The sequence below is a fragment of the Misgurnus anguillicaudatus genome, chromosome 8 (assembly GCF_027580225.2).
Source record: "Misgurnus anguillicaudatus chromosome 8, ASM2758022v2, whole genome shotgun sequence".
NCBI lineage: Eukaryota > Metazoa > Chordata > Actinopteri > Cypriniformes > Cobitidae > Misgurnus > Misgurnus anguillicaudatus.
Window position 1 is genome coordinate 26,444,979 of NC_073344.2, and position 144,179 is coordinate 26,589,157.

General features: G+C 39.9%; 7 protein-coding genes and 1 pseudogene across 23 annotated transcripts in view; 4 read left to right on the plus strand and 4 right to left on the minus strand.

The window, feature by feature from the left end:
* The first annotated feature begins 10,519 nt into the window (after nt 1-10,519).
* LOC129451223 (uncharacterized) lies at nt 10,520-16,904 on the plus strand. The gene is made up of 2 exons (XM_055214290.2): nt 10,520-10,658; nt 14,833-16,904. Exons 1-2 carry the CDS (start codon nt 10,613-10,615, stop codon nt 16,047-16,049), a joined length of 1,263 nt encoding a protein of 420 aa, XP_055070265.2. The 5' UTR covers nt 10,520-10,612; the 3' UTR covers nt 16,050-16,904.
* Nucleotides 16,905-17,823: 919 nt separating this feature from the next.
* sowahcb (sosondowah ankyrin repeat domain family Cb) lies at nt 17,824-20,149 on the minus strand. Its single transcript, XM_055214291.2, has one exon. It carries the CDS (start codon nt 19,799-19,801, stop codon nt 18,719-18,721), a length of 1,083 nt encoding a protein of 360 aa, XP_055070266.1. The 5' UTR covers nt 19,802-20,149; the 3' UTR covers nt 17,824-18,718.
* Nucleotides 20,150-21,389: 1,240 nt separating this feature from the next.
* On the minus strand, nt 21,390-81,040 carry mbd5 (methyl-CpG binding domain protein 5). Of its 2 annotated transcripts, none has more exons than XM_055214288.2 (10): nt 80,736-81,040; nt 53,448-54,028; nt 52,740-52,842; nt 52,307-52,487; nt 49,865-51,958; nt 39,070-39,293; nt 37,881-38,984; nt 35,991-36,064; nt 23,640-23,703; nt 21,390-23,552 (listed from the first exon to the last, which is right to left on the minus strand). In XM_055214288.2, the coding sequence occupies exons 2-10, from the start codon at nt 53,552-53,554 to the stop codon at nt 23,493-23,495; spliced, it is 4,011 nt and encodes a 1,336-aa protein (XP_055070263.2). In that variant the 5' UTR covers nt 53,555-54,028; nt 80,736-81,040; the 3' UTR covers nt 21,390-23,492. The 2 variants fall into 2 exon arrangements, with proteins under 2 accessions (XP_055070263.2, XP_073726714.1); XM_073870613.1 differs by lacking the exon at nt 80,736-81,040 and adding an exon at nt 65,264-65,627.
* Nucleotides 81,041-94,229: 13,189 nt separating this feature from the next.
* Nucleotides 94,230-144,179, plus strand: part of LOC141365605 (uncharacterized) — a 251,496-nt pseudogene continuing 201,546 nt past the window's right edge.
* On the plus strand, nt 101,005-108,799 carry bmerb1 (bMERB domain containing 1). 3 transcript variants are annotated; one of them, XM_073870617.1, is made up of 6 exons: nt 101,014-101,224; nt 103,388-103,502; nt 107,288-107,367; nt 107,522-107,636; nt 107,793-107,854; nt 107,960-108,799. In XM_073870617.1, the coding sequence occupies exons 1-6, from the start codon at nt 101,137-101,139 to the stop codon at nt 108,070-108,072; spliced, it is 573 nt and encodes a 190-aa protein (XP_073726718.1). In that variant the 5' UTR covers nt 101,014-101,136; the 3' UTR covers nt 108,073-108,799. The 3 variants fall into 3 exon arrangements, with proteins under 3 accessions (XP_073726716.1, XP_073726718.1, XP_073726717.1); XM_073870615.1 differs by having other exon boundaries at nt 101,005-101,224; nt 107,793-108,799; XM_073870616.1 differs by having other exon boundaries at nt 101,072-101,224; nt 103,393-103,502; nt 107,793-108,799.
* Nucleotides 110,178-128,028, minus strand: LOC129449956 (meiosis regulator and mRNA stability factor 1). Of its 5 annotated transcripts, none has more exons than XM_055212297.2 (25): nt 127,889-128,028; nt 127,222-127,374; nt 126,460-126,601; nt 125,845-126,059; nt 125,616-125,733; nt 124,502-124,674; nt 123,786-124,232; nt 123,355-123,455; nt 122,019-122,132; nt 121,748-121,934; nt 121,477-121,655; nt 120,638-120,718; nt 120,193-120,426; nt 119,657-119,776; nt 118,882-119,063; nt 117,860-118,080; nt 115,568-115,710; nt 115,355-115,488; nt 115,064-115,266; nt 114,753-114,980; nt 114,372-114,605; nt 114,055-114,273; nt 113,916-113,976; nt 113,715-113,795; nt 110,178-113,632 (listed from the first exon to the last, which is right to left on the minus strand). In XM_055212297.2, the coding sequence occupies exons 2-25, from the start codon at nt 127,363-127,365 to the stop codon at nt 113,262-113,264; spliced, it is 4,332 nt and encodes a 1,443-aa protein (XP_055068272.2). In that variant the 5' UTR covers nt 127,366-127,374; nt 127,889-128,028; the 3' UTR covers nt 110,178-113,261. The 5 variants fall into 5 exon arrangements, with proteins under 5 accessions (XP_055068272.2, XP_055068270.2, XP_055068271.2 ...); XM_055212295.2 differs by having other exon boundaries at nt 126,784-127,374; nt 127,889-128,027; XM_055212296.2 differs by lacking the exon at nt 127,889-128,028 and adding an exon at nt 127,537-127,863 and having other exon boundaries at nt 126,784-127,374.
* On the minus strand, nt 128,492-131,591 carry LOC129449957 (uncharacterized). The gene is made up of 3 exons (XM_055212299.2): nt 131,432-131,591; nt 130,954-131,152; nt 128,492-130,360 (listed from the first exon to the last, which is right to left on the minus strand). The coding sequence occupies exons 1-3, from the start codon at nt 131,477-131,479 to the stop codon at nt 129,483-129,485; spliced, it is 1,125 nt and encodes a 374-aa protein (XP_055068274.1). The 5' UTR covers nt 131,480-131,591; the 3' UTR covers nt 128,492-129,482.
* Nucleotides 134,671-144,179, plus strand: part of smarca4b (SWI/SNF related BAF chromatin remodeling complex subunit ATPase 4b) — an 18,007-nt gene continuing 8,498 nt past the window's right edge. For 6 of the 10 annotated variants that reach the window (XM_055213246.2, XM_055213250.2, XM_055213251.2 and 3 more), the window contains exons 1-18: nt 134,671-134,827; nt 135,383-135,615; nt 137,084-137,201; nt 137,991-138,386; nt 138,561-138,680; nt 138,839-139,106; nt 139,762-139,888; nt 140,031-140,204; nt 140,360-140,533; nt 140,602-140,823; nt 140,929-141,059; nt 141,131-141,185; nt 141,427-141,545; nt 141,636-141,783; nt 142,228-142,391; nt 142,478-142,544; nt 142,923-143,033; nt 143,124-143,366. In XM_055213246.2, the coding sequence (XP_055069221.2) occupies nt 135,397-135,615; nt 137,084-137,201; nt 137,991-138,386; nt 138,561-138,680; nt 138,839-139,106; nt 139,762-139,888; nt 140,031-140,204; nt 140,360-140,533; nt 140,602-140,823; nt 140,929-141,059; nt 141,131-141,185; nt 141,427-141,545; nt 141,636-141,783; nt 142,228-142,391; nt 142,478-142,544; nt 142,923-143,033; nt 143,124-143,366 (2,856 nt within the window). In that variant the 5' untranslated portion in view covers nt 134,671-134,827; nt 135,383-135,396. The remainder of the gene's footprint in view (nt 134,828-135,382; nt 135,616-137,083; nt 137,202-137,990; nt 138,387-138,560; nt 138,681-138,838; nt 139,107-139,761; nt 139,889-140,030; nt 140,205-140,359; nt 140,534-140,601; nt 140,824-140,928; nt 141,060-141,130; nt 141,186-141,426; nt 141,546-141,635; nt 141,784-142,227; nt 142,392-142,477; nt 142,545-142,922; nt 143,034-143,123; nt 143,367-144,179) is intronic. The other 4 variants (XM_055213247.2, XM_055213249.2, XM_055213255.2 and 1 more) reach the window with 2 other exon arrangements.

Here is a 144,179-nt window from a genome sequence, read left to right on the forward strand (position 1 = left end):
CTAGAGGTCATAAAAGCGTGAATAAGCTTCTCTGCATTTGATGCAGACAATATATGGTGTATTTTTGAGATATTTCTAATATGGAAGAATGCTGTGCGGCAGATATTGGAGATATGGCTATCGAAGGATAAATTGCTGTCGAACATCACACCTAAATTCTTAACCGTGGACTATTAATTCGCATTGAATAGTTTGTCAATCTCACTATTCAATGCGAATAGTGAGACTGACAAACTCGTTGAAACTCATCCCCTCATCCCGGCAGGCTAATTCTGACTGTAACTCCAAGCTCAATCCTTGGTGAAACAAGATACTCAATGTAGATGTAACCCACTCAAATAATTGAACTGATGGATTGAATATTTCTGTCACTCATACTTGAGAATAAGTTTTTTTTATTGTTTTTTTCTCATTTATATATTTTTTTGTCAAATACATTTATATATATATATATGTGTGTGTATTTTTTATGTGAATTGTAATGGATTATTAGAGAAGTTGAGTCGAGTGATGCTGACGTCACTTTGATAGATGTGCGCTGCATTTTGGCAGCTGCTCAACTTAATCCATCCTTGCAAATCTCTATCTCTATACATGCTTAAACTGTTTCATTGCGTTAGGTAAGGTTTAATCATTCTGTCGTACCAGATGTATTGCCGGAGAGGCCCAGAAAAGCAAATAAAGGGAGCAGAAAACTTTGGCAGTCTTTTCAATTCCAAGGTGTTTATTTTCACCAGCCGTGTTCATTTAGTGCTCACCAAAAACACTCAAAAATTCTTATCACATAGTCCATTTTCAATTTGTATAAAATCACATCATGCTGTGAGCAGTAAACAGGTTAAAACCTTGTTTGAGGCATGAGCCTCTACATGTGGTCTCACCTCAGGCTATGTTTACATTAATGCGTTTATGCTTTAAAACGCGTTACTTTTGCTACGTTTACGCCTTTCATCTACACTACATCACCGTTTTCGACCCTCATAAACGGATTCGTTCGCAAACGCTGAAGACCCTGTTTTAGTTTGAGAACTCAGACGTTGCTCTGAGTGTAAATGAACGTAGACGGAGTCTTATGTAAACGAACAGCTGATATTAACGTGACAGCGCATCATTTTCAAAGTGAAAATTATTTTATTGATGTAAATGTTGGTTTGCAACGAAGGTTTTGCCAAAAATAGTAAACATCTACCAACCAGCTATTATAAACGCTATATCGGATTGTTTTAACATGTATCCTTATAGATAATGTCTGTTTTATATTAAATGTTTGAGTATTGTTGGGTTTAATGTGTTTATGTTTTGTTTAAATTTAGTTAGCTTACGAAAGATAGACTGTAATTTTATACGCCATATAGGCGTTGCAAAGGCCAATATGAAGGGAGAATTGTAATGGGTCAGACATTATTTTCCAGTTTAATGTAAGTTTTGTTTGCTACTTTAAAATGAATTTCGTTTCAGATAATTTGTCTCTTAATTTTAATCGATGTTTTGTTGATAAGTTTGTTGAATATAAATTAATAAAAACAATAAACTCAACGTCATTAATATAATGCTCGTTTAGGCGCTTGGCTTTTAGCTATTTGTGTGTTGCTAGCGGAGGACGTGCACGGACCTCGCACACTTTTAAAAATTAATGCATTAAGCATTTCTGGTAGGCTAAAGCAATACTTCACTTCTTACTATATTTTGATTGAAGTTTGCATTTGCTAAAATTTATTTTTGCTTTAAGTTCGCTACTGTTTAGAATGCTTTCTTTTTAAATCATAAAGACCTTTCTGTTTAGTTATAAAATCAAAATTAACCTATTAATCATATTAATATGTTGTAGGGGGAGCTAGAACAGTATAAGTGTTTATGTTTTGTTTAAATTTAGTTAGCTTACGAAAGATAGACTGTAATTTTAAACGCAATATAGAGCGTTGTAAAGGCCAATATGAAGGGAGAATTGTAATGGGTCAGACAATATTTTCCAGTTTAATGTAAGTTTTGTTTGCTACTTTAAAATGAATTTCGTTCCAGATAATTTGTCTCTTAATTTTAATCGATGTTTTGTTGATAAGTTTTGTGAATATAAATTAATAAAAACAATAAACTCAACGTCATTAATATGATGCTCGTTTAGGCGCTTGCGCTTTTAGCTATTTGTGTGTTGCTAGCGGAGGACGTGCACGGACCTCGCACAGTTTTAAAAATTAATGCAATAAGCATTTCTGGTAGGCTAAAGCAATACTTCACCTCTTACTATGTTTGATTAAAGTTTGCATTTGCTGACATTTATTTTTGCTTCAAGTTCGCTACTGTTTAGTACTGTTCACTTGAATGATTTCTTTTTAAATCATAAATACCTTTCTGTTTAGTTATAAAATAAAAATTAACCTATTAATCATATTAATATGTTGTAGGGGGGAAGTAGAACAGTATAAGACTTTCCCAAACACATTTTTATAGGTTCAAAAATAGTGTCTGTTATAGTTGCCAGCAAAGGACCCATGTATGACTTTTTGTCAATATCGCACACCCATAGGCTGCGTAAACGTGCAAAGGTAAGCTATTATTAGAGTAATAAGTTATTTTACACTTATATGCGCATGCCCAGTTAGGTGATTGGTCATGTTTCATGCGTTTATGGTGGTGTATAGTGTGGATGAAGATTCTTTTAAAAATGCCAGTATAAACGAGGATCGTTTTCATTTTAAAATGCCGTTTTAAAACGCAAATGCTCTAATGTAAACATGGCCTCAGACACACACACACTACCTTCCTAATCATCCACCTGTTAACCCTCATAAAACCTTCCTGGAGGAGCTCTTCCCGCCAAACTAAATGGATCATACCATTTACTAGGGATGTTTGACACACACTACACATGACAAAGAATTGTTCTCTTTAAATCTTAAACAGATCCAAACACTTAAACTCATTTACTGAATAACACTGTACACATATTAACATAATCATTTCACATTTAGAAGCAATTACTTACACTCAAAACTTATATCAAATTATGTATGCCTTAATGGTACAGCCCAATAATTAAGGGAAAATGTTAGACATTCATGCTACTCCAATCACTCCTTCACAGTTAGGTTAAAACACCAAAATACACAGTGAGACAAAATATCATTTCCTATGGTTCTAATGTTTCCTGGGATGATAAACTGCTATGTTCATCATCACACATTCTTATTTTCTGAATAATTTCTGTGTATTTTAATTTTTAATGTAAGATGATGATGGGTGATGCCGTCTGTGAATCGGGCATAAAGTTTGCAGACTGAGTTTTTTTTTCTCCTCTTTCCTTTTCTTCATATTATAGTCATTGTTGTTTAAATAGTTTTGAGATTGTATTTAAACAATATATGTTTACATAATGTTTTAATTTGAAAGTGATCAACATTATGTGAATGTAGTAGAGTGATGCTGACGTCACTTGTGCACCACCTTGTGGTGATAGATGTGCGCTGCATTTTGGCAGCTGCTCAACTTAATCCATCCTTGCAAATCTCTATCTAAATACATGATTAAACTGTTTCATTGCGTTAGGTAAGGATTGCAGCATGTGTTTGATGAACTTGGACTGTTTCATCACGCTGTGATTGTTTTGGGATTCGGGCCAATACGGACGCGATACGGTGGAATTCGCTACAGATGGACTGCACACTCACAGGACTCTACTATTAAAGTTTGTTTCTTCAGCGTTTGGATTCATTGTGAAATTTGTAGTCTTTCTCTCCTTTATATACACACACACACGGACTGAACTGAGCTAAACACATTTCTACCTCAAATTAAGAACTTTGGTACATTTATATTTGGATTCTTACTGTGTGGGATATATATATTTTTTTGTTACTGCGATTGTTAAATGATATCTGTTATTGTTCAATGGGTCAATTGTGAACAGAAAGAAAAGTTGCATAAACTTGCAATACAGTTCAAAGGTATAAAGAAGTAAAAAGGGTAGTAAATACACTACTATTCACTCAGGTTAATTCTTGTGTTTGTGCCTTTATTCAAGCAGTTATATATATAAATTAAATTAGATCTGATTTCATATAAGTGCAGACACACTATCCTTAAACTATTTTTTTTGTTGTTGTTGTGTGAGACCCCGAACCCGGGACTCCAAAAATTAAGATAAGCTGTTAATTTAGGTGTTTGGTGATCTCAGACCTAGTAGATATTTTTTTCTCATTTTCTTTAAAGTGAATCCGAATCCTGAACCCTAACCCTAACCAACTGGGTGGAGGATATGTAACCCATACGTTGCGTTACATATCCTCCACCCAGTTGGTTTGTGCAGCTAAAGTATGGAATTGTAGAGCATATTCAGTGGCAGTGCGTGAGGAGTGGTCAGTAATTTCCCCGGGTCGCGGCCTCCAGCCAGATGCTCGAAGATAGTTTGCAGCATGCTTTGAAAGTTGTCAAATGAACAATGATCAAAGCTGAGAAAAAAGTCCAGGTTAGAATTCGGGGTAATGAGAGTGCTGAGCAATGGGGGCGTTAACACTGACATCCGTAACAATCGTAAATAGATAGTTTATAGGAAAAATTACATCCAATGGGGTGGCCTACAGCTCCACCAATCATAATGTCCAACAGCTCTCCTGATCCCCTCAAAGCTGAAAGTTTCAACGCTATAATGAATGTGAACATAATATGTGAGGCAGACCTAACCCTTGACATGTGTAACGTAGGGCTGCTTTAAACAAAGCAAGAGAGAGGAGAATCCATGTGCAAGAAGGTTTATTTATAAATCCCAAAAGGGCTGGCAAACAAATCCAAAGGGGCAATCAAAAAGAGTAATCCAAAAATGCAGGCAAGGTCAAAACCATGAACAATAATGCCTGTTTCACACATACTCCGCATGCAGTGCGTTTGCGGTGCGTAATTTTTTACGTGGCCATGTTAAAAGGTTAGAGCTTTCACACAGTATACGTATGCGGTCTGTCCGGTCCGTTGCAGATGCGGTGCAGCAGTGCTGCGATCGTTTCGGCAGTGAGTCTATTTTTGCTGTACGGCACGCAAGCTGCACGTGCTGATTTAAAGTCAGAATGAACACGGATTTACACAAAAATGCAGTAATTTCACCCTAAATGGATGTAAATTAATTTTTTCAGTAATTTTTTTCTGTAATCTTATTTGTTTAATCCCAGTATGAACCAATTAAAGCAAAACACCACGAGTTGAAAAATTATATGTTAAATATTCTACCGTGTTTATATACATGCATATAGATAAAGAATGCTATTAATTTTATTTATATTTTAGTTGTTTAACATTAACATAGTCTTTTAGTTTTTTATTTGTAAAACAACAGTAACCAAATTTACTGTCTCACCTAATAACTATAACCATGGAATTTTTAGTTAAACTATTCATAATCAATCTGACAAAAACGTTTTCATCATAATAAAATTATGGTTATTTTTTCTAAGGACAACTATACCCTAAAATGATCTGTTTGAAAGACGGGGAAGCGCACCTGTCAATCAGCGCTATTATAACAGAGCGAGGCCAGAGACGAACGTGCTCAGTAACGGGAGTAGGCTAATATGGAATAATGTGTGGATCTTAAATGATTGAATGAATACATTTGCTTTAAATATAACGTTTGTCATATAACGTTTTGAGAGATAATAATGTTTTTTCAATTGTTATTGAGCTTATTTAGACTTGTTGCAGTTATAACAGCGTGTTTGGCGTATTTATCTCAGAGTTTATTTCAGTAATACAATTTGCATGTCACTCTTGTTTCCTTGTCTGTTGATTCATGTCATTATGTTGTTATTTTAATTATGTGAGAATATTTCTTGCCATATGAGACGTTCATTGCCGTTATACTTTCGTCTATGCAAATATATAAATAGTAGGAAATGTAGCCTATAATGTGACCATGCCTGTCACCTATATTTTCTCTTCAAAAGTTATAATGCTAATTTATATTTATGATATATGTGGAGATAAATAGACCTTTGATCCATTCATGTGTCCTGACCACTACACTAGAGATTTTAAACATCCTAACTAGTAATAATATCTAAAGTATATTGTTTTGTAAAGAAAAAAACACAGCAGACTATTATATTGTTTATTGCGCTTTTCAACAGAAAGTGTCAATCGCATGATCATTTGATACGCAGAAGCAGCGGTTAGCAACGCACTGCAAACGGAGTATGTGTGAAAGCACAACGGATGCTTGACGTATCCCACCGCATACATACTGCAATACGGAGGATGTGTGAAACAGGCGTAATACAAAACAAGACATGAAGCATGAAACGAGATATTAACAATGATCATGAAACGCTCAGAACTGCAGCTGTTACACATACAATACTTCCCCTGTGATGTGGAGATTGAACTGGTTTTATAGGGACAAACAGGAAGTGAAATGTGACATGACAAGAATTCAAAATACAAGACCTGAAACAGAACATGTCAAAAAAAACTAAACACAAAACCAAACAAAACACAAGACAGAACCCTTACAACATGACACAGCCTGTGAAACCCCTGTTTGCAGTTTTTGTGTTTTTGTTTTTATGTTCAATACCCTTTTGCCATTAAGCACACAATGAGTTTTATTTAAAATATATGCTTAAATTTAAATACCTTGTTTAAATACCTTGTTTATATATATATATATATATATATATATATATATATATATATATATATATATATAAGCTTAAGTATGTTTATTAAATAGTGAAAATGCTCAATGGAAATAATTAAATAACTGAATGATTGAATGTAGTGAGACTTGAAGGTAAACTTATTTAAAGGGGTCATATTATGAGAAATTTTTAAGATGTAAACTAAATCTTTGGGGTCTCCAGAGCACATATGTGAAGTTTTAGCTCAAAATACCATATAGATAATTTATTATAGCATGTTAAAAATGCAAATTTGTAGGCCTGAGCAAAAGTGTGCCGTTTTTGGGTGCGTCGTTTAAAATTCAAATGAGCGGATGAAGTGCAAACACTAATCACAATGATGGTGGTTTGTTGTAATTAAAACTCAATTGTGCTGTCAATTCCTTCATTTCTCTCTCTTTCTCTCTGCACTAAGTTGCAGTGCTGTGGTTGGATAGTGCAGATAAAGGGGGTGTGATTATTGTAATTCGCCTTGCTACCTACCTCACAAAACAGGCGAAACCTGAACGACCTAATTTTTCACATGCTTGCAGAAAATGGCTTACTCAAATTAAGTTACTGGGTTGATCTTTATCACATTTTCTAGGTTGATAGAAGCACTGGAGACCCAATTATAGCACTTAAACATGAAAAAAGTCTAATTTTCATGCTATGACCCCTTTAAAGTTTTACTGTCTACTACAGAATTGTATTGATTTAAATCGACCCCAGAGAGTTAAAGATAAAAATATTTGCATTAAATGCTGCACAAACGCTTATATTACGCTTGCCGAGTACAATGTAAAAAGGACATACAGTTAAAATCCCTTTCTCTTAGCGCTATAGTTAACCGTCGTTTTGAATAACACACTGGAAAAGGGACACGTCACGAGCATTACAGTCCTGCCTATTGTTGATTTGATTTAAAGAAACATGATTAGCCTACTACACACACTTTCTTGAATGGATATATTTTTTACTTTATCTAATAATATATTATACAGTACCATTTCTTCATCTAGTAATTTAAATTTGAGTTCTACATTTGACTGCCTTATTTTATAATTTCTTAATGTTTATTTTAACTGTTAAATAAGACTGATAAAACTGTTGGAAAAACTTTATATTGTAATACTATTATTTTACTATTATGTAACAAATTTTAACAGAGTTTAGTTAAACAGATGTTTAACTAAACTTTGAACCTGTTTAAGGAAACATCTTAAACATCTTTGTATACAGACTAAACCATTGCACCAGAATCAAGCTCATCGAAGAAGAAAGCGGCACAACACTGAAAATTACTTCAGATAAGTGCGATGAATGTAGGGGAGACCGGGGTTGGTTGTCACAATTTTTACTCATGCATGAATTGCTCATCTTCAAAAAATCTTTCAGCAGTAATTCCCAGAGATGGGACCAAGTCACACATGTGCAAGTCTCAAGTAAGTCTCAAGTCTGAACTTTCAAGTCTCAAGTAAGTCCCAAGTATTTTTTTTCTTGGGCAAGTCAAGTCAAGTCGAGTCACAGGCTATGTCAAGTCAAGTCAAGTCCTGTAGTAGGTCAAGTCAAGTCCAAGTCAAGTCGCCTTATTATTGTAATTTTACCTGCAGAATCTGATCTTAATAAAGATATATAGAATATAAAGATATAACAAAATACTCATTTTCAGTAAAATACATCATGGAATCAAACAAAATTGTAATCTCTTCCGTTCGCGCGCTTATATTTGAAATAACGAACTTGAGGGCGCAAAAGACGCAGTATGTGAATCACTCTTAACATTGTACAATCCAGTAATTTTTCTGTGTGTGTGTGTGTGTGTGTGTGTGTGTGTGTGTGTGTGTGTGTGTGTGTGTGTGTGTGTGTGTGTGTGCCCACATTTGTCCCCAACACGGTATGATGAGGGTTAACGGCTACTTTAGCTATTATTACATTAGCTAACTGCCAACTAACCAGATATTAACAAATTGACAAGCACTTACTGGGCAGAATGGCTCTTCAAATGACGGACGCAATTGGAGGTTGTGGCTGCCTGTGATTTTAATGTTGTATGTCTTGCAACACACTGTTCGTCTTTTGCCATCTTGTTGAAGCCGAAAGCGATGACCCTCGCTACCCCACTACCCCTCCAGCTGACATGTTGATATCTTTTCTAAGTGGGTGTGGTGTGCGTAAGGTACGAGAGGGCATGACTGATGATAGTGTCGTAATTCAGTCATGACAATGCCAGTCTCAGCCTGCGCTCCAGCTGGGTCAACTTAATTTTTTTTAAATAGTTGATATATTTTAATTGAAAACATGATGTGATTAATAGTCAAGTCATTCAAGTCATCGTGTCTCAAGTCAAGTCAAGTCCCGAGTCTTTAACTTCCAAGTCCGAGTCAAGTCTCAAGTATTTTATTTTTTGTCAAGTAAGGTCACAAGTCACAAAAATAGCGACTCAAGTCGACTCGAGTCCAAGTCACCAAGTCACAAGTCCCCATGTTTGGTAATTCCTACATGAAATGAAACTTTGGAGTCTTGGCTTTAAATGTGTATACTTTTTACTTTAAGAATGTATTGTAACAGGAAGTAATTAACCATCAAATACACTCTGACACAATGTGACAACCAACCCCATCACGGGGTTGGTTGTCACAGGGTATGGGGTTGGTTGTCCCTATAGAGGTTCAATAGGATTTCGGTGATAAATTGGGATCTGAAAAGATAATGTGTAACTTTTTAGTTTTTTTAGCTAGAAACTGCAAATAAGTTTTAATATGAATACACCCCTATGATAGTTGTTATTAATGCCCCTTATGTTTAAACAATGGGATTAAAGTGGGCGATCAGTTACTTGAGTAGGCTTTATGCCCAGCTGCACTATGAACTTCAGCCAGCTCCTTGTTTCCTGTCTGCCATTATTGGACAAACTGATTAATCCAGGTGTGCCTGATTATTGTTGTTGTGACTACTGAGGTCAGGCACACCTGAATTAATCAGTTTGTCCAATAATGGCAGACAGTTAAAACCTCTTTATTTAATGCTTTATTTATTTTATTTTAACAGCAAACAAAAACAAACAAACAGACAAACAGTCTTAAAAGGCCTACATGTCCAATATTCTTAGGCTATGTGACAACCAACCCCGCAAGCTATGTGACAACCATCCCCAACTGACTTCTTGACAAACATGATAAGCTAGCTACCACACGGCTTTAACTTGATCGCTAAAAGATGATTCAAAATAAAGCTACTACTTTTAGCTTTTTAATGAGTGTTTTGTTTTTAAATGACTAATATCCTACAAGATCTCAACACAAAAACAACACCAACATGAAAATTTACTCTGACCCATAAAAATAAAAAATGTCTCCTAACCTCAATGTTTTGTGTCTACTCAGCAAAATTACAATTGCAAATGAGTAAGCTATTAAAGGCTAACAGATTGATATCAAAATTGTACCACAGCGCCATGTAGTGTGTCTGGAATAAGCAGTGTGACAACCAACCCGTGAGACAACCAGCCCCGGTCTCCCCTAATGTTCCAAAAAATGTGGAGCATAGGCTATTATAATGTGATGTGTAAGATATAATGCTGAAAGGAGGATTTTACAAGATAAGATATACGAGTTAAAACAAGAATGGAGTTTGAAAGGAGTTTTGGGGGCATATGAGAAAATGAGGGAATGTAGCAAAGTTATATTTAAGTTTCTTAAGGACACATTGTTAAAATACAGTATTTAGCATCATTATTGTTATTAAATTTTTTTTGGATGATGAAATGTTCATGAAGCCCTGAAATTGCACATTCCGGTACAGTAGGTGGCGGTATGCACCTAAACAAGTTGGTTGCGATCCGCCAAAAAACAGAAAGAGAGAGAAGGCACAACATTGGCCATAGGTGTCGCTGTGACGCTGCGTTGCTCCAGCAGTAAATGCATAGAAGAAGATTCACTTTAGCTTTCGCTCTTTAAACATGAAATAGCAGCATGGATGGACGGACAACAGAGAACAGGAAAATAAATGCACGCATAGGTAACTATACTTTAACTCTTTATCATCATTTAAAGAGGTGTCCGTTTTTAATGCACTTTCATGTTAAAAAATAGTCATAGTTTGTAAATTATTTATTATCTTGTGTGTTGAACTAGACAACAAGAACATCGCAAACTGCATATTTACTGTAACTGTATTGTTGACTCGGACCGTGACCTTTCATTTAGAGTCAGACGAGCACTCCGCTGTTTGCGCAGATACAGCGTAGCATCTGCGCTGAAATAAATATTTAATGTAGACACGTTCTCCAAAAGTCTCATGTGAAGGTGGTGTTTACAGTCATCTGAACTTTAGTCTGTTGCTATTGAAGAATAGAGAGGAGAAGCGGAGGGAGGGAGAGGGGATTCCCCCGTTTAAATAAAATAATATTTTTCACTAATTAATAATTAGGATTATTAAATATCTACCATAATTATTTGTGATTTACATTATATTACTAGTTTTTGATGTTTAGAATTTACCATGCAGCCGCTTCACATAATGTTATAAATCATTTCAAAATTTTAATATAAAATCGTTTTATTGTTAATAATAATTGCAATTACAATATAATGGTAAACAATATACAATTATTATTTTGTAGTAATGGTGCAGCCCTATTTGCGGTCAAACCACACACATGCACATTATCAAAATTTATTTTCTATAGTTCAGATGGTGGTAATAAAATATTTCAACTACTCAGAGTTAAACTGTGTCAGAACAAATTAATCTTGAATTACTGGGAAAAAACCCAGAAAAACATAATGGTCTTTTCCCGAAACCTTCTACGTCGTTCTTAAGTTTTACCTTATCGTTAATACGTGTTTCCAGAAACGTTCCCAGTTAAAGAGCCACACAGATCCAAAATCGAAACTGACCTGTATTGCAGTGTGTCATGTAGCTGTCCATCAATTCAATTCAATTTTATTTATATAGCGCTTTTCACAAGTGTTAATTGTTGCAAAGCAGCTTTATATGAGAAGATGTAGAGGAGAACACAGAAAATCAATAGATAATATAAGAAGTAGAGATAGTGGTTAAACCGTACAAGCGAGCATATTAATAATGTAACGTATACAGTAAAGTGCTAAGTTAAGCCAAAGTTGGCTGACTCTCCCTGGGACGAAAAGAACCCCTAGGAAAAAACCCAATGGGAAAAACTCCTAGAAGGACAAAAACCCTTGGGAGGAATGAATATATATTTATATATATATATATAGATAGATAGATAGATAGATAGATAGATAGATAGATAGATAGATACTGTAGGGATAGGAGGCGGGTAAGCGAATTAAACTGGTTTAGCTGGTGGTCGTTGGTTGGGCATCGGCTGGTCATCACGTTGAAGGACAGCCAGTGGATAAGTGGTGCGATGATCTTCACAGCAACAGGAACTGGGTCTGTTTGTCTCATTGTCCTCGTGGTCGAGGACAAGACAGGGAGAGAAAAACAGAATTCTATTAGCGTAGGGGCCGTTCGCATGTAATGCAAGTGTTAAACATTACAGTGGTTCAAGTCAGCTCGGTTCCAGACAGGCTAACTATTGCGGCAATAGTATATTACCCATATGAGGTATGTGAGTGCTTTGTTCTAGACAAACTAACTACTGCGGGAAAAGTACATTTACTGGACATTTTATGTGAATGCTTTGTTAAAGAAGAATGTCTTAAGTTTAGATTTAAATTGATCGACTGTGTCTGATACTCGAACATTATTTGGTAAATCATTCCAGAGCTTAGGGGCTAAGTAGGAAAAGGATCTACCACCTTTAGACACTTTTGATATTCTAGGGATAATTAAGAGACCAGAATTTTGTGAGCGCAGTTTACGTGATGGATTGTATTCTGATAGTAGTTCTTTAATATACGAGGGCGCTAGGCCATTTAAGGCTTTGTAGGTGATTAGTAATATTTTAAATTGTATGCGATATTTAACTGGTAGCCAGTGTAAAGATGCCAGAATTGGACTGATGTGGTCATACTTTTTAGATCGAGTAAACACTCTTGCGGCTGCGTTTTGAACCAGCTGTAGCTTGTTTACCTGATTTGCATGGCATGCCCTGAGTAGCGAGTTACAATAGTCTATTCTAGAGGTCATAAAAGCATGGATAAGCTTTTCTGCGTCTGATGCAGACAGCATATAGCGTATTTTTGAGATATTTCTAAGATGGAAGAATGCTGTGCGGCAGACGTTGGCGATATGACTATCGAAAGATAGATTGCTGTCGAACATTACGCCTAAATTCTTAACCGTGGAAGATGGCACCACCGTGCAGCCATCTATGGGCAACTTGTAATCTGACATATTATGTTTGTAGCGATTCGGTTCAATAATAAGTATCTCTGTCTTATTGGAGTTAATCAATGTTGTTTACATCAATGTAAACAATGTGCAAAGTAGTTGAACCAAAAAGTGCACGATTAATAAAGTTATTGGCTTCTAAAGTAGGGAGTCGACTCTGAATTGCTGAAACAGTCATATGGATTGAATCTCCTGCCTGACTTTATCCACGTCACACGAACACTTCCACGTCACACGAGATATTAATCTCCGCCTAAAGCCTTGCCTCCTTGAAGAAATGTGCGGCACTCATAACGCTCACTGCATATAGAAAATAAATTCTATTTTATTTATATAGCGCTGACTCCCCGGGGTTGAAAAACTCCTGACTTTTTAGCTAGGAGGGAAAAAAATCCTAGGAGGAAAAAAACATTGGGGTGTGTGTGTGTGTGTGTGTGTGTGTGTGTGTGTGTGTGTGTGTGTGTGTGTGTGTGTGTGTGTGTGTGTGTGTGTGTGTGTGTGTGTGTGTGTGTGTGTACGTTATATATATTTCTTTATTTATATGATATAAACGGTATGTAAACGGATAAGGAGATTTAATGGGTTCGGTCGGTGGTCGTTGGTCAGGAATCGGCTGTGCATTACGTTGAAGGGCGGCCAGTAGATCAGTGGTGTGATGACCTCTACGGCAGCCAGAACTGGGTCTCTTTGTCTCGTATTCGGGTTCGAGGATGAGACAGGGAGAGAGAAACAAAATCCTATTAGCGTAGGGGCCGTGCGCATGTAATGCAAGTGTCATACAGTGTTGTGTTTTAATATATGCTCGGTTCAGGCTAGACAGGCTAGCTATTGTGGCACTGTTATATTACCCAGACGAGTTATGTGAATGCTTTGTTCCGTACAAGCTAACTGTTGCGAGATAAGTATAAATTATGGAAATGGAAATAAGTCTTTGGGCTTTATTGTGTTATCCCTGACTATTTATGTATTTTAATGTATGACTCGGAGTACTGTTTCATATTTTTATATTTAAGTGGTCAAATAAAATCAATCAATAAAATCAAAATCAATTACTAGACAAATTATGTGAATGTTTTGTTAAAGAGAAAAGTCTTATGTTTAGATTTAAAGTGATCGACTGTGTCTGATTCTGAGACATCAGTTGGCAAATCATTCCAGAGCTTAGGGGCTAAGTAGGTAAAGGATCTACCACCTTTAGACACTTTTGATATTTTAGGGATAATTAAGAGACCAGATATAGATATAATTAAATGAGAGACAAATATACTGCCTAGAGTAAGGCACTAATAATAAATTTATCTGATAGGATTATCAAAGTTGTAAGCAAAATATAATATATTGCAAAAGGTTTTGAGACACCCCTCCAAATTAGGGGTTGGGCTTTGCCCCTTAGTTCCAGTGAAAGGAACTCTTAATGCTTTATCATACCAAGACATTTTGGACAAGTTCATGCCCCTTCCTGTTCCACCATGGCTGTGCACAAAGCAAAAATGCTTTTAGAAGAATGTTAAAAAATTCCCATACGCACACCTAAACCTTGTAGAAAGTCTTCCAAGAAGAGTTGAAGCGGTTATAGCTGCAAAGGGTGGGTCAACATCATATTAAACCCTATGGATTTATTCAAGTTCATGTGCATATAAAGGCAGGTGTCCCATAACATCAAATCGTATTATAGAAACATTGGAGCTCTGTGGCTTTCTGATATTATTTGGTATTTAGTATGTATGTGTTTTATATGATCAAATGTTTTTTTCTGTAAAGCTGCTTTGCAACAATGCAAAATTGTAAAAGTTTTTTACAAAACTGTAAAAAAAGATACAATTCTCTAAATTCATTAAATACGTTTTTGACAATTGAATGTTTATTTTAGATGTGATGGAAGTAAAAGAGGAACCTCGGGACCTAAATGAAGTAGAGGAGAGACTACAGAAACCTCATGATATCATCACTGAAGAACAATCTTCTGATTGCTTACAAATATCAACTGAGAAGAGACAAACCAAACATTCTGTCAGTTCCTGTCAACATGGACACCACAGTGATGACGTGAGCAATAACAATAAAGAGAGATGTCACACGTGCCACCAGTGTGGAGAAAGTTTTATACATAAAGACGACCTTGAGTCTCATGCAAGTATTCACACCGGAGAGAATCCGTACAAATGTCCTCAATGTGAAAAGAGTTTTGCACATAGAGGACTTCTTAGGAATCACATAAAAATTCACACTGGAGAAAAGTATTTTATCTGCCCTCAGTGTGGAAAGAGATTTATAAGTTCAGGTAATCTTTATAGACATTTGAGAAGTCACACTGGAGAGAAGCCGTACACCTGCTCTCAGTGTGGAAAGAGTTTTACAGAGAAAACATACCTTGAGCGTCACTTACCAGTGCACACCGGCCAATGGCCTCTTACTTGCCTTCAATGTGGAAAGGGTTTCACAAAAGCAGGAAATCTTAGAATTCACCAGCGATCTCATTCTGAAGATAAACCATTCAACTGTAATCAGTGTGGAAAGGCTTTCAAACAAAAAGGAAACCTTCAGACTCATATAAAAACTCACACCGGAGAGAAGCCGTACAAATGTCCTCAGTGTGAAAAGAGTTTCAGCCGGAAAGGACACCTTAAGGATCACATAACAATTCACACTGGTTACAGACCTTTCACGTGTCCTCAGTGTGGAAAGGGTTTTAGAGAGAAAAGATACCTTGAGCGTCACTTACCAGTGCACACTGGCGAGTGGCCTCTCACTTGCCTTCAATGTGGAAAGGGTTTTACAAAAGCAGGAAGTTTCAAAATTCACCAGCAATCTCATTCTGGAGAAATATTGTTCAACTGTGATCAGTGTGGAAAGGCTTTCAAACAAAAATGCAGCTATAAAACTCATCTAAAAACTCACACCGGAGAAAAGCCTTACAAATGTCTTCAGTGTGAAAAGAGTTTCAGACGGAAAGGACACCTTAAGGATCACATAACAATTCACACTGGTTACAGACCTTTCACGTGTCCTCAGTGTGGAAAGGGCTTCACAAAAAAAAGACTCCTGAATGATCACATAAAACACCATTTAAATATACAAAGTGTATGAGTTATATATATATATATGTATTTATATATAGCTCTAAATTGAGAGAAATAGGAAGAAAAATAATAATAAATAATATTAATGATAATAAAATATAAATTTTCTCTCCCCATACAGGGGATGGTCACACCACTTACTGAACTTCTACAAAACTTCTCCCAAGTCCTGAGGGGGGAGACAGTTTATTAAGGAGTTCAATATTAAGATGGTTTATTCACACTGTCCATTCTACGACTACCATTAGCTTTAGTGGCTCACCGGAAGTCTTACACAAAGGAGCTCAAAGATGGTGATGCCCAGATTTATGTCAAAAATAAGGTGTGGATAGTATGTTTGAGAATAGAACTTTAATAAAATGCTATTGTTATCATTTATAATTTTTTCAGCAACACAAACTACATTTATACAAATATGCAATTATATATTAGGCCTAGAGCCTATATTTCTGCATCTGTACCTGTGTAGCTAATGGACTTCAACTCAATCGAATATTTTCCAAACTAATCTTACATGTGAGTATAAATCCAGACAATTTTGGAGAATTACTAAATGTCCTTGTTGTAAGTAAATTAAAAGTCAGCTTTAAGAAAACAGCAGATGTCTATTAACAAAAGTAAAAGTTGGCACGCACGCACGCACAATTTTGTTCAAAGTTAAATGAACATTAAACATTTACAGGTCTTTGTCTTTATAGAGTAAAACTGCAAGAACAGCATCAAGCAAAACATTCTGGGAAACAAAATCTGAAGCAAAAAAACAGAAAAAGGTTGATGATGATTTCTGGTTCCCAGAATGCTTTGCATGAGGCTGTTGTTGTATGGTTTTGTTCTGTAAAGATAAATACTTGTTGATATTTAACATTTATTTAACTTTGAACAAATTCTTGCCAGTAAATAACATAAATGTAAATCTATGGTAAATTACCGGCAACCCAGCTGCAATAACATTGTAATTTCTACCGAATTTTTTTACAGTGTATATATATTATATGTGTACACACACACACACGCGCACACACACACACACACACACACACACAGGTAGAGCTCAGAAAGACTAATTTTGGAAATGGAACAAGGAAGACGGGTTCATGGAGGGAGAAGGGTGGCAGGTAGTGGCCTGATGCTAGAGAGAGGCAGGATTAGACCCTCAATTATCTGTTCGAATTACAGTATGTACTTTTAGTTTCTACCTTTTATTTGTCATTACTGTAATTCCGTAAATTACTCCAGACTACTGAAGGAAACTGCTAATTTTCATTTACCTTAAAGAATTATGTTCTAAAAATGTAAATAAATCATGTAAAAGAATGTCACTCTTTTCTTTGAAGAAAACATTACTTTGTATGAAGTCACTGAAATGGTTGAAACTGTAAAGATTAAAAAGTTTGTATTTTCTCTTTGAGTTGGGGTTAGAGTTGGGGTTTGGGTTAGGATGTCATTTTTATATAACAAAAAGTTGTTCTAACCCTAAACCCAAGCGAAAATGGTAAAAAAATAGCAAAAAAATTGAGAAACCAATAAATAAAACGACAATAAAAGATGCCCCGTTTAAGTGAATGGAAAGGACTTGCGTATAATATGCACGCCAAAGTGGAATTTGGCGCATGTATTGCACGAGTTTTACACTTCGTGCTATTTATACGCATTTTCAAGAGACTGGGCTGGAAACATAGAATACATTACATACAGACATAAATACACATACACTTAATGAGTCAAGATACTCAATTATTGCACTTTACTCTTAAAAGGCTGGTGGACAATTGACTTTAAAATTCATTTCATCAAATAATTTTATTCAGTTGAATTTTATTTCTAAAGTGCTTTCAATTTTTTTTTCAAACTCTGGCCAATCAGCTGCATCCCATACAATCCTCTAGGGCTGTTAATGGCTAAAAACCCATCTCTTCAGAGAACACTTCACATGAAAATGTTGAATACTAATTCTTTACTAAAAAAAACAGCAATTCCCTAACATTAGATCCAACAGGTGATCTAGCAATTGTTGAAACTTTCCACATTCAAAATCATGTAGTAGGCCTATACTTTAGTAGTTTCGATAGTATACTGTATTAGAAATCCTGCTGTAGATGTTATATTATTTTTGAACACTATCATAGTAAAACATTAAAGTATACTACTGTATTTACTACAGTACAGAATATGAGTGCATTATAGTGAATACTACAGAACACTATAGAATAAATGTTAGTAATTACTATATACAGTACTACTACAGAATGGCACCATTGTCCGTTTTTATATTGCAACCTTTTGATGGATTGCTTTATTGTTTTTCTTTTTTTTTGTGAGTTGCTAAAACCATCCATAATCCCAAATGTAACCTAAATTTCAGCATAAAAATAATCAGTAATATGCAGGCATTAAAGAGTTTATGAAAGGTACAACTCAAAGTGAAGAACCTGGAAAAATAATGTTTAGAAGAATATAGAGCCCAAATAAATATCCATTCCGTCCAAAATGAAGAGGATTTCTAAATGGTGTCCAGATTATCCAGAAATGTCGCAGAATGTAGTGCATCTATACGTCCATAACTATAATCCACCAGGGAATCTCGCCCATTTCCAACACTGTATAAATCCAAATCGCTTCTATTTACAATATAGATAATACTGCAGATATCCAGCGCATTGTTTCAGTTCTTCAGTGTCAACCAAAGAGATTTGATTTGGGTCTTAATGGATTCGAAATCTCTTCTTTGTCAAATCTATCCACGATAGAAGTGCTGTGAACTATCTGCGTCCGCGTCCGGATTCTGTGAAGACTCGGTTTCATTTTAGTAAAGGAAGATTTCCTGCGGAGAGGTTTTTGCTTAGTCAACGCGCCACTTTCACGCGCGTCCTCTTCGCTGTGGTTTGGTGGTTTAAGTGGTCTGAAATTGGCCTGAATAATTCTTGACAGTCTCCAGCGACTCGCGTCTTCAGTGTTCGCGTTTTCTGCGTCACTGTCAACACCACACGCACCCACAATGTCGAGAATGTTTTGCGCAAGGTCGCTTTTCAGGTACTGACACGCTTTTTTCCCATTGAAATCTCGAGCCTCTACATCGGCGTCAAACGCTCCGACTAATAATTTCACCACCTCGATATGATTGTGCATCGCCGCCAAATGCAGAGGCGTGTAACCTGCGCTGGAACGCGCATTAACGTTTATGGCCACTTTATGTTCTTTGGCAAAGTTGACAAGCATTACAATGAGTTCATGTTTCCCGACCTTTGCAGCCCAGTGCAGACAGGTGAAACCAGTAACGAAATCTTTTCTGTTTATGAGTGTGGGATCGCTGACGAGCAGCCGGTAGAGACTCTCCCACTGTCCGTCAGATGCGCACATCATCCACTCGTGTTCCAGCGGCTCCAGCGTCACGGCCGATGTCTCGTCATCAGCACGAGAGTCGATGTCTTTACATCTGCCAGAAAGATTGATAGAATTTCTTTGCGCTAAGCTGCGACGAATCTGTGGTGAGCTTGTCATCAAAACATCGACAGTGTTCTCGCGGTTGTTCTTTGGAGTGTTGCTTCTGGAGTCCGATGGATATTTATCTGTCTGATTACGAATTGATCCTTCAGATGCCCCGGGACTCTTCACTTCACGACTTGTTGTTTTCTGCGAACTTGATGCATCTGACACTGTTACGTAAATATCGGGTCTTGGACCTTTATCTGATCCACGTATCTGACTTTTTTTCAGACTCTGCTTTGATTTTCGATGAGTTGTTGTGCTTGAATTGCCCATGTTTGTTCAAACGATACATTTGTTGTGCTGTTCACACCCTCTTAAAACCTGACAGAAATATCCGGTTTTGATTTTGAAGTTGTGTAACCTGAGATAGGTAATTTACCTCCGCAACTTTGAAGTCATTTGCTTTTTTCGTGACATTTCCTCGACATTCTTTTTTGCTTATTTACCGAGACATCCATGACTCGATTAAATTAATTTGTAAGCAAGCGTATTTTTTTCCAGTTCATTTTTTCCACTTTAACGAAGGCCACTTGCCGATGATCAACTCTCTTGCCACATTTGCAAGATTTTCTGTAAAAATGATCCAGTGAATCCACGTTTTTCAAGCGTCATGCATTCCCTTATAAAACAGAAAACTGCTTCGATCGCCATCTAAAGCATTTACTAGCCTACACTTAAATATCGTCTCTGTAACTCAACTGTCACGGGCTAATAATAGGCTAACTATTTAATCAAACAATAGTGCGAGCGTGTCCTTTAATCTGCTTTATTCTTCAACCACCCTCCTTCTTGGGTTAGTAATGCTGTTTTATCGCCAGGCGAACGAAACCTTTTAAAGGTTGAAACTGAAGTCCGTTTTACGCCATGTTGGATCACTTGATATTTTTGTAACATGGTAGGCCTACATTCAAACTTGAGCCAACATGGATGTTTGTTTCATTATATACATTGTGTTTTTAAGCAGTTAAGAGTGAGGGGAAGACATTTAGACGGGCTGCACGATTGCAGTATTGTATATACATTTTTACATATAAGATTTTCTTTTATTTTCACATGTATGTGTGTATTTATATATACATAATTACACAAATATATTATGCAAACCTTAACTTTTATTTTGATATCATGATTAACCACCCAACCAAATTTAAAATGAGTTATCAAAATGTTTTCATTGTGAAAATACAATAAGTTATCAAAATCTTAGTCAGCATTGTCTCCTCCCAGGCCGTGTCTGGGGCAATTAAGAATTACACAGTTTACAGTTGTGCTTTGTTTCAGCAATACATTTTTATCATTTATAATGTGGTTAGAAACAATTTTAAAGATTGACTTTACAGGGATTGCCATCCAAAAATGTACTAACCTAGTAGTTATAAAGTAAGTACTATGTTTTTTTTTTGTTAATCTTGTTAAACTACATCGTAGCTCTGTGTTTTATTTTGAAGTAGTTCAGTTTCTGTAGGTTTTTGTAAATTTGATTGTTTAATAGCACCTGAACTGGCACAAACAATAGATTGAAATTTAAAACGAAGTCCAACATTTCTGTTTAATATATTGTACACATTTTGAAATGTTTCTCTTATACTTCAAAACCCTAGTAGGTTTTGATGTTATGGTCTTGATGCAGTAATTAATCTTGATGTGTATGATCTCATTGTAAAGCGTCACCCATGTAAATAACACAAGTTAATTCCCGTTCTGTTCATTCCTCCACTGATTTCTGAAATAAAAACAACTGAAATACATAATTGAAATTGTACCAAAATGAACTATTGCTGTAAAGAATAATGAAAAAAAAACTATTAAAAAGTTTTTAAAAAATGCGCGAACATGAGTAAAAAAACTCAATTCACTCACATTTAAGTGACCAGGTTTTAATTGAAACATTGGTGCAACATCCTTTCAATGTCACATCACAGCATGACCTGTAATGTTCACAATATTTACAAAACTGCTGTTTGGGATATCTTAAAAAAATCAAATGAAACAATAAGAAATTATGGACTTTAACAAACTAACCCTAACAAGCCACGTCAAAGCTATCGAAAACGCAGAAAATCAAGTGCACAACATACTTTACAAAGTCAACTGCTGTAAAGTACATACTGGTGAGAAAATATATACTCAGATACATATTGAAAAACAATATTGACATCAGAAAGATTTGTAATACCAATCAAAAGAGCAAGCAAAGAGAAATGAAAATAAAATTGTGCACGTGGAACAAGCGCGCACACACACACACACACACACACACACAGAGAGAGAGAGAGAGAGAGAGGGAGAAAATGAAAGAAAAAGACTGGAGTAGAAATGGAGAAAGTTTTGGACAACACTGACCACATGAACACAAAATGCATTTGACCTTGAAGAGTTGGACTGAACACAGAGCTGCATTGCACTGACAACAGAGTCGACTTCACCAGCAGACGATACGAATGTGCTCTTACAAAGGGACCGTGTTTGTTATCTGGCTGTTAGAAGCTTGGATGGTTTCTCTGCACCTTTGACAAGATTTCAATTCCGTTGAATGTAAATATTGCACTTCATTTTGTAGTGAAATTTGCCATGCAGGCAGATAAAGTAGGAGAGAGAACGAACAGCTCACATCTGTTGTTGAAACTGACCTCATCTGACTGATGTGAGCTATGTGTCGCAAAATCCTACAAGTTTATAAAAAACATAATATATGTCATTTGAACATTGAGTTAGTGTTTTGCTATGACATTTTACATTCTGGCAGATTATTGATGTAGCATCATGTTTTATAGTCATTATATACAACCTGCCTGGATCCAAACACCAACACGGTAAAGGAGCCCAATTTCCCTTCCATTGTGCTGGAATTTTAACCATTACTTTTTGGCTAACCCCTTCTGGTGGTATATTGACGAAAAACAGCAAAACAAGGCAAAAACAAACTCGGACTCATCTGAGAACGTCAATCTGAATGATAACAGGTCTTTCCTGAGTCTGAAATCTACAGTTCATCTGTGATAATACAGCATTCAAACACAAAAACGCAAAAAACTGTAGAGTAACACTGGGCCATGAGGAATGAAAGGGTAAAAATATACAATGTCGTAACTGAATAATACTGACGTTTTTATATGTTCGCATATACAAATGTATAAGGCTGTGGCGGGTATGTGCGTAGGGTGGGGTCATATTATTGCAAAGTTTTACTAAATATGTCAAAGAAAAAGGGAATTGGGTACGTAATTTATAACACGTTATAAGGCCCCTTAGTATCCCTTTTGTTGGCCATTAGAGTATGAACGACACTGACAAAAGCACATTGGTTTCATTAATGCTGTAAGAGAAATACACAAATCTGACAACAACAACTGAACCAAAACAACACTATAGACAGAAATCATCTAGACAGAATTATTAAAGTATCGGCATATTAGTGTTTAGTGCTGGAAGACCCTGCAACACGCCCTTATTAGCTGGTGAAGTCCACTCCAACACGCACGCACGCACGCACACGCACACACACACAAAACACAACTCAAACTGAAGCTTACAAAAGTCTCAGGTTGACTCTTATTCATTGTAATGTCACAAGGCCTTATGAGCCAATGAGACATTTCTGCTTTGTGTTTTGTACAGCTGAAGATAAAGTGTGCATTGAGTTGGCTTGTACATACAGTATTTACATTTCTCCTTATGTTTTTGCCATTGAAATTTTTGAAATTTCTGTCATGTCTATATACACATTTGAAAACATATCAGAAATATTTGGACTGTCTGTGTTCTTAAAATGCAGGATTTCTTTTTCATTTTTTATATGTCTCCTTGTAGACTAGAAAAAAATAGGTCCTCAGCAAGTTGAATTTGCTGCCTTTTCTAATTGCCAGATCCAGCACCTGTCAGTCATTGGGTGAGGGCGGGGCCATGATGAGTGTAGCACCATGATCAGAAGTAGAGAAGAGAGACTGGCATCTGAACACTGCTGTTATCTGGAAATTTTTCTCCTCTTGGGTTTGGGAAGTTTGACCTGACGATCCGTGTGAACCTGCAAATTGACAAACAGCTGTTTCTGTACTGCACTGAATCCTCGCTCAGGCCATCAGTGATTTGCTAAAGTGTGTGAGATACTTACGGTTCCAGACATCTTGTCTAACTCACGAATCGCAGCTTCTAAATGATGATTTAGTTTTCCAGCCCTGTAAGAGAGAAAGACAGACAAAAAGCACATCACCTACACAACCCTTATCCATAAACATGTAACACACCAAAGTCAGAAAAATTTTTCCATACTTTGTCAATTTCAAAAAACTCGATTTCATTTGATTCTATTTTTCAAGATGGGTTACATTTCGAAACTTTTACACCGTGATATGGGCAGGGGGGTGTCTAGAGGGGGGCATGGGGTGGCACCAGCCCCCCCGGGACTATGATGGCCCCCCTGGTGCCCCCCTCCAATCTCATTGAGCCAGCTAGATTTACTGTCAACCTGAAAATGCCCACCGCACCATTGGACCAGTGTGCTGTCAATCACTGTTTGATTTGAGACAAGCACGAAGACGAAGCGAGCACAGTAGTTGCGCGTTTTTAAAACAGGAGGAAAGAGACACCACGACACTCATTGCACCATTGGACCAGTTGTCAATCACTGTTTGATTTGAGACTCGTGCGAACGCGAAGAAGGAGCGGGCGTCCCACCACACACTCAACACTGGCACAAATCAACACAAATCAAATAGATTTTTCATGATTACCATTTACATTTTATTTTACTATTTAAGGTGCAATTTGTAAGATATTTGCAGTAAAATGTCCAAAAACCACTAGGCCAGTGTTATATATTTTGTCCAGCTGATCAATATCTGTAACCATGACGTTAATATCCATGTGACCCTTTGTCACCGCCTTTACTGACGTAAAAACCACATAACAGTGGTCGAGTTCGAAAAAATAAAATGGCGGCCAAGGAAGCGACTGGAGCACAAATTTAGTGTAAATAAAGGTATATTTTCATTTCATTTCTAGCGAGAAATTAGTATTGTAGTTTTCAAATATGTGATTAGTTATCACAAAGGCGCTCTCTGTTTATATATCAAACACGCTGCCTTTGAAGTGCGTCGGAAAGCCTTTCTCTGAGCTGCCTTCATGCTTCTGAAGTCATTGCCTCATGAGGGAGCGAGGCAAGGCAACAAGTCACTGCTTTGAGTTTTCGGACACAGCCAGTGTCGTGGACAAATGCGGAACTATGCGTTAGCGCATGTCCGGCTACGCGCTTGCTTATGGATTTATGGATTACTCTTTACCGTCGCCGCTGGTTGTGTCAGCAAAGACAGCTCCCGTAAGCGTACGGGCCAACCAAACAACCCAAGAAGAGTTTGGAACAAAACGAGAAAAAGAATGAGGATCAATTTGGTGTTGCATTATCTGGGTGGAGAGAGCTTCGTGTCAACATTTAACTAGACAGAGATTCTAATCCTGCTTGTGTTTTACGCGATGGGTGAGTTGTTTTGATTAGTAACCCTTCAAAAAACGTATGCTATTATATTGATCAAAACAATAGTGTGTAGACTGTAATCAGCTTCCCACGGACGATATGCACATCAAGAGGTATTGTACAGCAATATAAATGGTCATTTTAAGACACTTCACAATGAGATTTGTACTGTAAATACGTTATGTGAAAAATCATTGTAGATTGTAAGTTGCTGTGTTAACCATCGAATTTGAACTAATACTATAACATCTATGACTAACAATTTCGTTTTGAACATCACATATAAACTTACATAATGAAATAAACAATGTCATCAAACGCAACATTTATAAGACTTGATTACCTTATCCGTCAACGTGATTTCTCGTTCGCGTCTGATTGATGGCCATCAGCGGTTGAGTTAAAGACTACAAATCACATAATTCCACGCTGCTTCAGAGCGTCATTAAACAACGCCATTTGATGTTATTGTGTTTTGGCGCCATCTAGTGGTAAAAATTCTACGTATTCCACTTTAAAACGGCTTCATTCGCTGTTGCAAGCGCTCAGCAGCGCCTCTCTCTCACGCGTGCACGCTTGCTTACTGCTGCGTGCAGAACCTCGACAGTGCCTCTCTTACATGACACTGAGTGAAGGAATTAATAGTTGGCAGCATTTTCCACCTGGGTTCCTTCGTGTACTTGTCTTTTCACGTAAACGTTAACAATCAACAGATGTTACTGACAGAGAAGACGGTTGATCGAGTATTATGACTTAACGAAAGGTTAGTAGTGTTTTCCCACATACACCAGTTCTCTGTGCACAAGCTCTCTCCCTCCCTATGGTGCGGTATGCGGCGCGCAAGCGCATAACAGTATTCTCTTATATTTTTGAATTTGCACTGAATTGTCTGCGCTATAAGCAATCTACAACTAAACTATCACTTTCAATTAAAATTAAAAGCGCTCATAACCACAACCAGATGAGAAGAGCAACCCTGCATGAGACACACAGGTAATCCGAAATCACCTCGTATCAGCTTTTCAATGTAAATGTATAGTGAGATTTTATCAGACAATGTCGCATTTAAATCAGGATTTTAGCAGTAGTTAAAGTAACAGCTGGTTGGATTAAACACGAGGTGTTATTGGGTCGTGTTTACTCACTATTTTAAACTCTTTCTTAATGTCTGACAAAAGAACAGATAATATGTAAAAATAGCATTCAGTTGTGTTAAAATACAATATAATAAACAATCATTTTCTACTAAGTCAAATCAGACAGAGTAGAAAAACACATTTTTAAGTAGGCTAATATTTTCCCAAACGGTCCTGATATGTCAGAACGTCGTTAACTAATACCAGCTACACGCAATGTAGATAGCCTACTTAAAGAATAGTTCACTTAATTTAAATGGTCATATACCTGGGCTTGTTTCGGGCCTGTGTGGGCTTCTTTCTTCTGCTGGGCACAAAAAGGAAAAGAGTTAAGAATGTCAGTAACCAAAATCAGTTGATGGATCCCATTGACTTCATATGTAGGAACAAAATAACATGTAGTCAATGGGGTTCATCAACTTTCCGGCCACTAAGATTCTTCAAAATATTTTATTTTGTGTTAAGCAGAAGAAAAACTCATACAGGTTTGAAACAACTTTAGGATGAGCAAATGATGACAATGTATTTAAAGTGAACTATTCTGGAACAGAACTGTGTTGTCTAATCCATGCAAAATACAAAAAATTAATACCATCTATATTAGAGCACGTGGCATTGCACAAGATTTTGGGAACCATGCTTAATATTTTCTAAACCAGTGGCCGGTTGCATAAACCTTTAAGACTAGTCTTAAAAGTTAGTCGTGAATTTTTTTCTTCAAGACTAATCATAACTGTTTTAAGTATGTTACATAGAAAGGTAGATTGGTCTAATTTAAATCCAAATAATAAGACTGATTAGCCCTAACTAATTGCTAGTTAGTCAGAATCATTCTTAAAACACAGTCTAATGTCACGGCTATGTTTTTGCAACCGGCCACCGTATTTATTTTCATTTGAATTTTTTGATTGGCCCCCCCTGACTGGTTCTTGGTCCCCCCTGCACCCCCCCATTTATAAAATCCTGGAATCGCCCCTGGATATGGGGTAAAGTTTATGACAAGGCCGCCCCGCCCCATGAGTTCAGTCGAATCCATGATACTTTAATACTTTAATAAATAATTGATGTAATAACTCATTGGTAATGTTTATCAAAACTCCAGCTCTTGATTACTTTAAGATTTTTGTTAAGATTAAGATCAAGATGCGTTTTGGTCAATCAGATCACAAGTGGACAAGAGAGACACATTTACATTTACACCTGGGGCCTGATGTATAAACGTTTCATACACACAAAATGGGCATAGAAATATGCGTATGCAATTTTCCATGCACATATCAGAATGTATAAAAAATAAACTAAATAAGTATGGATGCTCTAGAAATGATGAGGAGGTTATTAGTCTAGTATTTGTCATCTAATCATAAACAATATTGTAAAAAATTTAATAGCCTAAATTTAAAGGAACAGTATGTAGGATTGTGGCCAAAACTGGTATTGCAATCACAAAACTTGTGGCTAAAACAGAAAGATGGGTCTGTCTGCGGACCGCAAGAGAGAGGGGTATCTTAAAGGGGCGTAACTTTTAGCAGGGGGTGTAACTTTAAGTTGTCCTAGTTACACATAACCACGCGAGATGTCAGGACGAGATGTTGTCATTTTGTCTTCCTCTTCTGCCCGCATAGAGATACGGTGGCTAAAGGCGTTCCAAGCATCCTTATGTTTGTTCGTACCAATTTTAATGGATTTAAAGCCGACTGACGAACACCCTTTTCCCAAGAAATGGTTCGGCTACGACACATGTTAAGAAGTCACGCCAGGGGCTGAATTGGTTGACCGTTTCAGGTAAGCTAACTTCGCTAACATGTTGTTAGCCTAGATTTGTGAAGTCTGTTCTGAATACACTTAAGATCAGTAACGAGTAGTTAACATAATACAACAAATCTTGCATGATTTTTCATAGCCCACCTATATTTTTCATATTTACGATAGTAGATATTATGGTACATTAGAATCTTACAGTTAGCCTATTCCTGTAAGTTGTCGAGATTTCAAATGTCAGTTAATTAATTAATGACCTATTAAACGGCATAATAACCAGTGTTGGGGAAGTTACTGAAAATTAGTAATTAGTTACAGTTACTAGTAACTTCTTTTAAGAGTAACTGAATTACTCTACCAGTTACTGTATATCAAAAGTAATTAGTTACTTAGAAAAGTAACTTTTAAGTTACTTTTATGTCTTCTTTTTAAATGTAAATATGAACAGTACTGAACAGTCAAACAGTAAAATGATATGGACGGGCTATTTTACACGTAAGACTCTAATATATCACATACTGTAGGAGCCTATTTTGCTTTAGATTCAACCTTTGAATATTTTTGTTAGATATTATCTTAATATGTAAACTTAGTTTATTTATGTATATCATTTAGACCATTTAGACAAATATTCTGCATGTTTACAAAAATATATAATGTGTTAAAATTGTGTAGTGTCTCTTAAAAAATTTGGAGACAATTGTGTCAACATGTCATATTTTCTAAAATAAATTATAATTTTTCTGATTTCATATTTATTTTAATAAGTTAGAAACGTCTCCGCTGTGTCCTGCTGACAGGCGCGATGCGCGTGCAGCAGATGAGGCAAATCATGGGTTCTCCGAAAGTTAGACCGTCTCATTTCAGTTCTCTTTGCGAACTTCTGAACGCCTTGAAAGACCGAGTGCTCACCTTTTATCGCATGCTTAGTAGGGTGCAGCCCTTGAATTGGAACACAGCTTGTGAAGCTTGCCGCAGGGACTGCGCTCTTTGGTCATATATTGTTTGTTTTCTGTTGGATTTAAATGATACACAGGATTAAAGAAAGATATTTAATCAGAAAACGGAGTAGGCTACGTGGACTCTGTGTCAGACGGACACAGAGTGAGTGGATTGTTTGTTCGGATACGGAGAGACTGAAACTAAAACTAAAAGCGAGCTCACACATACTATGGAGTTTTAACACTGGTGTACAGCGCAGTGTGAATATTTTAGTGGAAACAACAATCGCGGATCGTTCTCTTCCATGAAGCCGATGTAAACATCTAAGAATATATGAACATTTCTTAGATTTATTACCTTTGTGGACTACAAAAAATGCAAGTTGATGTCATACTGCAATTGCTTGGTGAAGATAATTTACAAACACGAGACCGGATGGATTATGACTTGCGCACAATTTTTAAACAAAGGTATGTTGTCCCGTTTAGATTTTTCATGTTCATTCTATATGCACTGTCAGCTATGATGAAGTGTAATGAATCATTGCACTGCCAACTACGGTCCTGCGACGTCAGATATGTCTTGTCTATTTTTACAAAATAGAGTAACGCGAGTAACAAACTCATTTAAATTTCAGTAATTGTAATTACGTTACTTGATTTAAAAAAAATACTTCGTTACATCCTCGTTACTGCTAAAAGTAGTGGAGTTACAGTTACGCGTTACTCCCATCACTGATAATAACATTGAAGTTAAAGGTTAAGTGTACTACCGTCTCATTTTTAATGTATCTCTCTCTCTCTCAATTCTGTTTAAGTATGGGTGCCATTGTATATTCTCAATGTAAGTTTATTTTAAGTACAAATGTAAAATATGTTTATGGTTATTATTTTCACAGATGCATCGATGTGTAGTGATGCAGTGGACAACTTGTGAGGGCGATACCATCCAAATGCACATTAACTGTGATGCAGAAACACAATAGGAGGATCCATCTGCCTACACTTCAAAATCACAACTCAACCTGAAACAACCCGTATCTGTTATTGTAAAACAATGTGGCGGTTTTCCAGACCGGGCTTATCATGGTCCCTAACTAAAATGTATGTTTGAGCTACTGTAATTAAGAAAACACCTTGTACTGACACATCTCAACATATATCAGTGTCATTGTTTTTTCTCAAGATGCACACCAGTCTTGTTTTTGTAAGGTTTGTTTATAAAAACTAAAATGTCCTTATATAAGTGCTCAGTCCTGGTTTAATCTATTCTAAACCCTTGGTGACCAAACCTGTGTCCTGAGATCTACTATCCTGCAGAGTTCAGCTCCAACCCCATCAAACACATCTGAACCTGGCAATCAAGAATTTCAGGGCAACCTTAAAATTATAGTCAGGTGTGTTTGTTAAAGCTGGGTTAGAACTTAAATATGCGGGAGGGTAGATCTCCAGGAACAGGGTTGGTCACCCCTGATCTAAACAAAGGGTTTCCAAACTGTGTCCTGCAAAGTTTAGCTCTAAACCTAATCAAACTTCCTGGCAGGTGCGCTGATGTAAGTTAGAGCTAAACTCTTCAGGACACCGGCCCTCCAGGACCGACTTTGGGCACCCCTGCTAAACCCTGTCTGGGAAACTGCCCCAATCTGTTGAGCTGGCACCATTGTACATTACTGCTGCTGAGAAACAACCACATTTGTCAGCTCTACACAGGGTTGAAATTGTGCATTATTATTATAAAATGTATTCATGTGCATTTTACCAATACTGTACATGCATCAACAGCTTCCAGCTATACACTTGGGATCAGCTCCTGATGCCTCTCATAATGCTGTGTTATAATTTATTGCAGGGTTATCTTGCTGAAAGGATATTTTTATAAACCTTTACAATGTCACCAGATGTTCCATGTTGTGTATAGTTCTTTTTATAAACCTTTACAATGTTACCTGTTGTGAATAGTTATTTTTATAAAGCTTTACAATGTTACCTGTTGTGAATAGTTATTTTTATAAACCTTTACAATATCACCAGATGTTATCTGTTAGCCATTTCTTATAAAACCACGTTAGCTCTGTAGATTCCCATTAAATAGAATTAAGTCTTTGCAAGTTTGCAAATGGATTTCAACTTGGTTTAATACATATTAAACTGTCTAAGGTGCACATTTACTTAAAAAAATAAAAACAAAATCATCCTCACTGTGTAACAGTTCACGATTTAAATATTGGTATGCCTCGGTACTTTAATAATTTTAGGTTGGTAAATATGTCCATATATGCCGTATATGGCCATATTGTCTACACACGTTAACAATGAATGACGATGGATGAGACAATATAAGACCATCCGAGCGTCTTATGAAGCTTCCTCCGTGCCCTCAATTTAAAACATTTACGGCATTAACGTTATTTGTCATTACGCTAAAGTTGAAAGAGAGCTATAAACAATCTTCAAACTACTAAACTAGCTATCGGATGTGCCGTGTCAGTTTAGCGGAAGTCGTCCTGACATCCCGCGGGATTCTGTGTGACTTGGACAACTTAAAGTTACGCCCCCTGCTATAAGTTATGCCCCTTTAAGGTACCCCCCTCTCCTGCACTCCGCAGACAGACACTATTGAAAACAGGTACTGCAATCACACAACTGGTGGCCAATACACAACATGACAACATCAACATCAGTTGAGGGTTGCAACTCCACTTTTTAAATGACAATATCTTGGCCAGACCACTTTTGTCAGTGATATAAGTATTTGAAATGAAAATTATTTCTTAATGTCTAGTGACATATCAGGGCCATTTTGTAATTAATTGATATAAATTTCTTACATACTGTTCCTTTAAATAAACTAAATGACAGAAAAAAACACGAGTGCCTACATTGCTACAATAGGCTACATTATTCATTGTCCTAGTACATCACATTATTTTTTTTATCATCTTACAGGTTATAAAGTCCATTTTATTATGATGTAGCTAATAGAGAGAAACATTCTTACAATTCGGGTTTATATGAGGAACACACTTAACATATTTAGGGTCATTGGGTTTTATATTCTGGTCTCATCTGCTTGCCTGAAAATAGTATGCTTTATTTTTAAGGTGTGTACTAAATGTTGTCTTTAAGGGCGGAGTGCACAATGTTTGAAAGCCAATGTTGATATTTGAAATCACCTAAACATTTACATTTAGTCATTTAGCAGATGCTTTTGTCCAAAGCGACTTACAAATGAGGTAAACAACAGAAGCAATTATAGCAACACAAGAACAGCAATATATAAGTGCACTGGACTCATCAAGTCCAACATAGTTTACATAGACAAGTGATTGTTAAAAAGAAAATGTTAAGAAATGTAGAGATAAAGAGAAATAGAGAAAGATAGTAAGTCCATTATTAGAAAGTTAGGTAATGGCGGAAGAAATGGGTTTTTAGCCGAGTCTTAAAGACAGCTAGAGAGTCAGCAGATCGTGTCGCGACCGCCAGATCATTCCACAGTTGTGGAACAGCTCCTGAGAGGGTACGCGATAGTGTTTTTTTCTCTTTTTGAGATGGCACCACAAGATGGTGGGAGAGCGCAGGGATTGAGAGGGTACATAAGGCTGTATAAGTAAGTGAAGGTAAGGGGGTGCTGACCCAGTGGTGGTTTTAGAAGCCAGGAGCAGAGCTTTAAATTTGATGCGAGCTGCTATAGGAAGCCAGTGTAACTGACAAAGAGAGGAGTGACGTGTGCCCTCTTTGGCTCATTGAAGACCACTCTTGCTGCGGCATTCTGAATCATCTGTAGGGGTTTGGTCATGCAGGCTGGAAGCCCTGCCAGAAGCGCATTGCAGTAGTCCAGCCCGGACAGGACAAGAGCTTGGACTAGGACCTGCGTAGCGTGCTCATTTAGGAAAGGTCTAATTTTCCTAATATTGTAGAGGATGAATCTACAAGAGCGAGTGGTGCTGGCAACATGCTCCGTGAGGCTAAGCCGATCAGTAATGACCACTCCCAGGTTTTTGGCCGTCCTGGAAGGCGTGATGGTCAAGGAACCTAGCTGAATGGAAAGGTTGTGATGAATCTTTGGTTCAGATGATATGACAGGCAGTTCTGTCTTTGTGAGGTTAAGCTGGAGATGGTGATCCTTCATCCAGAGTGAGATGTCCCTCAGGCATGCTGAGATGCGGGCAGAAACCGTGGGATCATCAGGGTGGAACGACAAGTGGAGTTGAGTGTCGTCCGCATAGCAGTGGTAGGAAAAGCCATGTTTTCGAATGACAGACCCCAGGGATGTCATTTATATCAAAAAGAGCAGCAGTCCAAGCACAGAGCCTTGAGGCACCCCGGTATGGAGACGTTGGGGTTCGGAGACGTCCCCTTCTCCAGGACACCCTGAATAACCTGCCTGAGAGGTACGACTTGAACCATAGAAGCGCTGTGTCAGAGACACCTATAGACATGAGGGTCGACAGGAGGATGCGGTGATTGACCGTGTCAAAAGCGGTAGATAGATCCAGTAAGACCAAAACAGATGATTTGGAGGCTGCCCTTGCCTGCCTTAGGGCTTCAATGACTGAGAGCAGCACAGTATCAGTAGAGTGACCACTTTTGAATCCAGACTGATTGCTATCCAGGAGGTTATTTTGTGTGAAGATGGAGGAAAGCTGGTCAAACACCACGCGTTCAAGAGTCTTGGCAATGAAGGGAAGAAGAGAAACGGCTCTGTAGTTCTCTAGCATAGCAGGACAGTGTGGGTTTCTTCAGCAGCTGGGTTATCTGAGCCTCTTTAAATGCTACGGGGAAGGTGTCAGTGGAAAGGGATGAATTGATGATGTGGGTGAGAGCAGGGATAACAGAGGGTTGGCCTGAAGGAGATGGGTGGGTATGGGATACGCGGGCAGGTAGTCGGATGGTTAGAAGCCAAGACCTTGGAAACATCCGCTTCAGATAGGAGAGAGGAGGAGGGAAGGGAGCATGTTCTCAGAGGTTTGAGCATGAAGCAAAAGCAGCGGCGGCTCGGAGAACTGACTGCTGATAGTTTTCGTTTTCTTCACAAAGAAGGAAGCAAAATCATCAGCCGTTAAGTCGGATAACGGGGGGGGGGGCCAAGGGGACAAAGAAGGGTAGAGAAGGTCTTGAAGAGAGTGTGAGTAAACATACACGCCCCTACCCCAATAGAATCTGGACCTTCTTTTGATAGACCCGCCCCACACATACGCAACCCCGGCAAGGATGTCGGTTAGTAGACACGCCCCATACTGCTGATTGGCTACAAGTTAAGGCAGACCAACTCTCTGTTCCAAAGCGTTTTTCAAACATTGTGCACTCCATCTTCACTGTCTCAATGCCTTACGCCTGAGCCGCGTAATCATTATTGTCTTTATAATATTTTATTATGGGAAACACTTAATGCAAAACCTGCGTTTATATGCTGGTCTCGTCTACTTGCCTAAACATAGTAGCCTATTCTCTATAATGTATCTAATATTGCAGCATTAAGTCACGTTCAATGTTATGTTTCGACGTACTTGCGCTCATTCTAAAGAGGAACATGACCCGAATCTACACCACCCACTGGTCAAAAACCTTTTGTCTCCCTTTGAGTTTATTTTCCATTAAAAAAATTAACAAAATGAGACCTGTCTGTGCATAGTCTATATATGAAACCACAATACTAACATCGACAATCCCAGTGTTTAAAACACAAGTGTTTTATAATTTCATGAAAAGTAGTGTTTTTTGGCAATGACAGGTTTCTATTGGACTTGTGTTTTTATGCCTAGTAAAACTAAGCGTTATACGCTCAATATATGGTTGTTTTGGGGAGGAGATGGGGTGGAGATGCACATATCCACTGACTAAGATTTATGATTGTAATTTTGTGCAGTTTCTAGAGTATGCATGGTTTTATCAATCTAAAAACTTTTGTGCGTACGCAAAATCTACCTTATAAGCGTGTGCACACTTTATGGATGGAATCTATGCAACGTTTTATAGGCCTCAGGTGTTTCAACTCTCATCTCTTTTGTCCAATCGTCTGTTTCGACTAAAGACAGACAGACAAACAAACATCTTGGATGACTAGGGGTGAGTAAATAATCAGGAAATTTTCTTATGAAAGTGGACTAATTCTTTAATACATTTACTAGTTGTCATATGGTGAATGGCACACAGGGTACTATGTACGGGATAAAAACGATCAAGACAAGTGTAAATATGCTTTCCACTTGGGTGAATGCAAGCCACTAAAACACCCCCACTTATACAGGGTGCTCCGGTCCAGCACAATGGCACAGAGCGGATCATATGCGTGGAACTGCGCTGAAAATAGTAAGGAGGAGATCAAACATCACACATGTTAGACAGCACTGATGAGTAGGGCTGTGCAAAAGTATCGATACAGCTAACTATCATGATGTTAGCTGTATCGATAGTGCATCGATTTTCGATCTCTACTATCGATATTTTAAAAAACCATCAAATCCCTAAGTGTGCGTCAAACGACCTCCTCTGCCGCTGCTGTAGTTGTCACTGTCCAGTTGTCTGCCATATATGGCCATTCAGCCAATGTCTCAGAAGTTAGAGGGAGTGAGAAAATGGCAGAAAATGTAAAAACACTTGCAGGTGTTCAGCTCTATTTTTTTTACATTTTTGATAAAAAAAAGAAAAAGTATTGCAATGTATCTCAACATGCAACGCATTGTATTGTATCGTGATGTCTATCGTATCATGGTCCATGTATCGTGATACGTATCAGGAGGCCCTTGCCAATACCCAGCCCTACTGATGAGTAGAAAAAAAGAAAAACTACTGCACACAAACATAAATAACATAAATGTTATTGGCCATAATAGATCTCTAATAGACTTTATTTTAATTCTAACTCTCGGGCTCATAAGCTGTCAACTGCGGCATTACTGGACTGTGCCAAAAACTAAACGCTATCGGTTACAAAAAAAGGGGGGGGGGGGTCATCTCAGTTGTTCTGTTCTGATTTCCATTTCAGATTTTCATAATTTAAGTTAAAATTATTTAAAATAAATTCAAGCACTTCCAAAGACCTGTATTTATGTATGTGTATTTTCAAACACTTTCCAAGACCCTTGAAATTTTTCCCCCAGAAATTTCCAGGATATCAAGGACCTATGGGAAACCGGCTTTACATGTCAACTTACTTTCTGTTTCTTTTGCTGACTCTGTCCAGCACCTGCAGATCTTCTGTTAGTGTTTTCAACTGCTCTGGCTCCACCTGAGAAATGTTTAACAGCAGATGTTCATGCTACATGAGGTTAGGGTTAGGGTTCTTTATGTGACACTTGCGCAATCCTACAGGAGAACCTACAGATCTTTAATAGTTTACAAGATTTACATCCTTTATTGATCTGTTGTTTGTAAAAATGACTGTAATTAAGAATTTGACATTTGACCTTACAACTTGTAACTTACATAAATCTCATATGAAGCAATCTGACAAAAAATTGGTTTAAAATCTTCTGCCGTCATAAATCCAAATGCCATGACTAAGGGTATGTTTACATGACAATGATTGTACTAAAAACTAGGGATGTCCCGATGCCACTATTTCCATTTCTGATTCGATACCAGAATTCTTGAGTATCGGCCGATACCTGCCAATCCAATACTACTGCATTGTATTTTTCTTGAACAATTTAAAATTGCACGCACACACACACACAAAATGTTAAATGTGTATATTGGTTTCTGCTACATCTAGTATAATTTTATGTAAAAAACAATAATTTAAAATGATTTACAAGTTACAAGAACATTAGTAATTATTAATCATGGCAGTGTTTAGGAGAACATATAATGGCCGTTTCACACGGTACGCTGCAAAAATCGCAGCGCGACTTCAGCTTTTCTCTTGTATTGAAAGCGTTTTGTGGAGCATTTAGTGCAAATATGTTTATCTTCAACGGCGCCTGCATTGAAGTACCATGTCCGGAGAAGGGACAGAATTTTGGGTGTATGAGCAAGGCGTGTGGACCAACTCCGCTTTACCTCTGTTTTGCCGCTTTCCGCATGTCTCCTATTGAAAAAGAACTAAACACTCGTGGTTGCCGCATACCGTGTGAAACGGCCTTAATGGGTACGTTTGATCAAATAAGTATGCTAAATTTATTTCCCTTAATTGTGCAAAACTGTCACAGTAAAAAAGCTTCAGTGTGAAGATGGTTATTTTGGGAATTATACGCTTGATCAGATCTTTTATGCACATGGGTGCAGAATTGATGCGCCTAAATCATCATATATGCTACGTTTATGTGCTTTGTGAGTGCACTTGAAGCATCCTTTCCTGGAAATCCTTGCTCCGCAATGGAAAGTTCATAACCATTAAAACACAAAGAGAATAGATGCGTCATATGCTTAGCATGGTAAATGTTATCCATCCAATGGCTTACTGAGACTTTATGAAATCAGATCTTTAAAATAGCCTACAGTTATCTTGTGTGTGCATATGTGAATGGCGCGTTTCATCCGTCTGCTTCACCAGTGGATTAACCCAGTTGCGAGTAAAGAGTTTCTGTGAACTTAAATATCTTTAACTGTGTGTTGTTCCTTCACATGAAGCTATCAAGTGTAGTAAGAAGACTTTGAATATTGCGCATAAAAAAAGTTTATGGTGCTTTTATAATACTTTGTCCTTTAAATAGCTTGTCAGTAACAACCACTGGTAACGCATAGTAACAGAATTGGATCGGTCCTGTTAGTCCAATAACCGATCCAGGCAAAAAGCCCGGATCGGCCCGAATACCGATCTAGAATATTGGTCGGGACATCCATACTAAAAATGGAAAAGTTTTCAGGCGCACCTGAATTTATGCCTGTGCCACTCGTGCTGCAACTAGCGGAGACTTCTATATTTAGCCACACTTTTCAGTATGCCTTTTTTTACATTCATGCTGTGTACGTAATTCAAGCTGTTTATTCAATTTAATTTAATATTTCTCATTTTTATTTATATAGTGCTTTTCACAATTGTTAAACTGTTTCAAAGAAACTTTACTTTAATATATGCAGAAAAAAACACAGACTGCTCTTACCTTTGCTTGATCAGAAAGTTGCATGTTGGGATTGTGTCCATGCTCTTCTCCCATCAGTTTATTAGGCCACGGAGGGAAGCCTTTTATTGGCCAGACCAGTTCACCCATATTAAAACCCCTGGGCCTGTAGTGCAGCAGGTCGGCTGAAGGTGAGTCAGGGTGACGCAGTTCCTCCTCACTGCTGAGACTCTTGGTGTCGGAGGGGCTGGGCGCACAGTGTCCATTAAAGTGTCCGTTAAAGTGTGTATAGTCTTTCACCAATGGTCCCTCCAAGCTAGTCGAGGACCCAGGCGACTGGTCGTCTCCGGTGAGCGGCTCCCCGTAGCCGCCACGAGGCAGTGTGCCATTCAGCTGAGTGCAACGCTCTGTGGGCTCCACATGCTCCCTCATGCTGCCAGCCATGCGGTTGTTGTTTAATCGCAAGTTTCCGCTATCATCCATATGGCGGTCAACAAGGTCATGACTCTGAAGCGTCGTGTCCGTCGGACATATCTGGCCGACAGTTTCCATTATCCTCTCTCCTTGGCTACTGCATGGACTGCTCTGAACCTGGGTAGAACACTCCAGAAAGTCTTCCCCTCTCCAATGAGCATGGTTGGGCTCATCCCACTGCAGTCGCACAGGTGTGGCAGTGCTAGGTGAGCGGAAATACTCGTGCCCATCCACACCGTCTGGCGTCTTCTTGCCCTGCTCAGAGTTCCTGCGTGCATGGTTGAATAGCTGCGGTCGGGCGCGCTGAGGCTGGGTTAAGTCGCCCCCCTCGGAGCAGCGAGGGGCGTTTATGACTGCATTGACAGCGTGAGGTAGGCTGAGCGGCTGGCCGATGGAGGCAGTAAAGGCACTCATGGCGCTGAGCGCAGGGACTGGGCTCGCCTGCGTGCTGCTGCTCACACCAGTGGTGATGGTCACTTGCATGCCTTTGCCAGCGGCGTCCACCACCGCCCTGTAGATCGCATCAACAGACTCCACTGAACTCTGAGCTCCGGCAGTACCTGCCAATGAAACTTCACCTTGACCTTGGAGCTTGTGCGGACCTTCCCTGTACATCCCCGTGTCCCCCGGATGAGATGTCATGCCAGACTGGGAACCGTCAGACATGCACCCCTGAACAAAAGACGAAAAGTCATGCATTTAGATCACGTTAGCTATCTGGACAAGAATTTATATTCTACTGTGCTGAGTGAGTCACCTGATAATCCTGGTACAGGCAAGGCAAGCTGTTGGCGTTAGGAGCATTGTTGTCTGTAAAAGAAGCTGTTGAAAAGGAATGCCCTTGACTTTGATATGTGGAGACCCCATGCATTCCCTGTAGTGCTGGGTGCATCTGCTGTTGGTACATGTGTCCTGTGGCAGCCATGACACCACCCATTTGAGAAGCGTTACCTATGCCGCAGCTCTGCGATGCAGGGTCACCTGTGGAAAAGAGAGGCGTTACTGTCACCACTCACCAGTTGGCTTTAAAAAGGTTAACAAACCTCCAGAGCCTTTCTTTGTACTAAAGTCTACATGACAACTGTGGAATACACTCAAATATAATGAAGAAAAAACTGTTGTGGAAAACTACGAAACGAATGTACCTTATGCTCCTAGGCTAGGATTTGTTAGATAACGTTGATTATCACCAAAAATTAAACAACTCTCATTTGAATAAACAAGAAACAGAAAAGATCAGCATGATTAGAGCGATGCACAAGTAGTGTGAGAGGGATTTAAAAGCCCTATTAAAGCTCAGAATTTTCTTTCTAAAAATATATACTTAAGCTGTTAGGTTATATAAATTATCACATTTTAAAATTGTGCATTAACAGGCGTGCTGTTGGAAAGATGGCTCTTGTTTAGTTACAAGCAACAGCGGTTAAGAAGTCGGTTAGGGTTAGCCTGTCCAATGGCATTGTCATCTATGGATAAGCCAATGTAAACCCGCAGCCAAGATTTGTTAATTTTAACTGAGGTGATTATATGGAGTGCAGATACAATATTGATTAAAAAAATGTATGAATACTTTACTGATCTGGGTAATAATCAGCAACAGGAAGGCTAACATATGATGTGTGTTTAATAGGGATGTTACGGTACACGTATTCGTTCCAAACCGTTTTGGTACAAGTAGGGCTGTCACAATGATTAAATAATCATCTCATCGCAATGATTTCAGATCACCGCAATGATTGCACATCTCTCTAAAAAAACACAAGGGGGGAGCTGCAGCGCCTGTATTAAGGAAACCGTATAAGATGGCGCTCCTTAACTGCCTGTGATACATTGCATTCAATACATTGGAAAAAACAGCATTTAAAGAAAAGCTGCAAAACTTTGACAAAAACAGTATTTCCTAATTTAATTCAATTCAATTCAATTCAATTTTATTTATATAGCGCTTTTCACAATTGGTGATTGTTTCAAAGCAGCTTTACATTAATAGAAGCAGTGGAAAGCACAGAAAAATGACAGATAGCACAACATAATACACGATATTTAGGGAAGTGAAGGATGGTATTCTTTCATGGACCAAAAATGATAAGAATTAAATGTCAAAGCAATAATCATCATAACGTCACAATTACACTAAAGAACAAATTTTTAGTTAATGATCTTATTACCACTAACAACCTGGGCCCGGTTCCCCAAAACGTTCTTATCGCTAAGTAGTTCTTAACCTATTCCTTAACCTCTCTCTTAACTCTATGGCACGATTCCCAAAACGTTCGTACGCTAAGTATATCTTCTGTAAGTCATACTTTTGTAAGGTTGGTCTGGACCATTCGTAAGCTCTCTCTAAGCGTTGTTTGAGCGCAAAACGCTATCCACGCCACTGTGCAGCAGTCTTTAGAAATCAGCGCAGCGCAGTACAAGTCAAACTATGGTATGATTTTATGTTATGGACCTTTTAAGACTTATAATAAAATATGTTTGGAATGGATACAATACTATTTATGCAGTTGACTTTATTTGTTATCAGAACTAATGAATCAAAGACGGCGCCGGTGTTGTGTCGAAGTTTGTTCCCCATCGAAGTCTGTTCCCTCTATGTTTATAGCGTTTTCATCACATTTATAATTTATTTAGAAAGATTAGGGCTGTCACTTTTGTGAAAAAATTATTTTCGATTTTTAATATATAAGTGTTCATTAAATCGATTGTAAAATCGATTTTCCATGTCTAAAAAAGACGTTTCCATTTAACGCCAAATAACAGACAAATGTAAAGAGAGCGCCTGAAACGCACAAGTCAGCAATATTTCTTATTCATTGTCATTAAGTTTTTAAATAATGATTCGATCCATTTCAAACAACTGTTCAAAACTGAAACGTTAAATAGACTTACTTGAAGTTGAGAACATACTGTGTATTTTTTTTATTAAACGTAACCGACACTTAGGCGGCACTAGGCAGGCATAATGAAATGCGCAAAAGACTAGGGCCATTACAAATTATTGGTCAGGAAAACAAGTCGTTCAACATTTTAGGGGTCAAGAGCAGAGCGCTTTTCATTCACTACATGTCCATCTGTTGAGAAGACGCACTCCGACCGCACTGATGTCCCAGGGAAACTCGGGTACTTCGTTGCCAGCTGCGTATTTCGTACTGACAATCTTCCATCTCAAAAGCGGGTTGCTGTCAGCTCGCAAGGGTGGCTCCTTGTCATAACTCATCATCTCCTGTAAGGTCACAATTTCGACGCTGTCTCATGTTGCACAGGTTTATTGACGTTGTACCCATTTTCTTTGCAAAACACTAGATGCAGCGATTGAAAGCGTGAAACTATAGGTGCGTAAAATTGCTGGGTATTTTCTGTTTAGCTTTCGCACACCTACTGCACTTTCGGAATTCTTTCTTTTCTTTTTCTGCTTGCTTGTGAGTTTTGTTACATCTATATTTTTAACTGTTTAATTCTTTTTAAATTAATTGTGTACATATTTGGTTAAAATCGATTGCCTATTTTCGTTTTCGAAACGTTTTTTGGTTGGTCCGATCGATTGTGCAATCGATTTTCGAACGAAAAGTGACAGCCCTAAGAAAGATTAAAGATTTGAATTGGTTATACTAAAAAGCAATAATATCATGTATTCCATAATACAATTTATTAAATATTTGATACTTTTGACAGTTTTATATTAGGGTATGTCGGCTGCTTTTAACATATTACATTATATTGTTTGTTTGAAAAAGTTAAGTTTGTATACATAATAAATATATATTATACATATAATATGATTCATACAGTAAAAATAATTGACTTACCATAAAGAACAATAAAGATACATTAAATAAATGCACACATACATCTCAGTAGCCATTAAAACTTTCAATGTATATAATAATGTGATAAAAACGCTATAAAAAACACTACTAAAGGGAAACATAGGGGGAACAGAATTCGAACACCAGCCGCATAACCGATTAGTCTATGACAATTTTTTTATTTGGCAACACTTAAACCCTTTTGACATTTTGCCTGACGTGGCTAAATTTAAAAAATTCGCCTCCCAAGACAATTCATTGTGGAGCTGCTGGATCTTCTCAGACCATAATTCTGTATTTAACTCTCTCTCCCTCCTTTTGTTCATTGTAGATAGGTTGCTTTTTATTTAAAACATTAAACAATGGCCAGCAATACCGCATTAAACAGAAGTACTACAGCTGCTTGAACCTTACCATTAGTATAAAAGTGTATGACATAATTTTCATACAAAATTTTTTTTTTAAGTCGATAAACCCATGTCAAGAAGCAGCACAAGTGGCACAATGGGATAAGGAGGGTGGATGATTAGCGAGGGATACCCGGTTCGTCTACCCGTATAACTGACATTTGATAATATAATTAATAGTCTATATTTTACGGATAACTTTAACTATGTTAAAATAAATGTTACTGGATTAATTCGAGTAATGTTCAATTTGTATAGAGCGTGTTGTCTTTCTTAACGCCGTAATGCACCTTTCGTCTCTGGGATGTGATCAAAGCCTGGAGTGGAGCCGAATCACGTTCCTCTCTCCGCTGTAAGCGTTGTGTAATCACTACGGACCGGATCCACTCCGGGTTTTCTGACTTTATCACGTTTAGCTGAGGTAAAAGTTTATTTCAGCTAGCATGGTCAAACTTATAATGCAGGAAGGCTCCGATGTTTTGAAGATCGATAAAGGTGTAAAAGGCTTAGCGAAATGATGAAGATTGGCAAGCCTTTCAGTTCGTGGGCTAAGAAAACCAAACAGGTAATTGCGTGTCTTTGCACAGTATGACTAACGTAAAGGGTCCTGTATTTTGGGGGTAAAAGATTTCTCACGTTACTGATCATCCGCGGCACGCTTTTTAATGCTATGCTGTTATAGCCAGTGGCTGGTACAACGGGTTTGTTTAACTCGTGGGTAAACTTCATGTGGCGCCACAACAACCAAAAGGCAGATGACATCCAAATCCCTTGAGAGCGAATGACGAGGAATCATTAGAGGAGACTGCTTCCAAAATTATCTCGCGGGACTTTGATGTCATCCACCTGTCGGTTCTTGCAGTTGCATTTGCGTGTGGTCACAAAAACGTAACATATATTTAAGCACAGCCGTTTAAAAACAAGTGATTTTAAGCCATTCAAACACAAACAACAGTGCGTCCGCTGTTTCTGTGTCAGAGGAGCACGCTAGCCGCGCATTCGTTTCTCATTGAGCTTGTGTTGTACGTATTTTTGCCGCTTTATTGGCCTTAAATAACACATATGCCTCAAAAATCCCGTCTTTGCAAATATCCTCATATAAACACGACCATTTAGGTCTTAGAAGAAAGTAAACAGCAGAAACATTGCGCATAAACTAGCACATCAGCGCTGCCTCTATTGTAACAATATTTTGTTGATAAATGTACAGTCATTCAATTAACAACTGTCACTATGGTTACAGACATCCTGTGCGAATTCTACACGAGTTTGACTCGAGTTACTCGTTCAGGGTTTATATTCATGCATAACGTTACTGTATTAGAGCTGTAACTGTAAGCTGTTGTGTGAACAGAACAGACCTTGGATTATTTGTTTATGTGTACTGAATAATATGATATGAAAAAGTTGTATTTGTTCACATTAGTAAGTGCATTATATAACATAAACAAACAATGAAAAATATAGAGTATATAATCATTAATTAATTCTTGTTTATGTCATTACAGTAATTGGCGGTGGTTCACGGTGTATTCACTAATGTTAACAGTTTCAACTTTTTATTTAAATTATTAGTAAATGCTAAAATAAATACATTTACAATTAATAAATAATTAATAAAAGATTCATTAAAGGTGGTGATATTCATGTTTTCTTTTTATACAGTATAGTGAGTTATTTAGCTGTTTCGCCTTAATCTGAAATGCCCTGCAAACTACAGCTAGCTATATGCCACATGAGACTTCAATATGGAATTTATGGCAAAAAAATCTCCCCTTAAAATGCTATTGGTCTCGCCTACATAAAGTGTTAGGTAAAGGAATATGACTTGGCCTGAAAAATATTTCAGTCAGAAGAATTTTTTTCACTTTAATTCTTTTTTGTATGTTATATATGTCAAAATCTGTGTAAATAATAGAAAGGTCGCTGATTAACACTTGCCATTCAGTGTCGTGATGGTTTTAAAAAATATTCTGAAGGTAGTAAAAAAGGTAGTAAAAAGTAGTAAATTTAACTTAAGGATTTCTGTATAAACCCTGCATTGACTCTCTATGTAAATGCATTGATGAAATTAACTGTTGGATGCGTCAAAACTTCCTCCAGTTAAACAAAGACAAAACTGAAGTCATTGTATTTGGAAATAAAGATGAAACTCTCAAGGTTAACACATACCTTGACTCTAGGGGTCTAAAGACACAAAATAAAGTCAGAAATCTTTGTGTTATTTTAGAGTCTAACCTTAATTTCAGTAATCCCGTGAAAGCGATAAGCAAATCAGCTTACTACCATCTCAGAAATATTGCCAGAATTAGTTGTTTTGTCTCAAGACAGGACTTAGAGAAACTTGTTTATGCTTTCATCACCAGCAGGGTGGATTACTGCAATGGACTTCTTACTGGGATCCCCAAAAAGACAATTAGACAGCTGCAGCTAATACAAAACACTGCTGCCAAAATTCTGACCAGAACAAAAAAATCTAAGCACATTACTCCAGTCCTCAGGTCCTTACACTGGCTTCCTGTTACATTTAGAATAGATTTTAAAGTGTTGTTACTAGGGCTGTCACTTTTGTGAAAAAATCATTTTCGATTTTTAATATATAGACTGTTTCAGCAGTAACAACATAAACAAGCCGCTGTACGTAACTTCCAGTAAACTCCGCTAATAATAAATAACAAAAAAGTACTTTAAACGTAGTTTATTTATATAAAAAGCAAAAAAACAACACACAGATTACCTAGGAAACCAAAACATTTGTTATTTTCGAAGACGCATTTGTTCAAGAGATCAGTTTAGCAACTAGTCAGACCATTAAAAAAAACGAAACCGGAAGTAAAGTTCGGATCCAGACGTGTATCAACTGCGTCCGATGAAACCGTCTATAAGTAAAATCGATTTTCCATGTCTAAAAAGCCGTTTCCATTTTCAACGCCAAATAGTGGAGAAATGTAAAGAGAGCGTTGGAAACACAATGGAATTATTGTCATTAAGTTTCGTGCAGAATAACAAACAGCAACAGCAGTGGAACATTCTCGAAAAAAATATGCGTACAGGTTTTTTAATCACTATATGTCCATCTGTTGAGAAGACGCGCTCCGACCGCACTGATGTCCCAGGGAAACTCCGGTACTTCTTGCCAGCTGCGCAAGGTGGGGGTATTTCGTACTGCCAATCTTCCACCACAAAAGCGGGTCGCTATCAGCTGGCAATGGTGACTCCTTGTCATAACTCATCATCTCCTGTAAGGTCGCAATTTCGGCGCTCTCTCGTGTTGCACAGGTTTATTGACGTTGTCCTCCAATTTCTTTGCAAAACAGTAGATGCAGCGATTGAAAGCTTGAAACTATAGGTGCGAAAAATTGCTGGGTATTTTCTGTCTAGCTTTTGCAATGCCTACTGCACTTTTGGAATTCTTTATTTTCTTTTTCTGCTTGTTTGTGAGTTTTGTTACATCTATATTTTTAATTGTTTAATTCTTTTACAATTAATAGTGTACATATTTGGTTAAAATCGATTACCTATTTTCATTTTCGAAACTTTTTTTGGTTGTTACAATCAATTGTGCAATCGATTTTCAAACGAAAAGTGACAGCCCTAATTGTTACTCGTTTATAAATCACTTCATGGCTTAGGACCCAAATACATGACAGGTATGGCTAACTGAATTTAAACCTAACAGATTACTCAGATCATTAGGATCCGGTCAGTTAGAAATACCAAGGGTTCACTCAAAACAAGGTGCGTCAGAATTTAGCTTTTATGCCACCTGTAGCTGGAATCAGCTTCCAGAAGAGATCAGATGTGCTTCAACAGTAAACACTTTTAAATCTAGATTAAAAACACATCTGTTTAACTCTGCATTTACTTATTGAGCTCTGTGCTGCTTTAAACTGACTGCACTTTTAACTCCTGCCTGTTTTACTCCCGTTTTATTCTTTTTAACATATTTTCTTTAATTGTTATTTTAAATTCTCATGTATCTTTGTTTTTATTGTGATTTTATCGTGTATCTCTTATTTTTTAGGGGTTCAAGCCTGTAGGGCTGAAACCCTATTGTATTTGTACTGATTTTTATTTTTATTATTTTTCTTCTGCCGTAAAACGGATCGTGCAGACCAAACCGTAAAGCCTAGAGACTTGGCCAAATGATAGGTCTCATTCGTGCGCGAACTTGACAGAGTATGACCCCAATCGGCCTATGGGGGGCGCTACAGCGATGGTAAACGCGTTGATGCTCATAATTTCCACAATTCTTGTCCAAATGTCAAGTGTCTTATATCCCTGGATTACTTGCGTCAAGACGAACAAAATATATATCTCCGATTTCATTACCGTCATTAATTTTTTTGCTATTTTCGATTTTGTCGAAAAAAATAAAAATGAACTAGTCCTAGGTTTTTCGCTCAATCGGAATCATTCCAGTGCTAAAATGTTCCTTGGCTGAGTTTGACGTATTTTCATGGGACTTTTTCCTTAGAGTTTTGAATTGTTGCCGAGTCCAACGATACCAAACATGCCAGTTTTCGCCTAACGGTTAGCCCTGCGCAGCAAAATAGAACTCCGCGAGGGTTATTCCGATCGACTCGAAACAACTATAGGAAGAAATTCACTTTACCTTCTGAACAAAAAACTCTATTTGCGTTATGCTAAAATTTCCATCAGAAATGGCAGAAAATTGCAAAAAACAAAAAATTACATTCATTTTTTGTGTTTTTTATATATAAATGCTTATAATTCTGCAACAAAATTACATATTTTCACCAAATTTGATACGCTGATGTCTGAGCAGAGTCTGAGGCTAACAAAAAAAAATGTATGCCTGCACCACTAGTTGGCCTCATAATTAAACGAAATCTTTGACACTGAGTGAGCCCAATGGTCATACAACTGTTTCTTCACTATACTAAAGTGAATAGCCGTGATACTAGCTACAAGTAACACAGTCATGACCTGAGGTTGCATGCACGAGTTTGTCATAGCGCCACCTAGTGGTTATTTGTTATTTTCACTTAAAAATACTGCAACCTTACATCAAAAATCATGAGTCATCATGTATTATGCCTTTCATGGCTTTGAGTATAATCATTGGTGGATTGCAATTCACTTCCTAGCAACCAATGAGAATACCCTAGCAATCATTTAGCAAGAGCTGTATCTCTGTATCAGAACATCATAGAGACATGGGGTTCGGCTCTTTTGACTCATTAACAGTATTTTAACATTTTGTGACCCGAGTTTCGCCACTGCAAGGACCACAAACATTTTCTTCAGTGTTCTGTTTGTCAATGTTCCGCGAGAAGAGAGGGAGACATTTCACTGAATGATAGCAACTTTTTTCCTGATAACTTTGAACACGTGTGTCTGGTATAGGGCTGCACGATTTGGGTAATTTTTCCTATTGCGGTTATTGATGTTAATATTGCGATGTGCGATTGCGATTATACTAGATGGTATCATGAGTCAACTTGATGGGTTTTAAGGAAAATCCACACACAGTTTAGCTAAAATGTGTATTTGTAAAACTAGAAATGTTTTCGTATTGCCATGTGATGTAGCAACTGCTCAGTGTCAGTAATCCTAAATCCAAAATACCGCCATACAACAGACATAGAGGTTTTTTTTTAGCTACCAGATCACTGTCAACTTCCTCTGCATCCATCTTCGCTCTGGTATAAGTGACGACACACACCACACACGTGCAATGCCACACGTGCACTGCCTTTTTTGTTCGTTTTTCTTTCTTTTTGTAAACAGCAAGGAAAATCATCAAACTGTTATCAGAAAGTTTGTGTTAACAAGTCCACACATTTATTTATTTAATATAATTGCAACATTTTGCTGTCATATAATCGCACAGGCTGACATCGCGATTGCGATGCGATTAATTGTGCAGCACTAGTCTGGTAGCTTATTTTTCATCATTTATTTTGTACAATGCAGCAAATATACACATGTATGCCCTTAAAGGTCTTAAGTTCCCAAATCGCTTGAACCCTGGTAATCGCTGCTTGCAGCTATATTTACATTTTATTTTTTCTCTTTTATATATTGTTTTCTCATTTCTATGTAAAGCACTTTGAATGACCTCTGTGTATAAAATGTGCTATACAAATAAACTTGCCTCTTCTTGCCTTTAGACAATTAATCATCAGCCAAATTTCTATAATCATGACAGCCCTTAGTACAGGACTTTCGGTTAGGTACACACACCTGTACCCAAAGCAGTCTTTACCAGTAGTTAACTGTAGGCTTGTTTTACACGTGTAACATACTTCCAATCCAAGTTCCCACACGGACATATTTAGTGGCGGACCACAAGTTTGTTTAGCAAAGCCGCTAAAGGTGAACACTTATTTTATTCCACTGTGCTACATTTCCATTGCTTTTCTATGTAAACATGCACTAGATGGATTTGCACCAAGTTTTAAGACACTGTGTCAAGTTAAAAAAAATCACTGCAGGCAGTGCAGCTCATCAATGTCACGCGAAGACGGACCAATCAGGAAACCTCAGAGGTGGGACAAGCTGTGCAAGGTTCTCATGTCAATTACATTTTCTCCCTAATGTTTTATTCTATTTTGTTTTTATTTATTGTATTTAAACCAAGCATACGCTTTATTTAAAAATCTGTTGAAAATATGTCAACAGTTTTTAATAGTTGTGAACTGTTGAAGTATGATTAATAATGAATGATAAGTAATTTTGTTTTGCATTTCTTCCCCCTAACTGTACCAAAACTTAACCGAACTGGTACTTAAAAAACTGAAGTATGTACCAAACAGTGAATTTTGTGTACCGCTTCACTGTTAGTGTTTATTGTTTAAAAGGTTGCAGATTTATTCAAGCTTATGACATTGAACTCCACCTGCAAATACAGTCACTGCATGCCCTAAATAACTGCGTTGTTGTATAATGAAGACTGTGTGTGGTGTCACAGAATGATGACTTGCCCTGTCCGGACAGCGTGTATGATCTACTGTTACCAGCGGCTGCTGGGGAGGTTGCCATGGAGACAGCATGGAGATGATTGGTAGTGGTTTCCAAGGTATGATTCACACAGACCGACTGAACAAGTACAAAGCAAAGAAGCATTTTTAAGCGTGCCCTAATGAGTACAAATGTTTACACCAAAGCTGAAAGACCACAAACAGAGCTGAACTGTAAAGCTCATATCATACTAACGTTTCAACGAGACAGCAATTGCACCAAGTGCAAAACAACAAAAGAACTGTGAACGTGTATAGCTTTGAGGTAGAACATTGCAAAAGATCATGAGTTTGAACCCAGGGAACACACGTGTTGTAAAAGTATAAAAATTACTCAGTGTTCTTCTTACCTGTGTCATTAATAGGCTGCGAGCAGCAGGAGTCATTGCTGCTAGGCAGTATGCAGTTGATGTTTGGCTGGCTATGCTGCTGAAAGTGAGAGCTTACATGTCCCATCACATGGTTTCCGAGAAGTGTTTGGTTGACAGGCCCACAGTTTCCCATTGCTGCAGCCTGCATCTGGTTCATCATGCCTGAAAACTGGCTGTGAACAGACTCTGCACCAGGGCAGAGCATTGCTTCCGTCTGGCCACGTATTCGCTGCTGTACCTGCATGTTCTGAGAGGCTGCGCCAGAATGCACGACACCCTCACCGAAATGCGTCCGATTGGAGCTTATGGGGCCTTGGTTTCTGCCTCTGGTCATGTGGGAACTGTGGTTGCTCAGAGATTGTAATAACTGAGCCATTGATGTGTTTGGGGGCAGTCGTGGTGTTTTTCTCATTTGCTCAGCAGGAGGGCAGGGCGTCCTCATGCCAGCCATGTCTGGCTTCAGCACGTTGAAAAAGTTGTTTTCGTGGTTGCCGGTGTTCGGGGGAGCCTTGCGCTTACGAAGCGAGTCCCTCTGCTGTGCCATAAGCTTGTCCCGCAGAGCTGCGCGGCCACTCTGCATCTCGCTATTCGGCATCATCATGGCAGAGTTGGGCGGTAACATGGGATTTAAAGCATTGTGTCCTTCAACAGCTCTGTTGCCATCAGCCCCACTAAGAGGGCAGGTGAGCCCAGCCGATGTTCCCACACTGCTCCCGGCGCTCACCGCACCTACTGTGCATCCACCGCTACTTCCCCCTACTTTGTTTTGATTTGCTAGCTGTGCTTTGGCGGCAGCCGACAGGAGACTGCTGGCAGGAAAAGAGGCAGCGTTGTGTTGGTTGAGGATCTGGTTCAGTGGCATGCACAAAAGGCCTGGGTGCTCCTTCTGCGGGGTATTGTTGCAGGAAAGAGTGGAAAACATGGGGTTGTGTTGACTGCTGCTGATGTTGCTACTCATACCTGCCAGCAGCTGGTTGGGCATGTCTTTGTACTGGTGAAGACTATCTGGTTTGCCGGACGGGCTGGAAGGCAAGGCGGGTCTAGGAGAGCTTATGGAGGACCTGGGTGAACGTGGCGGTACCTTCATGCTACCGCATGGGGGAACGGCAAAACTTCCCTGCTCAGAGGAGGTGGACGAAGAGCGAGATCGCTGTGGAGACGCTTCCATGCGACTCAAAGCGGGCCCAGACATGTGGACGGGGGAAGTGACAGGTGAGGGGGAGATGGAGGTGGCTGTTAGATGCTGAGTCCTCTGCATGTGACCACCATGTCCAACTGGCCCCGGCTTGACCGTGGGTAAAGGAAGGTTGCTCGGCAAAGGGACAATGGCGGGAGGGATGTTTACATTCATCATTGGTACCTGAGAGTGGGAGCTGGACTGGAAAGAGGGTGGGTTGGGTTTACTGGGGATGGGATCCAGAATGCCAAGAGGGTCCTTCTCAGAGCTGACCTGTTTATTTTGCAGGGCACAGGGAGGGGGCAGCGAAGTGGCAGAAGCAGACGGAGCCTTGTGGTGAAATACAGTTCTGCTCGAGTCCATGATGGGAGGGTAGTTGCACAGGGGCTTTTTCATGACGGGGCTCTTGTTGGGGACTGGTGGCGACAGAGGCAAATTAGTCCTTCCGGCAATGACGCAAGGCGACTGCACGGCAGGTGAGCCATGCATCATGACGCCAGGAGAAGACAAAGGGATGCGGCTGTTGCCGTGTGTAGCGCTGGGACTACCAGTCCCTTGGAAGCTACAAGGGTTGTTACGCACAAACCCATCCGGACTGCCAATAGCGTCTGTTCTTGGGGACAATGAACCATCCCCAAAAGGTTGCGAAGGAGGACTCAACATGCCTCCGTGTCCACTGCGGAATGGAGACTTCGGTCCTTGTTCACTGCTGCTCAGCCTCTGCCTGGAGTATCCAGGGTAAACGTCCTGCTGCTGCGGGCCACACAACTCTGTTGAGAAGTGTCTCTGTCCTGCTGCCATCATCACCTTAAATGGGTTCTTACAATCTGGCTGGCCCTCGTGGGCTTTACTTCTTATTGCTCGAGGCTGTGCAGTAGGATTCATGGAAGTCACGCCTACAAGAAGAAAGAATCACTGTTAATAATAATTTATTGGGATTCATGCTCTAATACAAGATTTTACAAAAGGAATCCCTTTGACAGGTTTGTGATAGACATGAAACAGGTTCTTGAGATTTTGGCATAAATGCCAATGATGAATTAAATGGAAATGTACAACAAAGTATTTGCAGTGATGTTAATCTTATGAAAAACAACAATACATTTCACATCACTTAATGTCGGGGTACTAGAAGACAAGTACTGCTTTCGTAGTAAAAAGTAATTACTTCCTAATAAATGATTATGCAAACTTTACAAAAACAGCCCGTTTTTAACTTTCTGTTTGCAGATAAAATGGCATACTTGTGCCTCCACCAGGACTGGTGAGCGTTAGGGAAGGAGGCGGCAGCTCCATGCTCTTGTGTAGCGTCGCCACAGCAATAAGCTTCCTCTTGTGAATGCACAGCTTCGTAACATCCTCATCAGCCTTTACATCCTCTGCAGTCCTCAGCTTTACCACAGCACCGGGATCAAAATTAAAAACCTAAAAAAACATTTAAAAACATCTCACATAAATTTCCTTATCCAGCATACACCTGTCTAGTGTCAGTGAGCTGAAGGTAAGTACTTGCATAAAGTCTGGTACACTTTGCTAATCTGATTACAAATTTCAATCAATGTGCTTTTGAATTGTGTTGTCAAAAAATCCTACAGGTTTAGTGTTTGGAATGGTGACAAAACACATTGTTTCTGTGTGTTACATGAAATTTAAATTAGCCAAAACCTCAGTACTAACCTTGGGGAGAATAAGTGGGCATTCCAGCCCACATTTGCAGGTGCCATCAGTCAGCAGGTAAGACTTCACCTGATCAAGGCAGGCCAGCACAGATCCGCTTGGACTGCACAATACACAAATACACATCAAAAACAGTCATTCCAACATCACCATTTAACTACAGCACATCTGTCAAATGAAACTATAAAGTTAAACTCGAAGAATCAAAAAATGTTGGTTTACTGCCGGATGTCCAGAGAAAAATATGACTTTTTTTGGTTTTGCCATTATGGCAACTGAGATGGGGAGATTTTTCAATAAATAAACAAAATAAATGCTGGAAAGAAAAATTAACTTGTGTCAAAATGTCTAAATTCACAAAAAGAAAGTGTGAGTTGTTGCAAAAATAAATGTTGCACTTTAAATTAAGATTGTATTCAAGGATTACTGTTACAAGGATTTTTATAAGAAAACTATGTGTGACCATGTGTGACCCGTAAGGTCGCAGACACGCATCCTAAGGCTAGAGCAAGATTAAAGTTTAAAAAAATTCAACTAGGACCTTCGAACCGTTATGGTTTAATTAAAGTCCACCATATGGAGAAAAATCCTGGAATGCATTCCTAAACCAAACTAATTTCTGAGTTAGTAAATTATCAGGAAATTTTAATGAACGTGGATTAATGCTTTAAGATTAAGGAAAAAAGTGCAATGCGTGAGCATAGGTACCTGATATAAATGACACCCGAAGTCTCCAACTTTCGCTGCCAGCCAATGGGCACCTGGGTGAGTTGCCCTCTGCAATCTCCTCCATCTCTGTCTTTTCCTCCATTCATGTTTATGGACCAGTGCTTAACTCTTGCCAGAGATCACACGCTCTTCTCCGTCTTGACACAATGTCTCATTCTGATGTTCAGAAGAGTGAAGACAGAGCACAACGTCCTGGACCACAGGTGAGTCAAACTCACAGTACAGACCAGCCACGAAAAGGCCTCATTACTTTGCCACTAAATGCAGACAGGGAAACCGCTGCTAGTGTCTGACCAATCAAAGCCATGAGAAGAAATCATATAGTAGTTCTGAGCTCCGCATAAAGGGACCTCAAAGGACTAAACTCATGGAAACAGTTGCTGCTCCAGCAGGCACAGGGACCCGCGGGCTCAGCACTGCAGAGGGCTGTCCAGATCACCTGACACGTCTTTTACTGATGACAATACATGTTCTTGCAACCGGTCTTCAGATGTACTGCTCATCACGGATAAGTTCACACTTCAAGCTTTTTAGATGAAAAACTTGCAAATTCATGGTTCCTATACAAGAAAGAACATAAATTCAGTCGGTGTCTTATAAATTTTAAACAGACACATTATTATTAATGTGATACAAGTGACCTGTGATACATAACGATTAGGGGGCGTGTACACCAAAGCGTTTATGCCCGCAGCCGGCATATGTTTTCGAAGTGCTGCGCTTTTTAAAAACGCCAGCAGCTGGCAGGTTTATTCCACACTTAGCGTTGAGCGCCCAGAGTTGAAAAATATTCAACTTCAGGTGAAACGCTCAGCTTGTCAATGTCACCTTTCACTTGGCCGTCTATTCACAGTAGAGGAGGGGAGGGACAAATTACAACCAACAACCAGCCCCTTATTTAAAGACTGATAAACAAAGCAGAAGTATCATAGCAACCAAAGTGTGAAAAAACGCTGGCAAAGAACCCGCAGTCTGTGTTTTCAGCTGTGTTTAAATGCTTTGGTGAACACACCCCCTTACTCATGAATATTAATTACATCACGTGTTCTAATCAACTGTTAAATGAACAATTTACAAAAAGTGATCAGTTTATGTGGTGTTTATGGCAAAGAACAGAACAGACAAGTATGTATGCGTACACAGATTTGATGTCGATGAGTCAGGCATGTAACCCGAGAGTTGCCGGTTCGAGTCTCACGACTCACGAGAGATAAAGTTAGAAGTGACCAAACACATCAACGTTTTTCCTATTTAAGACGAGTAGTTATACGAGCAAGTTTGGTGGTACAAAATAAAACGTAGCCCTTTTCTAAGCGGATTTAAAAGAGGAACTATATTTTATGGCGTAATAGCACTTTTGAGAGTACTTCGACTCGCCTGAAAAGTCCGCTCCCCTTCTCACTCTCATAATGGGAGAGGGAGGGTGTTAATGCGCCGAGTCGAAGTACTCCCATAAGTGCTATTACGCCATACAATATAGTTCCTCTTTTAAATCCGCTTAGAAAAGGGCTACGTTTTATTTTGTACCACCAAACTTGCTCGTATAACTACTCGTCTTAAATAGGAAAAACGTTGATGTGTTTGGTCACTTCTAACTTTATCTCTAAATGGTACCATTGAATGAATGGGGCTAAGCTAAATGCTATCGAAGTGTCGCAGCGCACTCCAGCGCTTACGTGCACGCACACAGATGATAGAGGGATGTATCAACAATTCTTTGTTAAGGTAATAACATATTTTAATATTGAAAATGGGTAGACTATTCCTTTAGACAAAACTCGCATTTATATCAGTGACACGTGCGCTGCTGGAGCAATGTAGTTTGACGCGCCATTTGCTTATACAAACATATTTGATCGTTAAGACGAGAAAGAGATGCAAATGTTAAAGTTTAATAGAAAGTAAAGGGCGTCAAGATCAAAAAACAAACTTTATGATCATCACATCATAGCACCTGTCACATTTATAATATCTAGAGCTTCTTCTCTCATATACAGGTATTTATCCTGTCTGTAGGTTTTTGCATATATTTATACCTGTTCATTTTACATATTGCATATGTTTAATGTAATGTATGCATAAATAAAAATACAATGAAGCCATACTATAGCTTCAATAGTCTATAAAATTAATAACTCGATTAAAAACAAGAATCTGTCTAATCAAGACTTATCTGTTATTATCTTTTGGGCATTTTCACTTTATTATTAACTTTAAATTGCTCATATTTTAAAACTGTGGTGAGCATTTAGTTAAAAGCAATAGTGAGTGGTGTGTTTCTGTACATTTTTATCATCAAAAAAACAATATAAACTGAAAAACACGTATACCGTGAAATATTCCGTTCCGTGAAATAAAATGACTCATTCCGTTAAATAGATTTTTGGTCATTCCGCCCACCCCTACTGGGTATTAATGAGAAAAACATTTTAATTTAAACCAGGAATGGGCACGAGTACCTGATTGCTCAAGTACTCGATGATATTTATTTTTTGTGGTTATGGCGGCCTACGAACGTACCATAGAGGAGTAACTCCCTAACCTAGGGGACATCTATTCCAAGCGACGTAACGGACAAGACCACCAAAATATTGAAAGATCCCAGCCACCCGGACTATGGTTTGTTCTCTCTGCTTCGCTTAAGAAACAGATACTGTACACTGGCGGCAAGGACTAAGACACTCTGGAAGAATTTCTTTCCCGAAGCTGTCTCGTATCTAAATGGCACTGTTTAGGCACTTTAAGTATGTCATGTATGTATGTGCAAATGTGTATGTATGTGTGCGTGTGCGTGTGTGTGTGTGTGTGTGTGTGTATATATGTGTGGGGGGGTATGTATATGTGTATGTCTGCAACAACCCACAGGCATCCTGAAATGTACTGTTTCTTGTCTGTTGCTTTTTTGTTTGGGTTGTTTCTGTTTTAGTGTCAGTATGTATGTGCAAATGTGTATGTATGTGTGCGTGTGCGTGCGTGTGTGTGTGTGTGTGTTTTACTTGGCATGGAGCCGTCTGTAACATTTTACTGCATTGTATGTATGTGACAAATGAAATCTAAATCTGAATCATTTGGAGGTCTGGTAAGCATTACAAGTGCCTGTGGTAGTAAAGACTGGGTGCGTGTTTGACATCGTGTGCAAAATGTGCAGCACCGTCAAAGTTCAATGGGTTATCATCTTATATTTAAACATCAAATGTCAAAAGATGCCAAAGAGTCATATTGAGCATTACATCTTGACTTAGAAGAGGTGAGAGGACGACACAAGCTTGTGCTTTGACTGGACGTGTTTAAAAGCGTGCACATCCACAACGGGAGTTAAACTTTCTGTCCAGTAAATAACTTTGTGTAAGTCTAGGGCTGTCCCAATTATGAAATTTGGCTGACGGTTAATTGCCTAATAAATTATGCCGATTATAAAGATTAATTGCCTGTTTTAGGACGTTGACAACTATGATGAATAATGGTCTGTTTTATTGCTTTGACATTTAATTCTCATATATTATTTTATTCGTTCATGAAATAATTTTTCACACAATTTTTTTTCAAAACCTGAAAAATCTTCCTAAGAAATAACCACAATGAAGTGTCTGAAAGATTTCTGAAAATAAAAATACAATCAAAATAAACTGACTATACTAAAAAAGGCCTTAGATAGTAGCCAACCTTACTAAGGTCATTTTAGTACTGGACCACATGTCTGTACTGGCTACAAAAAAGAAATTCCTTACAGATCCTTAAGAATAGTATCCTTCACTTGCCTAAATTTGGAATTACTGTTTTAGAAATGTATGTTTTACCTGGCAGTTCATACTAATTATCAAAGTTTTGCAGCATTTCTTTACTTGCTGTTTTTTCCACTGTATTGAATGGCTATGGCATTGCAATGTTCTCGTTACACTTAGTTGTCAGTTAAGGAGCACCATCTGATAATGTCTCGTTTGTACAGGTGCCACAGCTCCCTCTTGTGTTTTTTAACAATCATTGTGTGCAATCATTGCGGTGATCTGAAATCATCGCAATGAGGTCAAATAATCACAATGAGACGATTATTTAATCATTGTGACAGCCCTATGTAAGTCTTGCATTTTCTGCAGATATATGCACATTGTATAATACAATTATGTTGTATTAAGGCTTAATATTATGTAGAGTGCGTCATGTAGGAAGCACTTCAGTTTGTGTTCAATAACCCTTTAGTTTCACTTTATCACGCAGCTATACCTGTTAGCGGTTTCTGTTAAATACGTTTAATTCATTAATACTCTAGTATGGGTTCATTTTTCTCTCATTCATTTTTAATTGAGTACTTTTAATAAAAATGTGAAAATTACCTAGACCTATGGATTAATCGAAATGAAAAAATTACATGCATGCATATCCCTAATTTAATGAAGTATAGTTTCAGGCTGCAACATAAAAAAACGTTGAGTCCATAAGTTACACGTTGTTTTGACACTGCACTAGTGATAACCATGCCTGTATTGTTTTTCTGTGTAAATTCACATTCAAGTAACATATGATCAAAAAATACAGTGAAACAACCAGAATAATACATTACCGAAACTTTTAGCCATTGCACTATAAAAAGTTGGGATATTTCACCCAGAAAAAAAAATTCTCTCATGTTGTTCAAAACCATCATTTTTCAAAATAAATTTATTAGCAAAACTGTATATTTACCAGCTTTTAAAGCAAGATTCCAACCAAATGCGTTTGCAACTTTTATTCACATTATTGAAAAGAGCTCAAAAATATTCACAGATCCAGTCCCTGATCAGAGGGGCCAATCATCAATCGTTATATAAAATGTATATATATTCTAAGATGAGTTTTGTAGCACTAGAGATCAAATAAGAAAAATATAGAATACATAAATGAAGAGCCTTATAAAGAAACAGTAAAACTATAATGCTGCGTTCAGGCCAGCCGCGGTAGAGGCGTCAAGCACGAGTGATTTTAATGTTAAGTCAATGTAAAGACGTGAGTCTGGAGTTCTCAGGGCGCGAATGAGGCATTTAGCACGGCGCGGCACGGTGTCTAATTCGCGTGAAAGACCCAAATTGAGCATTGCCGCGGGAAACGCACAAGTTGAAAAATTTGAACTTTGGCGGAAAAAGTAGCAAAAAGTTTATGAACTTTCAGCCTAAATAATATTCATTTTTTTCATCAATAAAAATATAGCAAGCTTAGGGACACAGAAACTCAGCTCTGTAACGCTCTGAACGATCAACATCCGCCGTGTACAGCAAACCTGCCAGAATGGCTTGTGAAAAATTGGATTAAACTCTTGTACATCATGATCAAAGACTCTTAACTGCAGTTCCTAAAACACACACTTACACTATATCTTTATCAAAATCTATATTTGATTTTTAATGCCCAGGAAACTCTTTATCTGCAAAGATGCAAATTTTGTTTATGTTGTTAAATATGCATGGATAAAAAATACTTGTCTTTCTGGTGATTTTAATAGACTTTATTAAATTTACATTTATTTCACCCATTTTACAATTGTGTGTTGCGCCAAAGCTTCACAACTGTGGATAAAGCGAATAAAGGCAGATTGACTTTAGTATCAATAGTTTAATACATATGCAACATCTGGAATTGACAGGTCAGCTCCAATTGGCTATTACTGTGACTGACAGCTGAGACGCACAAACAACAGAATCAAAAGCTAAGATGTGTGCTCTTGCCATTCTGGATCTGCTTCTGATGTAGAACAATGAACTAAATACACTCCTGATCTTTAGCAGTGTGAACCGGTTTGAGTCCAGTCCTGTAGACTCAATCCTTAAATCTTGTTGCTGAATCACTACACGTCTGAATGAGCAGCACGTGCATCGACATCAGTCTTGCAGCAGGTGTGTGTCAGGACCGGATTATCCATAGATGGGACCAAAAAAATTTAATGCACAAACGGGTTTTAACCACTCATTTGCACAACATGTCAATCTTTTTATTTCACCATGCTCTCAGTAAATAAACTGATGGATCTAAACAGCTACGCATGATGTTGAACACATTTAATCATAAGACTATACTCATCTTGTTTTACTTTTCAGGCATCTGTAATAGATCTATATATATATATATATTAGTTATTAGAATCTATGATTTAACCAGGCATGAAAACGGGTCAGGGGTGAAAAAGGTGAGAAGGGTGCTCGAGGGGCGATGTGGCTGCGAGGTGGGAGGACCCCCCCAGAATAGGGGAGACCGGGGCTGGTTGTCTCACGGGTTGGTTGTCACATTGCTTATTACAGACACACTACATGGTGCTGTGGTACAATTTTGATATCAATTTGTTACCCTTTAATAACTTACTCATTTGCACTTGAAATTTTGCTGAGCAGACATAAAACATTGAGGTTAGGAGACAATTTTTTATTTTTATGGGTCAGAGTAACTTTTCATGTTGGTGTTGTTTTTGTGTTGAGATCTTGCAGGATATTAATCATTCAAAAACAAAACACTCATTAAAAAGCCAAAAGTATTAGCTTTATTTTGAGTCATATTTTAGCTATCAAGTTAAAGCCGTGTGGCAGCTAGCTTAGCATGTTTGTCAAGAAGTCAGTTGGGGATGGTTGTCACATAGCTTGCGGGGTTGGTTGTCACATGTAAGTATTGGAAATGTAGACCTTTTAAGACTGTTGGTCTGTTTGTTTGTTTTTGTTTGCTGTTAAAATAAATAAATAAAGCATTAAATAAAGAGGTTTTAACACTAAAAATTATTTCATTATATTTCTCAACACAGTAGACAATTCCAGTAACCCACTTTAATCCCATTGTTTAAACATAAGGGGCATTAATAACAACTATCATAGGGGTGGATTCATATTCATATATACTTATTTGCAGTTTCTAGCTTAAAAAACTAAAAAGTTACACATTATTTTTTCAGATCCCAATTTATCACTGAAATCCTATTGAATCACTATAGGGACAACCAACCCCATACCCCGTGACAACCAACCCCGTGATGGGGTTGGTTGTCACATTGTGTCAGAGTGTCTATGATGGTTAATTACTTCCTGATACAATATATTATAAAAGTAAAAAGTATACACATTTAAAGCCAAGACACCAAGCTTTCATTTCATATAGGAATTACTGCTGAAAGATTTTTTGAAAATGAGCAATTCATGCATGAGTAAAAATTGTGACAACCAACCCCGGTCTCCCCTAAATATTAGGCCTCATTAGGGAACATGTTGTGACTTAACTTATTTATTCTTCAGGCATGTGATTGGCCCGGGACAAAAAAGAAGGAAGGAACTCAACAGCCCTCCACGTGCGCAGAAACAAAATGCACACCATTACATACGCAAAAAATACATTATGACCATTATTTCAATTATTTCATTCTGATGGACAATTTGGATTTCAAATTTAAAATGTAAACATTTGACTAGTAACAGAAACCATGTTTGGATGGATTGATAAATGTGGAAAGCTGTAACAAGTAGCATTCCAATACTATTTTACATCTGCAATAATTTTATTTTGCCATAATCTGACCATCAGTCGTAAGGCCATACAATTTTAAGTTGGCCTTGGAATAGGCTGGACCTGAAGGCCTACATCTAATTTAAAATGAATTAATTGTACAATATAGTACTGGTTAAAGGGGGGGTTTAATGGTATTTCAAGCATTCTGACTTATTAACACAGTTATAGAGTTGTTTCCTCATGCTAAACGTAGGCAAAGTGCCAAAACAGCAGTTGGACGTGTTACAGAGTATTTCTGTGCCGAATGCACTTCGCCAGGGTTCCTACAAGTTTCGGCAAGTTTTTTTCGATTACGGTTCTAACTGACGTTTCAGGGGTTTTCGATATGTATCACTTCTTTATATGGGCTTCCACCGGAAAACTTCCCCCGGAAAACCCCGCCCAGCCGTCAATCAGCGGGAGACGCTAGAGCTGCTAACAGCTTATCACGCCACTCAGCTTTGTTTAATTTCAAAAGTCAACAATGGCACGAAAAAAGAAGTGTGTTTTTGGATGTAAGGAGAAGACATCCAGCCTTATGGAAACAATTGATATAGTTTATTATCCGGGGTAGCAGCGGAGTTTTGCGTGTGTGTTTGATGCTGTGGATTTTCCTAACCGGGTCATGACGAGTTGCACACGGTAAGTAAGACTTCTGTCTTATGTTGGAAATAGTCGCGTGCATATTATATAAATGACATGAACATGTAGTGAATCATAAGTTAAAACAGTGTTGTATAGTGTTGCATGACTCGTACTCGCTCCTCCCGCGATATAACTCCTCCTTCTTCATTTTTTCGTACGTTATCGGAAAGATTCAGTAAAGCTAATCTTTCTTTTATAAATCTGATTAAACTAAAGACTCTTCAGAGATATAAAGGATGTCATACTACTCTATAGGTACTCCAGATTAACATCAGAAATGCAGAAACAGCATGTGTTACGTGAGCTTTAAATGAATTACATATGGTTTTTGAGTCATGGGTTGAATAATTTTCAGATCAGCAAAAAAGTGATGTGGGAAAATAAAATCAAGAAATTACAATATAAAATAGAAAAGAACAAAGTTACAAATAAAGTAAGATCTAACAGTATTGATTAGGTAGAGAAACAGTATTAAATTAACATAACACTGTTTTCATTCTATAAATTAAATATAATTGATATTTTTAAAGCTATAAAGGTGATTTTCCTTTTGTCTTCTGTAGTTTGATTAACGTAGTGACACAAACATAAGTGACACAAACACAAATAAATTTTTATTCTTTTTATATCTTAATCTTTCTTAAAGAATTGTTATTTTAGCGGTGACTGTATTGAACTGTGTATGTGTGTATTTTTTGTGTGTGAAATGTTAGATGCACTGTGAAGCACTTTGGTCAGCCATGTGGCTGTTAAGAAAGGTGCTATATAAATAAAGTGAACTTGAACTTGACACATATGATCAACTGCTCACTTATAATAAATTACTGTTTTTATGAGAATACTTGCAGAGACTGTGGTATTACAATATAGTTTGTGCGTATATCTCCTGTCAAGCCCAAAAAGAGTATGTGTTTTTCGTGATTTTTGAAACACGCGTTTCAGTGCGTGGGCTTTGGAGTATGTGCACGTATGCGCACTGAAAACAGTTAACTTTAGCATCTTTGTCGCTCAAATAGTCTAAAATCGCTTACATGTTGGATGACGGCGAAGGGCGCGTCTACAAACAAACACGCATACCCCCTCCCCGAAAAAAAAAAGTTTTCCCATCGAATCTACACGATTCACGTGGGTCACCTTCTTTGGCTTCAAACGGCGAATTTCGCGGAAAGCTGAGGGATTCTCATGCCTGTTTAACATTAGCAAAAATACAAATAAAACACTGCACAGTCCTCACTGTACGATTTTGAATGTGGAGCTGCAGAAGTTTGTTCAGTTAAGAGTAAGGAGTGATTCAAATTTTTGTGGGTGATGAACATTTCTAACACAAAGCCCCAGATTACTGTCACTTTAAGACCCAAAACAGCTTTAAAACTGATCTGTTTCAATATACTAATAAACATCCAGCTGTTTATGTTCACTTAGATGAGAAAGAAAACTTAGTTTAGTGATCACGCGTGTGCTGACTGGTCGCTGTGTGCGCGCTTTATGAACCCTCGTGCCTGTAAATATACTTTTAAAGCGGTGCAGATGTGCGCGTGCAAGAAAGTATAATGTACCTCTTTCGTGTGCTGTGTTCCGGGCTTTAATGAAACCTGCTTATAGTCTGATGAGGCGCTTGTCATTGTTTGCGATGCATGACGAGAAATGGACGTACATTTCTTTATGTCCAACATTACACAAAAGGGAAATGTTTCCGCGCATCTGCCAACTTCCATGATATTCCGCTTTGTGCAGTTAATTCCATTTGTATGCTTGGATTTTGCGATTCCGTCCGTGTTTTCCGCATCGCGGAAATCATATGGCCGTACACTTTGTTGGGGAGTTGAACGGCTGCTCGCGCTCATGTTTTCCACATGGCGTTATTTGACGTTCAGTCAGCACCTCAGTGTTAATACCCTCTATTGGTTTAAACTGCATCAAACGTAAAATGCGCATGAAGCGAACTGTCAAAAACTGCGTACTAGATGACTGTTATATTTGATAGTTCTGGATCGAAAAAAATCGCAGCTGTTGCGATTCGAAAATCGCATCCATTCAAATCGCGATTTTGGTTTAAAAACGATTAATCGTGCAGGCCTACATTTAGGCATTTAGCAGACGCTTTTATCCAAAGCCACTTACAAAGATTAGGAAACAATAAAAGCGATGTGTCATAGGGAGGCAATAGTACAAAAGGTGCTTATACTAAGATACAAGTTTTCACAATTTCTAAACACATCGCACTCAGAACCGCAACTGTGCTGGGTCATTTTAATGCAGAGATGAAAGATAGAGAGAGCAGGACAACTTCTAGTCTACATTAACACCAAAAACATCAGTGCCCACTGCCCAGGTGGTTAGGTAAACTGGATAGAACATTGAAAAAATGAACTTTTTGGCTCAGTGAAATATATTAGATTAACCCTCATAATGTCTACATAGTAATAAAATTTATTGAGAACTAGATTTTTTCTAAGTAAAATTATAAATAAATGTACAATTAATTAATGTACAAAATGAACCCTGTGGGAATAGTATTTAGGGCTGTCACAATGATTAAATAATCGTCTCATCACAATTATTTGACCTCACCGCAATGATTGCATATCGTTCTAAAACACACAAGGGGGAGCTGCAGCGCCTGTGTAAAGGAGACACTATCAGGTGGCGCTCCTTAACTGACAGTTTAACGCGATACATTGCAAAGCCATTCAATGCAGTGGAAAAAAACTGCATTTGAAGAAATGCTGCAAAACTTTGATAAGCAGTAATATTTACTGCAGCCATGTGGTCCAGTACAAGTATGACCTTAGTAGGATTGACTACTATTTAAGGCCTGTTCTGGTATGGTCAGTTTTTTTATTGCATTCTCATGATCAGTTATTTTTCAGACACTTTAGTGTGTTTATTTCTTATGAAGAATTTTCTTTTTTTTTTAAGATATATTCATTAAATAATGACTTGGAAATATGTGTTATGTGTAGTAATATTTACTGGCAAGTAAACCTTGCAAAATATTTAATTTAAATAATCACAACAATGTGTGAAAATGATTTCATGAACAAACAAAAAAAATTATGAGAATTAAATGTCAAAGCAATAAATCAGACAATTAATCGTCATAATCAGCACATTTTATTAGGAAATTAAAGATACAATTTGTATTTATGAGCCGCAAGATGGCGCCAGATCAAACAAAAACAATGATGTTGTTTACTGACGCGCTGAAGCAGCGTGGAATTATGGGATTTGTAGTCTTTAACTCAACCGCTGATGGCCATTAATCAGACGCAAACGAGAAATCACGTTGACAGATAAGGTAATCAAGGATTATAAATGTTGCGTTTGATGACATCGTTTATTTCATTATGTAAGTTTATATGTGATGTTCAAAACGAAATTGTTAGTCATAGATATTACAGTATTAGTCAAAATTCGATGGTTAACACAGCACAGAATTAAGTTTTCAACTTACAATCTACAATGATTTTTCACATAATGTATTGACAGTACAAATCTTATTTTGAAGTGTCTTAAAATGACCATTTATATTGCTGTCCAATACCTTTTGATGTGCATATCGTCCGCGGGAAGACGCGCTGATTACAATCTACACACTAATGTTGTGATCAATATAATAGCATAGGTTTTTTGAAGGGTTACAAATCATAACAACTCACCCATCGCGTAAAACATAAGCAGGATCAGAATCTCGGTCTAGTTAAATGTTGGCGTGAAGCTCTCTCCATCCAGATAATGCAACAACAAATTGATCCTCTCTAGTTTTGTTCCAAACTCTTCTTGGGTCGTTTGGTTGGCCCGTACGCTTACAGGAGCTGACACAACCAGCGGCAGACGGTACAGAGTTATCCATAAGTTCATAAGCAAGCGCGTTAGCCCGATGCGCTAACGCATAGTTCCGCATTTGTCCACGACACTGGCTGCCTCCGAAAACTCAAGGCAGTAAGGACTTGTAAGGCGGTGACAACGGGTCACATGGAAATTAACGTCATTGACAGGAGACTGCACTGCCCCGTAACAATGTTTTGAATGGAAATTTTCTCAGGATTTACAAGTAGTTGAAAACTAGAGCCCGACCGATTTATCGTTTTGCCGATTTTATCGGCCGATATGAGCATGTCGCAGATATATCTGTATCGGCGTATAAGCCGCAGATATGCGCCGATATGAACGTTTGTTACAGAACACATTAAATGCATTTGAAAGATGTAAGTACTTGTTTGTCCAGCAGAGTGCGCCATACTGGTTGCTAATGGCGACCCAGATCACTCACTGTAGTGACACCATCCAATCCCCCGCCCCTTCACTTCAGTCAGTCTCTCAGTTCAGGTGGCTGCAGTCACGCAGTGTCTTCTTCACAACATTTTTACACCTGGTATTAAGACGCGCTTTGGTCGATTGGATTATAAATGGACAAGAGAGACGCATTCCCGCTTACATTTGGTGTTTTTAATCCGTCTCTTTGTCGACTTGCGAGTTAAAACGCAAGCGGGAGAAATGACGCGAGACGGAGAAATGACACGTTTAAACTACGCGCAGCCGTGCACTTATATATCACTATATGAGATTACTGCTGCTTGTGTTGTTAGGTAACATGCTCATTTCAGAGCAATTGATTCAATAAGCTCGCGCAACTCTACACCCTTGCTAAATAAAAGAGGCGGAGCGAAGACGCTTTAGTTTTATAAAAGTCTAAAGTTTGCACAGAACCCTGGGTTTGTGTTATAAAAACGTTGTGCACAACATTAAACATAGTGTACATTAGTATGTGCTCCGTCAAGCATTGTCTTTGTAACGGTGAGTGGCTAACTAATTTGTGAAGTACACAACTTACTGTAAAGCTAATATTAATCAATGACTTCATAAGTTTCTCTTTATAACGTTATTCTCGTCAAAACTGCAAATGATGCAAGTTTTATGTATTTTGTTCTCTTTGTGTTTTAAAGTTATTTATAATAAATCAAGTTTACTGTTTAGTGCACTGATATCCAACTAATTTTGGATAATAAAGTTTATTGTTAACTTCTTGCCTATAGTACACATCTTTGTCACATCAATATAAGTGTTGGATCACCACATTTGTGAGTGATCACCACATACTGTTTGTGAGTGATCATTGCATTGCATTGTTTTTTTTCATATACAGTATATTATGTTAAAGTATATAGTGTTTTCTATGTACAGTACTGTAGTATAATATACTGTAGTACATACTGAACTATAATATACACATAAAGAATATCGGCCGATATATCGTTATCGGTCTTTTTTTACTCCCTAATATCTGTATCGGCATCGGCCCGAAAAAACGCATATCGGTCGGGCTCTATTGAAAACATTACAGATATTGATAGTAATCAGCTGGACAAAATATATAACACTGGCCTAGTGGTTTTTGGGCATTTTACTGCAAATATCTTACAAATTGCACCTTTAACTGATTTATAGTCAATGCACACAGTCCTAAAATAACCAAGTAAATTTTTATCAAAAAATTGCTTCATATTCCTTTTAACTTAAGTTCATTTAACTTGTATAAAATCCATTAAACTGAATCATTCAGGTGAAATGAACTTAAAATTATCATTACGTTGTAGGGAATACCCATAATCCCTTGTGCCTGAATATTTTGATTATTTAAAGCAATCATAACACACGCTGTTGCTGCGTATCTGATGTTAACTTGGAGTACCTATAGAGTACTATTACAACCTTTAAACAGGGCTCGACATTAAGGCTTGTCCGCTTGTCCGAGACAAGTGGATTTTTTGTAGGACAAGTGTAAGAGAAAATTAGTTGCCCGACTGGACAAGTTAAATTTCAAACAAAATAAAATGGCATGGTACTTAACATTATGTGCCGTTAACGACAGAGCAGAAGTCAAACACAGAGCGGAATATTGAACACACACACACACACACACATTTACACTTAAGGGTGTTTTATAGTCGTGCGTAAGTTCTACGCCGGCTTAGCTCTGCGTAGCCTGACGTGCACCTCGCAAAAATGTTAACAGCGCGTCAGTTCTACGCGGACCGCAAGCGCTGTGATTGGTCCACCAGAACCCCTCCCGTCAGGTAAAAAAAACTTCCGTTTGCGACGGTGAAAACAAAGATGAGCCAAGTTGAGGAGTGATTTAACTCAAACTGCAACAAAAGTCGCTGTTTATTTACTTCCATCATTGCTGGTCTTCTCAAATCATACACAACAAGTTGCTGTTTCTTCTTCGTTTGTGGGTTAACTTGCCAAGCTTCTTCTTCTCTGACGGTCGCGCTGCTACCGTGGCTACACGTGGATACTGCCTACCAGCGGTTTGCACGTCGACGCGAAGGACGACGCAAAAGTATAAATGAAAACCGACGCGGAACCTACGCCGTCGCAGCTACGCCGTAGGACCTACGCACGACTATAACGAGCCCTTTACTGTTATTGTTACTAAACAAGCTTTGCGCGCATTAAACCTGATCGCCGAACACGGAGGGGCGGGACGGCATATTTTCTGCCTTTTCGGCAGCTGCAACTGGAAGTCATTAAAACGAGGCAAAAAAGACAGGAGTGGAGAGTGATGTTTCTTCAGGCTCTGGCGTGAATATAAATGACAGGCACTTCAACCGCGTTTTCATCACTGTGTGTCAAAAAAGCCGGGTTTAGTCCGCATTTTTTCTCTTCTACAGTTCGGTAAAAACACATAATGGGCTTAAAATCTTGTTTTAGAATCTGTTTTATAACGTGAATCTCTCTTTCAGCACGCCTATGTGTGTGTGTGCGCCGCGCGACAGCCAATTTTAATCTGACAGAGTTCGTCACTTCAAGAATCCCACACAAACATTACAGCGTAAATGCTGGGATTAAGATTGATTTTATATATAACAGATAATCTAGATACATTTACCCTAATAAGTTTTTTAAAACATGGTCATGTTTTAATGTTTTGCTTTAGTGTTTTAATGTCAGACAATTATTGAAATGTGGGAAAAATGAAAAGAAAGGCAGCAGATATAGCATCCTTCTTCAGAAAGAGTAGCAAGAAGCAGCCAAATGAATCTTAGTAAAATACATTTCAGTGGCCTACAAAATTCACATGATTTTCTGGTCTCTATAGTTTTTTTCAGCAATGGGACATATCAATTCTGGTTTCAAAGTAAATTTCAAAAGTTTTATTTGATTAAATAGTTTAAAAAAAACATGAGGTTGAATTATGACTATAAATTGTATGTTAATCTCAATTCATTTTAAAGTATTGTAGCAATTTTATGTTATACATCATTGTGATTAACGCAACTATATTTCTCAAAAAAGTATTTTAAGGTTGGATGATAGAGATTTTATGTGCCACCCCAGAGTTACTGCTGGCCCCTCCCTGGCCACCCCTATGAAAAATCCCTTGCTCCGCCACTGATTAGCAAAACACAAAAAATAAATTATATTTTAAATCTTTACCCAGACAAGGACTTTTGTGCATGGACAAGTGAAACATAAATGTACTTGTCCAAAGGACAAGTTCCTCAAAAAGTTAATGTCAAGCTCTGCTTTAAATATATCCGAAGAGACTTTCGTTTTATAAGATTTATAAAAGACAGATCAGCTTTTCTGATTCTTTCCGGTAACGTACGAAAACATTCAGGAGGAGGAGTTACGAAAGGCAGGAGGAGCGAGTCACAAATCATGCAGCACTTTATACAACACTCAGCTCATTTACATGCACACCAATAATGCGATTATTTCCAATAATGCGAGTTAATCGCAGTAAGATGTTTACATGACTGGAGCTAACCTCTTCACTCCGGTTTACATGCAGTTTTTATTTTCGGATTATTCACACATAGCCCAATGCAGAGCACAAATGATGAACTCACATATATGCTCCACTGTTTTAATTGACTTACGTTAAATGACAAACACGTTGTTATGGATGTATTTCATTATCCGGTGCCTTGATGAAGATATATGACAGTGCCTGTAAAGGGCGTTTACATTAAAACGATATAAAAATATAGTTTTTAAAATCGTTTTATATTAAAGATAATAGCAGAGTTCACACAACAACTATAACGATAGCGATTTTGGCACATGATGAATGATGAACCATTGACAGCCAATCAAATCTATTTTAACTTGAAGTGCACGTGCACTTAAATGCAGTAAAGCTCATTCATTGCTGAGGTCTATAACAAAAAAATTACCTCAGGTATCCAGTGCTGATGCAGTTGCTGTGAAATTCACTACTTCGTGTTTTTTCAACCACACTGACTACGCCAAAAGGTAAGATATTATTACATAAACTACTACATTCATTGTTTAGTTACGCGAAACGCAGCAAGTTGAGGACATCTGCTGGTTTCCCGCTGTGTAAATGCAACAAGAACAGCATACATTCAGTGACATGTAAACAATTGCAAAAAAGTTTTTATTACAAGAAGTATCCAATATTAGGCAATGCCCCGCTCGTTAAGCGAATTAGCATGAAGTTATCATTATGATGTGGTCACTAATATCGTTATAATTATTGTTATAATGTCCCTAAATGGTTTAATACACTGATGCCGTGTTATTTGAGCTATTTCTGAATGAAGACAGACTGCTGACAGCGAGTCGTGTTGGCAGAGTTCACGTAAAACTTCCTAATGTCAAGTTTAAAACGAATTTGTGCTTAAGGTGCGTGACTAAAACACACGCGCACTTCCGTTAGTGCGGTATAAATGCGATTAAAGCGTTAACATGGACGCATACTGCGATTATAAATGGCGTACGCCACCTCTTTTAATGCGATTATACTTACTGCGATTATGAGCTTAATCGCATTATTTTTATCGAATTATTGCGTTTACAGGAGGTAAAGTATAATCGCAGTATTGACAAAATCCCATTATAATCGCATTATTGGTGTGCATGTAAACGAGCTCACTGACTGGATAAGTTATGATTCACTACATGTTCGTTTATATAATATGCACTTACGCGCCTATTTTCCGCATGTAACTCATGACCCGGTTGGGACTTTTCAATGAAATCCAGCACATCAAACACACACAAAACTCTGCTGCTACCCTGGATAAACAAACTATATTCATTTTTCCATAAGGCTGGCTTTTCTTCTCAGCATTAGGGCTGTCACTTTTTATTCAATATTCAAATATGCATTCGAACATGACGTGAAATATCCGTATTCGAACTATATAAGTATATAAATAAACCATCCGTTTTTTAAAATGCCATGTGTAGTGCATTTTTTACAATAACACCTCGTAATAGGAAGGAGGCTGAGAGTGAGACCGACGCCGGCAACTGTGCGCAAGAGAGGGAATCACATTGGACCAAAATGAACCTAATGTGCGTGTCAAGATAGAATTATAGTTTGTATATAAAATGACATATTGTTTATAGTGTTAAATATTATAGCAGAATATGCGCTCCCATAACGCGCATCACGCGCTGTGCGTAGGGCACCACGTGCTGAGGGGGCACCAAAAATAATAGCCTAATGAAAAAAAAATTTTAATGCTGAAATTATTTCATTAGCCTATAAAAATATTATTAGCCCCTTTTTATCCATGTATATGTTACAAAAGAGGGGGAAAGGAAATTTCATGGCTCTAGTCTAGAAAGTATGCCCCCCAGCCTTTGATTGTCCGTGCCAGTTGATCGCGCGGGCGCCTGCCGAAGTTTGACAAAAGCCGTTTCTCAATCCGAAGGCTGCAGCCTCCAGAGGTCGCATTTATAGGCTTCATACGTCATCAAAACTTTCTTATTTCGTAATATTAACAATTATAAAGTTAACTATTATTCTTAGTTAATCGTAAATTGTTGTAATATGCGTATGACTTGCTAATGTATTTTTCTGTTAACTGAAATAACGCTGGATGACGTGTGCAGCCTGCATGTGCGACCTCGCGCTGGCTGCAGCTTTCGGATATAGAAACGGCCAGTCAGAAGGCAACTTTTGGAAATGTCCCCGAAAAGACAGCAGGAGTCAGTATCGGAAAAAAAAGAAGCAACTGCGGGATATTGCCCGTGCCATGTTTAATCATTCACTTCTAAATAAGGGAAATGCGCAAGGGCTGCAGCTGTAGCTGCTGCTAATCGTAATGCGCCTCGACCTTGCTGTGCTGATATTAATGTTTAGCAAACTATGTTGTTATAATTTATAACTTCAGTGCAAGCTAAATTGAGAAACATTACTGTAAAACATTACCTATGCATATGCATTTTACAAATAACTGGCGCAGTTTTTACTTTCTTTACTACGTTTCTTTAGATATTGAGCGATAGTTTATTTTGTGGTTTATTTTGACGTGACGGTGGTTAATACTTTCTCAGTAAAAGTTAATGTTAGCAGTCAGGGCACATGTTACAATTCATCACTCTTAAATATATATAAATATAAAACGTCATGATATGAAGCAAACATTACTGTGACACTTAGTTCTCTGAATCTTTGTTTTTTTTTAAGAATATTGAGTATTCTTGTTTACTTATTGATGTTTATTTAATGTAATTTATTTAAAGTGACATTGTACTTGGGAAAAACATGTCTGGATTATTTTGATAATTTAAGTTTGGAAATTTTTCTGTTTTGCTATTCTATAAAAAGTTTGCACTTTCAAATGTGTAGTGGGTGTTGGCTAAAGTTGTGAAGATTTTACTTTCTGCTATTAAGTTATATGTTTGGCAATAAAAAATTAAACTGGCAAAAACAAACTTTTTTTTCTTAGGGTCGGGGTGGGGGGCATTATAAAGGAATTATGCTTAGGGCACCAAAATGGCTAGCAGCGGCACTGGCTGTCGCGTCACATAGATGAGAGAGTGAGATCTGCTTAACTCAGCGGTAAGTTTAATTTCATCTCAAGTATCAAAGGGTTTGTGCTCTCTATCATTGAAAACGGGCAAGCAAACAGCACACTAGGGCTCTCAACGAATATTCTAAATTCGAATATATATTCGAATAGTAAAAAAAACGAATTTCGAATATGAAAATTAATATTCAATTTTTTTTTTTTTTAAAGCCCGCGGTAGTAGAGGCGTGGCTGTCTGCTTTGTGAGTGGGCGCACTGCTGCGCCTGGTTCAGGGACAGGTCACAGTAGTCACACTGCCTGTCACTGTTAAAAGTTGACGCGTCTTGCATGGAAGATGGCAGAAAGTCGACCGCAGCAGAGAAAGTGATTTTAACCCCCAAAAATCTAAAAAGCTATGTCTGGAAGTACTTTGGATTTTCGTCGGTAGGAGGTAAAATTGTTGAGCCGCAAGATAAAGTTGTTAGCATTCGACCACTAGCAACATGATGTCACATCTCGAAAATGTGCACCCAAATGAGCATGGCATCTTGTACACACTGCATATTAATTCGTTTGTCACTTTTAATGCTTAATCTTGTTCTGTACACACACACTTCAGTAATTTACGGGACTGATAATCGCATTCTACAACCGCATTAACTCCCACAAACTGCAGTGACAACTGCGTTTACAGAAACTTTGCATAGTGTGTAGCCTACATAACCGAACTGAACAACTAGTAGTTAATAAAGTGTTTAGACGTGCATCATGGACATGACAGGTCTCTCTTCTGAAGAAATAAATTATTACAAGGGGGAAAAGTCTTCTGTATGTGCGGTACAGAGAATGACAGAGGCACCAGGGTTTGCTGCTCAGTGTTGCCAGATCTTGCACTAAAAAAAAAACAGCGAACAAGAAAAATCCAATAATAAACCAAAATAAATCCAAACGCTTTACCTCAAAGATCAAAATATTGGGACTGGCACCTTCACATTTTAACAACACCAAAAACTTGATCGCTTCATGAGCCAAAAGCCATAAACTTTTAAATGCAAAAATGGTATGCAAGTACAAAAAAGACGAGGACCTGGCAACACTGCAAGAGCGCGCGCAGCCTCACAAATACGACACGACGGAGGTTTATTGCAAAACATAATGCTGTTAAATTATTTTCATCAAAGCTGTGAGTGATAAGCACGTGAGATGGCAGACCGTTGCTATGGTTATCTTCGTGTCAATCATCACATTTTCACATTTAAATGCGGTTGTCACTCCTGAAAGTTTGCAGTGTGTACGAGACCAAGATGTGTCGAACTCCAGCTAAACAGTCACGTTTTAACACTTACTTTGCATCGCCCGCCACAAGCTATTTGTCTGCAACACGACAAGAGGTCATAACGGAGAAATTAATTTCGTTCATTTGTAAGGACATGAGACCGATCATTGTCGTAGATGGAGCAGGCTTCAGGGAGTTTTGTAAAGCAATGTAACCGATAGGGCTGTCGCGGTAACCGCATTACCGCATGACTGCGCTACTGACAAGCCCAACCGCATGGAAAAAAAGCAACCGCAACAACCGCGCCTTGTTAAATTCATGATGCCGCCTTGTTTTTCACGTCATGCAGTACATGTATAATAAAGGCCAAATAGATTGTCAAGAGTTAAAGGCGGAGTCCACGATGTTTGAAAAACGCGTTGGAAAAGGAGACGGGCCGACTACCAAAACACACTTATAGCCAATAAAATCAAATCAAATGCCGGGTTGCGTATGTGTGGGGGGGGTCTATCAACAGAAGGTCCAGATTCTATTGGGGTAGGGGCGTGTTTGTTTAGGTGATTTCAAATATCAACATTGGCTTTCAAACATCATGGACTCCGCCTTTAAGAGAGTAGATCAATTTGTTTTTCGTAAATTTCCATAAAAAATGTAATACTTCATATTTCGTTAAATCATACAGTGAATGTGTGAAAAAGTCTACCCGTTCTCACCAAGATGCGCACAAATGACACGCAGTGTGATTATCGTGCAATAGATACGCCAAATTCCGATTTTGCGTGCATATGATACGCCAGTCCTTCCCATTCACTTATATGGCGAATCGTTTCGTGACGTTTTATTTATTGTTTTCTCATTTGTTTTCTGTTTTTTAAACCATTTTCGCTTGGGTTTAGGGTTAGATTTCACATTTGTTTAAGCAGGTTATTTAATATACAGGTTTCTCTATGTTTTTATCTATATTTAAGCCATGGTCGCTTGGAGTTGGGGTTTGGGTTAGGATGTCATTTTTATATAACAAAAAGTTGTTCTAACCCTAAACCCAAGCGAAAATGGCAAAAAAAACAGAAAACAAATGAGAAAACAATAAATAAAACGTCACGAAACGATTCGCCATATAAGTGAATGGGAAGGACTGGCGTATCATATGCACGCAAAATCGGAATTTGGCGTATCTATTGCACGATAATCACACTGCGTGTCATTCGTACGCTTTTTGGTGAGAACGGGTTGTGACAGAACAACTGTGGCGTCTTCTCCCTCTAGATGCCGTTTTAAAGATTAAAACTACTTTAATATAACTGATCAACCTAAATAACGGCAAAATATAACTTGTTGCTTACCAGCATTAAAACCTCATAAAAAAGACCTTTATAAGTTTTTCCTTTGTGCATCTGCAGCGTCCGCTCCGATGCAGCCAATATAACGCCGCAACCCTCAGTGGCTTTTGTGAACTGACTGACTGCACACTTGACTTTCACATTTAAATATCCAAGTTTTTCATCAACAGTATCTGCGTGAGACATTCTAAACATTGATGATCATCTGCCGACTCGACTGTTTCATCACATCCTCTATACATGGATAGTCTGCTTTATTAACGGCTTTTCCTTCGCTCCGCGTGAGCTAAACGTTTCCGCTTTTTGCTTTTTTACTCGCATATAATTCTACATATTTTCGACAAAGGAAGACACAGGATATAACGTAAGTTATTATAGATAGCATTTAAGCTTGTTCTGAAATGATGACAAATCTGTGTGACTAAATATGACCTCTCCAGCTTTATTTAGCCAAAATAATGATACATTCGTTTTCATACTTTATACACGTTATAATATAATTTATCTACTAATATATTATTAAAAATGCCTAAATTATTATGCATTGCCTTCTGTATTGCATTCGTTTTGTACATTTACAGGTGCAATTTTAATTTGGTTGGTTTCTTAAAGACACTGCTGTGTTCTGTATTGACTGATGCTCTGTTAATTTGCGCTTAACAAGCCTAAATTATGTTCTTCAATTTATTTTTGTTTTCTCAAAAATATATTTAACTGTAGTATAGCTTGTGTTAATCTTTTTGAACTATGGGGGAAATACATGTAGCCAACCCTTCATCTATGAGTTGACATTATTGTTCTGGATTTAAAAAATAATTGTATTTTAGTAAATGAAGGCGGTAAAACCGCATATCGCGCTGGTGAGCCATGCAAAACCACCGCAAGGGAAATTCCTTCACCGCGACAGCCCTAGTAACCGAGGTACCATATCACTTTGATGTCTCTTGATTTACTTGTTTTGTGTATGTAATATACGTTCTCAAATACGTTTAAACTTAAATAGACTACCTATAGAAGTAGTTATGTCTCTTTATATTAATTTGTCCTGTTATTGACGTAATGTGTCGTTAAATGTCGTTAACGTCGTTGAAAAAAATGGGCAACCAGATATTCGAATAGTTCGAATATTCGTGGGTTTTTAGGGAGAATATTCGAACGTCATTTTTGAGCAATTTTGACAGCCCTACAGCACACGCAGGGTTATTAATGTACTTGTCAATGACGGCTCACAAACGCGCGGGATAGGCTCTGTATGTGTGCTTGTTGTCAATGAGATACCTTCTCACTAACACGCTCAAGCGCGGGGTATATGTGCTTGTCAATGACGGGCATTAAATCCGCGGCATTCCGGAGTTTTCTGACGAAATCTGCGGGTGCGAATTCTGTTTGGGCCTGCCTATATACTCCTGCTGCTATTTAAGTTGTCACGTTATTGTTTGTAACTGTTCTGAATTGTTTTATATATATATAAGTCTGTTATTCATAAGTTGATAACATGCTGTTTCAAACATTAAGTAAAAAAGTAATCCAGACAGCCCTGTTTATGACTGTCACTGTTAATAATTTTGTAACTGAATCTCCATTACGGTGGGGGGGTTTTTATGCGCATGGGGGGGGGGGGGGTGTCGCCTAGATATTCGAATATATTCGGATACATTGCATGATATTCGAAATCCATTCGAATTAGATTTTTCTCGAAAGTGACAGCCCTACTCAGCATCGTGAAGTGATGCCTGTAACTTAGTGTCCTTGGTTCTCGCTCTCCCGTTGATTGACACGTGGGGGTGGTTTTCCAGGGGAAGTGCCCATAAAAACAAGGTGATACGTATAGCGTACCCCTGAAATGTCAGCTGGACCTGTAATCGAAAAAAACTTTCCGAAAGTTGTACGAACCCTGATGAAGTGCATTCGGCACAAAAATACTCGGTAACGCGTCCTACTGCTTTTTTGACACTTTACATTTGTTTGTAAAAAGTTATAATTGTTACAGATAGAAGAAAATTGTGCCTTTTGGGAATATATATGGTTTATTGTGGTACTTTCATGCTTTCCGTCCGCCAATCGCTGCTGTTTTGTGGAGAGCTCAAGGGTTAGGTTCGAGTGCTTTGCAGCAGAGAGCAGAATAAAGTCAAGTGAGTAAAACCTAGGGGTGGCATGGTTCATGAAAAAATCCGAACCGTTCGGTTCGCTTGTCTCGGTTCGGAGCGTGTGTGCGTTGCACGGTTCGACGGTTCATGCCATGCGCAATGAATGTAGCCCCGTGCCCTGTATATGACCTCAGATAGCGTGTTTCCCTTTCGCGAATCGCGCGAAAGAAGAGGTGACTGGTGTGGAGAGTGAGTGCTGCAGGTCATGTTACGTGTAGAAATGGCAAGTGGGAGAGAAAGGGAAGTCTGCACGGAGTTTGAGGATGCCCCAGCGTCGTATATGTCTGGTGTGTGGAAACATTTTTTATTTCATGGAACATGGAGCAGTGAGGTAAAGAAAACCCTCCTAAGTGAAAACTGTGTAACACTAAAGTTGGCTCGCTGTTTGTGGATCGTGACTCGACGGCCAGACTGTTTTAGTTGATTTTTAATAAAGCAGTGTAGATTTTTTTGCTTCTGGGTCTTCTATGTTTCAGAACCTGACAAATGCTCAGGACAGGTAAGCCACGGGCTAGTTGGTAAAATTAACCCAGAAAAGATTAACCCAGAAAAGATTAACAAAACAAAATTTAAGGTTTGTTTCTCGCCAAACCCACAGTATACAGTCAGATCACCCAATGTTTTCCACACATCGACTTTACTTGGGCGCGTCACCCAGGTATATTAACAAGCTCCCAAGTATATCTGGAATCAAATTTTGTCTTTTTTGTTCTTCTGTAATGACGACACTCTTTAATAATGACATTTTGTGTGCGACCTGTTGAGTTCAGTGTGCGTTCACATGCTCTCTGTTTCTCAATGAATTGGGTGCGACGCGAACAAGCTCGTGTCACATTGTATCCTTCATGTTTCTGAACTTGAGCAGAGTTTTACCATTAAAGGACTTTACGGAACACCTGCGGAGTTTATATTTGAAATGGTCAGTCGGTCCGGGTCAGTCATAGTTAAATTACTTCAGGTCCCAAAATCTGATTAATATTGTGTGTAACACCAGAGTCGATCAGATAATTGCCGTAAGCGCTTCCGCGCTAAAGCTCGCATGCAGTCTCAGCGTGCCGCCAGTTTCTATGACGATAACAACTGGCTCTTGTTTTGAAAGTCACAACCACGCACTGGATTTTCTTTCTCCCATTTTTTTAATACTATTATTATTAATAAACCGTATCTTTTCTAAAATCTAAAAAGTTTGCACGGAGATGGTAGCAAAAAGACAATGCTAATGTTAAGCCCATTGCACTGAACGACCAAAGCTCAAGCTGACTCAAGATTTACAAAACGCAAAGCTGTAATGTAAAGTCCCCTGTCACTGGGACAGCAAGTAGACTTTTGAATCTGAAATAATGAGTGGATTAAGCTTTTTTTTTTTAATCGGCAAGAGAGAAATAGAAAGATAGGCACTTTTCCTGCTTCTGCTCTATCTAATAGAAATAATAACAATTGTAACACCAGTCACATTTATAATCTATAGACCTGCACTGTCTATCATTAATATACTAAAAGGGGTCATCTAATTGCTTCATATATCAGTGCAAAAACTGTATTTTTGTGGTGCTTTGACAAACAGTGTCAGCTTTGTTCATGGCAAAGGCAGTTTGGGGTGGTTGGATTAACAAACTATAATGTAAATCAAAGTATTGTGTTGTATCACACATTATTAGTTCTTTGTCGTATAGTAACGTTAGACCATTTTTTGTCGGTGAGAAATGATTGCCCTTTTCACCGGCTACCACCACAAGTAAATTTCAGATCTATGGGAAACACTGAATCACCACACCTGAAATATGGCTTATGGCACAATTTGCGTGGATTATGATAGTCTACATGTGTATCCTCTTTACAAAAATAACAATTAAAAACTGGATTTAAGTGCGATGCAGTGACGTGAGAAGTGCGGAACTTTTCTTTTAAGAGGCCCACCCATCAAACACTTTCTGCCTCGGATTAGTTCTACAGCATTTTAAATTAATATTTTTATTTTTTGCGGACAACGCTCTTCGGGAATGAAAGAAGGTAAGAATTTAAAACCTAGGATAAAAATCTGGGCATTTTAAAAACTTTTTAAGGCCTTAAATTTAACTTTATGAATTTTAGACTTTTTAAGACTCCGTGGCAACCCTGAGCTTTGTACATTTATCAAGAGATAAAATGTGAACTCGACGAGAGATGCTATGCGCTCGCTGGTGGCGTTGCCAAGTCCTCTGTTTACACTGTGCGCTTGCTCAGACATTCGGTTCAGATTACATAGAATGTACTAGGGCTGTGCAAAAAAATCGCTTTCATAATCGAGGAAAATTTACTCCGATAATCTATGCGATTTTGCCTAGCTTCTCGGTGAACTACGGCTCTATGTAGTAAATGCCACCCCATCTGAAAGCAGGTGATGGCGATTTACTTCTAATCAAGGAACCGGCATTACCGATGAAACACACATGAGAATCGCTGGCTTTTTTGCACAGCCCTAGAATGTATATGTAAACAAACATTTTAATCAGATTGCAATGTTTAGGGTGCATGTAAACTGTATTGTCGTAAGCTTTAATCGGATTAAATTTAGTCGGATTGACAAAATTATGTGGATGGAAACATAGCTACTCTGTTAATCTGTGTGTGCTGAATCGAATCCAGAATGTAAAACTTTACATGAACGCTCAACCACCACAAGACTTTTAATGAACCGCTAACGACCTCACACTAATATCACACCAAAGAAATACGTTAGCCGAATAATAGATCACCAAAGATGTTTACATGTGATCACACAAAACAATCCTGTCAGAGATGCTTGAGATCTTAAAGAGGTCAGAGGTCATTGACTCTGACATAACACAACAAACTGTTTCTATTCTCTTACAAATCACTAAAATGGCACCAAAACACTTGACACAATTAAAGATGGAGAAGTTATTGTATCAGTAAATGTATATAGCATCAGTAAACAAGCGTGCGATAAATAAGACCTACTCCAGGTGAGTTGTCAAACAGGAAACACGTGATGTCCGAGATCTTTCTCATCGTACAGTGATTATTAGCTATAGTACCTCGTTTTCTGTAAACTAATATCTATGAAATGAATGCAATATATAAGAGTCTGCTGCACTGACAGTCATGTCGTGACATACAGTAAGTTAGGTCCTACATGAGTATATGTGACAGTTTAAGTGTTTCTGGTCCAGTAATGAAACACACCAAACTGGCCGGCGAATGTTTAATGAATGTCCAACTTACAACAAATAAATCCATCATGTGTGAGTGTGTGCCATCATATTCACATAACACAATCAGTTATTGTATAAAAACAACAAACTCAGCGCAGATGAGTGAACAGCTCGGCCCCAGCTAAGGCAAAAGCTACTCGAGATCACATCAGAACCTACAAACATCCTGACACCTAGCCGCAGCTCAATACAGGCGGATTCGGTTCGGGTGAAGCTACGGGCTCATTATGGCTGCGGGTGAATCCGAGGAAGCGCGTACACGCGAGCGCGCACACACATACACACAGACACACTGCTAACTGCTAAGTGAAGCGACATACACACAACAAACACACAATCAGTGCAAACACACACACGTCAAACGCGCCTCACGCACTCACCTGCTCGCGTGCGGGCCGGAAACACTCTTTCAGCGGATTTACACTCAAATGTGTCGCCGCGGCCGAAGCGCAGCAGCAGCGCTCAATCTACCTCATAACACCCGCCACACGCCGCATTTCCGTCCGCGTTTAGCTCCCGGGCAATTAATAACGGAGTAAGAATCCGTTTGACTTTGTTTCACATCGACTCTGGGCGTTTAAAAATAAAAACAAAACGACTGAAAGCATCAACACATCCGCTGTTCTGCTGCGCTTGCGATGGAAAGATGGAGCTCGGCCGTGCGCATGCGCCCCTGACAGCAACCACAATGCACCGGGGCATGACGGGACACACGCGCAAGAGTTCATCCGTGCAGTTGGGATGATATTTTTATTAGACTTCATAGGAAGAAATGAAAACAATCTCCTAGAAAAAGACAGCGATTATGATTTTTAGGATTGTGCTGCTTTTTCAGTTGTGGCCCTTTATGAACAGCATGTTAGATCCAAATAAATTAATACATAAAGTAAAAGCCGTACTAATAAACATCATACTGGTGTCATACTTAAATGTAATTTAAGACACTTTTACACATAGCCTTCTTCGTGAGTAATAATAGATTTACCGTAACAATATCAGCCTTCTTCGTGAGTAATAATAGATTTACCGTAACAATATCAGCATGCAGTCGAAAAGGGATCCGGGCTGTGGATTATTCACTTATTTCTTTAGGAACATAACATGTAGTTTTGTGGTTCATAAATTAACAATAGCTTCATTTTAAAATTACTCGACATGGAACTCCATTCAAGGTTTATTTATATAGCACTCTTTGAAACTATTTAAACAAAAAAACATAAGAATAACAATAAAAACAGACAATACAGCAAGATAGAAGCAAAAATAGCAATACTCATAAGACAAGTCAGCTCTCTAACTTAAATGCTAGACTATAAAAATAGGTTTTAAGAATTGATTAAAAAATGGAGAGTGTTTGGGTCTACCTTACATTTAGTGAAAAACCATTCCATAGTTGCGGGGCTGCCACCGCAAAAGCTCGATCCCCCTGCTTTTTTGCCTAACGTTAGTTCTGGGAACGGCCGAGGGTGAATGATCAGCCGACGTAAGTGCTCTTACTGGAGTATGTGGCTTTATTAAATCTGAAAGATGGTTCAGTGCTAACCCATGTAAAGCTTTAAAGGGGAGATTTCACAATGTAAAATAAATATTTGGTGTCCTCAGAGTACATATGTGAAGTTTTAACTCAAAATATCCCATAGATAATTTAACATATTGAAATTGAAACTTTATAGGTGTGAGTAAAAATGCAAATGAGCTGATCTCTGCTGTAAATGTCAGTGTCGTGGTTGAATAGTGCAGATTAAGGGGCGGTATTATTATAAGAAGATCCCCTTCTGACACAAGGGGAGCCAAATTTCAATTACCTATTTTTTCACATGCTTGCAGAGAATAGTTTACCAAAACTAAGTTAGTGGGTTGTTCTTTTTTACTTTTTCTAAGTTGATAGAAGCACTGGGGTAGATAGATTGATGCAATTTAAGCACTTAAACATGGAAAAAAGTTGGATTTTCATGACATGTCCTCTTTAAAAAGTAACACTAAAATCTTAAAATCAATTCTAAAATGTACAGAAAGCCAGTGTAGAGATGCAAGCATAGGTGTGAGATGTTTTTGCGTACGAGTATCACTTAACAAGCGAGCAGCAGCATTCTGTAGACATGAAAGATAAGTTTGCTTTTCTCCCAGTCTTATTATAAAGAGGACACTACAACAGTCAAGATGGGTAGAAATACTCTCTGAGCATGCTACTTGGTAAAATGCTGCCTTTTAGAATGTTATGTGCTATTTAGTTTGTTTGTTCTGTCCTTCTAAAAGCTTTATTCGGATATGAGGTGTCCGAGGAGGATTTCTTGGGCGCTGATGCTACTCTTTTTCAGTGGGCGGGATGGGCGGAGCTTCTGTGCATGCACGCTGAAAGTTCTGCCTTCTTGGACGCCTGTCACAAGGGTTAAGGGCCGATCACACTAGACTAGACTTTTCATTCCATTGGTTTCACAGGTTGTTGCTTTGCAAAGTTCAAGTCTGGTAAACTCTGAAATGTGGATTCGTATCACGAAGAGCGTTATGATCAGTACAAAACCGGTATGTCACTGTGTGATCTTTCTCTCTACTGAAAAGCACAAACTGATGAAGCCAAAGATGATATTGATGAGCTGCTCCACGCAGCAACGTCTGACAAATACTTGCATGCTCAAAGTCTAGTGCATGGTGTTGTATTTGCCCTTTGGCAATATTTTAATATAATAAAGAAAAGAGGACAACGTAACATTAACCACTGTTTACTCAAAGGCCATGTGAGAACAGGGAGGAAACACATGAAGTCTCATAACATACACTGGGCTTGCGATACTGATGATGTCACATGTGACGTGGACGTCGGGATGTTACATCTCGCTGCCAAAAGAAATAAAAATACATTATATACAAATAATATATATATATATTATGACTTACATTTAAATGTAAGACAAGTTTTAAGCAATTCAACAACATCAGAATTGACTTAACTTGTTAACAAATCTAATGTGAGTGAAGGCTCTCCTGATTTTGGCAAGTGAGAGATGTCCTCAGGCCAACATATTGTGTTTACCCAAGGACAACATTTTTGTAAATTAAACCTAAACCATACCCCAAACCCTAACCATAACCAAACCATAAAATCAGGGGGACATAATAAGTGAAAAACAATGGCCTAGAAGCAGCTAATCCTGGTTGTAAACTTAAACTTAATACAAATTGTAAACTCATTTCTAAAATCCGATTGGTTGATTGAAATGTTGTCCCAGGGTCAACATAATGTTGCCCTGAGGACATCAACCACTTGGCACAATCAGGAGGGCCGCGAGGGCATGTCTCTCAGCAAATAAATCAAATGAATATGTCATAATAGGAGTACAGGAGCACTTTTCTTAACTTATTTGAGTTACTGAATGGATCTGTATACCATAGAGGTTAACACAACTTTCCAGCTTGTATATTTCTTAAAGGGCCATTTCACCGATAGGAACATTAATCTTTATGGAAAGTGGGTCATATTTGTAGTCGAAATGTAACATAAATGTAGAATTTTGTGCCTGTTTGACCGAGAAAAGACAGAACGTGACTTTAGAGCACATTTGTATGAAAAACTACAACTCCCACTATGCACCACAATGCACACTTGCAAGCCACTCCCATTAATCAGAACACGGCTCAGATATGCTATTGCGTACATAAATGCCACGTTAGAAAAAACAAAGAAAATAGCCTCCACCACTGTGTCTGACAGACACCAGACACTTACTTTTAAACGAGATGTTACATTGTGTTACACACAATAACACTCTGGTCTGGTGTGTAGCAAAGTCTTATTCAAACAGTAACGTGAGGTGTCAGATCTGCAGTACAAATGTCTTTTCAAGTACTTAAAAAAGGGCATGCATTTTAAATGTTTATTTAGTTTTACCAATTTTCTTTTTGTCTCTTGTTTACTGTAATTACATCTGTGTTATATCAGCCTCATTGCTTTCACAATATAGACATATAAAACACCGCTCAGATATGCTATTGTGTACATAAATGCTACGTTAGTATAACAAAGAAAATAGAAATACTCACTTTACAGTCAGATGTCCGTTTATCCCTGCATTCTGCACACAAATGCGTCCCCTGCATAATATCTCCACAGACGCGCTGCCTTAGCTCTTGGAGCTTGTGCACGTAAGCCGAAACACGTCTTTGAAATAAGCACGCGTCCGGAAACATTCAGAAAACAAACTTTCATATCCTTATCTGTTCCAGAAATGTTAAACAGAAAGCACACAGCGCGAGTCTGTCCAAGCTCATATACTCCGCAGCGCGTCTGCTCGTAAACCGAAACACGTCTGTGAAATAAACACGTCCAAGCACGCGCAAAGTTGCTCTTTTGTCTGGAAAATTCACCAAACAAACGTTCATATCCTTATCTGATGCAGAAATTTTATAAAGCAAGCACACAACAAGAGTACAGGCAGTAGTCTGTCCAAGCTTCTCTACGCAGCAGAGGCCGAGGATTGCGATGTCTTCCCCGGGCTCCTCTACTCAGCCGAAGCCCAGGCTCCGGCCTACTCCTCGGGCTTCTGTTCCTCCATCTGCCTCTGCTCTTTGCTGTATTGTGGCTCATAAAGGTGCAATGAACAGCGGATTAGAGCGACACACTTGCGAAATCACCCTCTTCCGTATAATATTGATCAACTTCCACTGTTATTGTAACATGAAGTCTGGCTCGCTCCACAACTTCTGTTTAGCTTAGCTTAGCATAAAGATGGCGGCTGATCGTTTTTTTCCCGTCTGTGTTCGTATATTTTCGTAAGTCCCACCCACTGATCTGTAATAGGTCTTTAGCGTGAGTGGGTCTCACCCATAGCCCCCACCTTGGAAAAATGAGGAATGAGTGTCTGTAGTCTTTCACACTCAACAAAGATACAGGACTTCCTTCTTTCAATGACGCAGAAGTGCCTTACTGAAATAAGTTTTTCTCCCATCTCAGGAGAAACTGAGGGAATAATGCACGACCATTCAAAAACATGACTGGGGTTCTAACGATACAAAGCTTAATGCAAATGGGTGACGTTTCCCTTTAAGAACAGTATATCATGAACACTTCATATAACAAGACATGATGAACATGCAAATTTGCTTTGATTTGTGCAACTAAAGATTAAAGTCTTGTGCTTATAGTTCAAGAATTTGTCTAGGCTTAATTTCACAGCCAAATCTGGTGGTATAACCAGATTGTCCCTGTCGTGACTGGTTAATTGACTGTTGTTCAGGCTTAGGTCGCAGGTTTGGGGTAGCACTGTGGGAGGATATGGGCTGGTGGTTCTCTGGTGTATTTGTACTCTCGCTAGTTTCACAGAGGTGTCGCCTGTTGTGTCAGAGAATTTGTTTATCCTCTGATTGGATATAGTAACTCCTGTGTGTGTCAGCGGGTTGTATTACCTTTGCAGGTTTCCATGAGCCATCCTCTTTGTGGAAACAAATGTGTGTCCATGAAGCTAAAGGGGTAGGACTTTGGCAGACCTGTTGTAGTACAATTTCTGTCTATGTTGACATGCTTTTCTCTGGTTCTGAAGTACATGCTGGGGAGTGGCTTATGGTTACGGTGCAGCAGTTATGGGGAGAATTGATCATAGTCTGTGGCTCATCAAGAGATGTGCTGGGCTCTTTAGGTTATCCACAGGTGTTTTCTGGTATTTTAATAGTCCAAGGTAGTAGTCTTTGTCATCGGCTTTTGCTTTTCCTAGAATGCGCTTTGCAGTTTGAACAGTTTTTTTTGCTAGGCTGTTGTTTTGACGGTATCTTGGGCTTGTGGTAACGTGTTCGTAATCCCATGCCTCTGCAAATCTGTGGAACTCCTCTGCGCTGTAACAAGGCCCATTGTTACTGATGACACGCTCAGGTATGCCATGGCGTGCAAATGCTGAACTTTTACACCTCTGGAGTCTAGATCCGCAGGGTTGGTTAACGTATTTACACACCTCCATTGGAGTATGTTAGACATTTTCAATATTTCAGACACTCTGTTTGCTACAAAGATCTTAAATCTGGACATCTCATTTTTGATATATTTCAAAACAAAAGTGCTGTCTGTCCAAAAGACCAACTCTTGAAGGTCCATTTGCAGCTCCTTCCTCCACAACTTGTCCATTCGGCTAGCCACCCTCACAGCAGTCAGCTCCATACAGGGAATAGAGACAAGTTTTAAAGGAGCTACTCATGCCTTTCCCATTACAAATGCACTGTGTTTACCCGCTATCATCATGAAGCAACAGGTAAGTCACAGTCCCAAACCCTTCCTCACTTGCATTTGCAAAGTGGTGGAGCTGAGCAGAGACAAGATGACGACAATCCACACCTACTGACCTCCCAATTTTCAAGGTCATGAAGGTCTTACAACCAAGCCATCCATTCTCCAGAAGAGGGCAAAGGATCATCCCATCCCAAACGTCTCCTACAAAGATCTTGGGGGAATCTTGCAGTGACAAGTTCGATCTTTGACCCTCTTGGTTTCTTGGCACCTGTTGTTTTGTCTGCCAAGAAACCAAGAGGGTCATAGATCTAACTAGTCACAGACAAGATTCCTTTTCTTGTGAGTGGATGGTTTTTAAGTGTGATTTTTGAATTAATCAGATTGGACACACTACTGTAAACCCAAGGCATGCTCTACAGGCAAAGCATCACTATTCAAATTCAGATCTTTCACCTTCTGGCTCGCTCCTCCTGAGGAATAGTAGCGAGAAAATTGCGTCAGTTACTAATCCATTTTGTGAGCTTAAAACCAGCTCTTCACATAGGGGGCGGTTTCCCGGACAGGGATTAGACTAGTCCTAGACTAAAACATTTTTAAGAGCTGTCCAAACTGAAAACAACTTGCACTGACATATCTTGAAATACATCAGGGCTCTTTGTTTTGCCTTAAAATGCACACAGGTAATGTTTTTAGTAAAGCATTTTTGTTAAAACTAGTTATATTTCCTAACTAAACTAAGGCCTAGTCCTGGATTAAGCTAATCCCTGTCCGGGAAGCCGCCCCATAGAGATATTGCTTCCTCTTCAGAACTGACAGACACCAAATCAACACAGAAATGGAGCAGGACAGTGTTAACTGCCATAGGACTGAAGCACTTTTGATTGTCTTTCCTTAGAGGAAAACAGGCACCACTAGGAGAGGAAGTAGCGCCGAACAAATGAGCCACCATTCTGTACTTCGTTAGCTCCTGACTGCAATCTCCATCAGGCCACCTCAGAAATCTTAACAAATCAGAGTTTCAAAGACATCCCTTGAAACGTTACCCCACAATCAAAAACTACCTGTTGTTTTCTTTTTATGATGATACACCTCATGATTGGGTATATACCACACCCTTCCATCACAACAGGCCAGCTGATCAGATGGAACACTCTCTGCATAGCCATTAGCCAGCATATTGGACATAAATTTGATGTAATCAGAACAAAAAGATAGATCTTTACTCAAATGTTTTTTGAGACTCAATGCATGCTGTTCTACAACTGTCTTATTCTTTGGCATTTTGAGGTATCTTTGTCTTACCAGCAAACCAATACTGTAATGACCATCAATATGTTTGGTAGACTCTGAGATTAACTCTAGGAAGCGTTTATCCTCTCTTGACAGACCAGGTTGTTCATCCTGGAAAGTTTTTAAAAAATCCACCTTTAGCTGTTTCTCCCAAAGCTCATCAAGCCTCGCCACTGATATCTGATTGACTGTGATGTCAGGCTGCAAACACTTCTGATCACTGATATGACAATATCCACAGAGCAGGCCATTCACTGTCCCACCCAGGAGGGTCTTAATCGCATAAGGGCCCCCATTCACTGAACAAACCACCTGCCACGGCTCCAGAGCTTGAGGGACTTAAGTACCAATCAGGAGGTCAACATCAGCATCGATCTCTGGTATTTTATGTGTCTCAGGTGCTACCATATTTGGAGGTCCTTTGATTGTGGAATGTTACTTTGATAAACAGGAATGCTCCATTGAGTAAAAATCTCAGGCAGGTTACAAAAGTTGTTCGAATCCAGCCTGGCGACTCCCAAGTCTGACAACTTGTAAATGTACACCACTTTCTTTTGTCCCATAGTTTTAAGGAGGATTCCCAACTTCTTCCCTGTAAGATGGAGTCAGGTCATGAGTCACTCTGTACAAAATGAGGCAGTACTCCCAGGATCCAAAAACACATACGTGACCAAGGTCTCTTGCCCCCTTTTGGATTTCACCTGAACAGGCAGAATATAGAGCGTACAGTCCTACTTACCAGCCTCATTCAAGCCACTGGACTGAACAGCCACCACAGCACCTTCTCTGGCCATTTCCAAGTCACCATTAGCCTAAGTCAAACCCTTTCTTTTGCTTTGGGGTAGATATGCAACAACGTGGGATGCCTATAATTGAATACACTACATAACAGACTTTTTGCGGTCTTTACTCAAATGCCCAGTGCACAGACATCCAAAGCACATACGATTTTCCTTCAATAAAGAATTTTTTCATCTTGTGTTCTTTTCTGCAAAAGAAGGCATACATCTAACGAATGCCCAGCACCACAAAACAAACAAACTTTCACCAGTGAGTCCTCTGCCTTTGGTGCCCAGACTCCACTTTCTTCTCAGCAGGTGTTACAGTAGTGGCAAAACTACTGCCTCTAACCTTTGAAGTAGTTTGAGACTTGACCATGTTTAATTCCTTTCTTCCTGTTGCAGATGTATCTTGTACACTCACCTAAAAGATTATTAGGAACACCTGTTCAATGTCTCATTAATGCCATTATCTAATCAACCAATCACATGCCAGTTCCTTCAATGCATTTAGTGGTGTGGTCCTGGTCAAGACAATCTCCTGAACTCCAAACTGAATGTCAGAATGGGAAAGTAAGGTGATTTAAGCAATTTTGAGCGTGGCATGGTTGTTGGTGCCAGACGGGCCGGTCTGAGTATTTCACAATCTGCTCAGTTACTGGGATTTTCACACACAACCATTTCTAGGGTTTACAAAGAATTGTGTGAAAGGGGAAAAACATCCAGTATGTGGCAGTCCTGTGGGTGAAAATGCCTTGTTGATGCTAGAGGTCAGAGGAGAATGAGCCGACTGATTCAAGCTGATAGAAGAGCAACTTTAACTAAAATAACCATTTGTTACAACCGAGGTATGCAGCAAAGCATTTGTGAAGCCACAACACGTACAACCTTGAGGCTGATTGGCTACAACAGCAGAAGACACCACCGGGTACCACTCATCTCCATTACAAATAGGAACAAGAGGGTAAAATTTGCACAAGCTCACCAAAATTGGACAGTTGAAGACTGGAAAAATGTTACCTCGTCTGATGAGTCTCAATTTCTGTTGAGATATTCAGATGGTAGAGTCCGAATTTGGCGTAAACAGAATGAGAACATGGATCCATCATCCCTTGTTACCACTGTGCAGGCTGGTGGAGGTGTAATGGTCTGGGGAATGTTTTCTTCGTACACTTTAGGCCCCTTAGTGCCAATTGGGAATCGTTTAAATGCCACGGCCTATCTGAGCATTGTTTCTGACCATGTCCATACCTTTATGACCACCATGTACCCATCCTCTGATGGCTACTTCCAGAAGGATAATGCACCATGTCACAAAGCTCAAATCATTTCAAATTGGTTTCTTGAACATGACAATGAGTTCACTGTACTAAAATGACCCCCACAGTCACCAGAGCTCAACCCATTAGAGCATCTTTGGGATGTGGTGGAACGGGAGCTTCGTGCCCTGGATGTGCATCCCACAAATATCCATTAACTGCAAGATGCTATCCTATCAATATGGGCCAACATTTCTTAAGAATGCTTTCAGCATCTTGTTGAATCAATGCCACGTAGAATTAAGGCAGTTCTGAATGCAAAAGGGGGTCAAACACAGTATTAGTATGAAGTTCCTAATAATCGTTTCGGTGCGTGTTTATTTACGAAAAAAAGGTCACTTGCAATCTTAACTTGCCTCTTAACAAACTCCACAATGTCCGAAAACGTAGCTCTATGACCAAACTTCTGCTGAATATCCCAGGTCACACTTCACCAATGTTCCCGCAACTTATAAGGCAGTTTTTTCACAATAATTTGCATAATTCTAGACACGTTCAGGTTGGTTACAGCAACTCCCAGTTACAACATTCCTGCAATAGTAAACTGTAGGCCTGTAAAGCCTTGATATCTTCAGCTTTAATCATCGGTGAAAAAAGCACCTTATCCCTGTAGGCAGAGGCTACTTTAAATGGATCGCCAAAATGCTCCTTTAGCAGTGAATTTGCTATAGTGTATCCATAGGATGGAGGCAGATTCGGACTAAATCCCTGGTCTGACCTCTTGTATTCTGCTCGAGGTAATACAAAAAAATCCTCTGACTTTGTGTTCTCCCTTCAATGTTGATATTGCAGTGGATTGCCTTCAAACACTTGTATGTCTCGCTTAGCTAAGAGAAAATTTTTGTTCAACCAATAAAGATGTAATTTGATTTTGCCTTTCCATAACTGTGAGAATCTCATTTGGCTCTCAGCAAAGGGGGTCGCATTTTATCTCCTCTCCTCCCCGTAACCTTCACTGCTTTGCTCCTCTCGTGTCGTATAGTCTTGTGTCTTAACTTTGAGAGACTCTCTCCGCACTGCTCTCAAAACTAAAAATCATGGATTTGATCAACTGGTCTCTCAATGCAATTGACACCCTCTTCTCGACAAGAAGCTTGGGTTTGGGGGAACCTGTCTGCCCTGCCAGAACGTACGCAGCAGGCTACACGATGGACGCATGGGAGAGGTGGCGGGTCGTGTGTCTGGCGGCTTTTTCCGTGGAGGACATTGATGATATCTATCTATTCGGAATGATGATAACATGGGGTTTGCTGACTGGATTAGCCTTTGCCCTGGTTTATCGAGAATCTAAGAAGACGGTGACAGCTGTCCAAAGCACAAAAAAGCTGCCCAGGATGATTTAAGCAGTGGGCGGGGCGGTCAGCACTCAGGCTTGGGACTATTAACCTAATTTTGGATAACAACTTGGAAATGACCCGCAATATGGATAACATCAAGGAGATGCTCACGGATTTGAAAAAGCTGATGGACCAGAATAGACTAAGAGAGTAGTCGTGTAAAGGAATGCGGCTACTCGCCCCAAGACCAAATAATTCCAATCTTATCTGTTTTCGGACCCCCTTATCCAGCACTGGCCTCGGCCAAGGCCGTTGCTGGAACAACAACTCCCCTGGAAGAGCACTGCAGAGAGACGCTCTTGCATACCCTACCCCCTCTCCCAGAGACACCTGATGATTGTTGACTCTGTTTGGACCTAATCAAGGTTGTCTCCACTGCAATTTGTTGTGTTAACGCTTTAACATCCTGCGGACTGAGGCACCGAGATTTGGATGCCGGGCGAAGCGACTCTCTCAAGGCCTACACACACACAAACTCTTACACACACACATATATATGCAATCACCACCCGTACCCAAATCCCTCGCCTTCACCGATTTGAACCCCCCAGCCGGACAGACGGGTCTGTGACCAGCGCCGAATAAATGGCTGCAGGACCGGATGGCTGCTTGACTGCGCTGGGCTATCTCTAACCTCCATTCCCCCCTATCGTGTTGCAAGTCGTGTGTTGTTCATGTTGTAAAGTGTACTGACAATGTGCTTATGTTGCTGAAGTGTTTTTCCCCTGTTCCCACATGTACTCCCTTTGGAGCATAGTCTTGGGGTTTGTTTTTTTTTCTCCTCCCCTACCTCATGTAATGCTGCACTTCTTCTCAATGCTCTGTCGACCTGTTCTGTCTACCCCCTTGTTTTATATGTATTGTATGTATGGACAGGTTGATGGCTGTAATTTCGTTGTACTTGTACAATGACAAATAAAGCATTATCTTAACGCTGATCAGAATTATTCACTGTTACAGGTCCAGCATCATACTGAAGGTGAGTAACTGGGGGATTAGAAACACCTTTTAGCAAAGTGGATGGATTGTCCCAGGTCATAACAGCAAGCAGCTCAAGTTTGTCATATGTCTTGGGCCTCACATCAGAACAACCTGAGAGCGAAGCTTTCCCTACAGCAACAGCAACCAACGGTTGAGTGTTAAACTCAGGCACAAAAATGTCGCAGCATCATGGCTTAACTGTGTTCTTTTCCTTCTTTCCATGTAGGAATTAATTCCATCTTCTGATTTCGCAGAAATGTGAGAAATACAAGATCCTTCAGAAGCCTTAAATACGCTCACTTTGGCCATAGACGCTGCCAGCTTCATGTCCAGGTCCAGCTCCTCCTTCTTTCTTCTCAACAGTTCTTGCTGTTCCTCCAGAGCATGCTTCTGACTCAGCAGCCTTTGACAAGCCATAAGAGTGGCTGTCCCAGTCTCAACTCTTATTCTGGCTGATGATGTAGTGGACATTGATTTACTCATTACTGTACTGCATCTCTTCGACCTCACTGACACATTAGAAACACTATCACTTGGCCTAATGTTATCGCCCACTGCATTTTACACAATTTTCATTATACATGCCTCATTATCATTAGGAACAGTAGATCCTAAAGGTGGAGCAACAACGTCCTCCACAGTGTGGACTAATGTACGTACTGGCCCTTTGTGCAGGTAAATCACTATTGCACCATTTGTCATTCATTTCAATGCAGTACTGAAAGACATCACATGCGACACAAATTATATGCATATTATATACTTTAATGCATATGAAGCAAATGAGCTGATGAAATGCAAACACTGATCACAATGATGGTGACTTTAAATAAAACATTATTATTATCACATATCCAACAATCGTCGAATGAATAATGAGGTAAAAAATGGTCTTTTGTAAACGTATGTGAAACTTCAGTGTGAACTGCCTCAGATAGCCACAAATGATACGCCATCTTTTATCTTAGGTCCTACTCTAAAAAATGAGTCCATTCACAGCATTTTCTTTGGTTGTGTGCATGAATAATTCCTTGCTATTTATTATATGTGCAAAACAAAACAAAGTATTCTTATATGAAAAATGTATTTTCATACCCTTCAGTAAAAGAAAAAATAAATATTGAATTCAACATGCTGTTTACTGTCTGCTGCTGGTAACAACCAGAACTGTCTGCAGTCTGCTAGAGCACACAGAACCAGAGTTATTCACTTTCAAAGACAGTGTTTACAACATAAATAAAGAAAATTTGGAGTTTCATCATATGAAAAACATCCTACATAACAATATTTGTCACAAACAGCAGTGTTTTATGTAACTTCAAAGGGTTTTCTGTAAAATGATATAAAAATGTATTCTATTGTGTGTGGTTAGGGGGACACTTTAAATATTTTTAGGTGGAAATTGAATACACAAAGGGTATTATTCCTCTCTTCAGTTGGAATAGAATAACTTTTGCATAGATTATGATAGAGAAAAAAACGCCTATTTATTTTTGTGTTTATTAGAGGACTGAACACACATACAACCATGTTTAGCACTTTCAACAGTGTTTTAGGTAACATCACTGATGATGTGTCCAGGTTGCATCAAGTTGATGTATGTTACAAGCTCCTGTCTGGAACAACCAGTGACGATCAGGAATAAACTGATTGACAACCGAGAATAAAGTGGTGGCAGCTGGAGAGACAGCGGACAGCTCGGGGAGACGGCAACGGGGTAGGGAGGGTTAGCAGCCCGACCTGTATCTTCTGAGAAGAAGAACCCACTTTCAAAGCTACAGATCGACCTATGGGGTTATACCCCCAGGGATCCCAGAGAGGGGGGGAGGATTAGGATCCCACTCACACAGACCAAAGGACGCCAACAAATAGCAACGGAAATATGATGATGAATGCACAATGCTTTTGTGGCAAAGTGTGCAAAAACCCACATGGCCTGAAAATCCATCAGGCCAAGATGAGATGCGTGCGGACGGTACATGCATCACAGCGCTCAGGGAACACCCCTGGTGAGACGCAGGAGGAGCTAGGCCCAGAGTCAAACCACAGTGCCCAGAGCCTCCAAGTGACACAAGTCCTGAACCCATGCAGATCATTAGAACATTGTCGGGTAAAATGGCCCCAAGCTAACAAGGAGAAGTAGTGGCTCCGGTTTGATGAAGATGCCGACAACATCTTAGAAGCAATGGCTAAGGGTGATGCAGATCGACGCCTCCAGACAATGATCACTATCATCATCAGTATAGCAGCTGAGAGATTTGGGCTGGAGGAGAAGAAAGCAGGGAGCCTCCCTTACATCATGAACAACTGGGCGAACAAAGGAGGAAGAGTCGAAGACAATCGACCAGTTCAGGATCATCTCGCTACTAAGTGTTGATGGAAAGATATTCTTCAGCATTTTTCTAGGCGGCTGACCGACTACCCGCTAAGGAACTCTTACATTGACAACTCAGTCCAGAAGGGAGGAATCCCGAAGGTGTCAGGGTGTCTGGAGCACACAGGCGTGGTAACACAGCTGATCAGGGAAGCCCGGGAGAACAAGGGGGACCTGGTGGTGTTATGGTTGGACCTCACAAATGCCTATGGGTCCATACCCCACAAACTGGTTGAGGAGGCCCTGTGCCGACATCACATCCCAAACAAGTTTAGAGACCTCATTCTGGACTATTATGACGGTTTCAGTCTGAGGGTCTCAGCCAGGTCTACAACATCTGACTGGCACAGGCTCGAGAAGGGTATCATTACTGGGTGTACTATTTCAATTCAATTCTATTTCAGTGATATTATTTGCACTCGCCATGAATATGCTGGTGAAGTCTACCGAGGTCCAGTGCAGAGGTCCCCTTAGCAGGTCAGGTGTCCGCCAGCCGCCCATCAGGGCTTTCATGGATGATCTGACGGTGACAACACCACATGTCCCAGGGGGCAGGTGGATCCTGAAGGGCCTGGAAAAGATGACCACCTGGGCTGGCATGTGCTTCAAGCCAGCAAAGTCCAGATCTCTGGTGTTGAAGAAAGGGAAGCTTACCAACAAGTTCCGATTCACAATTGGCACGACCCAGATACCATCAATCACTGAGAAACCAGTGAAAAGCTTGGGAAAGGTATTAGACTGCAGCCTGAGAGACACTGCCATTTGTACAACCAACCTTGAACTGGAAGTCTGGCTAGCCGTAGTGAGTGGACAAGTCGGGCCTACCTGGCAAGTTCAAGGCCTGGATTTACCAACATGGCATCCTCCCACGGATTCTCTGGCCCCTCATGATATATGAGGTTCCAATCTCAACCATTGAGGGCTTTGAGAGGAGAGTCAGCAGGTTTCTATGGAAGTGGCTGGGTCTACCTCAAAGCCTGAGTAGCATCGCCTTGTATGGCCAGAACAACAAACTGAAGCTTCCGATCAGTAGCCTGTATGAGGAGTTCAAGGCGGGCCGTGCCAGGGAGGTGCTGAAATACAGAGAGTCACAGGACCCGAAGGTCTCCCAGGCTGGGATTGAGATGAGAATAGGGCGAAGGTGGAGGGCAGCAGGGGCGGTGGACGTAGCTGAGTCGCAGCTACAGCACAGGGCACAGGGCCTGGGTAGCAGCACGACATCTTGTTACAACAAGGCACAGGGGAAGGATAGAAGAACACTAGTGTAGCGAGAGGGGCTGGGCTGCAGTAGAGGAGGAGCGGGCCAGCAGGATAGTTTGAATGCGGCAGCAGGGAGCCTGGACAAGATGGGAGCATGCAGCGGATCGCAGAGTCTCATTGGCAGAGCTGTGGAAAGCAGACTTCCATCGCATACGGTTCCTGATCCAGGCTGTCTATGATGTACTACCAAGCCCATACAACTTGTTTAGCTGGGGATTGGATTGAGTCTGCAGCCTTTGCCTGAAGAGAGGGGCCCTGGAGCACAGACTCAGCTGCTGTTTTAAGGCCCTGGGCGAGGGGAGCTACCGTTGGCGTCATGACCAAGTCCTGAAGGCTATAGCAAATATCATCAGCTGTGGAATTGACCATTGCTCTCGTCCGGGCTGGGGAGAAGCCACCATCAGCTGCCAGGCCCGCCTCATCTGGCCTGTTAGTGACAGCACAAGACTGGGAGTTGAGAGTTGACCTGGAGAAGCAACTAAAATTCCCAAAAACTGTTGCCACCACCAGTGTCGGCGCCAGAGAATACAGAATGAGGGGGCCTCCTATTTTACTGGTGGGGCACCTGGTTCATCTTATTATTTTATTATTATTATTACTACATGGCACTGTAAAATGCTTGGTACTGATTGGCCACTGGCCAGTCGCAACATTCAAAGGTATTTTATTCCTTGAAACACCGCCTGAAACACAGCCTCACCCGGGTACTGCGAGTGCGAGCGAGTCACGTTAACAGGGACAGTTTAATACCTACGAATTAATACAGAATAAATATGCATAATTAATAACGTATATGAGATTGTATTTACAATGATTAAACCGAATGTTCCTCTTTTGACTTTTAACTTGTTTTAACGCGTCTGGAAACGTTTTGCCAGAAGGTTTGCATTTCTTAAAAATAAGCTAATAAAAGACATCAAATCAAAATGTTATGTCTATATATTTACTCATATAGCAACTAGCCGTGAAATTAGCAGGATTGATACAGCCAGCCAAGTTGTTGTCGCAAATAAATCCCTCACTATAGTTAAACCATAACTTATAATGACGTTAAAGTGCAAGACTGGATAACTCACGCAAATAATAAAGACCAGTACATAACCAAATAACAGCAAAAGAAAACAATGTTACTGACATATCTAACACCAGAATGAACTATGCGTTTACCTTCAGAAGAGCTGCAGGCGACGAGAGGACTTTTTAAAACTTTTTAAGAAGGTCCTTTTATTTGTCGCGAAATTTCTTCGTCTTGCTCAAATGCCAAGACTTACAAGTATACATTATTTAGACAGAAAATGAGTTGGCGATTGAGCCCCCGAACGTGACAGTAACTTTCAGTGCAGAGAAAACACTGGGGATACCTTTAAGAATTTGTGTTGTTCAAATGTAGTGGCTGCGTGTATGTAACTGGCTGACTATGTTAGCAATTTGTTACCTTTTTATCATCCGCCTCGGCTATCGTGACGGTAGTTGTAACAGTTCACTCGGGTTTGTTTACACGCAGTAATGAGCAGACAATGTGGTTCCGAAGCACATTTTTTTTATTTCCAACGAAACAGTCTCCATCGCTTTCTTATCAGGTTTAAATCATCTGAACACCCGGGTGGCAGGGCAAAACTTGCAAATAAACTTGAGATAAACATGAAAACAGCTCGTATTTCCTTCTGTGTGTATCACTATTAACAACGCACATGCGAACACAGCGCTCCTCGACTACATTACCCAGAGTTCAGCACGGTCTGCACTACAAGCCCCACATTCTTAAACATTGTGGGTTAGTATTTTAATTACTATTTTTTATTAATTATACTCCGAATTTTATTCAGTATTCATTGTATAACCAAATGTATTTGCAGCACATTTTTTTAATTATTAAGTTCATTGTTATTTTGAGAAGTAAGGGGGCACAGTGACTCAAGTGGCCGGGCCATGCCCCCTAGGGCCCGCTCGTGGCGCCGACACTGGCCACCACAAAGGATTAGTAATTAAGCAATAAGGTACGAGAGGCTGTGCTGTATCGTGAATAAGTAACGGCTGAAGGGCGTTGTTAGGCACGACGCGAAGCGGAGTGCCTGCAACCCCTTCAGCCGTTACTTATTCACGATACAGCACTTGCCTCGAGTACCTTATTGCTTTTATAAAACGGTTACCACACAATATTAAAGTAAAAAAAAAAATAGTGCAACTTTCATGAAGTTAAATCAATAAAAGCATTCCTTCCGCTAGAAAAAATAGTCCCTGAATGCAAACAACAACATGGAAGCTCAAATAAAAACAACAAACTGCTCTCAGACTTTGTCTCATTATATGTTTATGTGTTGCTAAGGGTGTTGCTAAGGGCGCAGTGATATTAAATAGAACCGTTGGGTGAAGCGGTCATAGCAGTGTTTTATTGTGAATAAAGCACACCTATTGACCAATCAGAATCAAGGATTGGAACTAACCGTTTTATAAACATGCAATATAACATACATATAAGAGTACAATTAGGAGAAAATATATTACTTATCCTGTTGCTGCTCATTTTATTTCTTTTAACCATGATTTGTCTTCTCTGTTTCTTGTGGATAAAAAAAGTGTCTGTTCCAGGAAGAGAGGTTGATATTGAGACCCTTTTATAAGATGTGAACTATTCTGGATTGTGACTGCAATATTTGATAACCATTGGGTTTAATTGATGAAGATAAATATTTTTTGTAATGTTTAATGACCTTTTATTGTATATTTGAATCCATGTATTTGATGACATAATATGTTGAGATTGGCTCATTTGTAATTGTATGTTGGTAGTGTATTTAAAAACATTGTGTTTTTAAAAGTATCAGTAAGCCTGATGAAGGTCAGTGGACCAAAATGTTCTTTTCATTAATAAATCATCTTTATTCAAGTACTGGATGAGCGGGATCTTATTTTTTGTACACAGAGAGGGGGTAATAGAGGCATAACATTACCGATTGCAGCTTTAACATCACACTGCTGTTACATAGAAAAAAACTTTATTTGTAAAATCTACTGAGCTGAACTTTTGTAAGCAGGCAAAGAGATTGTGGTATGATTAACAAAGAAACATATTATTTTTTAATTGAATAATAATTGAATAATAATTTAATTGAATATTTTCATATGATTCGGATAGCATATACCATGCTACTGTATGTAACAAATATATCTGTTCTTATGGCAAGGGTCCGCGGTTCCAGTTGACCTAACCCTAAGTACTGCAGCAGCCTAACAATCATTTAAGGGATTTGAGTAATACAAGCATGACTGAGTGTTTGCTATTGTGAAGATATGCGTCTACATTCCAACGACGCCGAGAAGACTATTTCAAAGTGAGGGAAATTATCTGATTTTGAAAATATTTTTTAAGAAGACTTCTGGGGAAGTATTCACAAAACATCTTAAAGTTATTATAGTAAGTTAGTAAGTAAGTAAGTAAAGTTTATTTATATAGCACATTTATCACAGCTGCGCTGACCAAAGTGCTGAACAAAGCAGAGAATAAAAAGCAGAAATAAAACAGAGAGCACAGACAAAAACAACATATTAAAAGACAGTAAATTAAGATGACAGTGAATTAGTACAAGTATGTTTTCAGCAGTGTTTTAAAAGTTACAACAGAAGATGCAAGGCGGATGTCCGGTGGCAATTAATTCCAGAGATGGGGATCAGCAATTGAAAAAGCTCTATCACCCTTTGTTTTTAGTCGAGACCAAGGAAGTGCTAAAAGCAGTGCTGGGCAGTAGCTTCACTACAAGTAGCGAAGCTAGTAGTTTAACTACATTTTTCAGTAGCTTGGTGGTAGCTTAGCTGCTTTCTAAATCAAATAGCTTTTCAGTAGCTAAGCTCTTTTTTTGACCAAGTAGTGAGGTAGCTTCCACACAAGCTACAATTTTCCGAACATTTCTGAAGTCGTCCTGAATTTGAAAATAAGCGCGCCATTTGAATCGACACAGGACGTCGTTTGTTCTGTATTTTCGAGTTGTGCAGCCTTCATTCATACAAAACTCGCATTCTGTGAAGACTCGTGCTCTACCTCTGATTGGGTTATGTCACCAAGCCAAGCTAATATAAAAACATGTAATAAATATTACAATTGAAATTATTAATAGAATGTGCTTTGGTGGGCACCTCACAGACTCTGTGCAGGCTACCTGCTGCCTGTGGGCCCATGTTGGAGACCCTTGTGTTAAGATATGTCAGGGCCAGGTGTTTTTAAATAAAGGCAGCTCAAACATGCATTTTATTCTGGGAGTAGGATAAGTGCAGCAAACAGCCCCAAAATGTGAAGTACCTAGGCTTACATTATGCTTGTATTGCCTATAATTACCAAAATGATAAATTGAAATAAATAAAAATAATAAAACTGGTTAAAAATAAAAAAGTAGCTTGGATGTAGCAAGCTACTATTGATGTAGCTTAGCTTGCTACATTTCCCAGGGGGGTAGCTTCAGTGTAGTGAAGCTTCATTTAATGTGAAGTAACTGGTAGCTTAGCTCACTACATTTTCCAAGTAGCTTGCCCAGCACTGGCTAAAAGAGTCTTAGTGATCTGGAGGATGAACAGCGAGTTATATAAATCCTTAATATAGGATGGAGCTTGACCATTAAGAGCCTTAAAAACAAATAAAATAATTTTAAATTGAACTCTAAAATGAACAAGACTACAAATGAACTAGTGAACTACAAATGTGTGTTTTTCACTACTTTTATCTCATAAAGAACATTTCTTAAACAAACATTAAACGTGAGAGAAAATGACTTCATTTGATTGGAACCAATGACTTATGCAATAACTTTAGCATAATGGTTGTACCCTGCAACTGTAATAATTTTATTTAAAGATATTTACAAAAGAAGTTTAACCAGGGACATTTCAAGCCCCATGCACTTTTGTAATTGGAAAGAGATCATAAAACAAGGGTCACTCACGTTACAGAATGATATTTTAAATATATAGGGTTACTTGAAGAGGCTGTTTCGAAATCGTTTTCATGACATGTTTGTAAGCATATTTTAAGAATAAATTATTGTTCATAACAGAAGCACAAATGTGTTTCTTGCGTGTTTCCAAACTGTGGAGCGCTTCTTTCTTTCTGCGCATGTGTGCTGTATCCGTCATCCTGTTGACGTAACTGAGATGTTCAGCTCCTCGGATGAGCACGAATAAGCGCAATCACAACAACTAGACTGCGGACAGAATCAAAGAAATCAAACATTTAACATTTAATATGGAATTAAATAAAGTCATTTCCGAGAGTGAGAGAACGACTAAAACCTACGGCGCGCTGCACGAGACCAACAGGACCACGGACAAAGGTGATCTGATCTGATTTTCCCTTACTGTCACACATATGATAAATAACATAAGTGTGGTTATTATTACGCATATGATATCAGCCTTATCATCACGCATATCAGTGTTATCATCACGCATGTGATATACAGTATCTGTGTTATCATCACGCAATTATCATCACGCATATATCTGTGTTATCATCACGCATGTGATATATCTGTGTTATCATCACGCATGTGATATATCTGTGTTATTATTGCGCATGTGATATATCTGTGTTATCATCACGCATGTTATATATCTGTATTATTATTGCGCATGTGATATATCTGTATTATTATTGCGCATGTGATATATCTGTATTGTTATTGCGCATGTGATATATCTGTGTTATCATCACGCATGTGATATATCTGTGTTATCATTGCGCATGTGATATATCTGTGTTATTATTGCACATGTGATATATCTGTGTTATTATCGCGCATGTGATATATCTGTGTTATCATCACGCATGTTATATATCTGTATTATTATTGCGCATGTGATATATCTGTATTATTATTGCGCATGTGATATATCTGTATTGTTATTGCGCATGTGATATATCTGTATTATCATCACGCATGTGATATATCTGTGTTATCATCACGCATGTGATATATGTGTATTATTATTGCGAATGTGATATATTAGTGTTATTATCGTGCATGTGAAATATCTGCATTACCGTCGCGCGGGTGATATATCTGCGTTACCGTCGCGCGGGTGATATATCAGCGTTACCGTCGCGCGGGTGATATATCAGCGTTATCATGTGCCTATAATATATCAGAGGCCCATTAATAGTGATATCGCATAATATTGTTTTAAAGGTTATTCTTTTTTAACAATACTTGGAAATTAGTGTATAATTTTTATGATTTGTTTATTGTGATAAAATGTGACTTTGAATTTGACTTTGTACATAATGAATGACTTTAGGATGAAATTTGCTATCCCACATTTTCCTCTTTTACCATTTAAAAGATTAACAATAGTTCTGAAGGTACTTGAAGCTCTCAGGTCCTGCATTTGTGAAAGGGCAGTTGTGGTCCACCACATACATCGGTGTTTCTGCTGAGCACTTAGAGAAGGAGAAGATGTTTATATCTGCAGGTGCGGCTGGTGTGTCCGATCGTATGAGAAGGGTGAACAGGAGCTGACTTATCATACACACACTTTACTGATCAATACATTCTCATTCACATATATTCAATAGCATCAAGGGTTTTGTTGGCATTTTACTGGTGATTTATGTCTGTAATATATAATAATTTGATTTGATGTGGTTTATAAACTGACAGTCAATGACATCTGGTCCCAGCAGTTCAGTGCAAGCTGTGCAAAAAAATGGCATGTTAACATTCATCCAGACTAGGGCTGCACGATTAATCGCATGCGTTTGTCACCCGCATCTCGTCAGTAATGCCGGTTCCTTGATGATTAGTAATAAATCGCCATCAGCTGCTTTCAGATGGAGCGGCATTTACTACACAGAGCCGTAGTTCACTGACAAGAGGGGAAATATCGCATTCACGTTACTCGTAATTTGTTACCCCCAACAACACTGAGTAGGCCTACATGTAAAGTCCAGAATCTAAGCTGCTTAAAAGAAAGTTATGCGTTTGTTTGAAGTCCTCAGCATTGCACATTAAATTGGTGTTCAAAGAATTTTTCAAGATGTTATAGATAATGTAGTTTTGTATTGCACCACAAGAGGGTGCTACGGATTAAATGGAAACACCTGTTAACATGAATTAAGGTAGTTTGGGGTGTTTGTCAGTGTGTGCATGGGTGGCATGATCTATGATTCTTACCATAGCCATCAGATTGTCCTGCAGTTTGAACTTTTGAGAATTCTTCATTAAATGAACAACGTCATTCAAAGGATATTGGAGTGTTTTATTCCAAGCTAAGCTATGAGTAAAGAACGCCTTGCCACCCTCCCAAGATATTGTGAGGACGACATTCTCATATGCCACAGTTAACAGCTGTAGTTACTCTGCCTGGACATCTGTGTGAACTGACCACAAACAGAAATGAATAAATTCATTCTGAGGAAAACAGCAGCATTTCTTTGATATTTTCTTATCTAACGTGCGCACACACACTAACTAACTTGCCGTCTGTTTGTGCTCAAGGCCAGATGGACGTGTCCATGGTGGAGAGCTCCATGTCTCCAGAAGAGATCGAGGCAGAAATGGCTCGGATTCAGCGCCTGCGGGAGGTGCTGGTAAGACGCGAGTCTGAACTGCGTTTCATGTGAGTAGCTGCATGCGCTCAGAGATTCAAACAGGAAATACATCAGCAGATGACTCATCGTCGGCATGCTTGTCACTTTCTTCACTTCTAATGATGACTCTGTTTCAGTTATTGCATGAAATGCAGAGGATCTTCAAAAAACATAAAGGGAATTTGCATTACATTCTGGAGTTGTAGATTTGTAGCGTGGCCAACATTAGACCCTGGTGCTAATTTATTTAAATTCACATACTTTCACATGCTTTTATCCAAACTAACCTTATATTGCAAGATCAAAGATAAAGAAGAAAAAATGCAAAATCCACTTTTACAAGGTGTTTGGACATACATGTGTATTGGCATTGTGTGAACACAACAACCCTACAATGAAAAAAATCCAACCACTTTCTGTACAAGCTGTTTTGATTCCCTTGTTTTTGTGATGTCACACTGATAAAGCCCCACCCACTACCACTGACTGGAAGCTTAAAGGGGACAGAGAATGAAAAACAATTTTTATTTTGTCTTTGTTGAATAATGGTAGTCTACCCACATTCACAAACATACAAAAAGTGCAAAACATGCTAAACATCTCAGTCTCATAGAAATTCCTCTTTTAGAAATGTCAGCCAGAATACAGCCCAATCTGAAAAACTGATGCTTATGACATCACAGGCATCTAACTGCCCTTCCACTTTAAAATAATTGGCTACATTTTTTGAGTGGCAGCAAAGTCAGCCAATCAGTAATGAGATTGCAAGTTAAGCCAGTAGGGGGAGACAAATAGGTGCAAAACCACTTGTTTAAAACCCCCCTCCCTAATAGAGCTATCTGAGAGAGGTTTTTAGGAAGCTTCTAAGGCATTACAGACCCAAACAAAAACATTTTGTCTACATGTCACATCACAGAACAAGAATAAATACTCCGTTCAACCATTCTATGTCACCTTTAATTTTACCCAAAAGCTAGTATTGTCTCAGACTGTATTCACAGAAATCAGATCTATTTTAACTGAAAGTGCTCGCTGTCTGTGTGGAAGTGAATGAGGAGCTGTAGCTCATTTGCATTTAAAGGTACACACATGAAAACAGCACTTTATTGCTCACACCCAAACAGGGACACACCTCATAAAAAAACTTTTGAATAAAGTGCTTGTTATAGTAAACAACATACTTAAAAAATTCTTGACCTATGTCAGACATTTGTAGAGTAGATCCAACAATTCTTACATAATTTCATGTCATCCTGCATCAAGTTTCAAGTCTCAGGTTTTAGGTTTGTCTTTGGTGGGTGTGAGTTTGTATCCGTACATCATAACAAACTGCACACTGCAAATTTAGGGTCACTTGCTGATTCTTTATATGCTCAAATGTTAGAATAACTCAATTAAACTATGGAATAGCACTGGAAATTATGTTAAGATTAAATAAAATCCTAAACGAATCTCCAAAATGATACTATATTTGATCATCTTTAGTGTAGTCACTCTTTGTCTAGGGTTATGGTTAGCATAACACATCCAGCTGTCACGTAGCTGTCCAAAACATAAAACATAGGATATGGATATAAATGAGGATAAAGAAGTTAAATGAATCAAAAGAATAAAACCTAAACTTGAACTATGTCTATGTTTCATCGGACGCACGTGCGTTGCCATGTTTACGCACCTGTTCTGGCCTACAGTCAACTTCCATTCTGTGCTTTTTTATCTGTCTGGTTAGCGGCTAAACTGACTTCTGGAACAAATACATTATGGAAAATAAAAATGTTTTGGAGGAGGAGAGACAGCAAGCATGGATCACCGAGGTTTGGCAGCCAGGCAAGGACATTGTATAGATTCATTTTACACGTAACGTAAGCTCAGTGTAATGGTGGATACGCTTTAGCTATGATTTATACTGAAGGTTATTTAATGTAATGGTTATTTATTTAGCTTGTTATCAGAAATAATCTACTCTAGAGGGACTCTGTTGTTATTGATTTTAAGCAGAAGTCTACCGGAAGTTACGTTTGGGCCACAAAAGCTGTTGGTTTATGTTGATGCCACTGAAACGGTCTATAAAAACACCCGATTTAACTCATCAAGCTCCTTTCAGAATGTTTGAAATGTCTCAATAAAACACCAAACCCACACTAACAAGCTGATGAGTGGAATGAAACAGTGGTTCTCAATTTTTTTTCGCACCCCCCTTGTGTACGGGGGATCGCTTCATGGCCACCAAAGAAAATGTATGATATAAAACATTTTAAAACTTACAATTTGAATTAAACAAAGCATATTAAATGACACAATGTAGTGCTGTTGGTAATTAGACTTATTTTTCTGAGGTTTAATTACACAGGATTTATGATAAATTAATTTATTTTATAAATACAGCCCTCCATCTGAGAAGCGCTGGAATAAGGTGTTTTATAGAAGGAGACATCTGGGAGGAGAACATAAGTACTAAAGTTGAGAAACAATCGTTTAATCTAACTTTGATTCAGATAATATATCAGTAAGTGACAATTGAAAAGATTAACCTAACCAACAGACAAAAAATGCCAATCGATAGCATAAGCTGGTGAGCTGGTTTTGGCTGGTCTCCAGCTTGGTTTTAGCTGGTTTTGCTGGTGTAGCAGGCTGGTCTAGCTGTGTTTTGGTCCCATTTTAGGCTGGTTTAGCTGGACTTAGCTGGTCTGGCTGGAATACCAGCTGGCCCACCAGCATGACCAGCTTTGTCAGGCTGGGAGGACCAGCGTAAACCACCTTAAACCAGCTAAAACCAGCTACCAGCTTATGCTGGTTTTAGCTCGATTTTTCAGTAGGGTAGTCAAATCTTTCAGAGAAAAACATCTTATGTCATTTAATACTTTTAATAAGATCTGGGGACATTAGACATGAAGGTACTTTTTTATTTAAATCATTTAATAACGTGATGCCTTTACAACCAAAGACATCTTTCAATTTGATGTCTCAAGAACATTTAAGCATTTACTGTACATCAAAAGATCATTAGGATCACTTAAGATCTTTAATGAAGAAGGTGTTCACGGGGTCGAGGACAGCTGAGAAGATCTACTTACCACAAGAAACATCTCCAAAGCCTCCTGACATCTGGCAGAAGATGCCAAAGCATTCAGACTCTCGCAGTCAAGACTGCATGACATTATCTTCATAAGACTCAGACACCTCAATACTCTGTGAAAGACTGACAATAACTACAAACACACACACACACACACACAAATCAAACCACAACCTCCCATCACTGTGCTGTGTTTTTGTTGTCGTGAATGATGTTTGCACACATGCACTTTATGGAGTCTTGTGTAGTAAGCTTTAGTCAAGGTTAGTCTATAAGACCTAGTCCTATACTGCGTATGAAATCGCCTACTACCATACTACATAGTATGCAAAAAGCACTACTTTGCCTACTATATAGTATGGAAGTAGGCGTTTCTGACGCAGCGCTTGTGTGTGTGTGCTTTGCTATCTTTAACGGGGTGCCTGGAAACAAACCGAACTGTGATTGGTTGCATTACATATCAGTCAGATGGCCTACTTTGTGGTCATTGGCAAATGTCATTGGCAGACGTTCTGCCGTCAGTCACGTGAGACCGCTATGACACTGACTCCTCTATCAATAAACAGCATCGCAGTAAAGTCACCCTGAATGGGAATGTATGTTTTGATAAATGCTTGTACTAAACAGGAGAGAAAGTTTAGCTATGTTTTATAAATGTGATTGTAAAGATTTAACACGGATAACTGTCAGATGAACTTTGAACTAACTTGTCGTCTTATTTCTCATATTTATTTTCATGATGGATGATATACAGCTCTGTAAAGATATCATGAGTCTAAAACAAGAGCTGAGAAAGATTGTAACGATGTCAGGTGATCACACACTCACACACACACACACACACACACACACACAAAATGTGTGATATTTGACTACTAGAGTACTTGGCTCTCACAGTATGTTCACACTCTCTCAACTTTAAATCGAGTTAGTCCGGATGATTATCTGTTATTTTTCCCAACACAGACGCAGAGAAGACAAAGAAATATCGTCAGAGAGAAGAGAAATTAATCCAGGACATCCATCAGCTGGTGCAGAAGAGAGATTTTCTGGTGGATGACGCAGAAGTCGAGCGACTGAGGTCAGAGGCTGTTAGTTTGTTTTTTATTTACTGAACATCACAGATACATACAGTATATAGCACACAATAATAATTACATTTCAAAAGTTTGCATAGCCTTGATCGTTAATACTGTGTGATGGTACCTGAATGATCAACAACTTGTTTCTCTAACAGGGAACAAGAGGAAGACAAAGAGATGGCCGAGTTTCTTCGACAGAAGCTCAGTGTTGTACGGAGTAAGTGTTATCTCATCGCACACTTTAATGTTTTTCGGGAGAAGTATTTCTTAAGCCAAAGACCATTTCAGGTTATTAAAGATCAAACCTCCGTCGCCATTTCAGATCCTCCAAAGGCCAGAACGACAGAACATCCACCCTACAAACCCTCCATCACCAAGAGCAGTGTGGCCATCATTAAAGACTGCTGTGGAGCGACCCAGTGCGCCATCATGTGAAGATCAACCGAAGACTCGCAGCTCCTCGTTCTGCAGCTTTTCTTTAAACTAATATTAGATGAATTTTTTAGAATATAGTCATTTGGATTTATTCACTCCAGAAGCTAAAAGCGGTTTTAAACAGTCCCTCAGGATAATGAAAGCACCAAGTCCACCCTTAACTATCCAGACTGGTCAGGAGGAACAGCAGAGGATCTTGGGTAACATCCACCCGACCTCCTAAATCAATAAAACGTGCATACAAATCAATTGTTAATTTTCAACAATGCATGCTAGGGGTTAGGAACATTTCTTCATTCAAGTGTTTGAGTTATTATGGGGCGGTTTCCCGGACAGGGATCGGCTTGATCCAGGATTGGGCCTTAGTTTATTAGGAAATGTGGCTGGTTTTAACAAGCATGCCTTACTGGGGACATGGCCTGTGTGCATTTTGAGGCTGGACGGGGGGCCCTGATGTATTTTAAGATATGTCAGTTCAGGTTGTTTTCAGTTTGGACAGCTCTTAAAAATGTTTTAGTCTAGGACTGGTCTAATCCTTGTCCGGGAAACCGCCCCTATATGTTATAAATACAGATAACTGGTGAGGCTTAGTCAAGTCTAGTTTAAGGTTTTGTCATTAGCAGCAGATGTTTCACCTCAGAGCATCAACTGCATTTTGTAAGAATAATATCAAATAATATCAAAATCACAGTTCAAATCATGTAAACAAACCACCCAAAAATCTAAACATTTTTTTTTTGGAGCATCTTTCTTTATGGGGCGGTTTCCTGGACAGGGATTAGACTAGTCCTAGACTAAAATAAATGTAAGAGCTGTCCAAACTGAAAACAACTTGCACTGACATATCTTAAAGGTAGGGTATCTGATTTGATCCAGAAACATTTTTAGTTATGCTGGTTAAAAGTCTCCTCACATCCTGATAGCAATCACTGTGTTAAGTTGTTTAAATGTATTTGTATAAATTTATGTCATCTGTGAAAGGCGTAGGACCAAAAATGTTCAACCAATCATAGATTTCGGTCCGAACGGACGTTGCCTTTTTTGTCCCTCATCTGTAAGCGTAATTTAAATGCCACCGCACAGCCTGTTCACGCAGACACCATACGTCGTCGGCACGTTCACGTGCGCTCACCTCCCGTCTGTAAACAGAGGGAGAACGGCAAACTTTTTTGCTAAACTGACAACCTGTACAGGAGCCACAAAACGAAAGACATCTTTTATAACAACAACAGCAAAAACTGCCTGGATCAGCAAGAGCAAAAACCCAAATGAACATCGGCAACTTTACTGCTTTACCGCGAGATGCAAACAGCTGCAGGAGGCAAAGAGTCTGAAAGGGTCGATGAACTGTTTACGTGATATGTTTGTATTGAGATGGATTCAGATATTCTACTTTGATGAAACATTGTGTTGCTTATGAAATTTGTGTTCGTTTACGAATTAGCGTAACGATATAGTTACTACGTCTACACAACCGAAAGTGTGCTTAAACTAATTCTGATGTAAACTACTTGTTTATGTTGGTTATTTTGGTAATGTTATTCAATTTGTACTGCAACGTTTTCTCACTGGTGAATGAGACATGAGATGTGACCGTCTGATCTGTGCGTGTTCATGTTGTTTGAAAGAGGCGTGACTTTGGATGGCGATTTGAATGGAGGGTGTGATCGTGATTTCAGTGCTAGTCGCTACCATTAGCATTCTTCAAAATTAGATACCCTACCTTTAAAATACATGAGTGCCCTTTGTTTTGCCTCAAAATGCACACAAGTAATGTTTTTAGTAGGCATGTTTGTTAAAACCAGTTATATTTCTAATTAAATTAAGGCCTAGTCCTGCCTTAAACTAATCCCTGTCCAGGAAACCATCCCTCTAAGTTTAGTTATACATATACTTGGAGATTTTTTTTCTTTTGAAGCGTGATAACCCCACCAGATCACACAACTTGAGGCAAACATTTGATTCATTTTGCCAGCACGGTTTCTTCATTGTATCTACATTCTTCGCTCTCGGCCGTCTGCGTGAGACGATGATCTGATATCTGCGTCCATCATGGGTTTTTCTTTAAAGTTCCACATACACAGAAGACACTTACGAATGCTTAATAAAGTAAATGTTTCAGATAAACGCCTATTTATTTGAATTAATGAATTTTCAAAGTCAGCAGATCTTAAACTGAGATACAAAGCTGGAAAAAAACATTATAGTTGAAGTTTTATATCTAGGATGCCTTCAGAGATCAACAATTTAAGAGTGAAAAGACCAATAGGTCTATGCAAAATCCTGTTTAATTATAAAGCATGCACATAACGTCCAGACAGAAACCCCTTCACATAAACCAGGTATCATTTGAAATCTCATTACAATTTAAACAAAATTTTCTTTAAAAGGAGAAAATATTTTCAACAAACTGTAATGTTAAAATCAGCTAGTGTAGAAAAAGTTGATTTTGGCACAATTTGTATCAAGTTAATCCGTCCCAGACAGCAGACGACTCTGCACCGGATCAGGGCCGAAGTCAGCAGATCCGGTGTGAATCTGGCACAGAGTCGTCTGCTGTCTGGGCTTTCATGGAACAAACGTAACGTCCTGTAAGTTAAACTCCACAAAGAATCAATAACAGTCATTTTACAGTAGTTTATTTCTGATAAGCTAAGTAAGCAACAAGTACATTACCTTTGTTCAAATTAGAGCTGAAGCGTATCAAAAACTACACTGAGCTAGCAATGCTGTGTAAAATGTGTCTTATATAATATAAACGATCTTAACTACAGATCAGCTGCCAAACCTCCCTTCACATAGCGCTGATCCATGATCGTCGACTCGTCTCCCATCGTCTTTAGGGAGGTATTTGTTCCAGAGTTCAGTTTAGCCACTAGTCAGACCATTAAACAGAGACCGAAAGTTAAGTTTAGCCCAGATGCGTAACCACGACAACACACATGCATCCGATGAACCCGTTTAAATCTTGGCATCTCCAATTCATCTTTGGACCGTAACAGAAATGCCAGAGTAAACCCACACAAGACAGAGAGGACTTGCAGTTATATCATTATAAGAATCGTGTTTAGATCAGTGTGATGTGTACAGTTTGGCCACCTGACACGGACAAACATTTCAAAAGTTTCTGACTGTTGTGGCCAATTTCCTGAAAAAGAAATAATCTGTCCCGTTTTAAAAGCAGGAAGTCGAGTCTTAATTCTGTTTCATGTTTTCTATTTTATTTAAATGAAAATATTTTACTGTTATTATTTCATTAAAATTTGTGTTTCCTTCATCACTGTTCATACGTGTTTAATGTTTCTGACATCTACCCGATTCAGTTCATTAGACTTCAGCAACACTGAACAGAAAAAACTGAAGCCACGCAGCTTCTGTACAGACACATTTACACTAAAGTCCTCAAACGTTTCTGAATGAACCCCTAATTCTGAGAAAGGTTTCAGTTTATAAATATAAATACTTCGAAGCACACATTTAAAAAACAGACACAGGAATGATGCTTGTGATATTTATTACTCTGAACAGAAATCATTTGGTCATCCACAAAAATAAAAGTCCTAAAAGGATTTTTGGTGGAGCTAAAGACTAAAACCATAAGCCAAGACCTCCAGCGTCTCGACCCTTTACTTCATATCATTTTCACATAAATCCAACTCAAGGCTAAATCAGATCACTTCTGAATTCATGAGGGGTCTTCTTGTCCGTATGGGCTGCCTGAGAGAATTACAGACACAAATACTGTAACTGTGTCAGATATACGGAGACACAAATACACAACTAGACACGGCTAGACGCACAGATCTACTAACACGCATTACATTTCTGCTGTGGTTTAACACCGACTAAATGTTCTTCCTAACGGATCCAAAAAATATCCATCCAACACCACAAAAGCCAATAGTTATGCAAACATGCATAGAAAACCAGACTTCATCTTCTAAAGACAATTTATCTTGACCCAAGTTGGCTGGTACCATACAGAATTCTTCCCAAAAACTTTTAAACTGAAAGGTTATCAAGAGACATCTGGAGCAAAAAAAACAAACAAACCCTCAATGAAACAAAAAGCCATACAGGATGGGACAGCACGTTTTGAATGACGTCAATCGAGCAGGCCAACGACAGACATTTGTTTTCTTTGACCGTCTGCTCCTCAAGTGACCCGTGATCCTCTGCTCCACATGCGCATCCACGAACCACCTTTAACAGAAGAGAGCTCACGCGGCTGGCATCTCTCACTCGTGGTGCCACGACTAATACAAGCTATTGTAAAAGCCAGGCTCAAGTCCTCAGAGAGTCGCCGCGTGTCGCACGCCAAAAATGAACAAAGAGGCAAACTCAAGGTTAAAGAGAACAACCTTAGCAGATTCAGAGGAGCTACGCCCATGAGCATCACTGAAATAACATGACACGATTATCTGAACACATAAAACTAACAAATGCTTTTTAAACATGGGGTTATGCACAACCTGCATACAACTTACAAACCAACTTCTCAACTAAAAAAACAACACATCTGAAAACTGCAGGACCCCAGCAGCTGACAAGAACGTATGGGGCTCGCTCTTCAGACCGCTGTACTTCTCGACAGGTTTCAAGGTTGGTGTGGACTCGTGAAAGACAAAAAGACCTCATAATTCTGCACAACCTCAAATATCCACCTGAGATTTAAAACTAAAAACAGATTCAATAAACATGATTTAGAATATGAACTTGATCTCTTTCAGACGTTTCTATCGGTCATCTGAACGGTTGACTTTATCTCATACTCAGAAACTAAAGAGGGGTTTGACATCTCATCTCAAATCCACCTTCATTACGCAAACCTCATGTGCTGCACAGAACCAGATGATGTCTCAGCAGAACAGGGATCATTCACTTTGACGGAGGTTCGATTCCTGAAACTCTCCTTCACGTCACGCAGCCGTCGGCTCATTTCAGACAACGACCAAATGACCGAAAACTAGTCATTGAGAAAATAAAAACAACTTCTGGAGAAGCGGCGATGGGTCGATTTGCTCCTCGTGCTGATCACGTCTCTGGTCTGAAACTCAAAGTCTGATAACAGAACATTTACTCGTGAAAACTCGCCACATAACGTCTTAATCCCTTATAACACATGAGTACAGCAGGAGGGACGGTAATGCGGAGCACGTGAACAATGACGTGCGCAGCGTGTCGCAGCTTTAGACCGAGAGGGCAGGTGTGAAGGAGAAATTAGCCGCCAGTTTAACTTTGTTGCGTGCCGTTCTGCGCCCGGGACTGTCTGTGGCGGATGTTTTGGACTCCGGCGGTTCACTCGCTAGATGAATGTCTATATCTGGCCTGGGTTCAGAAGCTAAAGGTGCATGATGACCTTTGACCGACCGAGGCTGACAATCATAAATCGGCTCGCGATCAGAGCGAGTGTGTGAACGAGTCTCGAAGCGGATCAGATCTCTGGGCTGCGGCTGCACCGGGTCGGGCCGTAGCTGAGGAGACGGGAGGCATGACGGGACAGGGCCGCACAACAGATCCACAGGAGAACTTGAACCCAGACACAGCAGCTCCATCTCACCTAAGAAAGCAAGAGAAAACTACTTAGCAGGCGCACACACACGCGCACACACAGCAACCCTGTATTTTGTGCGTGTTGTTACCGCCGGTCGGGCTGTCAACGGCTCCGTTATCCTCATCGGGATGAGGGCTCTTCTCTCCATTGTGCACAGGACTTCCACGAGCTAAAAGAACAAAACGTAAGTTTTTCTACTTTCCAGAAACGTGTTATATCATATTCATCCAGATTCCAATGTATCCAGTTGATCTGATCTAAAAAATAGAGAAGAAAACTTTTCTTTTACCTTTCATGTCGTTCTTAAGGACTATGATCTTTTTGTGCCCATGACCTTTGATCCAGACGACCTGTTTAAAACACAGAAAATACATCATCATACATCTGATCAGGTGACTCAGCAGATTTATAAGAGGGTAAATGTGTACCTGTGGTATAGCAGCCAGCAGCTCATCTAAAGTCTTACAGCCGTAAGTATGAGGATCGAACTTTGTGCCGGTGTATTTACTGAAAGCTGCCCAGAACTCAGACAGGAAGATTTGATTGTAATGGTACGTGTGGAGCAGCGCACGGACACAACGAGCAAACTGATAAAGCTTGGTCAAGCTTACTCGCTCTTCTGTGTCACCATCCTCACCGTCGGACAGCTAGAGATGAGACACAAACACGGGTATCAGTACAACAATTAACAGTGAGGTGAACTGGCCAACAGTAAGCGAGGAGGAGTCCGTCGGGACGTTCGTACCTGCAGCAGGTAGGGAAGACTCTTGAGCAGCTCGCCAAGCGAGATGAAGCCGTACTCGCAGGGGTTGAGCGGCGCGTCGTAGATGAGCTCGTAGCGCTTCCTTAGTTCTTCTACTCCGAGATAATGGCAATCCTCAGGAAGTGACATCATCAGCGCCAGCAACTGGGAGGTCAAGGTGCGCAGCGACTTCCTGTTAATCAGCTGTACCTCTTTCCCTTCGTGACCGTCTACTACCTAGAGAGAAAAAGAGAACGTGAGCAACGACGTCCGTAGAATCACACCGGCGACCTTCTAACACCTTAACCCAGAATAGTGAAGCAGAGACATGAAGACATTTCAAAACATTTTTTTCCCACCTCCATGATTCATGACCGACGTTACCTTCACCACGTGGCAGAGTTTGTTGAGCAGGGCAAGCAGTGTGTTAGCATCGTAGTCTTGCAGACGGAGGCCGTATCCAAACGTCTTGCTGTATTCACTCAACAACTGACTGACAGGCAGTCCCGAGTCTCTCTGGGCTCGAAGCAATTTCACCAGCTGAGCTGCTAAAGCTTTAATGCGCTCCACCTCCGTCAGGGTCAACATCCTCTCCTCTCCGCACTCCAACACCTGAGAGAGAAACCACACAACTCTGAGGACGGAGGTCCACGGGCCGCTCTAAAGGCTGTCTGAAGTCTTAAACGTGCACCCACCGTAAGAACGTCGGGAATGGCCTCAAAGAGCTCCACGAGTTTGGTGAAGCCATAGTAGGAGAGTTTGCACTGACGTCCGAAGTGGTGATGATACGTTGGGATGAATTTGCTAAAGGACATGCGGAAATGAGGCTGATGTCTCAGCAGATCTACCACCTCCTTCCCGAACTGTCGCGTACGCTCCACTTCCTCGCCCGTGCGCTCTGAGGAGAGACGCGTCTGGATCACTCGATACGTATGACACATTAGAGTTTTATGGGGAGCGGTAGGGTTAGGGTTAAGATTAGTCACCTCTCTTTGGAACCGAGATGAGCGTGTCAGACTCCTGCTGAGCGATCGCGATCGTCGTGTCCGGAATCTCGCCGAGCAGATCCATCAGATCACACATCCCATAATCCACCACCTGCCAGTTCCTGGAGAAACACCTGACACAGACAAGCATATGAGGATGGATGAGGAGCCGCTATGCATGCGGACAGCCAGAAGTCACTCAGTGATACTCACCAGTGATATGCCTGTGCGAACTCGCTGATCAGCACCTGTTTACTGGCCTGAAACTTCAACAACTTCAGCAGATCTTGAGTGAAGCGTTTGATCTGAGCGCGATGAGTCAACGTCAACAAACGCTTGGAGCCCAAACCCACGATCTACATGCACATCATAAAGGGAACCATTAACCATTAGACAAACGGGCAGACAAACCATCACGAACACTTAAAAACAACTCTGAATCTTATAATAGAGGTCTTTTAAATAAATCAACTAGCAAACATTTACTAAGGTTGTCGAAAATGGTTGGCAAGTTTTATTTTCACTTTTTGTAATCATGAAATATTTGGCTAAAGCGCTCTCCTCCATCTATTTTTAAACAGAGATTCAAAAGTGTTGTTACGCTTTTGCTACCTATAGAGAGTCAGTTGCTACCAAGCGTGCCGCACAAGCCCTGAAAAGGGAAGCCAAAACGTCTCGATCACCCCCCAGTGACTGGTCCCTGTATAGGTCATAAACCCCGCCTCCCCATGTTATTCAATGGGACTTGAGACCAACAAAAAATAATTTATTACACTTCAATTATCTTTTTTTCGAAGCTGGTTACTGTCATTCAGGGGGTTTTCACACCTGCCTTGTTTAGTTCGATTGAATCGTACCAGAGTTCGACTGCTCAGTTGGTGCAGTTCGTTTTGGCAGGTGAGAATGCAGCAATCGAACTCTGGTGCGCACCAGAAGCGGACCAAACAAGTGGACCGAGACCAGCTTGCAGAGGTCTAGAGCGGTTCGTTTGTGGTGAGAACACGATCCGAGATCGAACCGACCTAACTGCAAAAGTACTGCGCATTTTGGACGAAACCAGCTGCCGTAGTCAACTGCGCAGTGCATTATCGGATGAGGAAGTGTTTGTTGACCGTTTCTATTAGCAATATTAGCACAATGACAAATCGTGGACATACCTGGAGTTGCGAGGTGGTGCGGGCGGAGCCTTGGAAATTTTTTGTCTTCGCCGTTTGTAATGCATTAAAGCGTTGTTTTCAAGCCGCATCCGCGATTCATTCTGAAAATGAACATTTTGTCTAGAGTGCTGTATACAAACTATGTATAACAACCACGGAGACATAATTACAGCGCACAGCCGTCTGTCCATGGTATTATCCTTCTTTTGTTTACTTCCGGGGGTTCCGTTGGAATTTCCCGCACGTTGATTCTGACCAATCGCGAAGCCGTTTAGGAAATACGTTCAAATACATGTGGCCAATGAGTGATGTTGATCTTATCACGACAGAATTTTGGCTTGTTTCAATTGGTGCGGATCAGAGCAATCAGTGTGGTGTGAAATGGAACCAAATCTGCTAAAAAAGTTACAATGTATCATTTTTTGCTTTTGGTCCGGACCAAATGAACCGAATTACAGATGTGAAAACGCCCTCACTGTAGTTTTTATCACGCTGATGTACATTCAAATGTTTGTTTTTAAAATAGGTTTGTGTTTAATTAGTTATTTAATGATATAAAAACAGTGGTGTCACGTCATGATTGACAGCTGTGATATCGTGTGATATGCGCATTCTACGAGAGCGAGGGCGGGGTTTTGATTTCGCGACTTCCCTTCCTGCTCACTACTGCGCATGACTGGTCCCGAAATCGCTACTGCGCAGACTCAAGACCGAAGATGTCAGCGCCATATCGGGACAATGGCGGCTTCACTTTTCACCAATGGAAGAGAGCGAACAGGCGTCGTCCATCTTTTTTTACAGTCTATGGTTGCTACATAAGCTTTCGGAAACAAATATAAAAGTGCATTGTGTAACTTTTAAAAGGATCTCTTGACAGAAATGCAATATAACCTATTTAACTATATTATGAGTGATTACATAATAAACTGTATATTGTTTGATGCGTTTTTATCTACATGCATTGCAGGTCCCCTTACATGGAAGTCACCGTCACGTTTCTACTGTAGCCCTAAATGGACAAACTGCTCTACAGAGAGCGTTTCATCACTACTTTGTCTCAGATGATGAAATGTTTGTCCTGTGGCGGCTACCGTATGTATTTAAAACTGAGGGGTGAGCTGTGGACCGAGCTGTTGGTTGCAATTCACAATCTCACCACTAGATGCCGCTAAAACCTACACGGCTCCTACAAGGATTCATTATGACCTTCTGTCTGTTGAAAAGTCCTAAATACAGACAATAAACTCAGTGAGAGCATCATCTGCATAGAGAAACTGTTTTTCTGAGGGCTTTTGTCTTTATGGGGGACTCTAAAACTAAAAGGATCTGAAAGTGAAAGATGTGAGACCTGCAGCACGTGAGGAACGGCCTCTAGCAGCTCCAGAAGTTTGGAGTAACCGTAGTCAGACACACGGCACTGCTTGGCGAAGTGGTGGTGATACACTGGTATGAACTTAGTGATGGGCATCAAACAGCACGGCTGGTTCTTCATCAGATCCACCATCTCCCTGCTGAACTGAATCAGCTGTGGATTCCCAACCGGACTCTTACTGCGCTGTAGCCACGGATCTCAACACAAACACATCAACTACAGTCAATGTCATTAAATAAACATTATAACAGCCTAACACTTTAAACCGGTAAGATAGCTGTAAGATAAGATAGCAGTAAGATAGCACAATAAATGTTGTGAGGCGTCTGAATAGTCAGATAATTCATAAAAACAATGCCATCATGTTGTTCTAAACCAATTTTTTTTTCTTGAATGAAACACAAAGACAGATGTTGGGCAGCACAGTCACTGTATTACGTTGAAGTGATGGCAACTGTTGCGTTTCAAAGAATAAGATCAATCAAACAGGTTAAACTCCAGGGTGAACTATTATTAAGGCAAAGACAACTTACTGCCAAGCAAGTTGTTAAATGATTAGTGTACCTTTCTACCTCATTCCTACAATAACCACAGGAAAATCAGCATAAAACCTTACTGTAAGGCTGCACGACACATCACACGCGACAGTCATGGACATCTCGTCAGTTGGTTCCCCGATTAGTAGCAAATCACCACCACCTGCGCCCAGATGGAGCGGCACCCACCACACAGAGCCGCAGTCCACTGACAGTCAGGGCAATTTCACATTAATTATCGCGGGCGTATCGCTTGTGATATGTATGCGATATGGCCCAGCTTGTCAGTGAACCACAGCTTTGTGTAGTAAATGCCACTTCATCTGAACGCAGGTGATGGTGATTTACTACTAATCAAAGAACTGACTTTACTGACGAGATGTGCATGACTATCACATGTGATTTATCGTGCAGCCCTACCTTACTGCCTGCAGTTCTGTGAAGTATTTAAATCAAACACACCTGCGTTGGGCGGGGGGGGTTTGTTATGAATCCATTTGATGATTTTAAAGCCATTCTGTGCCGTTACTATGGTGACTCCAGGAATGCAGGCGATGAGGTGCTCTAACGGGACGCTGCCCTCCATCTTTCCCTCTTCCACAACAGTCAAAGGGCTGAACTCTGCTGCATAGCATTCTGGGAAACTGAGCCCACAGAGAAAAAAAAACTGTCTGAGCAGTGATATGAGCCGCTCAACTCTATACGTGTATAACAACATAACCTTCCTGGGTTCCCCTAAACCAAAAAAAACTATAAGCACACTGGTACATTTTTTATAAATGAGAAATAAAACACAGGTTTAGGTGAAGTTAGGGGAAAGGAACAGAATATAAACATTATACAGTATTAAAGGTGGGGTGCATGATCTCTGAAAGCCAATGTTGACATTTGAAATCACCTAAACAAACACGCCCCTACCCCAATAGAATCTGGACCCTCTTTTGATAGACCCACCCCACAAATACACAACCCATGCAACAATGTCTGTTAGTAGACACGCCCCTTACTGCTGATTGGCTACAAGTATGTTTTGGTATTCGACTCAAATCCCTTTTCCAAGGGTTTTTCAAAAATCATGCACCTCCCCTTTAATACATCCATGGGGAGTCCTCTTAAAGAACACAGTGTGCGTGCGCGTGTGTGTGTGTGCACGTGTCTGTGTGTGTGTGTGTGCATCAATGTGTGCGCATCAGTGTCAGTGTGTGTGTCTGCATCATTGTGCGTGCGTGTGCACTACCTGAGCAGTGGTATGGTCCCTTCATGAGTCTGCAGTAAACTGTGCACATGAGCAGCCAGAACTTTAAGTGACACCAGAACAAACGGGATGACGTAAGCATCCGGATCAAAGTCTGATTCACTGAAACCAGAGGAACATTAAACATTCTGTAAACTCATTTTGGACGAGATACAAATAAGAATTGATGATGTTTTGTGATGCAGCACCAGAAGAAGAAATGATGGAGTAAACACAAAGTACTGGACTGACAAACCAGCGCCTTATGTTACTCATTTGACATGCAAAAAGGTTAGCCAATCATAAGAGCTCATTTATGTTCTGATGTCTTAAAGGCACAGCAGCAAAAAGGTCACGTTGTAGGGAATGGAGAGAGGGTGAAACATCAATCACAATCAAATCATTTTACGGTCACATCCTTGACACAGCTGTACATGGAGTGAAAATCTTGTGTGCATAGTCCTGGATTTTAAATGGATTTTTTGTGATATACAAAGAAAGAGATTAACCCTTGAGTAACATCAGGGCCGCTGTCGTACCTGAAGTCCTGTTGGGTCGAGTGTCGTTTGCAGACCGGCTCGTGGTACTCGAGTTCCTCGAACAGAACCGGACTGGCCGTGTTGGAGCTGTCACGAGAGTGTGCCGATCCTAACGGGCTCTGCCGGGCCTGAGTGCTGGACAGCAGACAGACGAGTCGCCCGCCGGCCTGCTCACGCACGCACAGCAGCTCCGGCAAACGATACAAATCACTCACCGCCAGCTTACGACCAAACCTGAATATTTGAAATGTTTTGGATCATTGAAGTCTATCAAAGTGTACGTTGTTAATATTGGTGGATCAATCGTCTTCACTGACACAGAAAATTATCATGACAACCAAATTGTGAGGACATTTAGGGGATAGAAATTGTCATTAACCAGACATAAAGTGAAAGTCTATGAGAAGTGTTAGTTAGGATTAGTTAGTGTTAGTCACAGACTCACTTTCTCTCGTAGGTCTCTGTGAGTTTGTAGAGTGGAAGGCAGTTGGCAGGCGCATCCTGCAGGACACTGACAATCTGTGAACTGACACACACACACAATTTTTCCCGCTAAAAGAATAACTTTTAATTTATTCAAAACTAAATTGAATAGCAACAATGCGAATATGACGCGTGTTGTGGTAAAACTGCAGACCAATCAAAATGCAGTGGAAGGATCCAGCCCCGCCCTCTGGATGTCATGTTCTGCATTGAGACCAGGGCTGGGACGATTAATCGCGTGATTCTGCTTGCTATTCTTCTCAATGAATTATTTCAAACCTTTTCAGGTATTTTCATGATAATAAAGAATATTAAAGGAACAGTATGTAGGATTGCAGCCAAAACTGGTATTGCAGTCACAAAACTTGTGGCTAAAACTGGTACTGCAATCACACAATTGGTGGCCAATACACAAAATGACAACATAAACATCAAGAATATCTTGGCCAGACCACTGTTGTCAGTGATATAAGTATTTGAAATTAAAATAATTTCTTAATGTCAGGGCCAATTTATGATTAATTGATATAAATTTCTTACATACCGTTCCTTTAATAATGATTATGTTTGACGAGTGTTGCTTTTTCAAATTCATGTTATAAACGACTAAGGACTTTCTCCTGATCAAAGAGCCACAATACATGAAAGAACTGTGCATAATATTCCCTTCAAAATTCAGAATTGATATCAGACACAATTAACAATTAACCGTTCCAACCCTAATTGAGGACCTACTGGTTTTCACTACTTTCATGTATGAAAGCAGTTGATTTCAGACACATTATGATGCATGTGTGTTACCTCAGACAGGACAGCGGTTTGTTATTGGCTCCGGTGACGAGCGACACGTGAATCCTCTTGTTGCCGATTTTGTAGCGATGCAGCAGACTGATGGCACCGATGGCCTGCTGCAGCGAGCTCATGTGCACACGCGCCTTTAGCTGATAGTCAGTGTGAGGACTGAGATCCACGCTCTTCACCTGTTCATGCATGCACACACAAACGCACGCAGCATTATGAAGGTCTTTATTAAGCAGGCCTGTGTTCAGTATTTACACGAGACGAGACTTACTCTGCCGTGTTTGGCGAACGCATCTCTCAGTATGTGCTGCAGGTCTTTGCGAGACATCCTGTAGTCCAGATTTGTCACCTGGATGTCGGCCCCATCAGAGAAAGGCTCCGAAGGGCCCTCCGTGCAGCTCACAGGTGATGGAGCGCTGAGTGGAGACGATCGGTTCGACAGGCAGGGGGAGGCACTCCTGCAAAGAAGGAGGGGGAATTAAATAAGATGTAACAAAGAGAGAGATTAACGCAATGCTCGATCAACTGTTCTGCCGTCTCACCGTGATGACCACGAGCTCTGAGAGAGAATCATGGGACTGAAGCTGCGCTGTAAACTCAGTTTACTGAACGCTGAAGGAGTGCTGACCTGAAACGACTGGCCGGGAGAATCTCGCCTTAGACAAACAAAAACGAGATCCAGTCATGTCCGACACAAAACTCAAAAACATTGATCAGTCCAGTCAGAAAACTTAAAGGCGGAGTCCACAATGTTTGAAAAATGCTTTGGAAAAGGAGACGGGCTGACTACGAAAACACACTTGTAGCCAATCAGCAGTAAGGAGCGTGTCTACTAACAGACATCCTTGCCGGGTTGCGTATGTGTGGGGCGGGTCTATCAACAGAAGGCAGATTCTATTGGGGTAGGGGCGTGTTTGTTTAGGTGATTTCAAATATCAACATTGGCTTTCAAACATCGTGGACTCCGCCTTTAAAGTATACAGTTAATATCACCTCATTTCTCAAAATACTGAAAACAAATCTTTTGAAAAAGTTTCAGAAGACCGAGTCTCCTTTTCTGTGAGCCCCCTATCCCTAACCCACTTTAATAAAGACGACCCTTTGGATAGACGATTCTTTTAAACAATTCAAAATGTTTATGACAAGTAAAATACAACAACCTTTTTTTTTATAGCCATGTTTTCTACACCTGTTTGTATTCAATAATTTTTTATCATTTTTCACATAATAAACACCAAAACAGATTTTAATCAATTTGACAATGCATTTAGATTATGAAAAGAAGATATACAAAGGCTTCCTAAGAAAGGTAACTTTACATCATTTTTTAAATATAAAATTATTGGTTCATGTTTAACTGATAAAGAAGCCATAAAGTCATCTGGGATGGCATGATTGTAGGGCTGAACAATAAATCACATGTGATAGTCATGCGCATCTCGTCATCAAAGCCAACTCCCCGACTAGCAACAAATCTCCATCACCTGCGTTCAGATGGAGCGGCATTTACTACACAAAGCCGCAGTTCACAGACAAGCTGGGCCATATCGCACACATATCACTGGCGATACGTCCGAAAAATAATGCAAAATTGCCCCGACTGTCATTGAACTACGGCTCCATGTAGTAACTATGCTGCTCCATCTGAACGCAAGTGATGGAGATTTATTACTAATCAAGGAATCGCCTTTAATGACGAGATGTCCATGACAATCGAATTCAATTTATCGTGCAGCCCTACATGATTGTGTAAAATATGAAGGATGTTAACTTTTCCCAGTTAACTAACCCTATAAGGAGAACCAATGAAAACACTGTTTTGATCCACTTCAAATGTTGACTAATATTTATCCCAAATCTACTGATGGTGTTCCATACCTCCGGCCACGCTGAAACAGGTCCGCGGGTTTGCCGGGCGCAGACAGGAGGCTGTGACTCTGAGGCGACGAGGAAGCCGGTCGGGCCGCACCGCACGCTGCCTGCAACGAACGAACACAGAGCTAATATCGCAACAAGTAACCAGGCGCGTCCCCACGGCTCACGGCAGATTCCCTCCGAAATGAATGAGGAATATGATGGGGAGGGGGAACAGATGAAGACAGAGGAGGAAGATGCTCAGAGTCTCAGCAGGTTGTTAGTTTGCATCCGAGCGCATGCCACAGCAAGTTACAGACAGCAGCTAGGGTCACGAGCAGCACAGGCAGATCAAGCGAGCAGCACGCAGCGCTGCATGAGAATAGCATAAGAATGTGAAGCGTGCGATTGGAGGATGATGGGTAGGAGGCGGGCAGAGGCAGGTACACAGCTGCCTTGGGGAGGGGTTTCATCACAGGGCTGCACGAGGAGGCGTGGCCTGCTTTCCTGGGGCTATAGGGACGCTCTGCGACGTGGCTCCCCGCATCTCGACCCAACTGCCACGATCGAGATGCCCGCCGCCGGCGACGGGGCGACCGTGGCTTCTCCAGGGGAAGGAAGACTGAAGAGGAGGCGGGAGGCGGGGGACGCTCCTCCTCTTCCTCCGGCCCATCAGGGGAGAACGACACTGTGATGCGGTGGCCCAGGACGTCTTCGTTTTCCATGCGCTTGCGGGCGCGCTCGGCCGCGTCAGCGCTGGCGAATCTGAGCACGGCGCTGCTGCCGGACACGCCCAACACTTTACCACCGCAGTTATTGGAGAGACGCTGCAGGCGGTTTGCGACGACTTTGCCGTCACGATGAGCAGGGAGGTGATGCACAAACAGAAGACTGAAACTGGGCTGAGGAGCAGAGACACAAACAGCACTCTGGGATTTCTGAGATCATGCCGGAGTTCAGATACGTACGCCGTACACATTACTGTATGCCGCCTCAGCCGGGTGACAAAGAAGCTGCTTTTCACAGGAGGGTTCATTACAAATAAGCTTTTAATGAAACTTAAGAGAAAAATAGAGCCTGCAGTCAGCAAGCCTCACTGTTGCCAACAGCACTGACTACTGTCTACAGCCGTTCAAATGTAGTTAAGAAAACAGATGAGGATGGGACTGACCTGCGATTTGACGACCATCCCGGGAGGAAGGTCCGACACAAACTCCTCGAATGGAACGCACATGTGTGCGTGCTGCAACAGGGCGGGCGAGGCCTGGCTTTTATGTACCAGAATCACCTGGAAACCGTGACGATGACGCAGGTCACTCAACTCGCTGGCAAAGTTTACATCCGCTGCAACAAAAATAAACAGCAGAACCTTTTACAGACAGCACCGTATTTCACTTTCCTCACTTCTGGTATTTAAAGGGGACAATGTTAAGTGCTATGATTGGCTCCCCAGTGCTTCTATCAACCTAGGAAATGTGAAAAAGATCAACCCAGTAACTTAGTTTTTGTAAACCATTCTCTGCAAGCATGTGAAAAAATAGCTCATTGACATTTGGTTCCCCTTGTGATGTCAGAAGGGGATCTTATTATAATAACACCACCCCTTTATCTGCACTATCCAACCACAGCACTGACATTTAGTGCAGAGATCAACTCATTTGCATTTTAAAGGACACATTTTTGCTCACACCTACGAGTAGGGCTGTGCAAAAAAATCGCCTGCGATTCTCATGCGTGTTTCATCAGTAAAGCCGGTTCAGTGATTAGAAGTAAATAGGCAACAGCTGCTTTCAGATGGAGCGGCATTTACTACACAGAGCCGTAGTTCACCGAGAAGACAAGGAAAACTCTGTATAGTAAATGCCGCTCCATCTGAAAGCAGCTGATGGCAATTAACTTCTAATCAATGAACCGGATTTTCTGATGAAACACGCATGAGAATCGCAGGTGATGTTTTGCACAGCCCTACCTACAAGTGTCAATTTTAACATCTTATAATAAATTATTTATATGATATTTTGAGCTAAAGCTTTACATTTGTACTCTGGGAACACCAAATATTTATTTGAGATGTTAAAAAAGCCTTTTGAAATGTCTGCTTTAATAATAATAGCATCTGTTCTGCTTCGTCATCATGACGTCACTGTGATCAGAAGTTTTTGATGACTCAATATTGATGTGAAAATGCGTGCAGCTCAAATCATTTCAGTTTAAACAAATGCTCCTGTTGTACGTGGTGATGAAGGTACTGTAGCTACAAGTAAAAGTGTTTCACAAACACATACATGAGACAACGATGACAGTGGCAGGTGTGGCATGCGTCTCAGCAAATCGCCGCAGACTCTGGCGCAACTTATCGTCTGCTGCGTTTTTGGCTGTAGCATTAATGTGGGCGACCGTGACCTGAGCAGAGGAAAAATCTCCTTTAAAAACTAAATAAACAGCTTATAAATGCACAGGAATAAACAGACATCAACGAGTAAAGATAAGCATGACGGTCACGCTGCCGTGTACCTGGCAGTTGTTCAGCTCCTGGATGACAGCTTTGTTCTCTTTATTGATGTCACACACACAGATGAACTCCGCTTCGCGATGACCATGAAAGAAACGCTCTCGGAGTCTCTGGACCACTGTCGCTGCGGAGCGCCCGCTGGGTACAGCGCAGTTCTCGATGTCCCAAAAAACGCCAACAGGGGGCAACGTGTCCTGAACGCAGCTCTCTGAAGAACCTCAAGATTAAAATATCGACAAAGTGAGTGCTGTACTCGTGTGACAGAAAACCAAAAACATAAACCTTGCTTTAACTTTCTATTGGTTAGTATGACCAGTGGCAGGATTAGCCACAACAAAACGCCCTTCTACACTCTAAAAAAAAGAGCTGGGTTATTTTTGACCCACAATGGGTAAACATTGGACAGAACACACTACTGCGCTATTATACCCCATAGTTGCATAACATCAACCCAATATTGAGTCATTTTTAACCCAGTATGTGTTCTGTGCAATATCCACCCACCATGGGTCAAAAACAACCCAGCCCCTTCTAGAGTATAACCATTAACTTTTCACCACGCTGGCAAACGTGTACGGTGTGTCTCTGTGTGTGTGTGTGTGTGTGTGTATATTGACCATATTTCTGAGCGGTCTTGATGAGATGGCCACCCAGCAGACCCTCAGAGGACGTTCCTGCCACCCCACAGCCATTACACATCGGCGCAGGAACAGGAGGGGGGATGTTCGGCCAAACCTTCTCGGAGTCGGAGTTTAAATTCTGAAAGCAGCAGAGGTTCGGGTTAGATTTCACTTTGAAACTTTACGAGAGGCATCAAAATGTTTTACCACATCCAGGCATCCCTTTCTGTCCTTTCCCGTCAGCTAGGGTTTCTTTTAGTGCAAAAATGCAGGATGTGCTGGCAAGACTAAAGGGAACGTGACAGACCGCGCTCCACCAACCTTTCTCCAGCAGTCGTGAAAGCAGCGAGCACCCTTCACACCGAATGAAGTGCGTTCAGCACTGACGTGAAGCGCGCTGGGGCAGAGGTGAGTGGGTGAGGGTGGGTCACCGTGTGAAAATGGGCGCTGCTGCTGCACTCTGGGGTCTCGGGAACAGCGACAGACGCCCGTGACTTTAGAGAGAGAAGGACAAACGTGCGGTTGCCTCGCCCCCGGGCAGCAGGGCACGTGGCAGCAGGTCGCCGCAGAGGGTCGCTCAAAGCTTCCGGGCGTCTGGAGCGGCGTACCGGTGCCCCGCTGAGCGAGAGGGGAGAGATGAAGGGCGGTGCAAGTGTCTGTTTGTGAGTGAGAAAGATACAGAGGAAACCCTCCACCCGTGCCGATGTTGGAGTCCTGCTGCTGACCGATGCTTGCTTTGCAGCGAGAACACACGCTTACTGTGAGGCTGCCTTGCGGCGTTGACCAGGAGTCCTGCAGAGGATGGAGACAGGGGTGGGGCAGTGGGAGGGGTTGTGGGGCAGAACTGTGGGGAGGAGGAGGGGGAACATCCTTCAGCTCCAGGACCGGCTTATGGACAGCCATGAATTTGTTCTGGAGAAACAAAACACAAACTAGACTGAACATCAGTACTGGTTAACAAACTCACGCATCTGTGTGCGTGTTAAACTAACCTGTAATCAGCCTCTGTTTGTTTGTATTAAATTAAGCTCTGATCTGAACTAACCCTGTGATCAGTTTGTGTATTTTACTAACCTCTGATCAGTTTGTTTTCATTTCAACAGGTAAACGACAGCGAAGCGTCAACAACGAACTGAAAGCATTTTAACTAATGACAGCAAACCCAGCCGGGCATCAATCAGTCAAATTAAAGCTAATGACTCGCACGAGACTCTTATAATGGCGATTGTTTTCCACAGAAATGGTTGTGTGTTTGTTTTGTTAGTTCAGTCTTTGTCTGTATGAGGTTTAGTGCATCGCTCGTTCACCATCAAGCGTTGTTTTCTGTGCCGCACAAACACTACATGACACATTTCATATCATAGATGATAAATAAAACCTCGGGTTTAAGTAATTTAATGAAGCATTTTAAATTAATGCAGCTCACCGTCGCGAACCAGCCACAGTGCCTCCAGGCGTCTCCTTGGAAACCCGGCTGCCGTCTGATCGATGCCGTAAAGTGACCGCGGATGTCGTAAACATTGATCTCACTGACGGAATCTGTTGTTATTGCCAAATGTGTTTGCGCGTTACAAAAATGTTTAAATAACACTTTGATTTCTTCCACGTAGTATTGCTCAAGTCGATGAGTATTTTATCAAATAGGAAAATATAGCCGTATATATATGTGTGAAAACGCTTGATATTCATCAACATCCAAATAATCAATGACCTTCAATCGTGTTAACATTATACTGACTTTAAATTATAATACTCATGATCTAATGAGACCGAATTGCAAAACATTGTTACACAATGGCAATAAAACTTAAGATCTTCATGTGTATGATACACTTATAAAGTGCACAAGTAGAGGTTAAGTTTTTATTATGGGATGACATGAATAAAACATTCATGAACAAGATGTAACCCCCAATAACAACCCCACTCTCAAACATAAACATCTCATATCACTGTAAAAACTCCTTCTGAACTGAATTAAACCCTTACTTTTACACTAAACACACTTAAAATTGTTAAACATACACACATATTTATTTATTTATATATATTTATGGAGGAAAAGAAAGGATGCCTTGAATGTAAAGACATAAGAAAGTGTTAAAAGCTAAATCTAATTTAAAAAAAAATTACGAAAAAGCTCAGATTATCACAATTCACCTGGTGCTCAAAAACAAACAAAAACCTGATCAAAACATTTGTTAGAGTATATCTGGTGTAAGTTTTTTCATAACAATATTTCAGACATAAAAAAGGTTAAAGAATAACCATGTTACAGTTGTGAAACAGGATCTAGCAAATTAAACAGCAACTAGTTAATGATTGATACATATAACATACTCATGTGGTCACATCAAACTTCAGTGATGTCATGTCACGTCAACAGCTTCTGTGCTACGACAACACAAATATCATTCAGCGTTATGAAACAAAACCAAAAGGTATTCATTAAATACAGGGAATGTAAGCATACACAGAAATATTCTTCTGTATGTTATGATATTGAGTCATTTGACAATTTATCATTGTTACCACATACAGATATTGTACAGTACAATCCACATGATAACCTCCACACTGAGCCCGGTGAGTAGAGGAGTGATCTCTGGTTAGGCTGGAAACAGGAGGACAAAAGCTTTGGAGGAAGTTTTCCTGCTAACGCAGGAGCGTGTAGAGGTAGTAGTTCAGAACGGTCTAAAACTATAAATGTCAATGGTGCAAATATTTATAACAATGCTTTATGATGACAAATCTGGATATCTACGAAGCGATAACAAGTGTTTAAAAAAACAAAAACGAAATGTCAGTGAAAAGCTGTCCTCTACAGTATTACTCTTACAGTAGAGTAACGGTCCTCTACACAACAAGATAAGCAGATATCTAAACATTTTCCATCGACATACATGCAGGAAGTTATAAGTTCTTCTCACACACACACTTTTCAATGAAGATCTTCTCGACAAAAGTCAAGGAATCGCATGAAATCAGAAGGGCGAGACCACATCTTATCAGAAGAGAATTTACGCTCTGTCATTGCTATGAATCCGCTGATGTCGCTTCAGTTCTCCAGACCGGAAGAAATTCTTCCCGCACTGGGAGCAGTGGAACGGCCTCTCGCCCGTGTGGATGCTCTGATGACCCTTCAGACGCTCCAGCCTGGAGAAACTTTTGTCGCACTGGTTGCACTGATAAGGCTTTTCTCCCGTGTGAATTCTCCGATGTTCTTTCAGGTGTCCGGACTCGGAGAAGCTCTTCCCGCACTGAAAGCACTGGTAGGGTCTCTCGCCCGTGTGCGTTCTGTAATGTCTCTTGAGATCGCCGGACCTAAAGAAGCTTTTCTCGCACAGGGTGCAGCGGTGGGGCCTTTCGCCCGTGTGAATGCGCTGGTGGCCCCTCAAATGTCCGGAATCCGAGAAGGTTTTTCCGCACTGAAGGCATTTGTACGGCCGCTCGCCGCTGTGGATTCTCAGGTGCCGTTTGAGGTCTCCTGACCTGTAGAAGCGTTTGGCGCACTGAGGACACTGGTAAGGCCTCTCTCCCGTGTGCATCCTCTCGTGCTGTTTGAGATGCCCCGAATCCGAGAAATTTTTGCCGCACTGCAGACAGTGGTACGGCCGCTCTCCCGTGTGAATTCTCTCGTGCCGTTTCAGGTCCCCCGACGTCGGGAAATTCTTACCGCACTGAAAGCAAGGGAACGGTCTTTCTCCGCTGTGTATTTTCTGATGTCTCTTGATATCGTTAATTCTGAAGTATTTACCGCACTCCTGGCAGTGGTACGGTCTGTCTGCGGAGGGTCGGCTGTTTGATTTGGGGGGGCTCGGCACAGATGTGTTTTTAGGATCCACTTCTCCACAACAGGCTGTGAGACACTCGCCGGTCTGCTGCTGTAGATGCTGAGCTGAAGACAACGACAAGATGCAGGAATAATCAAATTTAAAAAGAGAGACACAAGATTTAATTCATCGATTTCCACACGGCGACCCGAAAAACAACTTCATTTACGTTGACTGTGTAACTACAAGCCACAACCAGTTTAAAGCTAAACTCTGTGTTGGTGTTCTTAGCAATAAGATAAATATCTGAATAAACCAACAGCGGCCTGTGTTTGCTAAATAAATATATAACATATACACAATATACTAGCAAACACATTGACACATCAGTTCTGGATTAACTGCCTCGTGCTGCTACATCCACTCGTCTATTAATTTCTCTTTCACAGAATGTCTGGGCTTTTCTTTCAAACAACAACAAAAGTTAGATATTAAACCCCTTCATTAATTAATCGCACGCGACAGACACCGAGTCTGGAACAGCATGAAGAGAAAATCATGACAACAATCTCAGTCTGAGGTCTTGACACAACTGTGGGCTTGGTCAGTTTTAGAGAAACATAGGACAACTGCGTTTAAAATGGAAAAAAAATGAGGAGTATTAATGAATTCTGCTAAATAAATAAAGGAAATGTAAAAAATGGCTGCCGATACTTACCAAAATGAAAGAAATCCTCGACGCTTTCGTCTTCCTCTTTGACTTTCACTCCTATCGGTCGTCCGTAGTGCTGAAAGGGGCCTGTGGGCAGAAATTTAGCGCTAGAAGAGAGAGACTGGGGCAGTTTAGAGTTTGACGAAAGAGCCTGGGGCAGTTTAGGGTTAGACGAGAAAGCCTGGGGCAGTTTGTTCCCGAAGTCCTAAAACACAGTGAAAAAATCATAGAGACCGCGGGCCGCGTCAACCGGGACTGAGAAAGGAGAATATAAGACAACAAACAAATCTTTAAACGATCAAATAAATGCGACAACTGAGAAGATGATCGAGAGATGCGGCGTTTATATCAACGTTTATATTCAAAACCATTCAAGCAAACGCGTGCGAACGCTTAACATAAGCAGCACGGTACACGGCTGTTAAGCAGTCCGTATTCGCCGTTTACTGAGTTCAGTTAACTATTACAACCACTGAACACTCACCAGATCCATGCTACTTGTCCATTTGATTAGATTTTCAGCGAAACTCATCGGAGAAACAGAACAAGCAGAAATGTAATACGGAATTCACCGGAACTCCTGCTCGTGTTTACCGCGAGCGAGACAAACACCAGCGACCCCTGCTGCACCGGAGGAGTCACGCGCGTGGAGAGAGGGATGGGCACTTTTTACTTACTAACTACTACAGGGTTAGTGTTAGAGTTAGGTTAGGAAATACAAAATAAATACTACTACTACTATTTCCAAGCCCTTGAAAAACATCTCATGTACTTTTTACTTGTCTTTATCTTTTTAATGTTTAATGTTCTGTACTGCATCCTTGTCACTTTTCAGTTTTCAGATATTTTTGCCGTTTTTTTGATCGTGTTACATGTTACTTTATTCAGGCGCTTTTTTATATGAATTTACATATGACCAAGGTAGACATAGTCAAAATAACATAACAATACAATGGACAGTAAACATTAATAAAGCCAGGGGGGGTAAAATATAAATGTTTTGAGGCACACTCTCTTCATAAATGAATCAATTACCCTCCCTATATAACTTATTTTATAAAACACTGTTGAAATGTCTATTCTAGAAGCTAAGACCTTTTCAACCATAGTTTGTAGTGATAGATTAAAATTTACAATAACAATATTGAAGTAAGCTTAGGTGTCCCGTATACGCTTAACAGGTTAAAAGATTCACATATTGCATATGTTTTAGTTGCTTTCCTGTTACTTGAGAAAAAAATCGTCTTCATATACTTTTTAATTTCTTTTTCAAGAACCAAAAACATATGTTAATCTTTACGATATTTGCATTTATGAATATAACATTTGTATCAATTAAAATAAATTTAACAATGAAATATTCTTTCCTCTTATTGGAGGGAATCTTTGTAAAACCAAATAAAACATTTCCTAAATATAAAGTAAAGGTGGGGTCAACTCATGTACATTATATTCAAATACAAAAGGAACATGTTTACTTTACAGTTTTTTCCGATTGCTAAACGACAGTGAGTACAACTGGAGCTACATGTGCAAAACTCTAACTACAGTCTGCACTACCAAAAGTCACGTGAGCACAACTCTTAACACATGACTCAAAACAGCTCAGTGCAGTCAAACACTAAACACAACCTTCACTGAGATAACACACACTGTCACTCACAACACACTGAGAGGAAAAACACTAACATCAAACACCAATACACAAAATAATTTCAGTGACTTCATACAAAGTAATATTTTCTTCACAGAATGATTTATTTATTTGTTGATTTATCACATGATTTCTTTAAATTTTTAGATCAGAACAATTCTTTAAGGTAAATGAAAATTAGCAGTTTCCTTCAGTAGTCTGTAGTAATTTATGGAATTACAGTAATGAGGAAAAAAGGTAGAAACTAAAAGTACATACTGTAATTCAAACAAATAATTGAAGAGCTAATCCTGCCTCTCTCTAGCATCAGGCCACTACATGCCACCCTTCTCCATTCACAAACCCGTCTTCCTTGTTCCATTTCCAAAATTAGTCTTTCTGAGCTCTACCTATCATATTTATATAAAAAGTAATATTATATATATATATATATATATATATATATATATATATATATATATGACATTGGATTTTATATTTATATGAAATTGTAATCAGCAGTGTTTGAAAGGCACAAGGCTGAAATCAATTGTGTTTTGAATGTGTGGTTCACAGTTTTGACAGCAGTGTGTTAGCATTTGAACAAAGTGCTGTAAATCCACAGTGATGTGCAGGTTGTGGTTAAAGTCATGAGATAAGTGTGTAAAGTTTTGAAAACTGTGTTCAAGCAATAAAAAACGAACTAGAGTTTGGTCCACATGAGCTGCTGCTGTGCAGACTGTAGTTAGAGTTTTGTACATGGTTAGGGTTAGTATTGTTGTATTTTCAAAATAAACCTAAAATATTTTGTGCAAGTCGTTTTTATGAGGCCTGATTATTCTGTCACACTGATGTTAGAGAAGAACCATTTTTGTTTCTCAAAGAGCCTTCTATTGTTTTTCAACTTTTAGTCTGAGGAACCTTTTATTCGCTGTATTCAACAGAAATGTTCTTTGAATATTTAGTTTTTTTACACAGTTTAAACTTATAATAAATCAAACAGAATGATGTTTCTTGAAAATGTGAAGTAGCAGAAAGTTTTCTGTGATGGTTGGGTTAACCAGAATGTGTGTGTGTGTTTGTTTGTTTGTTTGTGTGTGTGTGTGTGTGTGTGTGTGTGTGTGTGTGTGTGTGTGTGTGTGTGTGTGTGTGTTTGTGTGTGTGTGTGTGTGTGTGTGTGTGTGTGTGTGTGTGTGTGTGTGTGTGTGTGTGTGTGTGTGTGTGCGTGTGTGTGTGTGTGTGTGTGTGTGTGTGTGTGTGTGTGTGTGTGTGCATTCATGACTTGCAGTGTGTCAGTGTGCTTACTACTCACTGGTATGAGGCAGAGATAATATTTGAGTATGGGTTACTACTCATAGGTCAGTGGTTACTTGACAATTACATCACTTTGATTTTAAAATGAAATGTTTAGATCTGCCTCAGCAATCTAACAGCACTCATTAATGTCAAAATGATTGAGATGGGCGAACAAATAAAATCAAAGCTGTTAATGCCAAATATCTTAATATTAACATCTGACAGTAACACAGGGATTTAAACATTTGTGTGATGTAAGATAAAATGAGTGCGTGTGCCCATTCTAAATTGACCATGTTGACAAATTTGCCATATTTTGTGTACTATCAAATAAAAAACATTGTGTATAGGCTACATTTTCCCTCACATTATTTGGTAATTTATTTTTATGTGTTTTAAATGTATTTTAAAACGTTTTTAGTTTTTCTCTGCATTAATTGACTCCACAATGAAACCTCCCTGCTGAAAAAAACAATAAAACCATAACAGAAAATTCTAATGGTTTCCATTAAAATTCCAATAGGAACCATAAGCTTTTACCATTAAAACCTCTACACTGTAGTATGTATTCCATTAGATCCAATAAAATTCCCAATAAAACCAATATCATTTCTGTGATGGTGTCTATTGTTTTTTTTAGCGCGCACTCACAACACACAAACAAACACACAAACAAAAGGAAATATGAAATTATTGTAATAAACATATTATAAAGAGTACAATCTTCATATATTTTTAACTTTATCATTATAAAAAAAGAATGACAGAACCGATGCAGGTTTGTGTGTTAATATCTGTGTCCACAGCGGCGCTCCGTACATCAACCGAATGAACGGAACCGAATGTCACGCGGCGCTCGGTACATCAACATCAACCGAATGAACGGAGCTGATGAGCGTCGTGATTATCTCGAGCGCTTCCCTTCAGCTTCACTCATTTATTACACTGCCGGTGAGTTTGCACGTAACGAGGCACTGTGTCGTTATCAGTATAATGAGCGCGGTCATGTTGTCGTGTTTGGCCCGTTGTCGTGATTCGGTCCAGTGATGTATATAATATAAACGTGCCCGTGTTTAATGTTGTAACGGATGCACGAGCTCCAGATGTGCCGGTCGGGGATCCGCCCTCGCGCAGGCACGAGCTGGACGACGACATTTTCTTTCCTGCGCATTATATATTTAATTCACTGTGTGTTAGCACATTTTGTTTGTCTGTCAGATGACGATTTATTCTACCTGCCTGACTACACAGGATTCTAAGATATACATTCATTATAACATATTACATAAATTTTCATTCATATCAGTGATTTAGAAAATTGTGATTTGTAGGCCTGGAAAGTCAAGGAAATAAATACCACATAAAAATTGAATAGATGCTTCTAGAGTGAATCATCATTTTTTTTTAGTTATGCTCATTGCGCGAATTATTCGCGATTTATTGGTAGTGATACACAGTTTATCCTGCTCAATAAAACCCTCTTTTTCCCCTGCAATGTGTAATCAGGTTCAGTCTGAGGTATGTCCACCCCAGAGCCCCCACTAGGAGGGACACAATGTCCAGGACCCTCGCCAGGTCCGGGGCCTTCTCCTGGGACCGTTCTGGGTTCAGGGCTTTCCCCTGGATCTTCACACAGTATGATGGGCCCCAGCCCCGGACCCCCGACCTCAACAGGACACCCTTTTCCTCAACAAGGATCTGCAGGATACAATCAGGAAAACTTACACCAAATGCACAAAGTAAAATCTTAATTTCAACTTGTTTTTGAGAGACTGATGGTAGGAATCAATTTTTGATTCAAACAATTACAAAAACAAGATAAACTAAAACTATTAGGTTATTGTGTGATTAAAATTAGGGTTGCAAAGGGGCGGAAAGTCTCCAGTAAATATGGAATTTTGGAAATATTTCAAATTGGAAACTTAATGGGAATTTACAGGAATTTCTGGGATATAAATGTATATAAAATAATAAACATTTTGTTGGTCATAAGCAGACAGGCATGCAAGGTAATATACATTTTAAAAATGATATCTTTAATGATTTAATTGTAAGCAGAACTTCAATTGATTCTTTCACTGAGTAACACAAAAGCATAATAAACATAGTTATAGTTATTATAATAGTGATAGTTTACATTTAGATATCTGGTTTACTGGCTAGCTAGCTACTGTATAAACACATTTAGGTATTTGCTAGTAAAACTGTTAAAATACAGTGGTTAGGTTAAAAAATGGAAAGTTTTCATTTACATCACATTTAGCAGACCCTTTTGTCCAAAGCGACTTACAAAGATCAGGAAACAATAAAAGCGATGTGTCATAGGTGCTTATAACAAGACACAAGTTTTCACTGTTTCTAAACAATGCCCAGACAGCAGATGGCTCTGGGCCGGATCTGCACCGGATCAGTGCCAAAGTCGTCTGTTCCGGTGCGGATGCGGCCCAGAGCCGTCTGTTCTCTGGGTACCTGTTGATTGATGATTATTAATGAACTAATTGGAGTGGGTTAGCAGACCGTACAGGAAGGCCAGTAGTGCTGCAGTAGTCCAGCCTGGATATTACAAAGACCTGGTTTTAAAAGTGCCGTGACCACTAGTTTGGTGTGCCGTGGAAAAATAACACTGCCACACTGTTTGAAAAAGCGCTCGAAGCTCGCTACCAGGTTGCTGAGTTGGTTCCAGCTGTGTGTGTCACTGTCATCAAGTCCAGCCAGAATATCATTTGTATTTATTAAAACAAGATCAAGTTTTACATTTAGTGTGAATACTACATTAAATACAGTATGATATTCCAGTTTAACAAGTCGTTTAAGCATTGCAATACAGGTTTGTGCAGATCTGTTAATACTTATTGTGAAAGTGGTGTGCCGCATGATTTTTTTAACTTATCAAAACTGTGCCGTGGCAGAAAAAAGTTTGGGAAACACTGCCCTAATTAAAATAAAAACCACATGCTGCTGGACCGATGGTTTTGTAAGTCACTTTTAAAGGCACCACTGCTTTGACACGTGAAGCCGATTGCAACACTCACTTAACAAAAAGGTTAAATAAATGCATGTTTTCAAAGTCACTGAGTAATCGTGTTAAATAATCGTGATCATCATTTTGTCCATAATCGAAAAGCCCTAACTGATGGGTTGCGTAACTTTAAAGAGGAACGATTGAAAACGTGTATCTGTACTTTTGTGTAAATCTTTATCTTGAAGTCAGTGGATGAGAACCTTCCAGAAGACGCTCGTTTCACCCAGATGAAAGTTGTTCCGATGAGGAGCGGACACGGCGGTCTGGTGCGTCCTGGAAGCCCCATGGAGCAGCACTCTCAAGGTTCATCTGATGCTGCTTCTCAGCAGATCTCCATCAAAGTCACAATGAAATGATATTAATGAATTATCTGTGTGCTTCATTATATAAAAAAAGAATGTGCCCTCGTAATCTTTAAAAAAAACGTTTATAATCTCCTCCCCTCCTCAAAACGACCTCTTTACTTCCGGTCATGGGGTATGGCAGGTGGGCGGAGCCCGGAAAAAGATAGCAAAAATTAGCGACATGACCCAACTTCAGTTCTCAGTGGACGAATTCAAGTCCCGCCCTACCTTTATTTATTTCATTAACCGTTTCACTCGGATTTACATCACTATGGGAAAAATAAAATACTTTAATTTCATTGTGACTTTAAAGGCGGGGTGCAAGATTTTTGAGAAACACTCAAGTCGAGCCTAGTACCAAAACAGACTTGTAGCCAATCAGCAGTAAGGGGCATGTCAACTAACTGTCATCGTTGCCTGGGTTGCGTATGTGTGGGGCAGGTCAATCAAAAGAAGGTCCAGATTCTATTGGTGTAGTGGCGTGTTTGTTTAGGTGATTTCAACTGTCAACATTGGCTTTCAGAGATCATGCACCCCGCCTTTAATGAAATCTGGCTCATGTTTGCTTTAACTTGCATAGATTTGTTGATGAAAGGATGAGAGAATCTGCACATTAAGCAAATTAGGAAAGGTATGAAATGGTAAATGCTTAATTATATGGTTAGTCATTTTTTGCATGAAGTAGACTAGAGTACAAACCGGTCCGTTTTAAAGTCAGATATGTCCTACTGCTTGAATCCGCCCGCAGGTTACCCGTCACCGCTGGGCTCCTCAGAACACGTGTCCAGTCCTGTGTCTGCCAGCGGGCCTCCGTCAGGTCCTCTTCTGTCCACCTCGGCCTCATTAGAGGGCGTGGACAGCCAGACTCTACAGCAGAGCCGCCCGGGAACCCAAAGCGCTGGAACCGGCTCTGGGAGCGCCACGGGTTCATCCTCCAGCCCGACACCCTTCAACCAGAGTCAGCTGCACCAGCTGCGGGCACAGATCATGGCATATAAGATGCTGGCTCGTGGACAGCCCCTTCCAGACCACCTACAGATGGCGGTCCAGGGCAAGCGGCCCATGCCAGGCATGCAGCACGGACAGTCTTTGTCCGGTTTGCCCGCTGCTGGTGGAGGCGGTGCTGGTTTCAGCCGAGGGCATGGTGAGAGGACGTATATACAGCGTGCATGTATATGTGTAGTCAGGCACTTTAAGGGTCAAGAGACTATATTTGAAACAGCAGGGTATTTTTTATAGGCTTAAGAATTATGCACAGCCCTGTTAGTACAATCTGCTCCGCTGCAGTCCAATGTGGTGATTTAAGTAAAGGGTTTAGTTTGTGCCGGCTGTTCCGCAGGGATGATGGGACCCAGCATGCCCCCGCCTGGACCCTCCGGAGTCCCGTCTGGTGTTCAAGGCCAGAATCACAATGGACCTCCAAAACCATGGCCCGACGGTGAAGACACACGCACCACTGTTCAGCTTTTGTTGATCAAACTAAACTAAATTATGCCTACAATTATTAGGGGAGTGCGTAGGGAAGGGAGAAACAAAATAAAAACTCATTTGAAAAAGTCCCGTTAGCCTTTGATAATAATGTTTTCTGTGCGACAGGTCCTATGGTTAATGCAGCTACCCCTTCAAATGCTTCTCAAAAACTGATGCCCCCGCAGCCCACCGGACGCCCTTCCCCTGCACCCCCTTCTGTTCCACCGGCCGCCTCCCCCGTCATGCCGCCACAAACCCAGTCGCCAGGTCACCTGTCTCACCCGTCTCAACCCACGACCGTTGTCCCTCTGCACCAGAAACAGAACCGTGTTACGCCCGTTCAGAAGCCGTGCGGCTTGGACCCGGTGGAAATACTTCAGGAGAGAGAGTACAGGTACAGAGATACACTGAGTGTACAAATCTCATGATCATAAAGGCACATGATTAAACTTTAGTGCAAACCCAACTCATTTTATTCTCGAGTGATTGCATTTCATTGACACATCAGGTTTATAATAATCAATAACTGTTTCTGACATGATCAAGGTTGACATTTATATCAAGCTCTCATTAAACTGGCAAGAACATTACAATGCTCAGGTGTTTACAGAGAAACACTGACTGTAAATACTGATGTTGTGCAGTGATAGTGGCTGTTATTTACCATTTTTAGTTGATACTCAGCCTGAAATAAATGATGGTTTACTACAAAACACGTTTTGAAAAGTAATTGGCTATAGTCATAGTGTGATGATAAAAGAACTCCTTGATCTATGCAAGACTGAAAGGAGAAATCATTTCTGAATCAGCCATCATCATCAGATGGTTGTCATGACGATGACCTCTCATTGTCTCTGCCTGGTGGGTTCATGGATGTTAGGTGGGCAGTTTCACATTTGTTTTCATTTTTTAAATGATAGATAGTCTTGGTTTTTTCACAGCACGACTTTGCTGACTCTGTGATGTTATGTGGCCGTATTGAAGTGTAGCTCCACTTTTACTCAATCTAGTTTCATTCAGACACAGTTTGTGCTGTAATGTCACTGCAGACTCGAAGCTCGTATTGCCCACCGCATTCAGGAGCTGGAGAACCTCCCCGGCTCTCTCCCTGGAGATTTGCGCACCAAAGCGACGGTCGAGTTAAAAGCTCTCCGACTGCTCAACTTCCAGAGACAGGTGATGAACTTTAGACTTTACAGATCCCTCTTTATGTGTGAGAAAGAGCATTCTTTCTGTCTGAACGCAAACGCAAACTGAAAATATGTATTAAAATATCATCTGTGGTTGTGTCACATCAGAAGTACTTTTTCATTGGCAGCTGAGACAGGAGGTGGTGGTGTGCATGAGGCGAGATACGGCCTTAGAAACCTCACTGGATGCTAAAGCCTACAAGCGCAGTAAGAGACAATCGCTACGCGAAGCCCGAATCACAGAGAAATTGGAGAAACAGCAGAAGATCGAGCAGGAACGAAAGCGCAGACAGAAACATCAGGCATGACCACATTTACACCAGCAATATGAACAGAGACGGAAATCAAAGAATTTAAATAGTAATATAAAGAGAAAGTGTGTCTGATCCATACTGTGTGGCCAAAATCTCACATTCATCTCAGGTCAAAGTCATTTTTCTCATAATTCCTTGTTCAGGAATATCTCAACAGCATCCTGCAGCACGCCAAGGACTTCAAGGAATATCATCGTTCCATCACCGCAAAGATGCAGAAACTGACCAAAGCCGTGGCCACGTATCACGCTAACACTGAACGAGAGCAGAAGAAGGAAAACGAGAGAATTGAGAAAGAGAGAATGAGAAGACTTATGGTAGATACACACACACGCGCGCACACACACACACACACACAGAGCTGAAGGTTTTCTCTTTTCCACAGGCTGAAGATGAGGAGGGTTACAGGAAACTCATTGATCAGAAGAAGGACAAACGTCTAGCGTATCTGCTCCAGCAGACCGATGAATACGTGGCAAACCTGACGGAACTTGTGCGCGCTCATAAAGCTGTACAGGCTTTAAAAGAGAAGAAGAAGAAGAAGAAGAGAAAGAAGAAGCTAGAAAACGCTGATGGACAGACTATAGCTCTGGGACCAGATGGAGAGGTTGGTAAATTTTGTGTTGTTTGCTGTTGAGTAGCTTAGTAGTAGTTAACATGATGATGATGATGATGCAGTTTGAACGATGATATCCTGGTTTCATGTTTAAAGCCCCTGGATGAGACAAGTCAGATGAGTGATCTTCCAGTGAAGGTGATCCATGTGGACAGTGGGAAGATTTTGACCGGAGTGGACGCTCCTAAAGCCGGGCAGCTGGACACATGGTTGGAGATGAATCCGGGGTAAGGCTTCACCCTATCGGATGTCGGTCGGTCTGATATTTGACATGAACGACTGATTTCTGTGTTCTCAGTTATGAAGTCGCTCCACGATCAGACAGTGAAGACTCTGGATCGGAGGAAGACGAGGTGATGAAGCATTCAGCGCTCTCGTCTCGTTCAGTGTCTGAAGGACTGTAAGCTGTAATGAGCCTGATTTACGTACTATGGATGGAGGCGTGTTTGTGCGTACCTGACCATGTGATGTTTGCTCGGGTCATGGCTGAATCAGATGCAGTGTTTTTCTCCTGAATGCAACTGTAAAGTGAATGGTCCACTAGTGTAGCTTAATTGACTGTAATAGTTTTATTTTAAAGATGTTTTCTAACAGGAAGAGGAAGAGGAACCTCCTCCATTGCTGCCTTCTCAAACTCCTGCAGACGAGAAGAAGAAGATCCCAGACCCAGACAGTGAAGACGTTTCTGAGGTGGACGCTCGTCACATTATAGAGTGAGAAGACGAGACGTCACATCTGAAGAAATACTGTTTATATTATACATACTCAATACCCTAATATGTGTGTGTGTTTATGTTTTTCAGGCATGCTAAACAAGATGTAGATGATGAGTACGGCAGTGCTTCGTTTGCTCGTGGGTTACAGTCATATTACGCCGTGGCTCATGCAGTTACTGAGAGAGTAGACAAACAATCATCACTACTAATCAATGGTCAACTCAAACAATACCAGGTCAAAATAACAGACGGTTAACATTAACACACAGCACTTTAGTGGTGAGAATTCAGATTCAGAACAGGTAGACAAGCCAAACACAAAGTAAGATTCAGATCTACTCAGTGTAAATCATTATTATTCTCTATAGATCACATGATTTTTCATACTAATTCAAGTTTTTAGGCATTTAGCCAAAACGACTTACAAAAGTGAGGAAAACATTCAAGATTTCTGCTCTGTAAATTCATTCATGTGTTATAACAAACAAAAAAGCTGCGTTTGTCTCTGTCATCTTTTTTTTCTATTGTTAAACATTTTGCTATTCAGTCAATTTCTGACAGATGAAATCGTGTTCGATTACAGGAGTAAAATGGGTCGCAAACGTCTCGTGAAGTTTCATACATTTGTCTTGCTCTGATTTGATTTGTTTTGGAGTAACTCTTGAATGTTACGCTACAGATCAAGGGTTTGGAGTGGCTGGTGTCTCTGTATAACAATAATCTGAATGGGATCCTGGCCGATGAGATGGGTTTGGGGAAAACGATTCAAACCATCGCTCTGATCACGTACCTCATGGAGAACAAGCGTCTGAACGGACCGTACCTCATCATCGTCCCGCTCTCGTCAGTGTTCACCCGTGTGAAGTTTTCATATCGTCTGCTGATAGTTTTTCTTTGTCTCTTTGATGAAATGCTGTGTTTTCTAACAGGACTCTTTCTAACTGGGTCTATGAGTTCGATAAATGGGCGCCATCGGTTGTGAAAGTCTCTTACAAGGTGCGTGAATCATGACACACAGAAATATTGTTATTGTGACAGGTAATGAATCTTGATTGATCACAGTTGTTTTTGTTTTTACTGTGTTGGTCAGCAACTACAATAACCAAAAGATTTAAGTGTATTTTATCATCATTAAGTCAGATTTGAATTGTGCTGCGTATGAACATGTATTTGATTTTAGTTTAGTATCATATATTTTTACTAGATTTCCTTCTCTCTGATAAAAAGTCTTAATGTTTTGGGGATGTACTGATCATCTGATCATTATATGAAATCTATTATCTCGGCCGTGTAAAAGAAACTTCAGTTCAATAAAGCATCCACATCACAAATGAAGTAAAGAGATTCTGGTCCGATCGTGTGTTTGGTGTCCAGGGATCTCCAGCCGCTAGAAGAGCTTTCGTACCGCAGCTGCGCAGCGGCAAGTTCAATGTGCTGCTCACCACGTACGAATACATCATCAAAGACAAGCAGGTTTTGGCAAAGGTAAATCGAATACTAGCGTGTGTACTTTAGACGAGTGCGTATAATGGCTGTCTGGGAGCAGTCACGATGAGCTTGTGTCACCTGATACAGATTCGCTGGAAGTACATGATAGTGGATGAAGGGCATCGGATGAAGAACCATCACTGTAAGCTGACGCAGGTGTTGAACACGCATTATCTGGCCCCGCGGCGAGTGCTGCTGACCGGGACGCCGCTGCAGAACAAACTCCCAGAACTCTGGGCGCTTCTCAACTTCCTGTTGCCCACCATCTTCAAGAGCTGCAGCACGTTTGAGCAGTGGTTCAATGCACCGTTCGCCATGACTGGAGAGAAGGTCTGAACTAAGTGTTGTTGTTTTTTGGTTGGAGGGTTTCAAGTTTATAGTGATGAAAGTGGCGTGAGATCAGCCATAGCATTGTCACCACCTGCCTAGTGTTGTCTGGGTCTCACTTTTGCCACCAAAACAGCCCTGACCCATCGAGGCATGGAAGACCTTTCTATCAGAAACAGCATTCATTTTTACAGCTATTTCAGCTACGGTTGCTCATCTGTTGGATCGCTCGGATCCTTATGTTTGCACATTTTTCCTGCTTCTAACAAATTAATTTGAATGAAGTGTCAGGAAAAACGCCAGGAAAACAGGGCAAGTGTAAGGATCCGAGTGACGTTTACAAGGGCCAAATTGTGATGGCAGCTCTTGTGGGACCTTCTTGGTAAACATCATTTCGGTCGCCGTGATTTTACCAAGTAAGATATGATCATGGATTAATGTTTTAATCAAAGATACCCCTACCTAACCTTAACTCAAACCCTAACCATTTTTAAACCCTCAAATTAGTGTGGAAAAAATAGTTTGAGGAGTATTTCTTAAAAGCCCCTAACCTAAACCTAAATCTAACATGCACCCTAATCTTAATCATGCAATCTGATTGGTTAATGAAAATGTTGATCCAGGACCAACAATGGTGTTGATCCAGGATCACATCTTACTTGGTGAAATCACGGCGACCTGTGTTCCCAGTCAAAACCAAAATCAAAAGTTCTCCAAGGAAAGAAAATAGGTGAACTGGAGACAGGATCGTGGGTGGCCAAGGCTAATCGATGCATGTGGGGAGTGAAGGCTGACCCGTGTGGTCCGATCTAACAG

Bases quoted from the DNA above. Each gene is read 5' to 3' on its own strand.
- LOC129451223 (XM_055214290.2), top strand. From the start codon at position 10,613: ATGGATGGACGGACAACAGAGAACAGGAAAATAAATGCACGCATAG. The intron at 10,659-14,832 runs GTAACTATACTT...TGTTTATTTTAG, and splicing joins GAAAATAAATGCACGCATAG to ATGTGATGGAAGTAAAAGAG.
- sowahcb (XM_055214291.2), bottom strand. From the start codon at position 19,801: ATGGGCAATTCAAGCACAACAACTCATCGAAAATCAAAGCAGAGTCTG.
- mbd5 (XM_055214288.2), bottom strand. From the start codon at position 53,554: ATGAATGGAGGAAAAGACAGAGATGGAGGAGATTGCAGAGGGCAACTC. The intron at 52,843-53,447 runs GTACCTATGCTC...TGTATTGTGCAG, and splicing joins TCGGGTGTCATTTATATCAG to TCCAAGCGGATCTGTGCTGG. The intron at 52,488-52,739 runs GTTAGTACTGAG...ATGTTTTTTTAG, and splicing joins GCCCACTTATTCTCCCCAAG to GTTTTTAATTTTGATCCCGG.
- bmerb1 (XM_073870615.1), top strand. From the start codon at position 101,137: ATGGAATTAAATAAAGTCATTTCCGAGAGTGAGAGAACGACTAAAACC. The intron at 101,225-103,387 runs GTGATCTGATCT...TTTGTGCTCAAG, and splicing joins CAACAGGACCACGGACAAAG to GCCAGATGGACGTGTCCATG. The intron at 107,637-107,792 runs GTCAGAGGCTGT...TTTCTCTAACAG, and splicing joins GCAGAAGTCGAGCGACTGAG to GGAACAAGAGGAAGACAAAG.
- LOC129449956 (XM_055212295.2), bottom strand. From the start codon at position 127,365: ATGGCTGTCCATAAGCCGGTCCTGGAGCTGAAGGATGTTCCCCCTCCT. The intron at 115,267-115,354 runs GTGACTAATCTT...GTCTCTCCTCAG, and splicing joins CATCTCGGTTCCAAAGAGAG to AGCGCACGGGCGAGGAAGTG. The intron at 114,981-115,063 runs GTGGGTGCACGT...TTTCTCTCTCAG, and splicing joins CCATTCCCGACGTTCTTACG to GTGTTGGAGTGCGGAGAGGA.
- LOC129449957 (XM_055212299.2), bottom strand. From the start codon at position 131,479: ATGAGTTTCGCTGAAAATCTAATCAAATGGACAAGTAGCATGGATCTG. The intron at 131,153-131,431 runs GTGAGTGTTCAG...ACTGTGTTTTAG, and splicing joins GGACAAGTAGCATGGATCTG to GACTTCGGGAACAAACTGCC. The intron at 130,361-130,953 runs GTAAGTATCGGC...CGTTGTCTTCAG, and splicing joins CGAGGATTTCTTTCATTTTG to CTCAGCATCTACAGCAGCAG.